The 121,896-nt window shown below is 45.6% G+C and overlaps 3 protein-coding genes, 2 long non-coding RNA genes and 2 pseudogenes across 49 annotated transcripts; 2 read left to right on the top strand and 5 right to left on the bottom strand.

Moving 5' to 3' along the window:
* Positions 1–10,998: 10,998 nt before the first annotated feature.
* Positions 10,999–12,661, top strand: LOC107972525 (uncharacterized). The gene is made up of 3 exons (XR_001715164.4): positions 10,999–11,167; positions 11,793–11,935; positions 12,440–12,661. It is a non-coding gene; the product is annotated as an uncharacterized LOC107972525 (long non-coding RNA).
* A 3,061-nt stretch (positions 12,662–15,722) lies between these two features.
* Positions 15,723–50,273, top strand: IFNGR2 (interferon gamma receptor 2). Of its 12 annotated transcripts, none has more exons than XM_063803755.1 (10): positions 16,259–16,470; positions 17,316–17,421; positions 23,549–23,600; positions 24,153–24,280; positions 27,596–27,728; positions 34,226–34,431; positions 39,632–39,780; positions 44,926–45,085; positions 45,463–45,620; positions 49,563–50,273. In XM_063803755.1, the coding sequence occupies exons 4-10, from the start codon at positions 24,205–24,207 to the stop codon at positions 49,695–49,697; spliced, it is 1,017 nt and encodes a 338-aa protein (XP_063659825.1). In that variant the 5' UTR covers positions 16,259–16,470; positions 17,316–17,421; positions 23,549–23,600; positions 24,153–24,204; the 3' UTR covers positions 49,698–50,273. The 12 variants fall into 12 exon arrangements, with proteins under 12 accessions (XP_009454158.1, XP_525461.3, XP_063659826.1 ...); XM_063803754.1 differs by having other exon boundaries at positions 16,264–16,470; positions 17,316–18,027; positions 23,544–23,600; XM_063803753.1 differs by having other exon boundaries at positions 16,278–16,470; positions 23,544–23,600.
* TMEM50B (transmembrane protein 50B) lies at positions 45,235–102,767 on the bottom strand. Of its 32 annotated transcripts, none has more exons than XM_063803411.1 (13): positions 102,565–102,737; positions 82,714–82,867; positions 81,970–82,109; positions 80,193–80,305; positions 78,526–78,593; positions 73,592–73,684; positions 68,900–68,957; positions 62,408–64,039; positions 61,956–62,053; positions 60,183–60,305; positions 51,968–52,051; positions 49,618–49,727; positions 45,235–45,551 (listed from the first exon to the last, which is right to left on the bottom strand). In XM_063803411.1, the coding sequence occupies exons 3-8, from the start codon at positions 82,066–82,068 to the stop codon at positions 63,994–63,996; spliced, it is 477 nt and encodes a 158-aa protein (XP_063659481.1). In that variant the 5' UTR covers positions 82,069–82,109; positions 82,714–82,867; positions 102,565–102,737; the 3' UTR covers positions 45,235–45,551; positions 49,618–49,727; positions 51,968–52,051; positions 60,183–60,305; positions 61,956–62,053; positions 62,408–63,993.
* Positions 95,417–99,228, bottom strand: LOC134809272 (putative uncharacterized protein encoded by LINC00596; annotated as a pseudogene).
* Positions 102,768–104,318: 1,551 nt separating the features above from the next.
* On the bottom strand, positions 104,319–104,985 carry LOC129138261 (small ribosomal subunit protein uS7-like; annotated as a pseudogene).
* A 253-nt stretch (positions 104,986–105,238) lies between these two features.
* Positions 105,239–106,557, bottom strand: LOC134809273 (uncharacterized). The gene is made up of 2 exons (XR_010154601.1): positions 106,477–106,557; positions 105,239–105,328 (listed from the first exon to the last, which is right to left on the bottom strand). It is a non-coding gene; the product is annotated as an uncharacterized LOC134809273 (long non-coding RNA).
* Positions 106,558–110,954: 4,397 nt separating this feature from the next.
* DNAJC28 (DnaJ heat shock protein family (Hsp40) member C28) lies at positions 110,955–114,510 on the bottom strand. Of its 3 annotated transcripts, none has more exons than XM_016947188.4 (2): positions 114,358–114,510; positions 110,955–112,168 (listed from the first exon to the last, which is right to left on the bottom strand). In XM_016947188.4, the coding sequence occupies exon 2, from the start codon at positions 112,135–112,137 to the stop codon at positions 110,971–110,973; it is 1,167 nt and encodes a 388-aa protein (XP_016802677.1). In that variant the 5' UTR covers positions 112,138–112,168; positions 114,358–114,510; the 3' UTR covers positions 110,955–110,970. The 3 variants fall into 3 exon arrangements, with proteins under 3 accessions (XP_016802677.1, XP_063659830.1, XP_063659829.1); XM_063803760.1 differs by having other exon boundaries at positions 114,381–114,505; XM_063803759.1 differs by having other exon boundaries at positions 113,822–114,387.
* Positions 114,511–121,896: the final 7,386 nt, after the last annotated feature.

The raw sequence follows: 121,896 nt of genomic DNA on the forward strand, positions 1-121,896 counted from the left end.
CTGGAGTGCAGTGGTGTGATCTCGGCTCACTGCAACCTGAGCCTCCTGGGTTCAACCGATTTTAGAGCCTCAGCCTCCCAAGTAGCTGGGATTACAGGTAGTAGCCACCATGGCTGGCTACTTTTTGTATTTTTAGTAGAGACAGGGTTTCACCATGTTGGCCAGGCTGGTTTCAAACTCCTGACCTCAAGTGATCCCACCTCGGCCTCCCAAAATGCTGGGATTACAGGTGTGAGCCACCATGCCCAGCCTGATACTTGGTTTTTAAAAATCCTTCAACACAGGACTGGAGTATGACATCTGCAGCTCTCGTGGGAAGAGCTCTGGCCCCTTGGCTTATTCTTGCTTCTTAGCAGTCCCAGTGACCTTCGGCCTGAGGCAGGTGAGCCCCAGGTAGTTTATGACATGGCTGGGTTGTTGGCCTCTCCAAGCCCAAAGTGACACTAGCATTTCTCTAGGCCTTGAACTACCTGGGGAGTCAGAGCCACCAGCATTGAATGGGCATCAGTTTGTTTTTGTTTTTGTTTTTGTTTTGAGACGGCGTCTCACTCTGTTGCCCAGGCTGGAGTGCAGTGGCGTGATCTCAGCTCACTGCAAGCTCTGCCTCCCGGGTTCACGCCATTCTCCTGCCTCAGCCTCCCTAGTAGCTGGGACTACAGGCGCCCTCCACCACGCCTGGCTAATTTTTTGTATTTTTCATAGAGACGGGGTTTCACCGTGTTAGCCAGGCTGGTCTCCATCTCCTGACCTCTTGATACGCCCGCCTCGGCCTCCGAAAGTGCTGGGATTACAGGCGTGAGCCACCGCGGCTTGCCGAGTGGGCATCAGTTTTACATATGGGTCCTGAACTGATTTCCGTGGGAGGAAATCCCAGAATTCCCAATTCAGATTAAGGGTAGGACATCCCTAGGTTAAAATTCTCTTATTAAGGTTCTCTAAGAAGTCAGATTTGAGCATACAGATGGACTACTACTGCAGCAATCACTGACTGAGCATTTTACAACCCTATTTTTAAGGTGCCTATGTAGTTTTTCCCTCTTGTCACAGCTTAATTGAGGTATAACTGGTATATATTATGCCATGCATGTTTTAAATATATATTTTGATAAGTTTTTAACATATGTGAAATCATCCCCACAATCAAAATCATAAATATCCATTATCCCCAAAATGTCCTCGTTGTACACAGTTTTGAAATAAATGTTGTTGGGATTATAAGAGGAAGTAGGCTGGGCACAGTGGCTCATGCCTATAATAGGAAGTGCATCATGTTTTCAGTAATCGAATCTGCCCAGTGATCCATCTAGCTTCCTATTTATGCAACACATCTTACTTGTAGATAATTACCAAATTCTTGAAGGCCAGGCTGGGCGGCTCACATTTGTAGTTCTAGCTACCCAGAAGGCTAAGGTGGGAGGATTGCTTAAGCTCAGGAGTTTGAGGCCAGCTTGGGCAACAAAGCAAGACCCCGGTTTTAATTTTTAAAAGAAAGAAAGAATGGAAGGAAGGAAGAAAAGTCCTACAGTAGGTTGAAGTTGAAGTGTGGCGACAACGCTTTGGTCACCGATGTATCTCAAGTGTCTAGAACAATGCCTGGCATCTAAGAAGTGCTTAGTAAATATTTTTTGAGGAATAAAAAAGTAAATGAGTTTGTCTCTCTCTCTTTTTTTTTGGCGGAGGAGTGGGCAGGGTCTCACTCTATCACCCAGGCTGGAATGTGGTGATGCAATCATGGCTCACTGCAGCCTCGAACTCCTGGGCCTGGGCGATTCTCCTGCCTCAGCCTCCCAAGTAGCTGGGACTACAGGTGCACACCACCAAGCTCGGTTAATTTTTTTTTTTTTTTTTGAGATGGAGTTTCACTCTTGTTGCCCAGGCTGGGGTACAATGGAGCGATCCCAGATCATGGCAACCTCTGCCCTCTGGGTTCAAGCAATTCTCCTGCCTCAGCCTCCTGAGTAGCTTGGATTACAGGCATGTACCACCACGCCTGGCTAATTTTGTATTTTTAGTAGAGATGGGGTTTCTTCATGTTGGTCAGGCTGGTCTCAAATTCCTGACCTCAGGTGATCCGCTCGCCTTGGCCTCCCAAAGTGCTGGGATTACAGGCGTGAGCCACCGTGCCTGGCCTCTAATTTTTTCTTTTTTTTTTTTTTTGAGACATGGGGCTTTGCCACATTATCCATGCTGGTCTTGAACTCCTGGGCTCAAGCAATCCTCCCGCCTCGGCCTCCCAAAGTGCTTGGATTACAGGTGTGAGCCACCGCACCTGGCTGAATCTCTTTTTGATACTTGGATAAGTCAAAGCTTCAGCATTAGAATATCATATCTGGTAGTGTTGCCTTTATTTGAGCCAATGTTTTTTGAGGTGAGGCTGTTTCCTAGGCAATGTGAGTGATGTTCATTTGGAAAACAGGAATGTCCCTGGGTCTTGAGTAAAGTGGGTTCTGGAGCTTCCTTTGCCTAGATGCCCCTATGCTACCTGGGGGAATGAGTTAGGAGGCATGTATGGATGTGCCCAGGTCCCTGGGTGTTGGACTGGACTGTGCTGGGAGGAATGGTGCCCTCCCCACTGCGTGAACTGGGAGGCCCAGGCAGGGTGGAGGCTCCCCCAAGCCAGGGGAGGTCATGGGACTGTGAGTTGGGGGTGCAGCCCATTGACAGATGAGAAGAAACTGCCACTCAGTGGACACCCCCCAAGTGCCTTGGGGATGTTGAAAAGCTCTGTGGATTGGTGCTTGTCTAGCACAACCAGAGGAGCCACCCCAGTTCCTGCCAGGGGCTCCCCACCTCCCACACAGAGTCCAGCCACCTGGGGATCTACCACTAATGCCAGAACAGAGGAAAAGGAGGGGATTTGACAGACTCTCCTACTGCAGACCCCAAGAGAATCACCTGGGACTGGATGTAATCCAACTTGCAGTCCACTCATGGTCCTCTGCATTGCACGATCACCGTGGTTCCAGACACTAGATGCTGTGTTCAGTGATTGACCGGGCATTCTCTGTCGCTGCCACTAAAACATAAGCTCCGCAAGCTCAGAGTTTTTATCTGTTGTGCTCAGAACAGTGCCTAGCACAGAGTAGATGCTCAGTAAGTAAATATGTGCTAAATACATGAAAGAAGCGAGGGAGGGAAGGAGGGAGGAAGGGAGAGAAGGCACCATATTCCAGACCACCGCGTCCTTTCTGAACATGCTCCACCGCCCCTAGGCTGTCTGTGTTCTTGCCCTCATCCACAAAGGTACCCACATGAATTCGTGTTTGCTTTGCTTGGATCTGTTTTGTATGGATACACTAGAAGTCACACACTATGATGTTTGAGGTTTCCAAGATAAAAAGAAAGTTCACAGTGACAATAGTTTAAGATTCTGCAAAAGAAAGGACATTACATTAACAATGTATTTAACACTCACAAAATGTAGCATAATCTCTACATAATGGCTTACGCCCAGTGCCCATGACTGTACTGGGAAGTCACTATACCCGGGAGTTGGCCAAGGAAGGCTGAAGCTTGAGGGCTGCTGACAGTGAATGTGAGGCATTCGGCATCTCCTCTTATCACTGGTCAAGGCGTGTTCAGGGCTTTGCAAAGTCAAGACTATACCTGTAGAGAATGTCCTGAAACTATAGGCAACCTGATTTTCATACAATCTGGAAACACAGGAGAAGCAAAAGGTTCCTTCCTCTCCTGTCCTGTGTGTGGTTTCTACACACTTCTCAGAAAGGGTGAAATAATGCTGCCTTCTGGCCGTTTTGCTGGTGCTTAAAAATTGAGGAGTTTCAGGATATGAATTTTGGCCATTTCTGTATTGTAAGATTATGGAGGAATTGTTTTGTCTTCTTTATACTTTTCTGTATTTTGTAGTTCCTTGACAATGAACAAGTACTACTTTTTTTTTTTTTTTTTTTTTCCTGAGACGGAGTCTTGCTCTGTCACCCAGGCTGGAGTGCAGTGGCGCCATCTTGGCTCACTGCAACCTCCACCCTAGGTTCAAGTGATTCTCCTGTCTCAGCTTCCTGAGTAACTGGGATTACAGGTGTGTGCCACCACGCCCAGCTAATTTTTGTATTTTTAGTAGAGACGGGGTTTCACTGTGTTGGCCAGGCTGGTCTTGAGCTCCTGACCTCAAGTGATCCACCCACCTCAGCCTCCCAAAGTGCTGGGACTACAGGCGTGAGCCACCACGCCTGGCCCAAGTACTACTATTATAAAGACAACAGCAACAAAAAAGTTAGAAAAATTTATGGGCTGGGTGTGGTGGCTAACGCCTATAATCCCAGCACTTTGGGAGGCTGAAGTGGGAGGATCACTTGAAGCCAGGAGTTCGAGACCAGCCTGGGCGACATACTACGACTCCATCTTTAAAAGAATTTTTTTTTAAATTAGCTCATGTGGCGGCACGTATTGGTAGTCCCAGCTACTCATGAGACTGAGACAGGAGGATGGCTTGACCCCAGGAGTTCCAGGCTGCGGTGAAATATGATTGTGCCACTGCACTCTGGCCTGGGCAACAGAGATCCTGTCTTTAAAAGCAAAAACAAACAAACAAACAAAAAACTTGTGTATTTAAGTTTACAAGTTCCAACTCAATTAAAATTTCAAGTTAGTCCATATACTAAGGGCCCCCACAGAGGTACAAATCCTAACAAAAGCAAAAATAGCCATTGTCCATAGCAGAAGTCAGACTGAAAGCAAAACATGTGTGCCTGCAAACTGCCTTTCTCTTTTTTTTCTTTTTTTTTTTTTTTGAGATGGAGTGTCACTCTGTTGCCCAAGCTGGTGTGCAGTGGCACGATCTCAGCTCGCTGCAACCTCCGCCTCCTGGATTCAATCGATTCTCCTGCCCCAGCCTACCGAGTAGCTGGAATTACAGGTGCCCACCACCATGCCTGGCTAATTTTTGTATTTTTAGTAGAGACAGGGTTTCACCATATTGGCCAGGCTGGTCTCGAACTCCTGACCTCAAGTGAGCCGCCCGTCTTGGCCTCCCAAAGTGCTGGGATTACAGGTGTGAGCCACCATGCCTGGCCTCCAGGAGACTTGGATCCTTAGACCACACACCAGCTTGCCCTGGAAGCTTTGGTCCTGGCATGAGCCTCTGCAAGGGGAATGTGTTCCCAGAAAGAACTGCTTGTGGAGAGGAAGGAGTTAAATAAAGAACCCTGCTGTCCCAGTAACCTCTCCCTCCCTCCTGTAGAACTAAGTGGCCACACTGCCCAGGCCAGGTCCCCACTGTTACCTTTTCACAACCAGAAAATTGTAGTCTTGTCCATAAATGGATTTGGATAGATTATTCAAGAAGCGCAGCAACTCCCTTCCACCTTCACTTGCCCTGAATCCCAGCCCCAGAAAGCAATTTTAATCTCTCTACCTCCTCCTTAGTGGAAGGCAGGCTTTGACTAAGCTAATTTAACAATACACTGAATTTAACAAGAAAAGGACAAGAACCAGCCCCAGGAAATGTAGCCCTATAAGGGCCACAGGCCTGCAGATTTTGAGAGGAGGGGAATGCTGGTGTGGTGGCAGCCTAGGGCTGCCAGGCTCTGGGTGTGTGTTGGGAGGGGGGGTTGGGTGTGTGTGTGTGTGTGTATGCACACGCACTCACGCTGGGCAGGGGTGAAGGGGACAGGCCAAAATGGAAGTGGGGCAAAGAATCCAAGGTCCAGACGCTGAGAGCTGCCACCTATCTGTCCAGTGTCATTCTGTGTAGCCCCTATGGTGGGCTGAATAATGACCCCCAGAGATATCCACAACCTAACCCCCAACATTTGCGAATATGTTACCTTCCATGATAAAGGGGAGTTGGCAGATGTGACTAAGCGAAGGGTCTTGAGACGGAAAGATGATCCTAGATTATTGGGTGAGCCCAATGTCATCACAACAGTCCTCGCATGGGGAAGAGGCAGGCAGGAGGGTCCGTGGAGGAGGGGTGGGGATGGAAGCAGAGATTAGGGTGGTTTGAAGATGGCTTGAAGATGGAAGCAGGGAGCATGAGTTAAGGAATGCGGCCGGGCGCAGTGGCGCACTCCTGTAATCCCAGCACTTTGGGGGGCCAAGGCGGGCGGATCACCTGAGGTCAGGAGTTCAAGACCAGCCTGGCCAAAATGGCAAAACCCCATCTCTACTAAAAAAAAAAAAAAAAAAAAAAAAAAAATAGCCAGGCCTGGTGGCATGTGCCTCTAATCCCAGCTACTCAGGGGGCTGAGGCACGAGAATCGCTTGAACCCAGGAGGCGGAGTTTGCAGTGACCCCAGATCACACCATTGCACTGCAGCCAGGAGAACAGAGTGAGACTCCGTCCCAAAAAAAGAAAAAAGGAATGTGGCAGCCTTACTAGAAGCTGCAAAGGGCAAGGAACTGATTCTCCCCAGAGCCTCTGGAAGGACCACAGCCTTGCCAATCTATTTTGGGTTTCTCTCTTCCTTCCTTCCTTCTTTTTTTTTTTTTTTTTTTTTTTGAAACAAAGTCTCACTCTGTTGCCCAGGCTGCAGTGCAGTGGCACCATCTCGGCTCACTGCAATCTCTGCCTCCTGAGTTCAAGAGATCCTCCTATCTCAGGCTCCTTAGTAGCTGGGACTACAGGCATGTACCACCACCCTCCCTTTCTTTTCCTATTCTTTTTTATAGATAGGGTCTCATTCTGTTACCCAGGCTTTGGGTTATATGGAACTGATGTCCCTTTCTTTTTTATAGACAGGGTCTCACTCTGTCACCCAGGCTGGAATGCAGTGTTGCAATCATAGCTCACTGCAGCCTCAAACTCCTGGGCTCAAGTGATCCTCCCAACTCAGCCTCTTGAGTAGTCCTCTACAGGTGCCCACCACCACGCCTGGCTAATGTTTTATTTTTTGTAGAGACAGAGTCTTGCTGTGTTGCCCAGGCTGTTCTCAACTCCTAGACTCAAGTGATCCTCGCATCGCAGCCTCCCAAAGTGCTGGGATTACAGGCATGAGCGCCTAGCCCCATTTGGGATGTCTGACCTCTAAAACTATAAGAGAATGAATTTTTGTTTTAAGCCACTAAGTTTGGGGGGATGCATTACCGCAGCCATAGGAAACGAATCCAGCTTCCAAGAACTGGGGGCCCGGCCAGACCTCCATGGGGTGCACTGGCAGAAGAGACTGGCCCACCCATCTCTGAGCTGGGCATCCTCAGCCTGGTTCCCTGCATCTTGAGAGTCCTACATGGAAGGGTGAAGTCCCTTAGTGTGGCCCCAGCATTTCAAAACCCCTTGGAAGCCACCCATGTGCTCCCAGGCAGGCTTCCTAAGAAAGTGAAAACATCGAGTTTCTTCATTTGTGGCTAGTATTGCACCCCGTCAGTGTGGCAATGTGGTTCTGTCACCAGAAACGCTGACTGGCAACTTCTGTGTGGTTGCAAAACCGGGACTGGATTCACTGAGACTGATTCCTACAGTGTGGTTCTGCTGTGGCAAGGCAAGCACAGGTGTTTTTGTTTTTTTTTGAAACGGAGTCTTGCTTTGTCGCCCAGGCCGGACTGCAGTGGTGCTATCTCGGCTCACTGCAACCTCCGCCTCCCGGGTTCATGCCATTCTCCTGCCTCAGCCTCCTGAGTAGCTGGGATTACAGGCGCCCGCCACCGCGCCCGGCTAATTTTTTGTATTTTTAGTAGAGACGGGGTTTCACCGTGTTAGCCAAGATGGTCTCGATCTCCTGACCTCGTGATCCGCCCGCCTGGGCCTCCCAAAGTGCTGGGATTACAGGCGTGAGCCACCTTGCCCGGCCCAGCACAGGTGTTTTTGAGATAGTGACTGTTGCTATTTCCTTAACAATCTACATAAAATGAGCACCCATCAGGCAGAAGCCGGTGACATCTTCACTTCTGTTTCTCACATCTCTGTTTTATGGGCTCTTTTTAAAAAAAATTATGTATTTATTTATTTAATTTATGTATTTTGAGACAGAGTCTCGCTCTGTTGCTCAGGCTGGAGTGCAGTGGCATGATTCTGCAACCTCTGCCTCACGGCTTCAAGCAATCCTCCCACAGCCTCCCGAGTAGCTAGGATTACAGGCATGGACCACCACACCCGACTAATTTTTGTATTTTTAATAGAGACAGAGTTTTACCGTGTTAGCTAGCTGGTCTCAAACTCGTGAGATCCACTGCCTCGGCCCTCCAAAGTGCTGGGATTACAGGTGTGAGCCACCGCGCTCGGCCTATGGGCTCTTTTTTTACATATTGGCATAGCCAAAGACCAAGCCCTTCCCAAGACACGTATACACATGCATACACACACACACACACACGAGGAAGTCATGCTCTTGAAGGTGAACAAACTCAGAGAATACAAGATTTACAAGAGGTTCAAGTACACACTTTCCAAACCCGAAAAGTAGCAGTAATCAAATCAAAATACATGTTTGGAAAAAAGATTCAAATATATTTTTTGAAAGCAAAGAGAGTCACAATAAACAAGGTAAAGAGTATCTGAAAGGGTATTCATATGTATGTTTGCAAAGAAAGAGAGTTAGAATAACAACTGTTTTTCACTTTTAGAATATGTGACATTAGATTCTTTGGGTTATATGGAACTGATGTCCCTCATGAAAAATTGTCAAGGAATTGGGGGTGTGTAGGGAGCTCCAGGTGATTCTTTGAGGTGAAATCGTGCGTGATTCTGGGTCCAGTGAAGGTGTATAGTGGGAGGAGGCTCCCACAGAAGGTGGGGTTGACACAGGCTGGAAAGCATGGCTGCAAGGGAGGTTGGGAATTTGAATTTTCTGGAAGCAGTAAATACTCACAAGACTGAAAATCCTCCCAGTACAGCAAGAGCGTTCCAAAGATGCTGGACAGTCAGAAATCAAGATAAATGGCCATTACCCTTACCTCATAGATGTGTTATGAGGGTTGGCAGAGCGATATATACAGCACAGGGCAGGAGGTCAATAAATGGTACCTCTTCTTATTAGAGGATATGGGCATAGCTCCCAGTTTGCCCACAGCCTTGTAGTGACTCATCAGATGCCCCATGGGCCTCCTCCTGGCTGTGGCTTACAGAAGGGGTCCCCAACCACTGCTCATGAACAGGGTTGAGCTACAAGCAAAGCTTCATCTGTGTTTACAGCCGCTCCCCATTGCTCGCCCCTGAGCTCTGCCTCTTGTCAGATCAGCAGAGGCACTAGCTTCTCATAGGAGCGTGAACCCTATTGTGAACTGCACACGCAGAGGATCTAGGTCGCACACTCCTCATTAGAATCTAGTGACAGATGATCTGTCACTGTCTCCCATCACCCCCAGAAGGGACCGCCTAGTTCCAGGAAAACAAGCTCAGGGCTCCCACTGATTCTACATTATGGTGAGTTGTATAATTATTCCATTATATATTATAAAGTAATAATTATAGAAATAAAGTGCACAATAAATGGAATGTGCTTGAATCATCCCGAAACCATTCCTCTCTGCTCCCCCGCCCCCCACCCCCCGCCTGGTCCTTGGAAAAATTGTCTTCCACGAAACTGGTCCCTGGTGCCAAAAAGGTTGTGGACCACTGCCTTCCAGCAGCTGCTACCTAGCATGAGCCCTTGGTTAATAAACTGCTCCTACTCATGCCCAAGCTGCCAGGTTTTTCCTGGAAGTCTGCAGGATCCCAGAGTGCAAAATTATTATTATTATTATTGAGACAGAGTCTTGCTCTATCACCCAGGCTAAAGTACAGTGGCGCGACCATAGCTCACTGCAGCTTTGAACTCTTCGGCTCAAGCAATCCTCCCATATCAGCCTCCTGAGCAGCTGGGATTATAGGCATAGGCCACCATTCCCAGCTAATTTTTATTTTTAAAAATTTTTTGTAGAGACGAGGTCTTGCTGTGTTGCCCAGGCTGGTCTCCAACTCCTGGGCTCAAGGGATTCTTCCTGCCTCAGCCTCTCAAAGCACTGGGATTACAGGAGTGAGCCACCGCACCCAGTCGGCGAGCAAATTTAAACACACAGAAAAAATGATAGGCTCTTAATCCTTCCAGGAAATGGGGATTGGTTTGAGTTTTTCTGAATTACAAAACCCAAGAGGATTCGTTACACAAGTCCTGTCCTGAGAACTCATGAAAAAAAAATCTCAGGCCTGGGCCTTCTAGTTATTACTGGCAGCTTCCCAGGCCCTGGGCTGTGGCCCTGGGGTTGTGGGTGCTTTTCCTACATACCAAAGTCAGGAATATTAAAGCTTCGTATACTTAAAGTGTAGGAGTCTCCTGTTTTTCAAGGAGTTAAAAAGGAACTGGAAGATTTTCTTTTCTCTGCCTGTTGTCTCTTCTCCCTGACAAATTTCAGGATATCGGCCGGGCGCAGTGGCTCACGCCTGTAATCCCAGCACTTTGGGAGGCTGAGGCGGGCACATCACATGAGGCTAAGGGTTCAAGACCAGTTTGGCCAACATGGTGAAACCCCGTCTCTACTAAAAATACAAAAATTAGCCAGGCATGGTGGTGGGCGCCTGTAATCCCAGCTACTCGGGAGGCTGAGACACGAGAATCACTTGAATCTAGGAGGCGGAGGTTGTAATGAGCCGAGATTGTGCCACTGCACTCCAGCCTGGGTGACAGAGCAAGACTCTGTCTCAAAAAAAAAAAAAAAATCAGGATATCATTCATTCCCTGTTTTCAGGAGGAATTAAATGTAGAATGCTGTATGTGTAATAGTTACTCTTGTGAGGGTCCCAGACAGGAGGCAAAAGACTAGAGAAGACTTGGCATTACTGGAATGATGTTTTATGATGGCCCCACTGGGGAAGTAGAAATGCAACAAGTGTAGGCTGGTGAAAGGAGGGGGCTGTGGCCCATGACAAACAGTGAGAAAAACCCAGCCCATCACCGGAGACCTAAGGGAATTCATCCTTTCGCTAACATGCCAATTCCTCTGACCTTGATCCTGGAATTTCTTGAAACAAGGGGGCACCAAGTCACATATCAAGGCCCCACTTGGTAATGATCAAGGCCTACTTTGAGCTCGGAGCTCTTACAGCTCTGTTGAATCCAGGGAAGACACTCACCTACCCACTCACAGGTGTCAGCGGCCCTGCCTTTGGCTATGTCAATCCCCACGGACACCAACGATGTCACAAAATGGCAGCAAACAGTGGAAGATGGTAGTCAGAGAAGGCAACAGAGTTCTCAGGAAATGGAGTCCAGAAGTTGTAGAATTTGGACTGTGGGTATGGCAGGAGTGGGGGTTGGGGGAGGCGTTGTAGATGAAGGCAGGGAGAGGTGCAAACAGGTGGGGTGAACAGCAGAGGAAGAGGCAAACAAGTAGGGCACATGTGACCTTCACGAAGTACAATTTCAAAGACTCACTGATGGAATAGCCGGGTCATGGGGAGCTGTGGAGCGCTTGACTGGGCACAGAGCTGGGTCTCATTACGAGAAAACTGAACAGCATGATGAGAAGTTTGCTGTGAAATGCAGGGGGCTTTGGCACTAGACAGGCCTGGCTAGGAGCCCACACTGCCACTCATTGGCTGTGTGATTTGGGGCATGATCAGCCAGATTTTGATCCAACAAGCAAAACCATCATGTGATGTGATGTGTGTGTGTGTGTGTGCGTGTGTGTGTGTGTGTGTGTGTTGTTATAGTACAGAGATTTGACCTCACATAAACATGAGAGATGTGTGCACAGTCCAGGAGAGACAATTTTCCCCTGTCCGGTACTGGAGCCTGAAGTCCTCAGGGAAGGAGGCTGGGAAGAGAAGGTGGACAAGAGATGGAGGAAGCAGGGACAAGCTGAAATCTAAGGCTCAGCTGCCACCCTCCTCACCCTGCTCTCCATCTCCACACCTCCAGCTTACACGACCACATGAGATCCACGGGGAGCTGGAGGAGCCTGGAGCCTGTCTGCATCCCTGCCATCTAGGACGTCAGCAGAGAAGCCACAGGTCGGGAGCTGCAAAGATGGATGCCTTGTGCCCTGCCCCAGCCTCCCAAGGGTAAAGGAATATGGCTGCACCTTTCCTTCCATCTTCCAAGTCTCGCACATTGCTAGGGTTTGAATGTGTCCCCAGATTTCACGTGCTGGAAATTTGATTCCCAATATGGCAGTATGGAGGAATGAGGCCTTTCAGAGGTGATTGGTTATGGTGATCCTGCCCTCATGGATGGGTGGATTCATTCATGGACTAATGGGTTCATGGACCAATGGATTATCATGGGAGTGGGGCTGGTGGCTTTATAAAAGAGGGGATGGGCATGGTGGCTCACTCCTGTAATCCCAACACTTTGGGAGGCCGAGGCAGGTGGATCACTTGAGGTCAGTAGTTCAAGACCAGGGCAACAGGTGAAACACCAACTCTACTAAAAATACAAAAATCAGCCGGGTGTGGTGGCAGGTGCCTGTAATCCCAGCTACTTGGGAGGCTGAGGCAGGAGAATTGCTTGAACCCTGGAGGCAGAGGTTGCAGTGAGCCAAGATTGCACCATTGCACTCCGCCTAGGCAACAGAGTGATACTCCATCTCAAAAGAAAAAAAAAAAGAGGACGATAAATCTGAGCACCTTAGCACCCTCAGCCCCCCTTGCCATGTGATGCCCTGACCACCTCATGACTCTGCAGAGAATCTCCACCAGCAAGAAGGCCCTCACCAGATTTAGTCCCTAGACCTTGGACTTCTCAGCCTCCCAAAATGTAAGAAATAAATGCCTTTTCTTTATCAATTACCCGGCTTCAGATATTCTGTTATAAGCAACAGAAAATGGACCAAGACACACACAAACATCCTTCCCTGCCCACGTTACCTCAGAACTTTTCAGGGAGGGGAATTCTAGGAAATACAGTTACAGTTTAGCAGACCTACCGCAGTGCAAACCCACCACAGGCCAAGTCACTGAACTCTGCTGGTGTCCCCATGGGACAGCCATCGCCTGCCTAACTGGGAGGTCTGAGTGTTATAATACCTAGAGAAGCACCACTGGCCAGCAAAAAATGTTGGCTTCTTTCTGCCATCCCCCACCCACTCTCCTGAGGGAGGTGAGAGGAGTCCCTCTAGGCTATTAGAAATGCTTCAGGAAGATCAACTGATTACAAGGTAAGGAATTAATGGAAAGGGATGGTGCAGATTCAGGGTTTGTAGGGCTGAAGTGTATATAATATATGGAGCCCCCTTTATAAACAAATACACAACTCACTATAAAATTAGGCACAAAAGTATTTCTTTTTCTTTTCTTTTTTTTTTTTTTTTGAGATGGAGCCTTACTCTGCACTCAGGCTGGAGTGCAGTGGTGCTGTCTCAGCTCACTGCAACCTCCATCTCCCAGGTTCAAGCAATTCTCGTGCCTCAGCCTCCCAAGTAGCTGGGATTACAGGCACCTGTCACTATGCCTGGCTAATTTTTCTATTTTTAGTAGAGATGGGGTTTCACCATGTTGGCCAGGCTGGTCTTGAACTCCTGACCTCAGGTGATCCACCCACCTCAGCCTCCCAAAGTGCTGGAATTACAGGTGTGAGCCACCACATCTGGCCAAAAGTATTTATTTAGAATGATATACAGGTTACAATTTTTTTTTTTTTTTTTTTTTTTTTTTTTTTTTTTTTGAGACAGAGTCTTGCTCTGTGGCTCAGGCTAGAGTGCAGCAGCATGATCTCAGCTCACGGCAACCTCCACCTCCTGGGTTCATGTGATTCTCCTGTCTCAGCCTCCCAAGTAGCAAGGATTACAGGCACATGCCACCATGCCTGGCTAATTTTTGTATTTTTAGTAGAGACGAGTTTCACCATGTTGGCCAGGCTGGTCTTGAACTCCTGACCTCAGGTGATCCACCTGGCTCAGCCTCCCAAAGCGCTGGGATTAGAGGCGTGAGCCACCGCACCCAGCCATCAAAGATGTAACCTTGAAACAAACTGCAGAAGCCTTTTCCCTTAGCCTTAAAATGGACTCCATGTCCCTCCCTTCTTCACCGTATAAACTCCCTTCACATTTATCTAACTGTATGCCCATGTCTAGTTACGTGCCTTCTTAGAGGTTCCAGACGCTAATCTTGAGACAGACAGACCAAGCCTGGAGATTCTTCTGCAAAATTCCAGATATGACCTCAAGGCGTCTAATTAAGAATCCAGCCATTGTTGAGATGATGCCAGACCACAGGCTTCCTGTGGACTAGGACCCAAGACAGCCACCGGAACAAGACAGACAGTGTACTTAGCATAATCCTTGCCTGACTTCCACATCGTTTTCCCGTTTTAAACCCTTGCCTTGGCCGGGCACGGTGGCTCACGCCTGTAATCCCAGCACTTTGGGAGGCCGAGGCAGGCAGATCACGAGGTCAGGAGATCGAGACCAACCTGGCTAACACGGTGAAACCCCATCGCTACAAAAAACACAAAAAATTAGCCGGGTGTGGTGGCGTGCGCCTGCAGTCCCAGCTACTTGGGAGGCTGAGGCAGGAGAATGGTGTGAACTCAGAAGGCGGAGCTTGCAGTGAGCAGAGATCACACCACTGCACTCCAGCCTGGGTGACGGAGACTCTGTCTCAAATAAATAAATAAATAAATAAATAAATAAATAACCCTTGCCTTTCCCACTCCCCATATCCCACAATTCAACGTGATTGCTTTGGGGATAGGAATCCAACCACTTCCCCTTGCTAGCTTTGGAAATAAAATCACTTTCTTTCCACCACATCTTGCTCTTGTTAGACTCTGCAAGCAGCCAGCGACTGAACCAGCATTCGGTTACATCCCCTGAGGCGGATGACACTTGTGTGATCCCATAACCGATTTCTTGTTAGAATGTTGGCATCTTTCACCCGGTCGTTTTCTTGTAATTTTATTTGTTTGAAAACAGAATCCTTCTTGCAATCCTGTCATTTTCAGTGCCTTTTTTTTTTTTTTTTTTTTTTTTTTTGAGATGGAGTCTCGGTCTGTCACCCAGGCCGGGGTGCAGTGGCGCAATCTCCGCTCACTACAACCTCCGCCTCCCGGGTTCAAGTGATTCTCCTGTCTTAGCCCTCCAAGTAGCTGGGATTACAGGCGCCGGCCACCACGCCTGACTAATTTTTGTATTTTTAGTAGAGACGGGTTTCAGCCATATTGGCCAGGCTGGTCTCCAACTCCTGGCCTCGTGTGATCCGCCCACCTCGGCCTCCTAAAGTGCTGGGATTACAGGCGTGAGCCACCGCGCCTGGCATCAGTGCATCCTTTTTGAAGTGATTCCAAGTTATCGCCCGCTTTTTTCGTGTAACATATAAATACATCTCTGTATCTAGAAATATCCAATGCATAATTCAATTGTCTGCGAGGTATTTCATCACATATTTTCACGAGCGTGGCCAATTTCAAAACAGTTCTACAAAGAGGAAATGCAAGAATGTGGGAAGAGCAAAAGAAAAGCTCTATGTTGCAAAACCCATTTTTGCTAACGTGTCCAGTGGGCTCCCGGGACGACCTGTTTTTAAATTCTTGGTCTCCCTGCACCGCGTCCCTCCTTTGCTGCGCTAGCTTTATGACGCATCTTGGAAGAACAGGGCAGATTTAAAACCCTCTCCCAACAGGCGTCAAACGACATGGTGCAGGCTCGGGCTTGGGGAGCGGGCCTGCGGCTGCCCAGCTGCTAAAGGACTTCCTACTCGTGCACCGCCGCCGGCTCCAGGGCAAACCCCACGCCATTTAGAAATGCTGGAAGTTTCTGTCTCTCCCTCCCCCTGCTCGGAGGCCATTCCCCCCACCCCCAGAGCCCCACCTCCTCCTTCACTGGGCCCTTTCTAACTGCTTCCCCTTAAAACCCTTTTCAAAATGGGGTTGACGGGAGGCGGAGGTTGCAGTGAGCCGAGATCGCCCCACTGCACTCCAGCCTGGTGACTCCGTCTCAAAAAAAGGGGGAGGGGGGCGGGGGAGAGTTGAAAGCTTAATATGTACTTTGGGGGCTATTAAAGCAAACATTTCGACTAAAGGGGCGAATCCTCGAATTGTGCGATCAAGCACCCGAGAGGAGAGTTGCGGGGGGGTCAGGAGGGGTGTGGGCTCCAGGGAACGCCCGGGGGCCTGGGCCGGGGTCTCGCGGGGCCCTTCCGGAAGGATCGCGGCCCCCGAAAGTGGGCGTCCCGCGGGGCTCCAGTCTCCAGGACGTTCCGGGAGGCTCCGCGCTCTGGGAGGCCGGCTGCGTGGGGTCCCCGCGCTGCAGCCGCAGAGGCCCCCCAGGGCCGCGGTTCCCGGAGCGGGAAAGTCCCGCGCGGGGGCGGTGGCCTCGGGGGCGGGACGGGGCGGGGGCGGGGGCGGGGGCGGGGGCGCGGGCGGCCAAGCCGAATCCCCTCCACCGGGACGCCCCGCTGCCGCTCGGGAAGAGGCGGGCCCTGCGCGCCCTGCGCTCGCCATGGCGGTTTGGGCGGCGACGTGAGCGGCTCCGCGGACCCCGAGCGGGGCCCCGGCCGCGACCTGAGCCGCCGCCGAGCGCCCGGGGCCATGCGACCGACGCTGCTGTGGTCGCTGCTGCTGCTGCTCGGAGTCTTCGCCGCCGCCGCCGCGGCCCCGCCAGGTGAGCCGGGCCTGGGCCTCCGCGGCGGGACGCGGGCGCAGCCGCAGCATGTGGGGGCTGGGGGACTCCCGGATCGTGGGGTGGGGGGAATCTGCCGGGTGCTCAGAGTGGGTGGGAATCTGTGGGGTGCTCCTGGTGGGTGGGATATGCGGAGTGCTCAGATCAGGTGGGAACCTGCGGGTGCCCCGGGTGGGGGTCTGCGGGTTGCCCAGGGCTAGAGGGGCCCGCGGGGAGCCCGCAGCGGGGCTGGGGTGGGCGGCCAGGAGTTCCAGACAGGAGCTGGGCAGGAGCAGGAAGACGGGGGGCACCCCTCCTGGCGTCCTGGCCGCCGGGACACCCCTCTCCGGGAGAGGACACTCGGTGCCCCTCCGTGAAGCCGGTAACCTCGGCTGCGCCACCTCCCCAACCCGCGCGCCCGCGCCGGGAAAGCCAGCGTGGCCCCAGTCTCCGAATTTCTCGGAATGAACAACAGCAAATTGAATCCAGGGCTCGGGCAGGGGCCGCCTCTGCTGGCCACGGGTTCTGCAGCCTGGCGAGACTGCGCTTAGTCCCCGCCTGGAGTGCCTCCCGAAGGCCTGGCTGGAAGCTAGACTCAGTCCCTTTGTAGTAGCAGCGGTGGAGCAGGGACCAGCGTCTTGGACGGGTGACCCAGACTCAATTCCGACTTTGGCCGAGGGCATGTTTGACACTGGGTGTGAAATCTAGACAGTTCCCGCGGTCATAGAGATGGGGCAGCTGCATTCAGGCAGGGCTCAGAACTGTCCGGGTCCCTTCAGTGTTGGGGCGGAAGAGGAAGAGTGTCAACTGAGCCAGGCATTTATTTATTTTATTGTTGTTTGAGACAGGGTGTCGCTCTGTCGCCCAGGCTGAAGTGCAGTGGGCAGCATCTCAGCTACTGCAGCCTCCGCCTCCCGTGCTCAAGCGATCCTCCCACGTCAGCCTCCCAAGAAGGTGGTATTATTGGCCACGCCTGGCCAATTTTTGTATTTTTTGTAGAGAGGAGGTCTCACTATGTTGCCCAGGCTGTTCTTGTACTCCTGAGCTCCAGCAATCCACCCGCCTTGGCCTCTGAAAGCGCTGGGATTACAGGCTTGAGGCACCGTGCCCAGCTGAGCCAGGCTTTTAAAACCGGTTCTGTCCCTACCCAGAGAGCTTCTTACCTGGCGGCCTCCTTAACCTCTGACACCAGCTGACCATGCTTATGAGCCAAACATAAAAACCAAAAGAAACCCAGGCTTGGTGGCTCACGCCTGTAATCCCAGCACTTTGGGAGGCTGAGGCAGCATCATGAGGTCAGGAGTTCGAGACCAGCTTGACCAACATGGTGAAACCCCCGTCTCTGCTAAAAATACATAGCTGGGCGTGGTAGCGCCCGCCTGTAATCCCAGCTACTCAGGAGGCCGAGGCGGGAGAATCACTTGAACCCGAGAGCTGAGATCTCACCACTGCACTCCCGCCTGGGCGACAGAGCAAGACTCTGTCTCAGAAAAAAAAAAAAAAAAGAAAGAAAAAGAGGAAAAGACCTTAATGACAAATGTGTGGCTAGAACATTCTTGTGTATGTATCTGCTTTTGTTTTGCTGGGTTCTTTCCCCTGGGGAGAGTGATATCATAGGAGTCTCGAGAACTTAGAAGATTCTTCCCATTCGAAGCTATAACCTTGTGTTGTGGGTTTGTTTTTTCTACCGGCATTCCTTGCAAAGGCCCATAAGTTCCGTATCTCCTTGATCTGGGGTGCCTTGCACTTGAGGAAATTATTAACTGCTTTTCCATGGGAGTCAGACAGATGGGTTCAAATCCTGACTCTGCTTCCACTTGGCTTCACGTCTTGAGCAATCTGCGTATGCCTCCTCCCTAGGCCTCCTCCTAATGAGAGTTGATGATTGTCCTAGTGTGGGATCAGCAGGCGAGTGACTTCATGCCAGAGAGGAGTGACTAGTGGTGATCTGTGGACTGTGACTTACCTGTGATGAGTCCAGAGGTTGAAAGATGTATTTAGAAACTATAGTCTGACATTGCCACAACATCCAGGTGCCTGTCCATCTTGCTAATGATTAACTTTAATTGTATTCTACAAAAGTTTTGGTCTATGTGATATGTTGCAAAATAAAAAAATTTTAAAAAGTGAGGCCAGGCTCGGTGGCTCACACCTGTAATCCCAGCACTTTGGGAGGCTGAGGCGGGTGGATCACCTGAGGTCAGGAGTTCAAGACCAGGCTGGTCAACATGATGAAACCCCGTCTCTACCAAGAATACAAAAATTAGCGGGGCGTGATGGTACACACCTGTGTCCCAGCTACTCAGGAGGCTGAGGCAGAAGAAGCACTTAAACTCAGGAGGCATAGGTGCAGTAAGCTGAGATCACGCCACTGCACTCCAGCCTGGGCGACAAGAGCAAGACTCTATCTCAAAAAAACAAAAACAAAAACAAACAAATAAAAAAACTGGCTCCATTGATCCTTTGAAAAGTAGTAGCAGCTGGGCACGGTGGCTCATGCCTGTAATCCCATCACTTTGGGAGGCAGAGGTGAGCAGATCACCTGAGGTCAGAAGTTCCAGAGACCAGTGTGGCCAACACGTTAAAAACCCCTTCTTTACTAAAACTACGAAAATTACCCGGGCGTGGTGGTTGGCGCCTGTAATCCCAGCTACCTGGGAGGCTGAGGCAGGAGAATCACTTGAACCTGGGAGGGGAGGTTGCGGTGAGCCAAAATCAGGCAACTGCACTCCAGCCTGGGCGACAGAGCAAGACTCTGTCTCAAAAAAAAAAAGAAAGAAAAGTAGTGTAGTGCTTTAAACTAATCTCTATTTTGCAACTATTTGAACATTTTCATATTAAACAGCTTAAAAACAAACCTAATGGATATCTTCAAAAGAAACACTCTTTTAGTCAAAACACAAAGTGAAAATATTCACAATGATTATATGGCAAATGGGTGGTAGAAAGGTTTTCACACTTTCCCATAACTTACCGGTGTAATTTTGAAATTGCTTTTATGGTCAGAGAAAAAAAAAAAGTGTTGGAAACTTTTTTTTTTTTTTTTTTTTTTTTGAGATAGTATCTCTCTCCATCGCCCAGGCTGCAGTGCAGTGGCATGATCACAGCTCACTGCAGTCTCAACCTCTTGGGCTCAAGCCATCCTCCCACCTCAGCCTTCTGAGTAGCTGGGACTACACGTGCATGCCATCATACCTGGCTAATTTTTGTATTTTTTTGTAGAGATGAGGTTTCACCGTGTTTCCCAGGCTGGTTTTGAACTCCTGGGGTCAAGAGATCCACCCGCCTCAGCCTCCCAAAGTGCTAGGATTATAGATGTGAACCACCCAGCCTGGCTCCGGAAACAGATTTTTTAAAGGGAGACATAGTATCTATCCCTTAGAGTTGTGTAAGGGTAGAATATGTAAAATATGGGACCTGTGGCAATTTGTAGCCATGAGCTGTTAAGTAGTGGCCGTTTGCACTAGATAGAAAAATGTAACCAACAGCACAAGTGCAGTAAATCAACTGACCAGTTAGTTACCTGAGTGTTGAGGAATTAAGGCTTCTATTTGTAATTGTAGCAGGTGCTGCTGACTTTTTCAGGGGATTGGATATGTACTGTGCCACAGAATTTTTTATCATTATTTGCTGACTTGAACAGCCAAAGCTTCTCATATGCTTAGAGACCACCGAGAAAGACAGTAAGTCCCCAGCAACTTAAAAACCATTGCATGTGAATGTCCACTGGGTAAGCTCCTGAGTGTTCATAATCTCAGCAAGTGAAAATATCATGTAGCTGGAATGCTTTTGCCACCTTTATAAACGATCATGATAGTAACATTTATTGGTCAGACGAGATGCCAAGTGCTTTATATACATTACCTCTCTTAATTTTCTTAGCCATTCTTTCGAACTAGGTTATATCTCTATTTTACTTCCTAGAAAGTCAAACCTTTCTTGATAGGAAGAGCCAAATAATCTAGGTCAATAACTTGATGTCCAGTTGTTGTTGTTGTTTTTGAGACGGAGTCTCGCCCTGACGCCCAGGTGGGAATGCAGTGGCGCTATCTCGGCTCACTGCAACCTCTATCTCCCAGGTTCAAGCAATTCTCCTGTCTCAGCCTCCCAAGTAGCTGGGACTATAGGCACCTGCCACCATGCTTTGCTAATTTTTATATTTTTAGTAGGGATGGGGTTTCACCACGTTGGCTAGGCTGGTCTCGAACTCCTGACCTCAAGTGATCCCCGCCGCACCCCCCCCCCAACCCCCGCCGGCCTCAGCCTCCCAAAGTGTTGGGATTACAGGCATGAGCTACCATGCCTGGCCTAGTATTTCTTGAAGAGAACAATTTCCTGGTTATGGCTGAGGAATCAGAAAATGCCTTTTTATTTCTCATCTGCAAGGTGATGGAGGTGGGATCAATGATGTTCACCTAATTGACTTTCATCATAATGTCCCCGCCCCCAATAGAAAGATCCTAAAGGGTCAGTCCTTAATTATCAAGATTAAATGATTAATGTTAATTATATTTTATTTTATTATCTGTGTGTGATAAGTGTTAATCAAACTATGCTGTTAAGACCCAGGATATCCTCCTATTCTTTTTGTTTGTTTGTTTGATACGGAGTTTTGCTCTTGTTGCCCAGCTGGAGTGCAGTGGCATGGTCTTGACTCACTGCAACCTCCGCCTCCCGGGTTCAAGTGATTCTCCTGCCTCAGCCTCCCAAGTAACTGTGATTACAGTATGCACCACCGCACCCGGCTAATTTTTGTATTTTTAGTAGAGACAGGGTTTCACCACGTTGGTCAGGCTGGTCTCGAACTCCTGACCTCAAGTGATCCGCCTGCCTCAACCTCCCAAAGTGCTGAGATTACAGGCATGAGCCACTGTACCCAGTCCCTCCTATTCCTAAATATGCATAAAGTCTGAAATGCCTGGATCTGGGATAGGTAGATCAAAGGTGTTGGGATGGGTCAGGAAGGCAGAGTTTGTTCATTCACCTCTTCACCAGTTGTTAAATGGTCCTAGTGTTTGGCCCTGAGTGTATAAAAATGATTAAGACAATGAATGTAGAGAATAGTCTACTTAGAGACCTTGCATGGAGTTTCAGATTAAAGAAAAGAAGAAAAGGCCAGGTGTGGTGGCTCACGCCTGTAATCCCAGCACTTTGGGAGGCCGAGGCAGGTGGATCACTAGGTCAGGAGTTCGAGACCAGCCTGGCCAAGATGGTGAAACGCTGTCTCTACTAAAAATACAAAAATTAGCTGGGCACAGTGGTGGGTGCCTGTAATCCCAGCTACTCAGGAGGCTGAGGCAGGAGAATTGCTTGAACCCAGGAAGTGGAGGTTACAGTGAGCCTAGATCGTGCCACTACACTCTAGCCTGGGTTACAGAACAAGACTGTCTCAAAAAAAAAAAAAGAGGCCGGGCTCAGTGGCTCACACCTGTAATCCCAGCACTGTGGGAGGCCAAGGCAGGCAGATCACGAGGTCAGGAGATCAAGACCATCCTGGCTAATAATGGTGAAACCTCGTCTCTACTAAAAACACAAAAAATTAGCCAGGCGTGGTAGCAGGTGCCTGTAATCCCAGCTACTCGGGAGGCTGAGGCATGGGAATTGCTTGAACCTGGGAGGTGGAGGTTGCAGTAAGCCGAGATCACGCCACTGCGACACTGCACTCCAGCCTGGGGGACAGAGTGAGACTCTGTCTCAAAAGAAAAAAAGAAAAAGCAATATGCAAAATTATGTAGGTCCAAAATAAAATAGGATAGAGTTTATGGTATTTTAGCGAGTGGTGGTGATTGGTCTGGGATAAGATCTTGAAGGATTTTCAGCTTACTCAAGTCTGAACTCTACCCTCTATGCCAGGAATCGGCAAAGTTTTTCTGTAAAGAACTAGACAGTATGCACTCAGATGGTTACAGAAGTTTGATTAAATGGCTGATTTCTGAATTAGGTATGGCGCTTGAGACTCTGCCTAGGGAGAGTGCTCAGGTCATGCTTATATGTGAAAATGTGTCGTTATTTTTTCCTCTTGCTCTCGCACATGTCCCTTGGTTTCCTAAGCTGAGGTTTTGAAAATGAAATTTTGACAGTTGAGCCAAAATGCCCTCTATAAGCACGTGTATTTCCTTCTTTAAAGAATTCCCTCTCAGGAATAAGAACAGTTGTTCTCTAATGTATTGTAAGATTTGGGGTTCGACCATTAACGCATTAGTCCAGTTCAATAAGCTTCATTTTTTTTGTTGGTAGCAGGGTCCATTTTATGGGCGAACATACCAGTAAGTTCCTTGCCTTCGGGGAAGTTTAAGTTTATTAAAAGCAGTTACAGATATATTACAGATGTATTATACAGGAGGTTTCTCAAGAGGCAAGAAGGTTCAGCAAGTTCATTGTCTTAATTACAATAATTTTTTTTTTTTTTTTTTTTTTTTGAGACAGAGTCTCTCTCTGTCACCCAAGCTGGAGTGCAGTGGTGCAATCTCGGCTCACTGCAGCCTCCACCTCCCAGGTTCAAGTAAATTCTCTGGCTCAGCCTCCCAAGTAGCTTGGATTACAGGCACCCACCACCATGCCTGGCTAATTTTTATATTTTTAGTAAAGATGGGGTTTCACCATCTTGGCCAGGCTGGTCTTGAACTCCTGACCTCATGATCCACCCACCTTGGCCTCCCAAAGTGCTGAGATTACAGGCGTGAGCCACTGCGGCCAGCCTACAACAATTTTTTTTTTTTTTTTTTTGAGACAGAGTCTCGCTCTGTCGCCCAAGCTGGAGTGCAGTGGCGTGATCTCAGCTCATTGCAACCTCCACCTGCCGGGTTCAAATGATTCTTGTGCTTCAGCCTCCCAAGTAGCTGGAAATGCAGGTGTGCACCACTGTGCCTGGCTAATTGTTGTATTTTTAGTACAGACGGGGTTTCACCATGTTGGCCAGGCTGGTTTCAAACTCCCAAACTCAGGTGATCCGCCTACCTCAGCCTCCCTAAGTGCTGGGATTACAGGCGTGAGCCACTGCGCCCATCCAATTAGAATAACTTTTTACATGTTGTATTTTTAAAATTCATAACTCATAATCTAAAATTTATGCTCAGCACAGCTAACTTTGGAGACCTACCAAGAATGGTGCAATGATTCAGCAGCTACTCATGGTAAGACAAGAGTATCTAGGTGTAACCTGTATGAAACCTGCATCTCACAACCACTGCTCCTTCTCCCCAGCCTTCCAGCCCTGGTGTTTCCCATCGGGGGCCATGTGGCCTGGAACACAGAGGCTGGGCTGCCCAAGGACAGGCCCCCTGACCTGCAAAAAGGACAGTCTTATCACAGATGTGCAATCCTTGGCACTTCCCTGTGGCGTCTGCAGTTCTGAGACTGATTTTCTTCTATAAATGTGAAAAGATAGGGGATGATAGGAAACTCGGATATAAGGCAGAACAATGTTGCTTGGGCCATCTCTTACACCTCAGTGAAACGGAAAATGAAGGAAATGGAAAGCTGGCATGGGAACCCCGACTTATACAGTGATGCCCTTTTGCTGTTCCACGCGTCACTTGGGGTGGAAGCCCTTCCTTGTCCCCTCGCCACCCACCCCGGAGCCCCTTGGTGCTTCCTTTCTCAACTGAATGCTTAGACTGGGGAACTAGAGGTGCCCGGAAAGGGAGGTCGGGAAGAAGAGACTATTCCTGTTGGTTCCTCCCCAGAGATGGGAGATGGTGAACTGGCGTGTGGAGGGCGGAATAATGGTCCCCAAAGATGTCCACGCCCTCATCCTCAAGAGTCCGTGAACCTGGGAATGTGCTGCCTGACGTACAAAAGGGACTTTGCAGATGTAAGTTAAGAGCCCTGATGTGGGGAGATTGTCTTGCATTGTTGGGCCAAGTGGCCTTATAATACCACCACAGGGTCCCCAAAAGATGGAGCAGAGGCAGAAGGTTCAGTACCAGGGAGACAAGAAGGATGCGGCCAACCTTGCTGGAGAAAGGTGCCCTGAGCCAAAGAATGGGAGTGGCCTCTAGAAGCTGGGGAAGGCAAGGAAATGGATTCTCCCTGGAGGCTCGAGAAGGACCCCAGCCCTGCTGATAACTTGACTTTAGTCAGTGAGACTGACTTTAAACTTCTGACCAGCAGAACTATAAGAAAATAAATTTAGATGTGATTTTTTTAAATTTATTTATTTTTAGAGATGGGGGGATCTCGCTATGTTGGCCAGGCTAGAGTGCAATGATTATTCACAGGCATGATCATAGCACATGCACTACAGCCTCGAACTCCTGGGCTCCAGTGATCCTCCCGCCTCAGCCCCTTGTTGAGCAGCTGGGACTACAGGTGCGCACCACCACGCCCAGCTAAATCTGGGTTGTGTGGAGTCACTAGGTTAGTGATCATGTGTTACAGTGATAAGAAGAACCTAATACAGGAAATAAAAGGAGTTGTCAGATTGTTTGAATGCCCAACCCTAAGCAGACACTCACCCTGTTCCTGGAAAGAGCCGGGTCCAGCTGCGTTTTCTCATGGCCCAATAACAAGAAGCAGACAAACTAGGAAGAAAGAGAATTTATTGCTGTAACAGGAAGGTCGGAGATAATCCGACCAGACCAACTCAAAGTGTTTGATTTTCTTTGTGCTTACATAGGTTTGGGTTATGTGCCTATGTGTGGTATTGCACTAAGTCTATGAGTAACTAATTTTGTTTCAACTAGAAAGTCAGAGGCCAGAAAAGTGCTTTCTAAGTCTAATCAAGCTGTGAGGTCCCCGATACCTTCAAGGCCTGTCTCCTAAATTCTATTTAATGAGGACTGTAGTACCAGAGCATTTATTTATTTATTTATTTTTGAGACGGAGTGCCGCTCTGTCGCCCAGGCTGGAGCGCAGTGGTGCAATCTTGGCTTGCTGCAACGTCCGCCTCCCGGGTTCAAGCGATTCTCCTGCCTCAGCCTCCCAGGTCGCTGGGACTACAGGTGTGTGCCACCACGCCTGGCTAATTTTTCTATTTTTAGTAGAGACAGGGTTTCACCATGTTGGCCAGGCTGGCCTCGAACTCCTGACCTCAGGTGATCCACCACCTCACGTCCCAAAGTGCTGGGATTTTAGGCATGAGCCACTGTGCCCGGCCAGGAGTTTATTTCTATCTTATCTCATTTACAGTTTGGTCCGGAGAGCTGCCTTAGACTCTCCAATAAATCTATTCAAACAGCTGCCTCTGTTATCTTGACTTGCTCCAGGTTTGGAAGAAGCCTGTGTAGGATCTGTGTTTCATTTCTGGCTTTGATGTCTGGGTGTCAGTTTCCCTGGGGTTAATTATTAGCTTAATGTGAAGGCAGCATTGTGGAAATTTCTCTGCATAGTTCGGGTGCTATTCAGATCTGTCTGTGTGACTGTCACGCAGGCCTCTCTGTGTGACTGTGAGGGAGCATTGACCTGCCACCACCCCCCTCTGGAAGCATCCAGTCCCCAACTGGCTTTGGGCATTGCTAGGTCATAGCAGCCACAGCACACCTGGTGGGCCTGCCTCTTGCCACGCAGCTTTACCTGTCTGCCTTCGGCCCAGGATGTCATGAGGCCTGCTGTGTGTCAGGAGAAGTGTTGTTAGCTGGTTGGGTGAAGGTCACCCAGAGCTCATAGGTGTGGAGGGGAGGGGCATCCTATAACTAAACAAATGGCCGCAGACTTGGCAATTCATCTTTCAGAAGAAGAGCCAGTGGTCAGGCTGTCAGCTGATCTCTTTGAGGTTGAGCGCATTTACCGAAAATGTGTGGCTTGAATTTCCTGCTTTGAATTTTGGAACAGCATGTTTTTCAAACCTTTCTTCCACCTTCTGGGCATTTCTTATTAATCTTTTTGGTCAAAAGCCTTATCTTGATTATGTTTTCTTTCTAAGACAAAAGGCTCCCTGTGAAGTACCTGCTTGGGAAAGGGAGGAGTTGTGGCTGTTTCTTCCAGGTCCCCGAAGGCTCCCTGTGAAGTACCTGCTTGGGAAAGGGAGAGGTTGTGGTTGTTTCTTCCAGGTCACCCCAAAGAGAGGGATTCTGATATTGGTGGTGTTTCCAGGGGAGTATATTCTTTCTCTGTTTATTGCCCCCTAACCTTTTTTTTTTTTTTTTTTTTTGGAGACAGAGTCTGTCTCTGTCGCCCAGACTGGAGTGCAATGGTGCGATCTCAGCTCCCTGCAACCTCTGCCTCCTGGGTTCAAGCGATTCTCCTGCCTCAGCCTCCCGAGTAGCTGGGATTACAGGCGCTCGCCACCACACCTGGCTAACTTTTATATTTTTAGTAGAGACAGAGTTTTGCCATGTTGGCCACACTGGTCTCAAACTCCTGACCTCAAGTGATCTGCCTTCCTTGGCCTCCCACAGGGCTGGGATTATAGGTGTGAGCCACTGAGCTCGGGCCGTGTTGTCCTCTAAGTTTAATGTGTGTGAGAAGCAGCTGGAAAGCTTGTTTAAAATGCAGATTTCCTGGGGGCCTCAGGACCTGCACTTTAACCAGCACCCCCGTGATTGCGATGCTGGGGGTCCTTGAGAGACAACAACTCTGATGGTGCCCAGAAGTCGGCGCTCCTTGCCCTCCCCTGCAGCTTGGGCTTTGCGTACCTGATTTAGGATGTTTGTGTGTTTGTGCGTATGTAGTGTGTGCACGTGTGCACGTATTTGCGGACATTTACCAGACACTTCCTTGGTACTAAATCTGAAGCTAACGCATGTCACATGATCACCACGTTAATCTTCGCCACAGCCCTGTGGGTGTATCATTATTGACCCCTTATTCCTGAAAAAGAAAACTCAAGCTCAGACAGGTGAAGTGACCTGCCCCGAGCCTAATGCAGTTACTAATGGTAGAACTGGGACCCCAGTCCGGCCAGACTCCAGGGCCCAGGACCTGTTCGTAACAACTGGGACCTGCAGGTGGAAAGGCTGCCCCAGGCGCCTCTTTTCTTTTTGTGCTGCCTGTACCAGTAGGGCCATCTTTGTAGCCAAAAGTCGGGGGTGTGGGGCCATGCCCAGGGGGACCTGGTAATGCCATTTCTGCACTTTGACAAAAACTGAGTTGTATGAATGACTTAGATAATGGACATTGAAACATTTTTGTAATTATTTCCCTCTCTCTCCTCCCTTCCTCCCTCTTCTTTTTCTCTGTCCCCCTCAAGACCCTCTTTCCCAGCTGCCCGCTCCTCAGCACCCGAAGATTCGCCTGTACAACGCAGAGCAGGTCCTGAGTTGGGAGCCAGTGGCCCTGAGCAATAGCACGAGGCCTGTTGTCTACCGAGTGCAGTTTAAATAGTAAGCCGGTATTTCTGTTGGATCCTTGCTGGGAGCTGTGGGGGCATCGTGCTGAACCCTGGAGCCACATACTAGTCCCTGCCTCTGTGCAGGGTTTGTTATCAAACCCGTGGGAAGCACATCGTTCTTGGAGCTTGTAAAATCTCTGAGGACAGAGGTTTCACAGCCTCCCACTCATCTGAAGGCTTAAACTACACTGGCAGTCAGGACTCCGCTGTCTTAACCACACGGGTTCTTGCTTTGGTGGAAAGTTCATTCTTTCGCTGGTTTCAGGAGAAAGGTAAAAATAGGCTTCCGCCATGGAAGAGCAGGAGGCAGCTTTTAGTCTTCATCTTCGGGCTTAAAAATCGGATTGATTTAACCTTATAGACCAAATATGGCCTGATCAGAAATTTGTTTGGTTAATTACAATGAATTCTGACCTTCTCAACTGGTTTTCCATTTTGCATATTATCCTGGCTCTTTCATCTGTCTCTTGCCTCTTCAAGCTTTTGCAGAATTGGCCATCACTTGATTTGCAATATAAATACATATAGAAAGAGGGCAAAGTCCACATCCTTTGTTATTTTTTGTTTACGTTGTTAAGTAGGTTAATTGAAGAGTAAGGTGAAGTTATTGGCTAAGTCATTTTGTACTATTTGGTAAACCAAATGTAAAGACATGATGATGTCCAGTGCTTGTGAGATGGGACTGGTTCATATGTGTCCACCTGATGCTGTTTGCAGAATCAATTAGCATAGCCCTTTCAAAGAGGAATTCTACCAGACATTTGAAGTCATGGAAATGTCCATAGTAGTTTTCCAATGTGTGTGTGTGTGTGTGCGCGTGTGCATGTGTGTCTGTTTGTTGTTGTTGTTTTGAAACAGAGTTTCCCTCTATCGCCCAGGCTGGAGGGCAACGGCATGATCTCAGCTCACTGCAACTTCCACCTCCTGGGTTCAAGTGATTCTCATGCCTCCTGAGTAGCTGGGACTACAGGCATGAGCTATCACGGCTGGCTAATAGGTATATTTTTAGTAGAGATGGGGTTTTGCCATGTTGGCCAGGCTGGTCTCAAATGCCTGGCCCCATCCTCAAGTGATCTGCCCGCCTGGGCCTCCCAAAGTGCTGGGATTGCAGGCGTGAGCCACCGTGCCCAGCCTTCATAGTAGTTTTATCCTACACAGATAATTCAACCCCCCATCAAAAAAAAGAGAGACAAAAACTATAATCATGAAGAGATACATGGAAGTGTATATTCATATCCATCAGTAGGAAAGTGACCAATTTTAGCCTGCTAACTTACGCTTGAACACTAAACCACAGACAGCCAATAGAAAGGATAATTAGATGTCATCTGGTAGAAATTGCAACTCTGTAAACTTTGGCATGTATTTGTATTTTTTATTTCTTATTTTTGTTACTTAAAAAATTTTTTTATTCACTTTTATACTGAAAAGTTGCAAGTGGTATGTATTTATTGTCAAGAATAGAAAGGGGCCGATCATGGTGGCTCACACCTGTAAAAGAATAGAAAAGTAGGCCAGGCATGGTGGCTCACGCCTGTAATCCCAGCACTTTGGGAGGCCAAGACGGGCGGATCACGAGGTGAGGAGATCGAGACCATCCTGGCTAACACGCTGAAACCCTGTCTCTACTAAAAATACAAAAAATTAGCTGGGTGTAGTGGCGGGCGCCTGTAGTCCCAGCTACTTGGGAGGCTGAGGCAGGAGAATGGCGTGAACCCGGGAGGCAGAGCTTGCAGTGAACCGAGATCGTGCCACTGCACTCCAGGCTGGGCGACAGAGCGAGACTCCATCTCAAAAAAAAAAAAAGAATAGAAAAGTAATGTGGAAAAATGACAGGCAATTGATTTGTTAGAGGAGTAGGTTTCCAGGTAACTTGTTTTTCTTTTTTTTTTTTTTTTTTTTTTGAGACAAAGTCTCTGCACCCAGGCTGAAATGCAGTGGCACGATCTTGGCTCACTCGACCTCCACCTCCCAGGTTCAAGCAATTCTTATACCTCAGCCTTCTGTGTAGCTGGGATTACAAGTGTGCACCACCCCACCCGGTTCAGATAACTTCTTTTTTTTTTTTTTTTTTTTTTTTTTTTGAGACAAGGTCTCACTCTGTCCCCCAGGCTGGAGTGCAGTGGCATGATCATGGCTCAATGCAGCCTCAATTTCCTGGCTCAAGAGATCCTCCTACTTCAGCCTCCCAAGTAGCTGGGACTATGGGCGCACACCACTGTACCCAGCTAATTTTTAATTTTTTGAAGAGATGGGGTTTTGCCATGTTGCCCAGGCTGGCCTCGAACTCCTGGGCTCAAGTGATCCACCCACCTCAACCTCCCAAAGTGCTGGGATTACAGGCATGAGCCATCACACTGGCCTTTCTTATTTGTTTTTAAATGTCCGTTGTAACAGTATTTGCTTAATAGAAACAGGTGCTAAACTGAGGTTTGAGAGTTATCTCTAAATCACATTGATCTGTTCCTCCAGTAGTTATAAATTACGAACATTAAGTTACCTGTAATTAATGGAGCAATTCACCAGAGCAGGCTACACAATTTGCAAGACCCAGTGCAAAATGAAAATGTGAGACCCTTTATTTAAAAAGTATTAAGAATTTCAAGATGGCAACCGCAGAGCATCAAATGAAGTGCCTTTCTAAGAACGGGCTTGATGTGAGCGCACAGGTCACGTGTCAGGAAGTTGGCCCTACCCTCAGCATTCAGCAAACATTATACCCTAGAGCTAAACAAGAAGCTTGTTGTGAGAGTCACGGCTGATGTATTGACTTAGCCTTGACGCTGATTTATGGGCTCCTTGGCCTTGAACAAGGAAGTACGTTTACTGGTTTTCAGAGGAGATGCTTCTAAAAATAGGATAAAACGTTATTGCATTTTTTAAAAAAAACCTTTGATAGAGTTTCATATGATAAACTAACCTGTTTCACTTTGTCTTCTTTTCAAAAAGCATTTTATAGATATTTTCTCAGGGATAAAGGTTGGTTTTATTTTTTATTTTTATTTATTTATTTATTTATTTATTTTGAGACAGAGTCTCGCTCTGTCATCCAGGCTGGAGTGCAGTGGCGTGATCTCAGCTGACTGCAACTTTCGGCTCACTGCAACCTGCGGCTCACTGCAGCCTCCGCCTTGTGGGTTCAAGTGATTCTCCTGCCTCAGACTCCTGAGTAGCTGGGATTACAGGCACCCACCACTACGCCCGGCTGATTTTTATATTTTTGGTAGAGACAGCTTTTCACCATGTTGGCCAGGCTGGTCTGGAACTCCTGACCTCAGGTGATCCGCCCACCTAGCCTCCCAAAGTGCTGGAATTATAGGTGTAAGCCGTCACGCCCAGCCTAGAGGTTGGTTTTAGTAAAAGAAACATAGGTTAGGGTACATGTGAATATTCCTGTTAGAAAAAGGTGAAATCGGGGATGATTTCTTTTTCTTTTTCAGTTTGTAGATTTGATAATGGAAGAGGGCCTTTGCATTTGTTTTTAGATACTTTGTTTTAGATACAAACATGTGTTTGGGACTTTTTATTAGTTTTGAGGCTTGTGAGACTTAAATTTCCACCGTGTTTCTCTACAATAAAGCATTGCTATGATTAAAAATGAAGATGCCTTTGTTTTTTGACAGAGTATCAAGACCAAAATTACATGGAGCACTTGATGGGAGAATTTCAAGTCTAGATCATGGGTGGCAGGCAGTGGCTGCAGGCAGTGGCTGCAGGCTGTTTGGCTCCCAGTGTGTAATTTTTTTTTTCTTCAATTTGTTGCCAACATTAAGAAATCTGGACTTTTCACTTAGAAAAAAATAATAATAAATAACAGGAAAAAAAAAACCCAATCCTGATGTCAGTTTTCCTTGAAAATGCAAACAGTCGGGCAGCGAGGCCCCTTCCAGATCACGCCTCCTGGTCTACTGCCAGCCCCTCTCTCAGACCTACCCAGCCCTGTCTTCTCAAACATTTGTTTTTCATTTTCTTCTGATTTTAATAGCAATCCATGTTCTTTATAGAAAATCTGGACAATCTAGAAAAGTAGAAGAAAATAAAATAACCTGTTGTTCTACACTCTAAGAATAATCACTATTCTCATTTTATTTTACTTTTTATTTTATCTTATTTATTTATTTGAGACAGAGTCTTACTCTGTTGCCCAGGCTGGACTGCAGTGGCGTGATCTCAGCTCACTGAAACCTCCGCCGCCTGGGTTCAAGTGATTGTCCTGCCTCAGCCTTCCAAGTAGCTGGGATTACAGGCGCCCGCCACCATGCCTGGCTAATTTTTTTGTATTTTTAGTAGAGATGTGGTTTCACCATGTTAGCTAGGCTGGTTTCGAACTCCTGACCTGAAGTGATCTGCCCGCCTCAGCCTCCCAAAGTGCTGGAATTACAGGTGTGAGCCACTGCACCCGGCCATTATTCTCATTTTAGACTTTTTTTTCTAAATTCGTTCTCTTGTTTGAAAATTGTGTGTGTGTGTGTGTGTGTGTGTGTGTGTGTGTGTGTGTGTGTAAACCAAACCAGACTGGGGTCACACTTCTGGGGTCTATTTCCTTTTTTAATTTGATGTAGTTAAATGTGAGCATTTTTTCATGTAATTATTTCTGTGTGGACATTGTATGTTTCATTATGTGACATATCACATGTGTTGTATTTAACTTTTCCCCACTCATGGGCGTAGACAGTTGGCAGCTTGTGCCTGTCCTAAGTCATGACCTCGTACATGAATCATATCTGGTTATTTTCTTACACTTCTAGAAGACAGGTTGCTGGGTCAAAGGGGATGGACTTACTTAACGTTTTTGTGAGTGACCTCACAAAGGCTGGACATAGCTCTTGAGTCCCAGGGACAGGCTGAGCCCCGGCAGTGGCAGGGGTGTGGGGGAGCAGGCCCCGCACTGCATTTGAGGAAGAGCCGTGCATGTTGCTCTTGGAGGAGGAGGAGCGGGGCGGTTAGAGGGTCTTTAGGTATCTGTCTACCTTGAAAAAGAAACCACTCACCTCTTCCAGAGCACGCCCCTCACCCCCGACCTGAGAGGAGAGGCTCGTGGTTTGCGATTCCTCTCCCCATTAGGGTCTGTCACCCTGGGGCTGGGTAGTAGGTATCTATGGCGGGTGTCTTCATGGAAGCCCTGGCCACGCATCTTGAAGTGGCTTTCATCTTGTCCCTTGCAACTTAAGCGGAAGATGCATCTTGGAGAGGGTCGGAGGTACAGTTAGAAGCATGTGTGGTACGTGAAAGCCGGTGGCCGTGGGGATACAGAGGGGTCTCCAGTCTCGTCTCCTGTCTCCCATGGCCTTGCTTTCTGGGCCATAGTTGCTGTTGTAGGGGGATACTGTCTGCTGCCCCTACTCAGGCTCCCAGCAGCCACCTCCTTGGCCTTTCTGAAGTCTGTCACCTAAGGCAAAGAGGTCAGAGCTGGGGACTAGAGTCCCACGTGGGAGTGTGGCATTGGGACTCTGGGAAAGGCACTGTCATTCACAAGGATGTGTGGCCATGTATTTGGCAAGGTTTTCATATGGGTGAGACAAATCCTCTTTGAATGGGCAGCTATGGGTGGAAAGAAACTCCGCACCAGCAGGAAGCAGGACTGGAGTTTGTATTAACACAGTTCCATTCCCAAAACATAGGCTACAGAGACTGAGTTTGAAGTATTAAAATCAGTTATGGGATGGAATGGGAGAAAATATTTGCAAATCATCTATCTGACAAGGGACTTGTATCCAGAATAGATAACGATCTCTTACAATTCAACAATTAGAAGACAAATAACCCAATTAAAAACCACAGCTGGGCACAGGGGACCACGCCTGTAATCCCAGCACTTTGGGAGGCCAAGGCAGGAGGATTACTTGAGTCTTGGAGTTCAAGACCAGCCTGGGCAACAAGGAGAGACCCCCAGCTCTACAAAGAAATTAAAAATAAAAATAACAGTAGCAGCCAAGCACAGTGGCTCACGCTTGTAATTTCAGCACTTTGGGAGGCCGAGGTGGGCGGATCACATGAGGCCAGGAGTTTGAGACCAGCCTGACCAACATAGTAAAACCCCGTTTCTACTAAAAATATAAAAATTAACCAGGCATGATGGTGCATGCCTGTAATCCCAGCACATTGGGAGGCCAAGGCAGGTGGATCACTTGAGGTCAGGAGTTTGAGACCAGCCTGGCCAACATGGTGACACCCCGTCTCTACTAAAAATACAAAAATTAGCTGGGTGTGGTGGCTCACACCTGTAGTTCCAGCTACTTGGGAGGCTGAGGCACAAGAATCACTTGAACCCAGGAGGTGGAGGTTGCTGTGAGCCAAGATTGCGCTACTGCACTCCAGCCTGGGTGACAGAGCAAAACTCCATCTCAAAAAAAAAAAAAAGCGAGGGGGAACTGTATGGTACATATAAATTGTATCTCAATAAACCTGTGTTTTGAACAAAAGCTCTGGGGAAACTATTACACATGAAACAGAGAATTCTGTGAATTGAAATCCTTTTTTCCTTCCCAGCACCGACAGTAAATGGTTCATGGCCGACATCATGTCCATAGGGGTGAATTGTACACAGATCACAGCAACAGAGTGTGACTTCACTGCTGCCAGTCCCTCAGCAGGCTTCCCAATGGATTTCAATGTCACTCTACGCCTTCGAGCTGAGCTGGGAGCACTCCATTCTGCCTGGGTGACAATGCCTTGGTTTCAACACTATCGGAATGGTAAGAGAACTTGAGTATAGAACTTCCTTTATACTTTCCAGGTTTTCTTCACTTGCAGTATTGACTCCACACACCTCTGTCCTGCCTGTCACCCTAAATGACCAGCAGACAAATGGGTAGGACAGTCAAACCCACACTCTGACCTTGGAGGCTGATGCTAAGGGAGTGTGATTTGCTAAACCAGGGGTTGGCCAACTACAGCCTGCAGGCCAAATCTGGCCCACCACTTGTTTTTGTAAATAAAGTTTTATTGGAACACACACATCCATCTTTTATTGTGTCTATGACTGCTTTCACACTACAATGGTAGAGTAGTTGCAATAGCAACTGTTGAGCCTGCAAAGTCTAAATTTACTGTGGCTCTTTACTGAAAAAGTTTGCCAACCTCATGCTAGAAGGGATGCTAGCATATCTCTCTGATCACCCTTACTTATTCTGGTGCAACTTCTTTTATGTTGCAGAATAGGCACCTTGAATGGTGCCTGGCATGTAGTAGGTATTCAGTAAATATTTGTTGAATGACTGAGTGAACAAATATGTCCCCAGATATTGGAAGGAGACAGAAGAACCCTCAGATTCCAGTTCCTACATTTGTTCCTCCAGTAATTCATTTGTCACGTAGTCAGCCATGCCAGATGTTTCTTCCGTGTCTGGTTTATGCACACACAGGGCATGAAACTTACATGGATCTTGATTTAGACAAACTAATGTATAAGACAATTGAGGAAATGTGATCACCGTCTAGATATTTGATATATAATGAACAATTTTATTGTTGACTTATTTTTAGTGTTATAATGGTGTTTTGGTTATGATTTTTAAAGGGGGAGGAGGTCTGGTTAAGATGTTAAAGTTTATGTTATGTGTATTTTACCACAATAAAAAATTGGGGGAATAAAAAGAGTTCCTGCCGGGCGCGGTGGCTCACGCCTATGATCCCAGCACTTTGGGAGGCCGAGGCAGGCAGATCACTTGAGGTCAGGAGTTCGAGACCAGCCTGGCCAACATGGTGAAACCCCATCTCTACTAAAAACACAAAAATTAGCTGGATGTGGTGGTGCATACCTGTAATCCCAGCTACTTGGGAAGCTGAGGCAGGAGAATCGCTTGAACCGGGGAGGCGGAGGTTGTGGTGAGCTGAGATTGCACCATTGCACTCCAGCCTGGGCAACAAGAGTGAAACTCCATCTCAAAAAAAAAAAAAAGCAAAATAATCCAAAGAACGGGAGGGACAAGGACAAAGCTTCCAGGCATAGAAGAAACAAAATTGGCCATAAGTTGACAGTTGATTCAGTTGGGTAATTAGTACATGAGTGTTTGTTAATGATCTTCCCTCTACCTTTTTTTTTTTTTTTTTTTTTTTTTTTTGAGATGGAGTCTCTCTCTCTTGCCCAGGCTGGAGTGCAGTGGTGCAATCTTGGCTCACTGCAAGCTCCGCCTCCCGGGTTCACGCCATTCTCCTGCCTCAGCCTCCCGAGTAGCTGGGACTACAGGCGCCCGCCACCACACCCGGCTAATTTTTTGTATTTTTAGTAGAGATGGGGTTTCACCGTGTTAGCCAGGATGGTCTTGATTTCCTGACCTCGTGATCCGCCCGCCTCGGCCTCCCAAAGTGCTGGGATTACAGGCGTGAGCCACCGCACCCGGCCTATCTTCTCTCTACTTTCTATGTGTTTGAAATTTTCTGTAATAAAAAGTTTTTTGTTGTCGTTGTTGTTTTTGAGATGGAGTCTTGCACTGTCGCCCAGGCTGGAGTGCAGTGGTGCAGTCTCGGCTCACTGCAACCTCTGCCTCCTGGGTTCAAGTGATTCTCCCTCCCGGGTTCAAGTGAGCCTCCCAAGTAGCTGGGACTGCAGGCACACGCCACTATGCCCGTCTTAATTTTTTGTATTTTTAGTAGAGACGGGATTTCACCATGTTGTCCAGGCTGGCCTCTAACCCCTGACCTCGTGATCCGCCCATCTCAGCCTCCCAAAGTGCTGGGATTACAGGTGTGAGAGCCACCGTGCCCGGCCAATAAAAAGTTTTTTAGAGAGGGTCATGCCTGTAATCTTAGCCCATTGGGAGGCTGAGGTGGGAGGATCGCTTGAGCTCAGGAGTTCAAGATGAGCCTGGGGAACATAGCAAGACCCCATCTCTTTTTTTTTTTTTTTTTTTTTTTAATCAGTGGTTTGTGCTAGGTGCTGTGAGGGACAGAAACAGAGAAGACAGGGCAATCCTGCCAGCTCCTCGTCTGCTGTGGACAAGCCATTTGTCCTTGGGTGCCAAACCACCCTCCATTTGAGCTATAAAGTGTCGAATAAGTGGGAATTAGAAGTATGCAAACAAGTAATGATGGCTGGGCGCGGTGGCTCACCCCTGCAATCCCAGCACTTTGGGAAGCTGAGGCAGGCAGATCATCTGTGGTCAGGAGTTCAAGACCAGTCTGGCCAACATGGTGAAATCCCATCTCTACTAACAATACAAAAGTTAGCCGGGTATGATGGCACACGACTGTAATCCCAGCTACTTGGAAGGCTGAGGCAGGAGAATCTCTTGAACCTGGGAGGTGGAGGTTGCAGTGAGTCAAGATGACACCATTGCACATCAGCCTGGGTGACAGAGCGAGGCTCTGTCATTTAAAAAAAAAAAAAGGAATGATACTGCCACTGCCCAGGGATCAAGAGAAGGTAACAGAAGCAGGATGTGTCGTGACAGTGGGTCCAGTGCCAGCCAGCTGCCGCTTCCGGCCGGAGTCAAGCACCCATGTTTCTGTTAGTTACTGGCTGGGTTGCTGTTCTCTGCCCTCGTGCTTGAAAAGCTTGACACAGTGGTGGTCTTTCACACCTGCCACTTTCACCTCTGCTGGTGGCGTTAGAATCAGTAATGGATATGAAGGTGGTTTACCAAGTGGAGGAGTGAGATGGTGGTTGGAGGGGGCAGGCTTTAGCATCACCCCCACCTGGGTTCATATCCCAACTCTGCATTTATTGGCTGTGTTACTGTGGGCAAGTAGTGTCACCTCCTGGCTTCCGTTTCCTCATCTGAGAAATGGGGATAACCTTATTTGTTTTTTTGTTTTGTTTTGTTTTTTGAGACAGTCTCGCTCTGTCGCCCAGGCTGGAGCGCAGTAGAGCAATCTCAGTTCACTGCAGCCTCCGCCTCCAGGTTTAAGTGATTCTCGTGCCTCAGCCTCCCCAGTAGCTAGGATTACTGGCATGGGCCACCACACCCCAGTTAATTTTGGTTTTGTTTTTGTGAGATGGAGTTTCACTCTTGTCACCCAGGCTGGAGTGCAGTGGCCCGATCTCGGCTCACTGCAACCTCTGCCTCTCAGGTTCAAGCGATTCTCCTGCCTCAGCCTCCTGAGTAGCTGGGATTACCGGCATGCACCACCATGCCCCACCATGCCCAGCTAATTTTTGTATTTTTAGTAGAAACGGCATTTCTCCATGTTGGCCAGGCTGGTCTTGAACTCCTGACCTCAAGTGATCTGCCCACCTCAGCCTCCCAAAGTGCTGGGATTACAGGTATGAGCCACCATGCCCATCCCGGGATACCCTTATTTGGCAGTGACACTGATCGTGAGAGGCTTCGTGGAAAGGCCATTTACCTGGAGGCTCCACACATTGTCGTCCAGTGTTCCCTAGAGCCAGCCTTCCTCCAGTGCTGTGAGAGGAGGCAGATTGTTCTCGCCTCAAGATGAGGTTTACTGGGTTCATGTCAGATCCCGGGCCGGGACTCTCTTCAGAAGGGCAGGTCTGAGCCCTGTGTTTTCAGCCGTGCAGTGGCCAGCTGTGGCTGGTGTCCATGCTCCCATGTGCTAATGGAGATGCCCAAAGAATGTGTCCAAAGCCAGTCCCTGCAGGTGCTTCTGCAACGCACTTCTGCACACTCTGCTCACTTAGCTGGGACAAGGGAAGCTGGAGAACGTGTGTGCTGGTGTCCCTGGGCAGGCTGAGTGGAAGAGCATTTTGTCACTGGCAGTCAATCCACGAACATCACTATGGCTGGTGGTGGGCCAGGCCTGACCTCACTTCTGCCACTGGGAGTTGTCTGGACTTAGCACCTCCACCAGAACAAATGAGGGGGCACAACTACAAACTCAGCAGTTCTTTTGCACAGAGAGAAGCTTGGCCAGATCATACACCTAACCCTCACCAACCTGGAGTGCCCAGGGGAGAGAATCCAGCCCCGCTGTTGTGAACACACAGTGACAGGATTGTCTCCTTGTGTAAAATGTGCAGACATTGGTCTCTTAGAACTTCGAGGACCCAACCTGTACTTTGAGTTTCTCTGGTGAATTACACAATGTGCATGCTTACTTAATAAATGCTTGATAACCCCTCATTGATAGCACACCATGAGTCACAGTCCTAGCCTGACCTGTGAATTATATGAAAAGCCTGAACAAATAGACTTAACATGGCAACACTTCTCAGTTATTGTGTTTAAATATAGTATGGGCGTGGTGGCTCACGCCTGTAATCCCAGCACTTTGGGAGGCCAAGGCGGGCGGATCACCTGAGGTCAGGAGTTTGAAACCAGCCTGGCCAACATAGTGAAACCCTGTCTCTACTAAAAATACAAAAATTAGCCGGGTATGGTGGCATGTGCCTGTAATCCCAGCTACATGAGAGGCTGAGGCAGGAGAATCGCTTGAACCTGGAAGGCAGAGGTTGCAGTGAGCCGAGATCGCACCACTGCACTCCAGCCTGGGTGATATGTGCGAGATTCCATCTCAAAAATGAATAAATAAATAAATAGGCCAGGCGCAGTGGCTCATGCCTGTAATCTCAGCACTTTGGGAGGCTGAGGTGGGCGGATCACGAGGTCAGGAGTTCGAGAACAGCCTGGCCAACATGATGATACCCTGTTTCTTCTAAAAATATAAAAATTAGCTGGGCATGGTGGCACACGCCTGTTGTAATCCCAGCTACTTGAGAGGCTGATGCAAGAGAATTGCTTGAGCCCGGGAGGTGGAGGTTGCAGTGAGCCGAGATCGCACAACTGCACTCTAGCCTGGGCGACAGAGCAAAACTGTCTCGAAAAAATAATAATAAATAAATAAATAGATAGATAAAAATGTGTGTGTATATATCTACACCCACTCTCTCTCTCTCTCTCTCTCTATATATATATGGCATTATATAATAGATTGTATTATATCTATAATACATATGTGTATGTGTGTGGTTTTCTCTTTGTAATTCTTTTTCAGTGACTGTCGGGCCTCCAGAAAACATTGAGGTGACCCCAGGAGAAGGCTCCCTCATCATCAGGTTCTCCTCTCCCTTTGACATCGCTGATACCTCCACGGCCTTTTTTTGTTATTATGTCCATTACTGGGAAAAAGGAGGAATCCAACAGGTAAGAGCATGTTTCTTTTTTGTTTGGATTTTCTTTTCTTTGCAGTTTCTGGCTTAGCAAAAGAAAGAAACCTTTAACATGGGCAAGAACAGGGTATCCCCATGTCCCCGTGTCCCCATAGAGGCTGAGCCCTGAGCCTGTTTTCATTGTCCTCTTCAAAACCTGTTTTTCCACTCGGTTTGCTGAGACCTCCCTCCGCCAGGCTGATCTGAAGGGCCAGCCATCCTTTGATGTCACTCTGTGTCCCTTGTGTGGGGTTGAGACCTTGCCGGTGCCCTGCTTACGATGCCTTTGCCACGCTCTGTAGTTTGGAGGAGGTTTTAGTGGGCCCGGTTCTCCATGAGGAATCCACAACTACAGCCTGCAAGGCTTAACTGTATAAATGTTTGAACAGTTTGTGAAAAGGGCACATGCGAAATCGGGGGGAAACAGAGGGAGAAAGAGCTTTCCAGAGAGCAGTACCAGCAGGTATGAGAAGGCGTGGCACACGTGGAGAACTGTAGGTGCTTAGATTGGTCAGAAACGCAATCCACAAGGGGCTGTGGCAGGTGCTCACGTTGACAGAGGTGCATGACATCAGAGGGGCCTGGTCAGCCTTGGGGAGTATAGGAAAAAACATGATGGTCTTGAAGCATCTCCAGTGCCTAAATTATCCTAGCTGCATTTAAGGAGGTTCTGTTATCTATGGGAACTTCATGATTTCCTAAATTCAACATTATGATGGTTTTTGATAATAAGAGCTTACATTTATTGAGAGCTTCCTTTGTGTTTGGCTCTGGGCCAGAATTTTAGATACTTCATCTCATTTCATCTTTTTTTTTTTTTTTTTTGAGCTGGAGTTTCGCTCTTGATGCCCAGCTAGTTTTTGTATTTTTAGTAGAGACAGGGTTTTTACCACGTTGGTCAGGCTGGTCTCGGACTCCTGACCTCAGGTGATCTGCCCACCTTGGCCACCCAAAGTGCTGGGATTACAGGCATGAGCCACCGTGCCCGGCCCATTTCATCTTTATACTAATCCGTTTGCAGAGAGAGAATCCAAGTTGTTAAGTGACTTGCCTCAGGTCAGCAGCGAATCACTGGCAGAGCAGAGCAGAGCAGAGATGCCTAGCTTCAGAGCCCTGCTCTTGACCACCATCTTTTTCTGCCGCACGCTTTGTATCTGCACTTCTCCTTCATTTTTTTTTTTTTAATTATTGTTCTTTTTTTGAGACAGTCTCACTGTCGCCCAGGCTAGAGTACTGTGGTACCATCTTGCCTCACTGCAACCTCTACCTCCCCGGCTCAAGCAGTCCACCCACTTCAGCCACCCGAGTAGCTGGAACTACAGGCCTGTGCCAACCACACCTGGCTAATATTTTTAAATTTTTTTTATAGAGATGGGGTTTTGCCATGTTGCCCAGGCTGGTCTCCAACTCCTGGTCTCAAGCGATCTGCCCACCTCAGTCTCCAAAAGTGCTGAGGTTACAGGCATGAGCCCGTTCCCAGCCTCCTCTTCATTTCATTATGGGGAATATGAAACTGGGAAGGGTGAGACTCACTGAAAAACAGACTCACCATCTAGGAAATAGGGAAAAATCATTTCTCCATATCAGAGCTCAAGATCTGGGTCGATTAGAATAGAGGGAGCCTGGCAGAATCCAGAAGAGAGACTCTGCCTCTTCCAAGTCTGTCCTCTCCAACTGGATACGGTGCCGGAAATGCAAGAGATAGGATGGGCCCTCTGGCCACGTTTTTCTCCACCCTTTGGTTGCTTTCTTCACTCGAGGGCACCGTGTTGCCATGCTCCCTCCCCAAGGGCCCGCCCATACTTTTGTTTTTTTTAGGATGGAGTCCATCCACTTCTCTGCACTGAGTCAGCCCCCAGAGGGCGAGTTGCCACTTGTATCCTAGAGCTGGGCAGGGCTGCCCAGCACTGGAGAACTCAGCTCCAGGACCCTGGGGCCAGCCTTGTTGAGCAGCAAGCCCTAATGAAGAGCACACAGAACAGGCTTCCACTGCCTGGGACCCGCTTAGCACCATGTCACTTAGCCTCTCTGGGCTGCAGCTTCCTCGTGTATAAAATGAAACAACTGAGCTATAAGCTGGAGCCTGTGAAGAGGAGCAGCCCGTGAGGGCCCCCAAGTCCCTTTCCTCCATTTGACCAGAGCATCTGTACTTGGCTTCCATGGTCAAAAGGTTCAAGGATGAAAATGACTCTGAAAGCCACCAATGTGATCTTTGTTCCAGCTGTGAGTCTGTGTGTTAGGGTCCCCAAGACCCACCCTAGATCGCTCAAAGGACTCCCAGGACTCAGCACAGAGTCACACTCTGATTTCTTTTGTTTTGAGACAGAATTTTACTCTGTCTCCCAGGGTAGAGTGCAGTGCCACAATCTCGGCTCACGGGTTCAAGAGATTTTCCTGTCTCAGCCTCCACATCTGTGCCTGGCCCACACTCTGATTTTTTACAGCAAAAGGATGCAAAGCAAAATCGGCAAAGGGAAGAGGCACATGGAGGAAAGTCCGCAGGTGTCCAGGGGTAGGCTTCCAGGAGCCCTCCCGGAGCTGAGTCACGCAGGATACACTTCATTGCTCCACCAGCAAGCTGTGACTGCACATGTGAACTGTTGTCTGCCAGGGAGGCTTATGAGAGACCCAGCGCCCAGGGCTTTTTCTGGGGGCTGGCCACATACGCACCCTCTGTGTAGCGTATGCCAAAATTCCGACTCCCAGAAGGAAAGCAGATGCTCCTCATAAAGAAAACACATTGTGCAAACAGTGTAGGGACAGTAAGCCACCTTACCAGTTTGGGAATGGGAGGGATAAACTTGAAATCCAAATTCCCAGGCTGGGCGCGGTGGCTTACGCCTGTAATCCCAGCACTTTGGGAGGCCGAGGCAGGCAGATCACTTGAGGTCAGGGGTTCGAGACAGGCCTGGCTAGCATGGTGAAAACCCATCTCTACTAAAAATACAAAAATTAGCCAGGCGTGGTGGTGGGCACCTGTGATCCCAGTTACTCAGGAGGCTGAGGCAGGAGAATTGCTTGAACCTGGGAGGCAGAGGTTGCAGAGTCGAGATCACACCACTGCACTCCAGCCTGGGCAACGGAGCAAGACTCCGTCTCAAAAAACAAACAAACAAAAAACACACACAAATTCCCAGATGTCAGCTAAGGGTTGACCTGGAAATCAGGCCTTTCAAAGGGCATTGGTGTTAGGCCTGTTACGTTAGCTCTTCTGCAGTCTGTGACTCTGAATTTTAGGAATTCCAATTGAATGCTGAAATAAACCCAAAGGGAATTTTTGTCCTTAAAATCGTGTCTTCCTCTGCCCTGGCAGTCCAACACCATTAAACAGAAGAAAAGAAAATGTAAAACCATCAAGTAATACTACTATTCATAGATCATACAATTATTTTTATATTTTTATTTTTTAATTTTAATTTTTCAGAGACAATTTCACTCTGTCACCCAGGCTGGAGTGCAGTGGTGCAGTCATAGCTCACTGTAGCCTCCAATTCCCAGGCTCAAGCCATCCTCCCACTTTGGCCTTCCAAGTAGCTGGGACTATAGGCATGCACCACCATGACCAGCTTATTTTTTTATTATTATTTTCTGTAGAGACGGAGGGAGGGGGTCTCACTATGTTACCCAAGCTCAAACTCCTGGACTCAAGTGATCCTCCCACCTCAGCCTCCCAAAGTGCTGGAATTACAGGCATGAGCCACCATGCCTGGCCTATTTTTGTATTTTAAAAAATAATAACATGTTCTGTATTTGAATAATCTGCCTTTTTTCAGTTAACAATTTAGCAGCCTTGTCTTCCCATGTTTTCAAGCATATGTTATACCACCATTTCATGTGGCTGCAGTGGATTATATTGTATCTCAAAATTAGAAAACAGTTCTTTGCAAGAAACCCTATACTGCCATAATAGGGTATTGCTGTTTTCCACTTTGGTATGGGACAATGACAGCCTTGCCAGGACAACAGGAGCCATTGCCTGGAAGACCAGGTGGGGAGGCAGCAAGGCCTGCTCAAGGCAGCAGAGGGATGTGCAGAGGAGACACAGAACCTTCCTAGAGTCTAGGGTCCAGTTGTCTCCTGATGACATAAATCCATAAGGTCATTTTAGCTGAAACTATAGGAGGCTCAAGCACATTTTGGTCAAACTAGAAGCAGGTTGGGAATGAAAGGAACATTATTTCCCAGAATAATTTTTTCTCTGTTGACTAACTTGAGGTATCTAGATTAACCGTGAGATACAAAATGTTGGCCAGGCGCGGTGGCTCACGCCTATAATCCCAGCAGTTTGGGAGGCCGAGGCAGGTGGATCACCTGAGATCAGGAGCTTGAGACCAGCCTGGGCAACATGGTGAAACCCTGTTTCTACTAAAAATACAAAAATGAGCCAGACATGATGGTGGGTGTCTATAATCCCAACTACTCAGGAGTTGGAGGCAGGAGAATTGCTTGAACCTGGGAGGCGGAGGTTGCAGTGAGCTGAGGTCGCACCATTGCGATCCAGCCTGGTGTCAGAGCGAAACTCCATCTCAAAAAAAAAAAAGAAATACAAAATGTTTGTTTGTTTTGAGATGGAGTCTTGCTCTTCATCCAGGCTGGCGCAATCTCGGCTCACTGCACCCTCTGCCTCCTGGTCCAAGTGATTCTCCTCCCTCAGCCTCCCATGTAGCTGGGATTACAGGTGTGTGCCACCACATCCAGCTAATTTTTGTACTTTTAGTAGAGACTGGGTTTTGCAATGTTGGCCAGGCTGGTCTCGAACTCCTCACCTCAGGTGATCCACCCACCTTGGCCTCCCAAAGTGGTGGGATTACAGGCGTGAGCCACCCCATCCAGCCCAAAATGTTACAGGAGAAAAAGATTATCCTAGAAATTGGAATTTACTGAAGTCTAGTTACTACAATGGGCACTCTGAGACCTCACAGCCAGAAACACAGTTCTAAAGCTATCAGCCTCTTTGGCCACACAACACACCAATTTTCACACATAAAATGTGTCCACTGCCAGCCAGTGACCCACTAAAAATGGCATCTTGTTCTCCTTTGGTTGTCGTGTTCACAGTGAATTTGAGGAAACATCAGAAAAGATGTAGGCAGCTTGGCCATGTTCATTTACATGTGTGCTTGTGATGTTTTTAAAACAGGTCAAAGGCCCTTTCAGAAGCAACTCCATTTCATTGGATAACTTAAAACCCTTCAGAGCGTACTGTTTACAAGTCCAGGCACAACTGCTTTGGAACAAAAGTAACATCTTTAGAGTCGGGCATTTAAGCAACATATCTTGCTACGAAACAATGGCAGATGGTAAAATATACCTTCTTATGTCCTTTCTGAACTGGGAAAAGAATACTCCTCCAATAGTGAAATCGGGGAATGTTTATGAGGTCATGGGTGGTGGGAGTGGGGAGACCCAGTGAGAAGAGTGCTGAACTGCAGGAATAATGAGCTTGTGCTGAGATTTGCGGTAGTGGAGGCTACCAGACAGCTACCACTTGCTTTTATTTCATTACAGGATTGACTTTAGCTATTAATGTAAGCATACCAGGTGAGGGTGGGGGTAGAGGGACTTGCCCATTTTACTAGGACAGGAATGCTCTTTAAGCAGCATGGATGGAACATTAACTGATGTTTGTGTTGTGCGTAGGAAGATCATTCTGTTCACTTTCGTGTCCTCTTTTTAGCCTCCACTGAGCTTCAGCAAGTCATCCTGATCTCCGTGGGAACATTTTCGTTGCTGTCGGTGCTGGCAGGAGCCTGTTTCTTCCTGGTCCTGAAATACAGAGGCCTGATTAAATACTGGTTTCACACTCCACCAAGCATCCCATTACAGATAGAAGAGGTATGTGTGCACACATCTCTTTTTTTTTTTTTTTTTTTTTTTGAGACAGGGTCTTGCTCTGTTGCCCAGGCTGGAGTGTCATGGTACAATCTCTCTGCTCACTGCAGCCTCCATCTCCCAGGTTCAAGCGATTCTCCTGCCTCAGCCTCCTGAGTAGCTGGTATTACAAGTGCTCACCACCATGGCCTGCTAATTTTTGTATTTTTGGTAGAGACAGGGTTTTACTATGTTGGCCAGACTGGTCTCAAACTCCTGACCTCAAGTGATCCACCCACCTCAGCCTCCCAAAGAGCTGGGATTACAGGCGTGAGCCACTGCGCCTGGCCACGCAGACATCTTAATGGTGACACATCAGGGCCCCACTGCCCTGGCAACCCCTAAGAGTGCAGCTGTGGGCAAAGCCGTGGACACAGAGATTTGGGTTAAAAATGGTATGGGGTTGTTTGTACACCCATGTTCATGTTGACACGATTCACAACAGCCAAAAGATGGAAGCACTCCGGTGTCGTTGAAGGATTAATAGATAAATCTTTAATAGATGGTCTTTCCATACAATGGAATATCATTCAGCCTTAGAAAGGAAGGGGATTGTGACACATCCTACCACACAGATGGACCTTGAGGACATTATGCTGAGTAGAGTAGGGCAGTCACAAAAGGATACTGTCTGCTTCCACTTAAATGAGGTCCCCAGAGTCATCAAATCCATAAAGACAGGAAGTAGAATGGTGGTTGCGGTGGTGGAGGGAGGGAAGTGGGAAGTTCATGTTGAATGGGGCCAGAGTTTCAGTTCTGGGGCCGTACAGAGTTCTGGAGATGGATGGTGGTCATGATTGCACAATGTGAATGTGCTTGGCACTACCGAACTGTACACCTAAAAAGAGTTAGGATGGTACATTTTATGTTATGTGTATTTTACCACAATTTAATTTTTTTTTTTAATGGCATGGGGTTGGCTAAAAAGGTGGCCTGGCCTGGCCTGGCGATTGGCTGCAGTAGGCCCCTCTCCGAGGCAGCAGGTCTCCTCTGCTGTCTGGAGAATGCGCCAGGGAAGCGGCCTGGCTGGAAGGCGGTGGAGACAGTGATCAGGAGCTTGAGCTTTGGGGCCCACAGGGTGCTTAGGAGGGCCCTAAGGCAGAGTCAACACCCAGAGCTGTGAGTGCCAGGCCCCGTGCAACCATTGCCCAGTGGGTATTGCTAATATTTGAAAGGACTTGAGAAAGAACAGTAGCGTGGGTCTTGTGGAAAGTCTTATTTTCCTGCATAACCCCAGCCCCCCTGAGGCTCTGTGAGGCCATTGGGCCTTCTGAGGACACGGTCAGGACATTTTGGGGATCAGAGGCGAGCTGAGAGAAGAACATTTAAAAAGCATTTGCAGCCGGGCGCAGTGACCCACACCTGTAATCCCAGCACTTGGGGAGGCCAGGGTGGGCAGATCACCTGAGGTCAGGAGTTCGAGACCAGCCTGGCCAACATGGTGAAACCCTGTCTCTACCAAAAATACAAAAATTAGCCGGGCATGGTAGTGGGCGCCTGTAATCCCAGCTACATGAGAGGCTGAGGCAGGAGAATTGCTTGAACCCAGGAGGTGGAAGTTACAGTAAGCCAAGATCGCACCATAGCACTTTAGCTTGGGTGGCAGAGCAAGACTCCATCTCAAAAAAATAAATAAAAAGCATTTGCTTCTGGAGGCTTCACATTATTCTTGGGTAAACCTAGAGTAAAGGTGTTGGAAACAGAATGTTACTCAGTTACATGTGGGATGAACAGAGGTTAGATAAGGTCCAAGTCTGCAGAAACATAGCGGCACTTTCAGAAAGAACCCTAGTCACTTGTTCCTTCATCTGCCATGATGTATTGTAGGTACACAGGCAGTATACAGATTCCCTACTAGAACCTCCCTGGGTTAATATTGTCACAAAATCACAGCTCCTAACAGGTCTCAGAATCTTACTTGCAGTAATAATCTCTCTCTCTCCTGGTAGAACTACCAGCTGAGCCCCAGTACATGAATATACTATGAGTCATTCCTCTGAGACATGAACAGAAAACACAGGCCTGTCAGTTCACTTTTCTAGGAAAGCATAAAGAACATCCGCCAAAGGTCTCTGAGTTACATGGGAACAGTGAATCATGTTTCACTTATAATTCTGGGGTTTCACAAGGGTACATGTTTTGGTTTTGTTCCTCTTTCAGTCAGTCAGCTACAAGCTTATTGTCTTTCAGTATCTTTCGGCATTTCCAAGAGCTAGACACTAGATTCTTGGTAACTTGGTGAATCTATGGCTAAGCCTAAAGCCTGTGGGAGCAAAAGGGAAATTAATCGCTGGGAAACACCCCTTTATATGTTAAGGCCTAAGGCCCTCGCTCCCAGATTCTCTGCTTGCTGTGCGCTGATGCAAGGGGAGGGCTGGAGGAGTGCCTGAGACCGATGCTTGTGAACTTGCCCTCTTTTTCCCCATCACAGCTGAACAAGAGCCCCCAGTCCCTCCTTCACTGAAAGGTTACAATTTTAGAGACGTCTTAAGATTAATAACCCACAGGCCTACACTGAGGGTTGCAAGGAAGAACTTGCTTTTCTTCCAATCAGAAAATCAGAAGAAAAAAACAAAAAACAAAACTTGTTTTTCCTGAGTTTTGCCCTTTTAAACTCTCAGCATATTAACATGGTCAGCCCTGGGATGAGTATTAAAGTGATTACTGAGATGGGTAAGGAGTGTTCAACTATTAGAAGTTGTTGGCTGGGTGCGGTGGCTCATGCCTGTAATCCCAGCACTTTGAGAGGCCGAGGTGGGTGGATCATGAAGTCAGGAGATCGAGACCATCCTGGCCAACAGGGTGAAACCCTGTCTCTACTAAAAATACAAAAATTACCCAGGCATGGTGGCATGCGCCTGTAGTCCCAGCTACTCGGGAGGCTGAGGCAGAAGAATCGCTTGAACCCAGGAGGCGGAAGTTGCAGTGAGCCGAGATCGCGCCACTGCACTCCAGCCTGGGCAAAATTAGCCGGGCGTGGTAGCGGGCGCCTGTAGTCCCAGCTACTCGGGAGGCTGAGGCAGGAGAATGGCGTGAACCCGGGAGGCGGAGCTTGCAGTGAGCCGAAATCGCGCCACTGCACTCCAGCCTGGGCGACAGAGCAAGACTCCGTCTCAAAAAAAAAAAAAAAAAAAAAAAGACTGACTCAACAACAATAAAAAATTGTTGCCGGGTGCAGTGGCTCACACCTGTAATCCCAGCACTTTGGGAGGCCGAGGCAGGCGGATCACCTGAGGTCAGGAGTTCGAGACAGCCTGACCAACATGGAGAAACCCCGTCTCTACTTAAAATACAAAATTAGCAGGGTGTGGTGGTGCATGCCTGTAAATCCCAGCTACTTGGGAGGCTGAGTCAGAGGTTGCAGTGAGACGAGATCGTGTCACTGCACTCCAGCCTGGGCAACAACGTGAAACTCCGTCTCAAAAAAAAAAAAAAATTGTTTCATTGTTGAATAAAAAGAAAAAGAAGTTATGTCATTGGTGGACAGAATCAACTTATATCTGAATAAAATAACTATACCAATTAAAACTAAAGTAGGCCAGGCGTAGTGGCTCACGCCTATAATCCCAGCACTTTGGGAGGCCGAGGTGGGTGGATCATTTGCGATCAGGAGTTTGAGACCAGCCTGGCCAACATAGTGAAACCCTGTCTCTACTAAAAATACAAAATTAGCCGGGCGAGGTGGTGGGCACCTGTAGTCCCAGCTACTTGGAGGGTTGAGGCAGGAGAATCGCTTGAACCTGGGAAGCAGAGGTTGCAGTGAGCTGAGATCACACCACTACACTCCAGCCTAGGCGAGAGTGAGACTCCATCTCAAAAAAAAAAAAGAATTAAAAACTAAAGTTAAAAGGTCTGGTTTACTGAACTGGTAAACTAATTACAATTTTGCTTTCCAACCTCCTCAAGTATTTAAAGGACCCAACTCAGCCCATCTTAGAGGCCTTGGACAAGGACAGCTCACCAAAGGATGACGTCTGGGACTCTGTGTCCATTATCTCGTTTCCGGAAAAGGAGCAAGAAGATGTTCTCCAAACGCTTTGAAGCAAAGCATGGGCCTAGCCCACCGGCTCCCTGGAAGAGATCATCAAGCCATCGGAGCTGCTAGAGTTCTGTCTGGACTTTCCAGAGACCAGTATTCCCTTTTGCTGCCTCTAAAAGGCCTGTCCCTGCAGACATGAGAGACAGCAGGTCTGAGACAGCAGGTCTCATGGGGGTGACAAGCTTTTTTTTTTTTTCTTAAAGAATTTTCAAAATCAAACAAGTTTCCAGAATGATTTTACGGAGATATCCCAGGAAAATTAAGGCTTCTCTTAAACACTAAAAAGGCATGTAATTGCTTGTTAGCAAAATGGATATGACACATCTCTGATACTTTTTTCATTATTGGTTGGGCTGAGTAGTCAGAAGACCTGGTCGTCTTCTTGACTTTGGCAAATGAGCCGGAGCCCCTTGGGCAGGTCACACAACCTGTCCCAGCGAGGGACACTGAGTGGCCCTTCATGTACATCCATGGTGTGCTGGCTTACAATGTAATTAATCTTGTAAATATACTCCTAGTAATTTAAGATTTTGTTTTTAAACTGGAAATAAAAGATTGTATAGTGCATGTTTTTTAAAGTCTATGTGAAGTCTTTTCTTTATTGTAGCCTATTTTCTGCAGAGTTTCAGCTTTCTAAAATTACTCAATCTAAACTTGTTTTTTCTTAACACCTGCTAGAGCTACTGAGGCCTCATGGGAACTCAGCAAACACTTCCTATGGATGTCACTTGATCCTCCAAAGGTTATAAAGAAGGCCGTGGCCTAGTGCAGTGGCCCACGCCTATAATCCCAGCACTTTGGGAGGCTGAGGTGGGTGGATCACTTGAGGCCAGGAGTTCTAGACCCACCTGGGCAACATGGTGAAACCCTGTCTCTATGAAAAATGCAAAAATTATCCAGGCATGATGACATGCACCTGTAGTCCCAGCTACTTGAGAGGCTAAAGTGGGAGGATGCTTTAGCCTGGGAGGCGGAGGTTACCATGAGCCGAAATGATGCCACTGCACTCCAGCGTGGGAGGCAGAGCGAGACCCTATCTCAAAAAAAAAAAAAAGAGGGCTGGGCATGGTGGCTCATGCCTGTAATCCCAGCACTTTGGGAGGTCAAGATGGGAGGATCGCTTGAGGCCAGGAGTTTGAGAACAGCCTGGGCAACATAGTGAGACCTTGTTTTCACAAAAAATAAAAAATTAGCTAGTCGTGGTGGTGCACACCCGTAGTCCCAGCTACTCAGGAGGCTGAGACCAGAGGATCATTTGAGCCTAGGAGTTAGGAGTTCAAGGCTGCAGTGAGCAATGATTACACCACTACATTCCAGCCTTGGCAACAGAGCAAGAGACCCTGTCTCAAAAATATAAAAGTTATAAGGGGGATTTGCAGAAGGCACATTAGCACTTCATTTATATGTGACAAGTCACACTGTGTTGACCAAGGCAGGGATTTGTGGGCAATAAAGATAATTAACTGATTAATCAATAGTAATGTTATATACTGAGCACGCAAGTCATCTGATTGTGTCAGTACTGTCGGGCTCTGTTGTTCAAAGGATATGTATTTAAAATCCATTTATAGGCTGGGCATGGTGGCTCACACCTGTAATCCCAGCACTTTGGGAGGCCGAGGCAGGCAGATCACCTGAGGTCAGGAGTTCGAGACCAGCCTGGCCAACATGGTGAAAGCCTGTCTCTACTAAAAGCACAAAAATTAGCTGAGTGTGGTGGCAGGCACCTATAATCCCAGCTACATGGGAGGCAGTTGGGGCCCTGTACTGCTGGTAAGAAAGTGGCTTTTTTTTTTTTTTTTCTTTTGAGACAGAGTCTCACTCTGTCGCCCAGGCTGGAGTGCAGTGGCACAATCTCAGCTCACTGCAACCTCCACCTCCCAGGTTCAAGCAATTCTCCTGCCTCAGCCTCCCGAATAGCTGGGATTACAGGCGTGCACCACTATGCCTGGCTAATTTTTGTATTTTTAGTAGAGATGGGGTTTCACCATGTTGGCCAGGCTGGTCTCGAACTCCTGACCTCATGATCCACCCACCTTGGTCTCCCAAAGGGTTGAGATTACAGGCGTGAGCCACCGTGTCCGGCGAAAGTGGCTAACTCTCTAAGTATTGTGTACCATGCTGTCTGCAGTGGCAAGAGTTAGAAAAACAAGGCCCACTCCCACCCCATGCACACAAGTCTCCCTGTGAAGCATCTGTTGTATGCATTAGGTGCACCTTAAGTAGACAAGTTTGGAGGAAGAAGTTGTAGATAGGAGTTGTAAAGACTTACCTTAGACCGTTCAGGAAATCGGAGACAGAAGAGCTTCTTCTGTTGGGCAGCAGGATGGTGCCCAGCGAGGAGTGGAGGATACATCTATAGCAGGAGAACAGGAAAGAGTTTGAGCTCAGCAGGACAGAGGGCAGATCAACTCTGTTAGGGTAAGTGCATCTGTGCCACCCCATTTATTTATTTAGAGACAGAGTCTCACCCTGTTGCCCAGGCTGGAGCACAGTGGCACAATCTCACTTCACTGCAACCTCTGCCTTCCGGGTTCAAGCGATTTTTGTGCCTCAGCCTCCAGAGTCGCTGGGATTACAGATGTGCGCCACCACACCCAGCTAATTTTTGTATTTTTAGTAGAGATGGGGTTTCACTATGTTGGTCAGGCTGGTCTCAAACTCCTGACCTCAGGTGATCTGCTCACCTCAGCCTCCCAAAGTGCTGGGATTACAGGTGTGAGCCACTGTGCCCAGCCTTAAATAGTATTTTCTGAAATGAAATGCCTCATTCTCCTTAGTAAAATAAATGACTAATTGATGGGATTAGTATTTACACTAGTCAAGGCCAGACGCAGTGGCTCACACCTGTAATCCGAGCGCTTTGGGAGGCTGAGGTGGGTGGATCATGAGGTCAGGAGTTTGAGACAAGCCTGGTCAACATGGCGAAAACCTGTTTCTATTAAAAATACAAAAATTAGCTGGGCGTGGTGGCTCACACCTGTAATCCCAGCTACTTGGGAAGCTGAGGCAGGAGAATCACTTGAGCCCAAGAAGCGGAGGTTGCAGTGAGCTGAGATGGCACCTCTGCACTCCAGCCTGGGCAACAGAGCAAGACTCTGTCTCAAGAAAAATAAAGTCAAGCTAAGTACATAGTCAAAATTTTTGAGTTGGAAGCACTCTTATAAATAATCCGTTGACAGGGCATAATCCATAACCTACTTGCCAAATCAGCCCATTCCCTGTTTTTGTAAAACCCGTGTGCTAAGATTAGCTTTTACATCTTGGAATAGTTAGAGAAAAAGTCAAAAGAAGAATATTTCATCACACATGAAAATTCTATGATATTCAAATTTCACTGTTCATAAATATGTATTAGAACCCAGAAGGTAAGCTGCATGTAGTGGTTCACACCTGTAATCCCAGCACTTTGGGAGGCTGAGGTGGGCGGATCATTTGAGGCCAGGAGTTTGAGACCAGCCTGACCAACATGGTGAAATACCATCTCTACTAAAAATACAAAAATTAGCTAGGCATGGTGGTGCATGCCTGTAATCCCAGCTACTCAGGAGGCTGAGCGAAGGGAATTGCTTGAACCTGGGAGGCTGAGGTTGCAGTGAGCCTAGATCATGCCACTGCACTCCAGCTTGGGTGACACAGTGAGACCCCAACTCAAAAAAGAAAAGAATAAAAAGAACCCAGAAGGTGAAGGAGAGGGAAGCTTCAGAGGAGCTGATTGGCATGGGGGTGAAGAGGGGAAGCCCCAGGGCAGGAGCTGGAGCCATGGTAGGGGCAAAGAAAGGAGACTTCGTAGGGCAGCAGCCGATATGCTACACTGAAGAAACTAGCTGCCTCCCGCCCAGCAATTACCTTCCTGGGGAACATCTCAGTTCCTAGCCAGGGCTTGGGTCATCTGCCTCTGAGACATTTATATCTTTTAACATCACGTCTCTGGCCAGGCGTGGTGGCTCACGCCTGTAATCCTAGCACTTTGGGAAGCCGAGGTGGGCGGACTGCCTGAGCTCTGGAGTTTGAGACCAGCCTGGGCAACATGGTGAAACCCTGTCTCTACTAAAATACAAAAAAAAAAAAAAAAAGCCAGGCATGGCAACATGCGCCTCTAGTACCAGCTACTCAGGAGGCTGAGGCAGGAGAATTGCTTGAACCTGGGATGCAGAGGTTGCAGTGAGCAGAGATCGTGCCACTGCACGCCTGGTGACAGAGCGAGACTCTGTCTCAAAAATAATAATAAAATAGGCCGGGTGCGGGGGCTCACGCTTGTAATCCCAGAACTTTGGGAGGCTGAGGCAGGAGGGATCATGAGGTCAGGAGTTTGAGACCAGCCTGACCACCATGGTGAAACCCCGTCCCTACTAAAAATACAAAAATTAGCCGGGTGTGGTGATGTGTGCCTGTAATCCCAGCTACTCAGGAGGCTGAGGCAGGAGAATCACTTGAACCTGGGAGGCAGAGGTTGCAGTGAGCCAAGATTGCACCACTGCCCTCCACCTGGGCGACAGAGCAAGACTCTGTCTCAAAAAATAATAATAAAATAAAATAACATCTCTGTCCATAGTGTTTAAATCACATAAAATGGACTTCTGGCAGGGCACAGCGGCTCACACCTGTAATCCCAGCATTTTGGGAGGCTCAGATGAGCGGATCGCCTGAGGTCAGGAGTTCAAGATCAGTCTGGCCAACATGGCGACACCCTGTCTCTACTAAAAATACAAAAATCAGCCCAGCGCGGTGGCAGGTGCCTGTAATCCCAGCTATTCAGGAGGCTGAGGCAGGAGAATCGGTTGAACCCACAAAGTGGAAGTTGCAGTGAGCCCAGATGACACCACTGCACCTCAACCTGGGCAACAGAGCAAGAATCTGTCTCAAAAAAAAAAAAAAGGACTTCTTGGTACATAACATTTAAAGAAGCCTGCATAGTCACTATGGCCACTATGTCTTTGAAGCGCCACAACAGAGAGAGGCTCTCTGAAAGGAAATGATACTGATTTGGGAATAGGGTATTACAAGGGGAACACGTGTGCCAGAGTGAACTATGTACATATTTAGGAAGATGAAGGAAAACAAAGGTTCTTAAAGGAAAAAATGAGGATTAGATCACTGTTTTAAGATAATTATCCTTGGCTATAAGGATCAATAGCAAGGGGGATGCCATTCCAAGGTTAGACAGGCAGTTGTTGGGCAGATGTCCTCATAAAAGTGTTTGTTGTGTAAGGCGGTGAAGGGCTTTGTGCAAGGTTGAGATTTTTGCAGTCTTTCGTGATCATTTTTATTTATTTATTTATTTATTTAGAGACAGAGTCTTGCTCTGTCACCCAAGCTGGAGGGCAGTGATGCAATCACAGCTCACTGCAACGTCTGCCTCCTGGATTCAAGAAATTCTCCTGTCTCAGCCTCCTTAGTAGCTGGGACTACAGGCATCCGCCACCATGCCTGGCTAATTTTTTGTATTTTTAGTAGAGATGGGATTTTGCCATGTTGCCCAGGCTGGTCTTGAACTCCTGACCTCAAGTGATCCACCTGCCTCAACCTTCTAAAATGCTGGGATTACAGGCATGAGCCACCACGCCCGGCCTTGTGATCATTTTTGTTATCAAGCATTTTTGCATGAGAATCCTTCATGGCCTTCCCCAGCTCTATTTGTCAGGGTTTTTTGTTTGTTTGCTTGTTTGTTTGAAGCACAAGTGACTCCATTTTGATTCTGACAACTTCCACACTATGCAGTCACATCTCTGAGGCGCCCAGAGCCCTTCAAAATATATTTGCTGTTTGCCAAATAGTCTCTATTTGAGATGAGAACATCCCCAGCTGTCCTTCTGTTTGATGAGAAGTGAGACTCCACCCCAGCAGTTTCCGGAGATGCAGTCACGCCTCCCCGCCCTTCACTGCCACTCCCAGCCTCCCTTAAGACTCAAGGACTGTCCCACGGGAATGAAGTGAAAGTGACGTCTTTCTCCTTGTTTCCAGTCTGTGGTGAGGGAAAACAGCTGGCTACGCTTGGGAGGGTATGGAAACTGGTCAGAGTGGTTACTTGGGACCTGGGGCCTCAGAGCCACCCATTGCTAAGGAGAGGACTCTGGTCAGGGCAACTTGCCAATGCTCTAGGAATGACACCTAGACATTCCTAAAAAATGATAGCCTAAAAATTCATCCCATTGTAGAAATACAGGCAGCACTAGCTTCTCTGGGCCCCTCAGTTATCAAAAAAAGAGGAGGGAGGCAGACCCTCAGGGTTACTTTACATCCATATACCTAGCTACAACATAAACATCAAATGATATGTGGCCAGGCGCGCTGGCTCACGCCTGTAATCCCAGCACTTTGGGAGGCAGAGGCAGGCAGATCACTTGAGGTCAGGAGTTCGACACCAGCCTGGCCAACATGGAGAAACCCCATCTCTACTAAAAATACAAAAATTAGCCAGGCATGATGGTGCATATCTGTAGTTCCAGCTACTCAGTAGGTTAAGGCATGAGAATCGCTTGAACCTGGGAGGCGGAGGTTGCAGTGAGCAAGATCGTGCCACTGCACTCCAGCCTGGGCTAACAGAGAGAGACTCTGTCTCAAAAAAAAAACAAAACAAATCAAAACAAAAAGCACAACATATGATATTAATGATTTTCCTTGAAATTAAATAGTGGTATGAGTAACAATGTATAATAACTGTAAATATTAATTCAACTCGTTTCATTTCTACATTCAGGTGAATAAAAATATCTGATCTATTCTCTGTGGGTAATAAGAGTATTTTTGTATCTGAAAAGCCTAAGAGAGGGTCAAACCCTTAAAGAGCTGGTAAGTCCAGGTAGGAGGACCCTGAGGTCCTTGGAGATGGGCAGGTACAAAATTTTGCCTGGCATAAAATTCAATTAATCAATCAAACTAATGTGTTTCTTGACTATTTACTTTCTGAAATTTTCCTGTGACCCTTAATACAACTGTGAGTACCTTCAAGTGTCCTCCAGATCCAGACACTTCTCAAGTGGCCAGCCCCATGCTAACTACTAAAATAGTGGAGCACCAGTAGTTGGGGCTGTGGGTACATTCCTGTAGGCTGTGCACCGCACAACCCCACAGGTGCTGTTGACCTAAACAGAACACAAAGGCACACAGCAACTGCTAGTAGCCCTGATACGTAAGCCACTCAAGTTCCAAATGCCTAGTCACAGAAGACAAAGACTGAAGAACCATTCCAAATATAAGAGACACTGCAGGGATATGACGACTAAATGCAACGTGTGACCATGGGCAGGATCCTGCCACAGAAAAATAGAGGTTTTTTTCTTTACTATAAAGTACATTACAGGGGTAATCTGAAGAATTTGAATAAGGCACAAAGTACTGTATCAATGTTAATTTTCTGACTTTGGCATCGTATCGCAGTGATGTTTGGGGGGAAATATACACAGGATTCAAGGGTAAGTAAACAGGCGTCACATCTGCAACATGCTGCCAAACATTTAAAATAACAGACCAAAGCAAATGTAGTAAAATGTTAACTTCTGGGAATCTGAAGGTTATACAGGAATTCTTTGTGGGTTTTTTTTTTTTTTTTTTTTTTTTTTTTTTTTTTTTTACAGAGTTTCGCTCTGTCGCCCAGGCTGGAGTGCAATGGCAGGGTCTTGGCTCACTGCAACTTCCGCCTCCTGGGTTCAAGCGATTCTCCTGCCTCAGCCTCCCAAGTAGCTGGGATTATAGGCACCTGCCACTATGCCTGGCTAATTTTTGTATTTTTAGTAGAGATGGGATTTCACCATGTTGGCCAAGCTGGTCTTGAACTCCTGACCTCCGGTGATCCGCCCACCCTGGCCTCCCAAAGCACTGAGATATAGGCGTGAGCCACCATGCCTGGCCTCTTTGTGCTATTTTTATAACTCTCCTGGTAAGTCTGATGTAATTTCAACATAAAAAGTTAATCTCAGGCTGGGCGCAGTGGCTCACGCCTGTAATCCTAGCACTTTGGGAGGTTGAGGTGAGCAGACCGCTTGAGCTCAGGAGCTCCAGACCAATCTGGGCAACATGGTGAAACCGTGTCTCTACAAAAAATACAATTAGCCAGGCATGGTGGCGTGCGTCTGTAGTCCAAGCTACTCAGGAGGCTGAGGTGAGAGGATCTCTTGAGCCTAGGAGGCAGAGGTTGCAGTGAGCCGAGCTCACACCACTGCACTCCAGCCTGGGTGACAGAGCCAGACCCTGTCTCAAAAAAAAAAGGTTAATTTCTAAACTCACAACTTCCATGGTGGGAGGGAAGTACATTGATCATACTGAATAATGTTTTTGGCACCAGGAGTAGAAACTGTTGGAGTACAGACCTGTACTATAGTCCCAGCTACTTGGGAGGCTGAGGCTGGAGGGTCACTTGAGCACTTGAGCTCAAGAGTTCCAGGTCGAAGTGTGCAATGTTCATGCCTGTGAAAGCCACTGTACTCCAGCCTGGGTAAAATAGTGAGACTCCATCTCTTTAACAAAAAACAAAAAAAAAAAAAAAGAAAGAAAGGAAAAGAAACAAAAGAAACTGCTGGCTGGGTGCAGTGGTTCATACCTGTAATCCCAGCACTTTAGGAGGCTGAGGTAGGCAGATCCTTTGAGCCCAGGAGTTCGAGACCAGCCTGGGTAACATGGTGAAACCCCATCTCTACAAAACATTAACAATTAGCCAGGATGTAGTGGCATGCACCTGAGCTACTTGGAAGGCTGTGGTGGGAGGATCGCTTGAGCCTGGGAGGCGGAGGGTGACAGAGTGAGACCCAGTCTCAAAAAAAAAAAAAAAAACAGAAACTGCTGCTGGAAAAGAGCACAATTTACATCCTTTTTGGAGAGCTCTCTGGTTTTATGTCTAGACCTCTGGGGTGGGGAAGAGGTCAACATGCTCCCCAAATCAAAGACCCAGCGCTCTCTACACTGGCATAATCCATGAGGGTCTAGGCAGCCTGTCCTGCCATACTTACTCAAAGAAATTTAAAATATCCTATCTGCCACAGCTGAAAGAATTGAAGAGGCATTTACTGCTATCCAAAACCCTACGTAAAATTACTTAAGCTGTGATAAAAGTGCTACAAAAAAATGCTCTGGCAGGCTCTAAACTTGGAAGTCTTGTTTTTCTTAGCATGGCATGCCACCTTGTGGCAAAAAGCTAAAAAGTCATCAGATGAGAAAGGAAACATCCCTTCAAAAGTCATCATGAGAAATGCCGGGCACGGCGCCTGTAATTCCCTGCACTTTGGGAGGCCAAGGCTGGCGGATCGCTTGAGGTTAGAAGTTCGAGACCAGCCTGGCCAACATGGCAAAACCCCATCTCTACTAAAAATACAAAAACAATTAGCCAGGCATGGTGGCATGTGCCTACAATCCCAGTTACTTGGGAGGCCAAGGCACGAGAATGGCTTGAACCCAGGAGGCTGAGGCTGCAGTGAGCCACTACACTCCAGCCTGGATGACAGAGTGAGACTGTCTCAAAAAAAAAAAAAAGGAAAAAAAAAGCCTACTTGTGTGAATCACTTATTATTTCCAGGAACTTTGTTAAGCATTTCCTCAGATTAATTCTCAAACATACTTACAGACAGGGAAACAGTCTTGCAGTCAAATAGCTAATAAGTGGCAGTGCCAGAATAAGGGAATAAGGGAGAAGTAAACCAACCTAAACTTAAATCCACAGGCCTCCGAGAAACCCAGCGCCCAAACCACAACTATCTAGTAACAACGCAATTGGAAGAATTCTTCCTACTGTGCCCTCCTGCCACCATTTTTATTCCCCATAATCAGGCTGGCCACAGGCTTTTCCCAAAGCCAGCCATGCCCACACCTAAACATTTTCCTCTCCTTTTGTTAATTCCCTGTGTTCTATCTATTCTAAAGCCACCATAGCAGCACTTTCCCCAAATTACATTTTTCTTTTATTTTTTTTTTTTTTCTTATTTTTTTTTTAGACAGTCTTGCTCTGTTGCCCACACTGGAGTACAGTGGCTTGATCTCAGCTCACTGCAGCCTCTGCCTCCTGGGCTCAAGCAATTCTCCTGCCTCAGCATCCCAAGTAGCTGGGATTACAGGCATGCACCACCATACTTGGCTAATTTTTTGTATTTTTAGTAGAGATGGGTTTCACCATGTTGGCCAGGCTGATCTCGAACTCCTGACCTCAAGTAATCTGCCCACCTCGGACTCCCAAAGTACTGGGAGTACAGGCGAGAGCCGCTGTGCCTGGCCCCAAATTACATTTTTCAACATGTTCCAGGAGATAAATTTCCAAGTCTCAGTAATAGAAAACACCATATAATTGACACCTTCCTCCTAAAGACATACAATACACACTTAAAAAAAAAAAACTAAGCAAGAAGGCGGGGCGCAGTGGCTCACGCCTGTAATCCCAGCACTTTGGGAGGCCGAGGCGGGTGGATCACCTGGGGTCAGGAATTTGAGACCAGCCTGGCCAATATGGTGAAACCATGTCTCTACTAAAAATACAAAAATTAGCCGGGTATGATGGTACCCACCTGTAACCCCAGCTACTTGGGAGGCTGAGGCACAAGAACCATTTGAACCTGGGAGACAACGGTTGCAGTGAGCCGAGATTGCACCACTACACTCCAGCCTGGGTGACAAGAGCAAAATTCCATCTGAAAAAAAAAAAAAAATCAAGAAATAAAGAAAGAAAAAACATGTTTAGACCTAGTTCAGCCCAGGGTTTCCCAAGCTTCTTTGACACACACACCTTTTCTCAGGTACACCTTCAGGGCCACCAGTGTTCTACAAGCAACTTGGGAAAGGTGCAACTAAATCTAAAAAGGAGAGCTGAGTGTGGTGGTGCACACCTATAGTCCTAGCTACTCAGTAGACTGAGGGGAGGACTGCTTGAGCCAAGGAGTTCAAGGCAGTAGTGAGCTATAATCACACCACGGCGTTCCAGCCTGGGCAAGAGTGAGACACTGTAAAAAGGACTCCATAAAAAAGAACAATGAAAACAAAGACTCCTGAGTTGATGTTGTGATTGAAAACCCTTCCACTGGGGAAAAATGTAGAGATCATGAGTTCAATGCACCCATGTCAAACCCTCTGGGGGCTCTTGCTCAAGGGGCCAAATTATATGGTTTGATATCATCAATCTTTCAGTCTTCCAGTTTCATTATGTTGATGCAAATCAATGTCAAGTCAACGTCTTGTGTATAGAAATATATACACACACACACACACACACACACACACATATACATACTGGAAAAATACAGCCTCTGGGTTTTTACTCAGTGGCAACAGCACAAGGAATACAAGGATCTTAGAGCAAGAAAATGGAATACTCTGATAATATTGGTCCACACACAAAAAACACTCAGATTCAATGACCACTGAATCTATGTGACAGCTTGAGAACCTTAGTAAGGGAATCATATGCATTTGTAGATGATTACCAAAGATTCTGCCCTAACTCATAATATTTCTAAGAGTGGATACTAACATTATCTCTTTTACGTTTTTATTTATTTTTTATTTTTTAGACGGAGTCTCGCTTTGTCACCCAAGCTGGAGTGCAGTGGCGCAATCTTGGCTCACTGCAACCTCTGCCTCCCGGGTTCAAGCAATTCTCCCTGCCTCAGCCTCCCGAGTAGCTGGGATTACAGGGGTGCACCACCACGCCTGGCTAATTTGTTGTATTTTTAGTACAGACCGGGTTTCAGTATGTTGGCCAGGCTGGTCTCGAACTCCTGACCTCGTGATCTGCCCGCCTCGGCCTCCCAAAGTGCTGGGATTACAGGCGTGAGCCCCCATGCCTGACCACATTATCTCTTTTTTTTAAAATGAAGAAACAGAAAATTAAGTGATTTGCGCACAACTAAAAAACAAATTCAGGGCTGGGTGTGGTGGCTCATGCCTGTCAACCTAGCACTTTGTGAGGTTGAGGCAGGTGGATGTGTTGAGACCAGTTCACCCAGAACAGCATAGTGAGACCCCCGTCTCTACAAAAAACAACTTTTTTTTTTTCTTTTTGACATGGAGTCTTGCTCTGTTGCCCAGGCTGGAGTGCAGTGGCACGATTTTGGCTCACTGCAAGCTCCGCCTCCCAGGTTCACGCCATTCTCTTGCCTCAGCCTCCCAAGTAGCTGAGACTACAGGTGACCCCCACCACGCCCGGCTAATTTTTTTGTATTTTTAGTACAGACAGGGTTTCACCATGTTAGCCAGGATGGTCTCGATCTCCTGACCTCGTGATCCGCCCACCTAGGCCTCCCAAAACATTTTTTTTTTAATTAACCAGACGTGATGACACGTACCTGTGGTCCCAGCTGCTTGGAAAGCGGAGGTAAGAGGATTGCTTGAGCTCCAGCATTTGAAGGTGCAGTGAGCTGTGGTTGCACTACTGCACTCCAGCCTAGGCAACAGAGTGAGATATTGTCTTTAAAAAAAAAAAAAAAAATTCATGGCAGAGTCAGAAATAGAAAAAAACAGCCACCATTTCCAGTCAGTCTTCAGGGAAACCTTCAATAACCCTCACATAAGCATTTTACAAATCTATTTCTTCTAATTTTATAAACATAACTGCATCTTTAATTGGGTGTACTTGAATAACTGAAAACTGAACAGCAAATCAATTTTTATGGTTCATTTTCTCCAACAAACAACAATATTAAACTGTATGAGAAGTAATATTTATTGCAACAGGTTATGAGGTGGAAACAAATAATTAGTCTTACAATTTGCTAGAAGCATGACAGAGCTTACTAACATTTTGAAGAAAAAACAGCAAAGAAAGAAGTCATCAAACAAGATGGTATCTTGACAAAGGCACAGCGCTCCACAACTGCTTCATACTCTGTGCACAAGAAATCCTCTCAGAGAGAGGAGAGGAGTGATGCCAAATGGGCTTACATTAGAGCCGTGGACACTACCACTGGTATTATTCATACAACCAAGGCTCTACAACACCCCTCTGGAGAAAAAGTGCAACACAAAATCTATGTAACAAAGGAAAGCAAAAGTAGCAATAAGGGCCCAGAGGAATACAAACAGTGCAAATACAGTACTGCAAACTCAGTAAAAGGAGTTTTTGATTGGAGTATGAACTTTCAAGTTGAAGATATATTTCACAGGAATATTCACCCAAAGCTTGAGAGCTAGAGCAAGGAGAGACTTGCAGTCGGTAACTGAGTAGATGAAACGCATAATTTTTCACTAGGTGATAATTCCCTTTGGGAAGAAGTGCTTTATCTTTAATTATTCCACTTTTTGTTAAATGGTTCATGCTTTTAAACTGCGATTGTCTCAAACTTGCTTGCTATTGAATTGTGTAACATCAGATAATGGCAAGTTGTCAAAAGATAACCCCAGTGGATAATTTAAGCTGCTTTTACGAGAAGCATGGTGCTGAGCTGCCTTACACAGTCTTTTTACAGTAACCATAAAAAACTGAGTTTATTTGATCATGTATTATCCCTTCTCACATAAAGTCATATTAGAGGAATTCTTTTTAAAATAAGCTTTCAAACTAGTCCTTTGGGCATTTAAAAAATCATTATATAAAAGTACACTTCTTCAATACATAAGAACAAATATTTTTTCTTTACCAAAAAAACCTCATTTTTAGGCCAAAATAAGTTACAACTTGCTGAAAACCTTTTATGGCTCAGTGCTCATTCCAGATATATGAAGCTATATTTTTTTGTACATCTTCAGAAATCAGAGATACTGAGAGTGGTCTTTCTTGAGAGGGAGTTTTCACTTTCTAGCCTGGGGGCAGGCTAGAGCGCAGTGGCGCAAACTCAGCTCACTGCAACCTCTGCCCCCAGGGTTCAAGCGATCCTCCTGCCTCAGCCTCCCAGGTAGCTGGGATTACAGGCACCCACCACCATGCCTGGCTAATTTTTGTATTTTTAGTAGATGGGGTTTCGCCATGTTGGCCAGGCTGGTCTCAAACACTTGACCTCAAGCAATCGGCCCGCCTCGGCCTCCCAAAGTGCTGGGATTACAGGCATGAGCCACCGTGCCCAGCCAGAGAGACAAGAGTGGTTACTTCTAAAATGACAAGATGATGTAACCCTGGCTCAGGGAGTAGATCAAGTTCTAAATCTCAGGAATAAAAAACTGATACTCATTATCCAATTCATATAGTCTTGTATTATATACATATTAACAGTCTATGCAATGAAAAATAAAGAAATTTCATAAAACTATTTCAAAACTCAGAACATAAAAATGTAAAGAAACAAAACATTTAATGTACAATCTACTCCATTTGGCAATGTGTACTGAGAGATAAAAAACCTATCTACAAACAGAATATAACAAAAGGAAAATGTGACTTAAGAAGTGATCTCAGGTCCATAGCTCTTCGGTTCTTCCAAATTTGTAGATCAGAGTGCTAGAAAGATAGGAAAACAAATCATGAGGAAAAAACCGATGGAACAAGCAACACAGAATTCATTTTCTCAATATGCTTTGACAGGTACTTCACTGATTCCTATCAATTTTAAAAATTAAATTAGACATCATGGCAGTGTTGGTCTTAATTTGCTTATTTTGTAAAGCAGTCTGTTAACTACAATGGCTGAGCATAACTGTATTCTTTCTTAAAGCCTGGGAAGTTATTAACAGGCAACTTGTAAGGAAAAGAGACATTTCTCTATGACTCAGAAACAAAAAAATGAATCAATAAATCAAAAAAAAAGAGAGAGAGACCATTCTCATAGTGACAGGCATTAGGGCCATTTTATGTCTCCAGGAGCCTACCATATCTAAATTACAGTAACTGAAGCACCCTACAATAGACCATGCTGCAATTCTTCATTCCTTCAACAAATAATTATTGTGCACTGAAAACTAGCTACGTACCAAGCACCTAAGTGCTGGGGTGAGACTGAGTCCAGACAAACTTGCTCCCTAATGGAGCTAAGGGTCTAATAAGGAGACAATCAAATAAATATAAAATTCCAACTATAAAAAAATGCTATAAATGAGAGGTACACAGTATCCTCAGAGTGAAACATAAGGATCAGACCTAGTTAGAGAGGTCAGGAAAGGTTTTCCTGAGGAGTGGTGACTGAACTGAGATCCAAAAGAAGAGGGGGAATTATCTCGGCAAAGTGAGAGAGGATAAGGAGGCGGGAGCAGAGAGATGGGACACTTCAGGGCCATGAGTTGAGCTGTGGGCATACTAAATGTTTTGGATTTGAAATGTCAGCAACCCAAGAAGGGATGTGAAGTAGGAATCTGGATATACGGTTTAGGCCTGGAAAGGGACATCTGTGACTCACTGGCATATAAGCAATAATTGGAGTCCTAAGTACACATGAGTTCACCCAGAGACAGAAAAATAACAAGGAGTTTCTTAAGGCCAAGAACAGAGCTTTAAGAGACTTCAAAAGGTAGTAGGCAGGGAGTGGAGGATCAGCTTGCAAGGGAAACAGAGGAGTGACCAGAGATGTAAATAAAAGAGGTTGTACCCCAGAGCTTAGAACAGGTCCAGCACACAGGAAGCATACAGGCTGCCTGATAACTTGCCAGCCTCTGGGCAGAGCACATAGATGACACAGCTGTCAACTATGTCCACCTGAGCATACAAGGTTTCTGTTCATCCAATTGTCATTTAAGTGGATTCATCTACCACCACAAAGTGTTGAATCTGAACTTAAACTTAATCTCTAAGACTGCCTAAAATGTCTTCATAACAACTTATCATATCCCCAGAAGGCTGTCAGTCACATGTCTTTGACATATAAGACAGCAGAAACTGCCAAACATCTTTCAAAACCAGGAGTGTCAAGGCCACAAGGGGAAATCCAGGTAGAGCATGGTGGTCTGAGAGTGGGGGGAGACCACATGGCTAGAGTTTGCCATGCAGCGTACAGACAGCCACACAGAGGGAACGCAGGAGATCTGCAGGGGGTGCTCCTTCAGTCTGTGGCTGAGTACTGATCAGTCTATACATAAGAGGAAACTACCCAAGGGAAGGAAAGAACCACTGGAAAGAACATGTCCCAGAGCTACCACAAGGCTGGAAGAGAGTTCATACTCTCACAAGTCGAGTAGAGAAACCTTGGAATACATGAAGCATCAGAGCGTGGAAACACTCAAAGGGTATGACTGCCTTAGTAGGGGGACAAATCAGTCCTGGGCTACAGCTGCTCTGGTCCTGCCTATAACAAAGCTTAAGAGACATAAAAGGATCAAATTGTTTCTGATTGTTTCTGAGTCACCTAACTGCATCCCAAAACAAAGCTTAAAAACATTTAAAGGACTAGCAAAGATCCAGTCCCAACAAATTGTATGCAAAGCACCAAATAAGGGAAAATAGGTCCAAAATGAAGAGTAAACAGAAGCAGAAAAAAATCAGTAGAAGCAGATGCAGAAATGACACAGACAATTGGACAAGGACCCTGAGATAGCTATAAATATACTCTGTGTGTTCAAGAAGGTGGAAGAGGGCATGAGCATGTTAAGGGAAGACATCAGAAATATTTTTAAAGACCCAATCAAGCTTCTAGAGAGAGAAAATACAATGTCTGAGATGAAAAAATCACTGGATGGCATAGATCAGACATTGTAGAAGTAGAGATTAATTTAATTCTTCAAAGTGACAATAGAGAGATTAATTTTATTTATTTATGTATTTATTTATTTTGAGATGAAGTCTCGCTCTGTTGCTCAGCAATGGTGTGATCTCAGCTCACTGCAACCTCAGCCTCCCGGGTTCAAGTGATTCTCTGGCCTCAGCCTTCCGAGTAGCTGGGATTCCAGGCATGCACCACCATGCCCAGCTAATGTCTGTATTTTTAGTAGAGATGAGGTTTCACCATGTTGGCCAGGCTGGTCTCAAACTCCTGACCTCAAGTGATCCACCCACCTTGGCCTCCCAAAGTGTTGAGATTATAGGTGTGAGCCACCATGCCCAGCCGAGATTAATTTTAAAATGTAACAATAGAAACTATCCAAACTGAAACACAAAGAGGAAAAAAAAATCTGACCATTAGCAAGCTGTGAGACAACTTTGAGCAGCCTATTATAACCTGTAATTGAAATCCCAGAGGGAGGGTGGAGTGGACACAAAAAATGCTTGAAGAAATAATGGCTGAAAAGAATCTAGATTTATTGATGAACTATAAACCTACAGATCCAAGAAACTCAATATACACCAAGCAGAAGGAATATCAAGAAAACTAGACCACAGTACATTGTAATCAAATTACTTAAAACCAGTGACAAAAGCAAAGTTTTTCAAGGCTTAGAACTTACTTAATGATTTATGGGGGGTGGGGACAGAGGCAGATAAAATTTTATAAATATATACCTAAATATCCTCTGTTGACATTAAAAGACATTCATTCTAGGCTGGGCATGGTGGCTCACACCTGTAATCCTACCACTTTGGGAGGCTGAGGTGGGCAGATCACTTGAGGTCAGGAGTTCGAGACCGGCCTGGTCAACATGGCAAAACCCCATCTCTACTAAAAATACAAAAATTAGCTGGGTGTGGCAGTGCATGCCTGTAATCCCAGCTACTTGGGAGGCTGAGGCACGGAATTGCTTGAGCCTGGGAGGCAGAGGTTGCATTGAGCTGAGATTGCACCACTGCACATCAGCCTAGGCAACAGAGCGAGAATCCAGCTCAAAAAAAAAAAGAAGACATTCATTCTAAAAAGCATAGAATGGACTTCATTTTGGGGATATTTTAGAAGACTGCCCCTAAAAAATACTTTTAATATTGGTTTATTTTTCCACTTACTTTAACTTTTCTTAAAAGGGCATTCAGAAAACAGAATTTCCCAACAGGTTTTGTATATAATATGCATACCATGTATTAATTATTATTGTTATTTTGATATGGAGTCTTGCTCTGTCACCCAAGCTGAAATGCAGTGGCACTATCTCGACTCACTCCAACCCCCGTCTCCCGGGTTCAAGTGATTCTCCTGCCTCAGCCTTCCAAGTAGCTGGGATTACAGGCACACACCACCATGCCCGACTAATTTTTGTATTTTTATTAGAGATGGGGTTTCACCATGTTGGCCAGGCTGGTCTCGAACCCCTGACCTCAGGTGATCCACCCACTTCAGCCTCCCAAAGTGCTGGGATAACAGACATGAGCCACCACACCTGGCTGGCCACTACGTATTCTGGTTTTTCCTTTTTTCTTCATAAAGGTACTTTACCTGTTGTTAATTTTTTTTTTTCCAAAAGGCTAGTCAAGTGAAACAATGGGTCTGATAGGGTTTTTTAATAAGACACAGGCTATGGAAGCAGCAGTCTGGATTCAAATCCAGGCTTCTCATTTACTAGCTAGGCATCCTAAAGCAAGCTCTAAACTTTATTTCCTCATCTATAAAATGGGAATAACACTGGGTGTGGTGGCTATAATCCCAGCACTTTGGGAGGCTGAGGCAGGCAAATCGTCTGAGCTCAGGAGTTCGAGACCACTCTGGGCAATATGGTGAAACCTCGTCTCTACTAAAATACAAAAAATTAGCTGGGTGTGGTGGTGTGCACCTGTAGTCCCACCTACTCGGGAGGCTGAGGCATGGGAATCGCTTGAGTCCCGAGGCGGAGGCTGCAGTGAGCCGAGATTGTTCCACTGCACTACAGCTTGGGCTACAGGGTGAGACTCCATCGCAATAAATAAATAAATAAATAAATAAATAAATAAATAAATAAATAAAATGGGAATAACACCTGACATATATTTAAAATAATTAAATGCATTATTTTATTTTATTTTGGTCTCACTCTATTGCCCAGGCTGGAGTACAGTGGTGCAGCCTTGCCTCACTGCAGCCTCAACCTCCTCAGCTCAAGCAATTCTCCCACCTCAGCCTCTTGAGTAGCTGGCACTGTACACCACCACAACCAGATAATTTTTATATTTTTTTATAGAGACAGGGTTTTGCCATGTTGCCCAGGCTGGTCTTAAACTCCTAGACTTAAGCAATCCACCCACTTCAGCCTCCCAAAGTGCTGGGATTACAGGCATGAGCCACAGCACTTGGCCTAAATGTGAATTCAAAGGGTAAAATATATAAAGGATCCAGCTAAAGTCTTGATACACAGCAAGACCCCTAGTTAAAAGGCCTGTCTGCTCTTATGTAACAGTGGAATTCTCACCTTTTAAAAGAAGTTCTATCATTGTAACCAATCTATGGGATTTATATGTGTTCCATATATATGCTGCCTTAATTAAGTTGACATTTCTGTAAATGTTACAGGAGTGGTTAAAAATTAGGCAACTTACCTAAAAAATATAAGTGCATTTTGAAAAAACACAGCTAGTCCCGGATAAACATCAGTATCTACATACATAAAGTAAAACAGATTAGACGGTTATATAGGCAAACAGCAGTAATAAAGTATCAGTGCCATTCATAATGATACATTTTGTATATTAAAACATACTGCTATTATTCATTAACTCTAAGACGTCTATAATGAAACTGAAAGACGAAAATGCCAATTTAATTCCCCCAAAGCAAAGGACTGCTCTTACTCTGGATAAAAGTCAATGAACTTACAAAGTTTTCTTTTAGTCAAAGTAATTGCTGGTTCTAGCTATATCAAAACTGCTGAGGAAGCAGTAACTTGCTCTTTTGCCTCCTATGGCCAAAATTGAAATGCAAAATCGTAAAAACATACAAAATAAATTCTTGACTTTTAAACAGTCCGTTAATTTATTTTCTTTCATGAATTCAAGAGGTTTTTTGTGTTTGTTTTTAAAGAAATGGGGCCTCACTATATTGCCCAGACTGGAGTGCAGCAGCTACTGACAGGCACAATCATTGCAAACTACAGCCCAAACTCCTGGGCTCAAGTGATCCTCCTGCCTCAGCGTCCCAAGTGGCTGGGACTACAGGCACACACCACAATGCCTGGCTCTCAATCCAGGAGTTTTATTATGCAAATATGTCAGATATAAATAACACAGTTAGAATTTATCATCATTCTCTTTCACTGAATCTATCCTGGAGGAAATGGTTACTATCTTTATAGGAAAAGAAAAGAAACAAAATGGAAACTACTTAAATTTTTGTGGATTATTAACTTTTGTAAAACTACAAATGTTGATTAAAAAATACTGGAGAAGATGAAGAAACTGGTTCAATTCTGAGCTCTTGATATCATAGCAAACAATACAGCAGCATGGTTAAGAGCTCCAAGTTTGAGCCAGACCCAGGTTTGAATCCTATCTATACCAATGACTAACTGTACGACCTTGGGCAAATTATTTAACCTCAGCATATCTTCATTTCCTCACCTGTAAAAGGGGCATTGTAATAGCACCTACTCCAGAGTGTAAGAATTAGATGAGTGGCTCTATATAGTGCTTAGAACAGTATCTAGCCTATAAAGTAATATATAAAGGTTAGCTATTACTATGAATATTAATAGTTCAAGCAAATCTGTACAGTAAAAGATTTGAAACATGGCCTAGAAATGCTCTCTGAAATAAAGTCATATTCACTTTACAAATAGAAAAGTATATTTAGGCTGGGCGTGGTGACTCACGCTTGTAATCCCAGTACTTTGGGAGGCCGAGGCGGGTAGATCACTTGAGGTCAGGAGTTTGAGACCAGCCTGGCCAACACGGGGAAACCCTGTCTCTACTAAAAATACAAAATTAGCCAGGTGTGGTGGTGGATGGCTGTAATCCCAGCTACTTGGGAGACTGAGACAGGAGAATCACTTGAACCCAGGAGGCAGAGGTTGCCGTGGGCCAAGACTGCACCACTGCACTCTAGCCTGGACGACAGGGCGAAACTCCATCTTAAAAAAAAAAAAGAAAAGTATATTTAAATGAGTAATGCTGTTGAAATAGAAAGATGAAATTCACAATCAAGAAATTTATCAATATTTACTAGTTCTTTAAATATTAAGATACAATTGGCCGGGAGCGGTGGTTCATGCCTGTAATCCCAACACTTTGGGAGGCCAAGGTGGGTAGATTGTCTGAGATCAGGACTTCAAGACCAGCTTGGCCAACATGGTGAAACCCTGTCTCTACTAAAAATACAAAAAATTAGCCGGGAGTCGTGGCAGGCGGCTATAATCCCAGCTATTCGGGAAGCTGAGGCAGAAGAATCGCTTGAACCCGGGAGGCAGAGGTTGCAGTGAGCCGAGACTGTGCCATTGCACTCCAGCCTGGGTGACAAGAGTGAAACTCCAACTCAAAAAAAAAAAAAAAAATACACTCAACAATAGTACAGCCTTTACAAACAATATTTCCCTACATACCTTACAGAAATGGCAATTTATTCCTATTTTCACTATAGAAACTGTAAAGCTCATGGATCACTTCAACTGCTAAAGTAAATAAGCAGGAAGCCATTAACCTGAGGCTATCTCCCTACTCTGAGTTCCTGTGTGACCCCAACCCACCCCCCGGAACCTAACTTACGTAAACGAACTGAAACCTAGGGTTATATTTTTTAATAAATAGCTGAATTTTAGTCAATCACAAACAGCTAAGCTTTAGCCAATCCCAAGCAGCCAACTGATGAGACCATGCACAAATAAGACAAACATACAGCTACAGACAATCTAAAAATTTCTTGTCTTTGCCTTGTGTTCAGCCTACAGCTGCTCATGCTGCTGGGTGAAGCTCTCCGAACCTCTTCTTGGTTTGCTCAAATTGCTAATTTATCTAAAGTTTTTCTTTAACATAACTATGGAGACCTTTTAAGAAAATCAGTGACAGCAGCCCACCCTTCTTACAGTCAGGGATAAAATGAGTTTAAAACACACTTTCCAGCTGGGCACAGTGGCTCACGCCTGTAATACCAGCACTTTGGGAGGCTGAGGTGGGTGGATCACCTGAGGTCAGGAATTCGAGACCAGCCTGACCAATATGGTGAAACCCCATCTCTACTAAAAATACAAAAATTATCTGGGCGTGGTGGCATGCACCTGCAGTCCCAGCTACTTAGGAGGCTGAGAAAGGAGAATTGCTTGAACCTGGGAGGCAGAGGTTGTAGTGAGCCGAGATCACGCCACTGCACTCCAGCCTGGGCGACAGAGCAAGGTTCTGTCTCAAAAAAACACTTTCCTATAAGATTCCATGTGTATGAAATAGATACAGACAGAAAGTACATTAGTGGCTGCCTAGGGCTAGGGGAAGGAGTAATGAGGAGTGACTGCTAATGAGTATGGCAGTGATAAAAATATTCTCAAATTGGATTGTGATGATGGTAGCATAATTCTGTGAAAATACTAAAAACACTGAACTGCATATTTTAAATGGCTGAATTATATGGTATGCAAATTATATCTCAATGAAGCTATCTTTAAAAAAGCATTTTCCTTCAGATATGCTTCATACCAGAATTATGTGCTCTAGTAGTATTTTTAATTAACTAAAAAACACATTTTAGATACAGTTGGTGACCAATGTTATTTAAGCCAACCACTGTCCTCTTGTAATCTGACTTATTTTGTACCAAGTGAAAGACAAAAGAAAAAGAAAAGTATTCCAAAGATCTTATACTGATCAAACTATGAGACTTAAATGATACTATCAAAAGTATTCAAAAACCAGCTGTGAGTCAGGACAAGGAGATGTGACAGTTAAGCAAAGAAGGCTGACAAAGAGATTCCAGAGGTAGAGGAGTCAGAGGATGAATAAATTGCGTTCTCTGAAACTGACTCCTGTCTTAGGAGCAAAGGAAGAGGGCCAGTGAAACAGTCTTCCTACGCGTCCAGAGACATTTCTGAAACTGGGTTCTATTTTTCATCACTACCGTGAATGAAAAGCTATGGCACCTGGCAGAGCCAGAGATTTCAGCATGGTGTAATAAGTGCTCATCCCACTCCATCAGCTGTTTCTGTATGAAGAGTATACATATGTGTTCAGTCTTGCCCTTAAAAAACTCCCCCTGTACCCGTGACTTAAAAATTACAGGATTGGCTGGGCATGGTGGCTCACACCTGTAATCCCAGCACTTTGGGAGACCAAGATGGGTGGATCACTTGAGGTCAGGAGTTTGAGACCAGCCTGGCCAACATGGTGAAACCCTGTCTCTACTAAGAAAACACAAAAATTAGCTGCGTGTGGTGGCGTGCACCTGTAATCCCAGCTACTTGGGAGGCTGAGACAGGCAAATTACTTGAACCTGTGAGGCGGAGGTTGCAGTGAGCCGAGATCACACCACTGCACTCCATCCTGGGTGACAGAGCGAGACTCCGTCTCAAAAAAAAAAAAAAAAAAATTACAGGATTAGGTTGGAGAGAGAAGGTGTTAATGAAACGAAAGATTATCTACTGGCAATCCATAGATTATCAAATAAGGGGTCTATACCCCTTATCTGAAATCCCTGGGGCAAGATATATTTTGGGAATCAGAATTCTTCAGGTTTAAGAACAGTAAGGGAAAGCACATATACTACATAGCACCGCCAGCTGGGTATAGACAAGCACATCCTATAATCTAATATATCTATTTTCATTCCTACAATAAAACATTTGAATACTTACACTAAATGGGATAAAGAAAATAGTGAGCTCCATGTCAGTTTAGGTCAGGTTTTGCTGCCAGACTAGTTATAAATAACTTGATTTTCAGCATTTTGTGGATTTTAGAATTGTATATAAGGGAGTGTACACCTGTACTGGTTTCTCACTTTTTCTACTGCAACTCCCAGTAAATGGGCCTCTAGCATAAAATCCTGGCTGTCTAAGGTAAGGAAGGAAAGCAGAAAGTCTGGAGACAGCTGAGAGGTACCAGCTTTGTCAGTGGCTTGGATTTCCTAACCAGGGCTATCCTACTGCACTAAGTGTTCCCACTGACAAGTTTTATTAAACTCATGTATCTTCACACAGAGTAGTATCTTCAATCTAAGTGAACAATTATACTAAATTGTACTCAAGGTAGAGTAAGCGAAATATAAAAGACATATCTGAATCTCTCCTATAAAATAAAAGAAGAATATATACTTACTTTGGGTAACATATGCACCAAAAAGAATCCACATGGAAGCAATAAGTGACCCAAACATCAACATGAAACCAATGAAAAGCCAAACTCGAGCACCTGTGTAGAGAAGAGGCTTTATGATTTTGTTCATTTTTGCAGCTCTGTAACGTCTTAGGAATACATAATACTAGGAGCCCTGTTAGCCTAGTATATATTATGCATATCAAAGATAGTCATATATTTATATAAATCTGCTGTAAGTTAAATGAATGATGATTTAAAAAAAAAAAAAAACTAAAAGAAGTTAAACCATACATGGAAAAGGAAAAAAAGGAAGTTACCTTTTTACTGACTAGAGAAACGAATGCCCTAATTAAAAAATTACACTGTTGTATATATTACCAAAATAATTGCTCTATTAAAAGTAGCATATGTAATCTGGATAGCCATCGCCACATAGGAATGAGAGACTTCAAATGAAGAAGGACTAATATGTCCCTTTTTAATCAATGGTAAGCTTCTATAATCACACCATTATTCAATATGGTACAAATAACGGCCATTCTTTAGGAGTATATTCAGGCTTTTTTATTGCTGAGGCAGCCAGTCTGTACCACATATTCATGAAAACTTCAAAATCAGAAGTATCTCTTCAACCCTGTTTTGAACAAAATTCTAGATCTCGATAATGTAAATCATCTGGACACTTGAGTAGATTCAACATATTTTTAGGAAAGCAGGTTAATACTTGCACCAGATCCTGTTCACAGGTATACTGACAGCCCCATCAACCTCTGGAAGGGGAAGAAAGCTCCACTGAAGTAAAAATAAAATCCTAGCCAATTTCCATAACAGAAAACTAAATTTGCCTCAGCTGCAAATATTTTGTTACCAGGGAAAAGATTCATTTTAGACACCAGATAAGGAAGAAGCACCGATCAAAGTTCATAATGGTTAGAACAGCTGATAGCTGAGAGAAATAGGTCTCTATATTATCTAAATTTTATTACAATACTAAGCAGATCTCCAGAAATAAACAGTAATGTTTAGTTCTTTGGAGAAATACAATCTCTAAATTATATTCAATCATAGCTTTTATCTAACGTGAATAAAAGGAACTATTAAAAATCCTTAAAGGCGGGGCATGGTAGCTCACACCTGTAATCCTAGAAATTTGGGAGGCCAAGGTGGGCGAATTGCCTGAGCTCAGGAGTTCGAGACCAGCCTGGGCAACATGGTAAAACCCTATCTCTACTAAAAGAAAAAAAAATCAGTCGGGCTTGGTGGCGGGTGCCTGTAGTCCCAGCTATTCAAGAGGCTGAGCAAGAGAATTGCTTGAACCTGAGAGGCAGAGGTTGCAGTGAGCCGAGATCATGCCACTGCACTCTAGCCTGCACAACAAAGCAAAACTGTTTCAAAAAAAAATTTTAAAAAATCCTTACAATTATTTTCCATCATGTCCTTTATTTATGGCTATATACATTAAACTTTCTAATAGAATTAAACAAGAAAAAAATTTCTCTTGTAAAGTATGTCTGAGGGCATATTAACAAAAAGAAAAAAAAGAAAAAGAAGTATGCTTTTGTTTAGCAAAAAAATAAAACTATAACATTTTCTCTTGTTTGCTTTGGCTACAAGGAAGCTCTGAGTTAAGGTTAATGAACAATTAAAAGCATCCATCTTGTCCCAGGTTCTAAGTACAATGATCATTTTTCTACCTAGTTCCTGTTCTTTTTTATAGTTTTATTATTTAGCTGTTTCATTTATAGTATATTTATTATTTTGATACTTTCCTATTAATTCCTCCGGGAACTAAATAGAGATAGTTTACAGATAAACCACTTAAGCAGTACAAAAGCTTAAGAGTAGCAATACCTGGGCATGACTATAAGACAGTTTGTCCTTAATTTTTGAAACACTAGACAGAAATTGCACTATATGCACAATATAAAAATATAAACTGTACTGTTAATTTTAATAGAATAGGGAATATCATAGAATAAAATATAATAATTACTTAGGGTAAAAACGACGGGCTTGGGAACCAGACAGACCAAAGACAAATACAGGTTCCACTTTTAAGCTAAAAAACTTTGGATAAATTACAGTGAAACTTCCTATAAAAAACAGATAATAGTGGCCAGGCACAGTGGCTTACACCAGTAATCCCAACTACTCTGGAGGCTGAGAGTGGAGGACTGCTTGAGCCCAGGAGTTCAAGGCTTTTCTGCGACATGATCATGCCACTGCACTCTAGCCTGGGCGACAGAGCAAGACCTCGTCTCAAAAAAAGATAATAGTAACATAATTCACAGCAATGTCCGTGGAATATTCTTGAAAGAAAAATGATGGAGTACATTATTGTATGCTCTACATACAACATCTTCACTTGCTAATATATATTTTTTCTTTACCTTCCCTCATTCCTGACATTACTGCTGAGGCTGACATACAGGATATGATGAAAAGTAAGCGCGATCGCATGCGCATACACACACATATTGTGCACTTTAAACTTAGGCTCATCTGTCATTTGTCATTATACCCTCTCGCAAATTCTCCATGGATTCCAGTAGAAGTGAGGTTACAAAATCTACATCAGCATTTAAAGCATCAGGTAGAAGGCTGGGCATGGTGGTTCATGCCTGTAATCCCAGCACTTTGGGAGGCCAAGGCGGGTGCATCACCTGAGGTCAGGAGTTTGAGAACAGCCTGGCCAACATGGTGAAACCCAGTCTCTACCAAAAATACAAAAACTAGCCAGGCGTGGTGGCAGGCACCTGTAATCCTAGCTACTCAGGAGGCTGAGGCAGAAGAATTGCTTGAGCCTGGGAGGCGGAGGATGCAATGAGCTGAGATCGCACCACTGCACTCCAGTCTGGGTGACAGAGCGAGACTCCATCTCAAACAAAATAAATACAAAATTTAAAAAATAAAACATCAAATAGAAAAGAAAGCTAAGCTCTTCAAAGCTGCTTTATTTGGTTTAAAAGGCTATGATACTTACTATATGATCCCATTTATATGAAATCATAGAAAAGGCAAAGCAACCATCATAGAAAGTAGATCAGTAGTGGCCAGGAGGTGAGGGGAAGAGTATTAACTATAAAAAGGGGTATGAGGGAACTTTTTGGGGCAATGGAAATGTTCTGTATCATGATTGTAGTGGTAGTTACACAACTGTAACTGTACACATTTGATCAAGCTCATCAAATTGTACATTTTAAATTGGTGGATTCTGGCCAGGAGTGGTGGCTCATGCCTGCAATCCCAGCACTTTGGGAGGCTGATAGCTTGAAGCCAGGTGGATAGCTTGAGGCCAGGAGATCAAGACCAGCCTGAACAACGTGGTAAAACCCTGTCTCTACAAAAAATAAATAAATTAGCTGGGCGCAGCAGCATGTGCCTATAATCACAGCTACTTGAGAAACTGAGGCAGGAGGATCACTCGAGCCCAGGCTGTTGAGGCTGCAGTGAGCCAAGATCATGCCACTGCACTCCAGCCTGGGTGGCAGAGTGAGACTCCCTCTCAAAAAAAATTAATAAAATAATAAATACATTAGTGAATTTTATTATACTTAAATTATATTCAATTAAGCTGACAAAAAGAAAAAATATACACATGGTACCAAACCAGACAAAGTGACCAAATGGTTCTAGATGGGAAACAAGCCCAGCATAGCGGCTAAAAGCATGGGCTCTGGAGCCAGACTGTCCGTGTTCAATCCTGGCTCCACCACTTACTTGCTCTGTGACTTTGGACACATTATGTAAGCCCACTGTACCTTAATTTCTTCATATTATAATGTAAATATTTTTTTTTTTTTTTTTTTGAGACGGAGTTTCACTCTTGTTGCCCAGGCTGGAGTCCAATGACGTGATCTCGGCTCACCGCAACCTCTGCCTCCCGGGTTCAAGCGATTCTCTTGCCTCAGCCTCCCAAGTAGCTGGGACTACAGAAGTGTGTCACCACGCCTGGCTAATTTTGTATATTTTTTAGTAGAGACGGGGTTTCTCCATGTTGGCAGGGCTGGTCTCGAACTCCCGACCTTAGGCATTCCACCCGTCTCAGCCTCCCAAAGTGCTGGGATTACGGGCGTGAGCCACTGCGCCCGGCCGTAAATGTTTAAAAAACACAATTGGGCCGGGCTCGGTGGCTCACTCCTGTAATCCCAGCACTTTGGGAGGCCAAGGTGGGTGGATCACCTGAGGTCGGGAGTTCGAGACCAGCGTGATCAACATGTAGAAACCCCATCTCTACTAAAACTACAAAATTAGCCAAGCATGGTGGCGCATTCCTGAAATCCCAGCTCTCGGGAGGGTGAGGCAGGAGAATTGCTTGAACCCAGGGGGTGGAGGTTGTGGTGAGCCAAAAACCCACCACTGCACTCCAGCCTGGGAAAGAAAAGCTAAACTCCGTCTCAAAAAAAAAAAAAAAAAAAAAAAATTGGATGACAATTCAAATGAATTCAAACTATAAAAACTAATTTATGTGTAGACAAATAGCATCTTTCTTCTGAACAATTTTGTTGCAGTCTGTGGGTGGCTACTCAGGTGATCAGAAGTGAATGTAAAGACACTGTAGTCCTAGGTTTGATCCCCTAATGTGTTCATTACTTTCCTGTTAATAATCATAGTCAGCCATCTTGTAAGTAACATTATTAGTCAACAATTGGGATAATAATAAATCCATCATTAGCACTGGAGTCCAAGATCCATTTGAATAGCAACATTTTTTATCTATATCATGGGCAGTGTAACATGACAAAAACAGTAACTTCTAGCAATAACTTACTTTCTTAAGGATTTGAATAACACTAAAACTTTGTTTTAAAGCAAATAAAAAATATTCTATATAATCATTACCAGTCCTGAATAAAGACTCACAAGAGAGGCTTTTTTTCTGGTGACAAATTTCTATTTTGTCAACACACATTAACAGCTCAAAGTATCTTTACCTGTTCTTCCTAAACAGCCGCTTTCATAGCTATCACCTCTCACCTGAGCATTGGATACAGCATTTATCCTAGAACGGTACAAAATCATCAAATGAATTTCAGTATTCGCTGTTAAAATACTCAAATATTTATATAACACTTAGACGGAAAACAGATTATTTCATAACTAAAATCAATATCTGAATAATTTAACATATCTTTTAACCTAATAAAAATGCTAGTTGATAGAAATGTTACATTAGTCTTATTTTCATAAAGTACACCCAGAAAACACATTTATTTTAAGAGATTTATATCACTTCTCTCCAGAGATTATACAAGAGGGACCAGTTTTCTGGTTTCTTTGTCTATTTCACATTTATACATGAATGACTCAGTGCTATCCCATTTCAAGGTTCTCATTATTATCAAGAGTTAAACAGTTTCTCTTTGTGTTAAAAGTCAAGTGATTTTCTATGATCCATTTCTTAAGCTCAGAGAAAATGTAGCTTATGTATAATATGCCCACTTTATTCAGCTTCCCCTTCCATTTTTGTTAGAGCAAGGTACATTAATTAGTAACAGGAATTTCCTTTTTTTAGAAGCCACAATGGATATAAGTAGTTCCATTTTCCAAAATATAACCTTTTTAAAACTCCTGGCCAGGTGCAGTGGCTCACACCTGTAATCCCAGCACTTTGAGAGTCCACAGCAGGCAAATCACGAGGTCAGGAGTTCAAGACCAGCCTGGCAAACATGGTGGAACCCCGTCTCTACTAAAAATACAAAAAATTAGCTGGGCGTAGTGGCAGGCACCTGTAATCCCAGCTACTTGGGAGGCTGAGGCAAGGGAATCACTTGAACCCGGGAGGCAGAGGTTGCAGTGAGCCAAGATCACGCCAGTGTGGTCCAGCCCAAACAACAGAGTAAGACTCTGTCTCAAAAACAAAAAAACCTCCTGACGGTATAAGGAAATGATGTAATCTTAATGTTTAATATTTTTTAATTGTTAAAAGACATCCATAAAAAGCTTCCAAGCTTTTTTATGAAATGAGGTAACATAAACTTAAAAATAATTTAATAAAAACAAAAGCCACAAACAAATCTCTTTTGAGGCCAATCTTGCCTTTTCCTCAAACACTGGCAAACACAGTCAAGTAGCACATTAAAAAAAATAATAATAATACTGCAAGGTAAAAGTTGAGTGTACTACAACACCTACGGATGATTTACTACTAAAAAATGCAGAAACGTAACATGTTTCATGAAATCTCAGAGCCATCAGTTTTAAGATACACCATTAATTTTTAATACTGACAAGAAATAAAAATGTTATCAATTATAATTCTAAGATACCACTGACTGTAAGATGCATCCTGATATTCAGAGGTATTAAAATGCGAAAAAGTAGATCTTGCAACTGACAAAATATGTAACTGACCAGATTTAAAAATATGAGGAAAAAAAAAATCACAAGATAATTGTTATAGGTGCTAAAAAGATATATGACCAAATCCAACACTCATTCTTGGTTAAAAAAAATCGTAATAAAATGGGAATTATGTATGTATCATGTTAAAAAATAGTCTATCAAATAAATTAAAAAGTTATTCAAGAAAGCACTGCACATTAACAGGAAAGTATTTTTAGAAAAATCACCTTGAATAGAGAATTATCTTCATACTTACATGAAGAAAGCCAATGTGGAAAATACACCACATGTGTGAAAGGCATGGTTCAACTGTTCTGGCTTAGGATACACCACAGCTGCATCAATCATTATCCACCAGCCTGTAAAAAACTTAAAACACAGCCCAAGTCACTAAAACATTAAAACTCTTGCTAGCACAATACCTGCTTTTTAACATTCCTTTTGTCCTACAGATCATATAAATGGGCCAGGTGCAGAGGCTCACGCCTGTAATCCCAGCACTTTGGGAGGCCAAGGCAGGTGGATCACTTGAGGTCAGGAGTTCAAGCCTGGTCATCATGGTAAAACCTCATCTCTTCTAAAAATACAAGGCCGGGCGCAGTGGCTGACATCTGTAATCCCAGCACTTTGGGAGGCCAACACGGGCAAATCACCTGAGGTCAGGAGTTTGAGACCAGTCTGGTCAACATGGTGAAACCTCGTTTCTACTAAAAGTACAAAAATTAGCTGGGCATGGTGGCAGGCACCTGTAATCCCAGCTACTCGGGAGGCTGAGGCAGGAGAATCGCTTAAACCCAGGAGGTGGAGGCTGCAATGAGCTGAGATCATGCCACTGCACTCCAGCCTGGACGACAGAACGAGACTCTGTCTCAAAAATATTCAATACAAATACAAAAATTAGTTGGGCATGGTGGCATGTGCCTCTAATCCTAGCTACTTGGGAGGCTGAGGCACAAGAATTGCTTGAACCTGGGAAGTCAGAGGCGGAGACTGCAGTGAGCAGACTGCTTCACAATTATCGTTAGTTCTTGCTCTGCTTCATTTCATTTTGTTTTTCTATTGGACTTTAGGTGTAGAACTGTACATTGAAAGAGATGAATTTTTAAAATATAAACAGATAAAGAAATTTGCTTCCAAAAAATGCTGTGGGAGCCAGGAATGGTAGTATGAACCTGTAGTCCCAGCTACCTGGGAGACTGAGGCAGGAAGATTGCTTGAGACCATGAATTTGAAGCTGTAGTATACTACGACCACATCTGTAAATAGCAACTGTACTCTAGTAGCTGTACAACATAGCAAGACCTCGTCTCTTTAAAAAAAAAAAAAAGTGCGGACAGAGAGTAGTTGATGGAATTATAAACCAAGATAGGTCCTGATTTTGGGGTGTTGTTTTTTTTTTTAAGCTGGATGATAGATACATGGGATAAAGGAGGTGATGGAATCTTTATACCTTTCTCTCTGCTTTTGTTTTATGCCTGTCGTTTTCAATTAAAGTTAAAAAAAATGATGGAAAGAAAATTAATAGTTTCCTTCACAAATGTCTTCCTCTGATGCTCCCCTGATGTTGCAGCTGGGGAAACAGAGATGGTATTTCTTCCCTAGAGCCGCTGCAGGGCTTCAGTTCTAATGGAGCCTAAGGTTGTTACTATTATCTGCAGAGTACTGTCACTGTTGTCTGACCTTCAATAAGTCACAACAATAATTTTGGGTTACATCAAATTCTGAGCCTTTAAGGATCTTAAAGTACTTATATATATGTTGTATCAGTAAGTTAAAAATGCTATTGCCTATAATAATTATATTATCACTGGAACTGAAGAAAAGATATTAAGTACACATTTACAAAGTCAAAATGAATCCAGGGCCTACCATATTCTGCTTGGCAATAGTATCTAGAACTCTGATAATCATCTATACAAAACAGCAGTGAAATAAATAGTTCTGGAAAGCCATTCTCAGTTCAAAGGAACCGGCATTAATTTCCAGGGCAAAAGGTAAGGGATACATGTCACCAACCAGTCTTTCTCACTTACCAATATACCTGCGACAACAGATGCCACAGCATTTCTTCTCTCACTCCAGTCAATACATTCACATTCTGGCCAACGAAAATTATCTAGGAAGCCTGCCATTTTTACTTCTTAAGCATAAATTTTTCATTAAATGCTGTATCCTACAAACAGAAAGACAAAAACTAATCAACCTAAGAAAATGTTTTCTAAAAGTAAAATACCTTACTCCTTTCTTAAAGCTTTACACACAACTTTACTTTAGGTCCTATTCTACTATAGTTAAGAAAAATTCAATACTTCAACAAGTACCTAATTGAGATGTATAGAGGACTACGTTAGGACCCAAGGGGGAGCTTGCTATTTGATAAATGAGCACTATGGTTTTAAACCATGTCTAGGAGCTAGGTGCCACGGTGGTTCACACCTGTAATTCCAGCACTTTGGGAGGCCAAAGTGGGCAGATCACTTGAGGCCAGGAGTTCGAGACCAGCCTGGCCAATATTATGAAACCTTGTCTCTACTAAAAATGCAAAAAATTAACTGGGCGTGGTGGCACATGCCTGTAATCACAGCTACTCAGGAGGCTGAGGCACACGAATTGCTTGAACCTGGAAGGCAGAGATTGCAGTGCAAGATTATGCCACTGAACTCCAGCCTGGGCAACAGAACAAGACTCTGTCCAAAAATAAATAAATAAATGAAATAAATTAAACATATCTAAAATATTTGACACTTCTTCCATTGAGAGGTAGATTTATGTCCTACCTTTGAATTTGGGTCAACAATAAAGACTAGTTGACCAGTAGAGTAGAGGAAGTGATGCTATGTAACTTCTGCCATGCCACTTCCAAGATCAGGTCACAGAAGGCAATGGAGCATCTGCCTGGTTCTCTGGAACACTAATGCTCGGGCTACCATGCTGTAAGGAGACCATTTATAGGTGTTCTGACCCACAGTTACAGTTGAGGTCCCAGCTAACAGCTAGTATTAACTGCCAGACATGAGTAAAGACACTTTTAGGTAACTGCTATCCAGCTATAGCACCATCCCAAAAGTATGAGCCTTCCCAGGTAAGGCACCAGATATATGGAGCAGAGATACATCATCCTGGCTATGCCCCTTCCAAATTCCTGACCCACAAAATCTAATAAACATAATAAAATGACTGTTTTAAGCCACAGGGTTTTGGCATTAATCTGTAACGCAGTAAGACATAACTGGAAGAAGGAGAAAAATCATGTGCCTAAATAACTATAGGAGTGTAGCATACTATTTTTAAAAACAAAGATATTATGTAAACATGAAATGTTTCAAGGCCACCATAAATTCTAGAAAGAAATAAAAAAAAAAAATTGAAAGCACTGGACAGGGCTGAAAAACAGGCAGAAATTGAAAGAAACTTCATCCTTGAAAGAAAGAAAACACAGCCAGATGCGTGGTGGCTCATGCCTATAATCCCAGCACTTCGGGAGGCTGAGGCGGGTGGATCATTTGAAGTCACGAGTTCATGACCAGCCTGGCCAACATGGTGAAATCCCGTCTCTACTAAAAATCCAAAAATCTGAGGCAGGAGAATCGCTTGAACCCGGGAGGTGAAGGTTGCAGTAAGCCAAGATTGTGCCACTGCACTCTAGCCTGGGAGACAAAGCGACACTCTGTCTCAAAAAAAAAAAAAAAAAAAAAATCGGCTGGGCTCGGTGGCTTACGCCTGTAATCCCAGCACTTTCGGAGGCCAAGGCAGGCGGATCACGAAGTCAGGAGATAGAGACCATCCTGGCTAACATGGTGAAACCCCGTCTGTACTAAAAATACAAAAAAAAAAAAAATTAGCTGGGCATGATGGCAGGCACCTGTAGTCCCAGCTACTCGGGAGGCTGAGGCAGGAGAACGGCATGAACCTGGGAGGCGGGGCTTGCAGTGAGCCACTGCCCTCCAGCCTGGGCAACAGAGAAAGACTCCATCTCAAAAAAGAAAAAAAATCAGCCAGTCATGGTAGCATGCACCTGTAATCCCAGCTACTCAGGAGGCCGAAATAGGAGAATCATTTGATCCCAGGAGGCAGAGGTTGGGGTGAGCCAAGATCACACCACTGCACTCCAGCCTGGGCAACAGAGTGAGACTCCCTCTCAAAGAAAAAAAAGAAAGAAAACACAGTAAGTGGGATCAGCTGTTCCCCTTAGGAACCCCATTAAACTCCCATTCCCAGCCCAGGGAGTCCCCTTGGCACAAAGTGGCCACAGTGGCAGCAAAAAGCCACAGTCTTCTTGGCTTGAGATGCCAGAAGATGGGAGTTCAGGACCACCATAACAGCTGGAAATTGAAGGGGGACATCTCAGAAAGGAGTAAGTCACAAAGAGAGCCCCAAACACTTTAACATAAGGGAGACATTTTGGAATTTTCATTCCACCAAGTCAGGGAGGATCAGTAAACACCTTGGGGACATATCCTAACAAAATATAAAACCAAGTCTCCACAATTTCAAGGTGATCAGCCAATATTTTAACTGCCTATTACAACAAAAAGCAATACTTTTCAGATGAAGATAACAAAATTGACTCATATTATTCACAACGTCCAATATATACTAAAAAAATTACTAGACATGCAAAGAACCAGGAAAATGTGATCTATTTTTAAGGAGGAAAAAGAACAGTCAATAGAAATAAATCCCAAAATGACTCAGATATTGAAATTAGCAGACAAGGACTTTAAAGCACCCATTATAAAAATCATATTCAAGGACTTACAGGAAAACATGGTCAAAATAACTGAACCAATGGAGAATCTTAGTAGAGAAAAGGAAACCATTTTTTAAAAAAAGAATCAGGAGCCAATGTGATGGCTTGCACCTGTAATCCCAGCTACTCAGAAGGTCGAGGCAGGAAGATTGCTTGAGGCCAGGACTTCAAGCCCAGCCCAGGCAACATAGCAAGACCCTATCTCTAAAAAATAAATTAAAATGTAAAAAGATTCAAATGAAAATTCTAGGGGCTGGGTGCAGTGGCTCATGCCTGTAATCCCAGCACTTTGGGAGGCTGAGGCAGGCGGATCACGAGGTCAGGAGATCGAGACCATCCTGGCTAACATGGTGAAACCCCGTCTCTACTAAAAATACAAAAAATTAGCCAGGCATGGTGGCAGGCGCCTGTAGTCCCAGCTACTCAGGAGGCTGAGGCAGGAGAATGGCGAGAACGCGGGAGGTGGAGCTTGCAGTGAGCCGAGATGGCACCACTGCACTCCAGCCTGGGCAACAGAGCAAGACTCCCCTAAAAAAAAAAAAAAAAAGAAAGAAAGAAAATTCTAGAACTGCAAATTACAATGTTTGAATTTAAAAATTAAATGGGCCAGGCAGGATGGCTCACGCCTGTAATCCCAGCACTTTGGGAGGCCGAGGCGGGCGGATCACGAGGTCAAGAGATCGAGACTATCCTGGCCAACATGGTGAAACCCCGTCTCCACTAAAAATACAAAAATTTAGCTGGGCATGGTAGCAGGCACCTGTAATCCTAGCTACTCAGGAGGCTAAGGCAGTGGAATTGCCTGAACCCAGGAGGCGGAGGTTGCAGTGAGCCGAGATTGCACCACTGCACTCCAGTCAGGCAACAGAGCAAGATTCCATCTAAAAATAAATAAATAAATAATTAACTAAATGAACTTAATCGCAGATTAGATACAGTAGAAGAAAAGGACAGTAAACTTAAACATCAAAAGAAATTATCCAATTTAGAGACCTGAGGAACAATACTAAGTGGTCTAAAATATATGTAATTAAAGTTCCCAGAAGAAGAAAAGACAGAATGAGAAAGAAAAAAATTTTGAAAAAAATAATAGATGGGCTGGGCACGGTGGCTCACACCTGTAATCCCAGCACTTTGGGAGGCTGAGGCGGGTGGATCACCTGAGGTCAGGAGTTCGAGACCAGCCTGGCCAACATGGTGAAACCCCGTCACTACTAAAAATACAAAACTGGGTGTGATGGCGCATGCCTGTAATCCCAGCTACTTGGGAGGCTGAGGCAGGAGGATCACTTGAACCTGGGAGGCGGAGGTTGCAGTGAGCCAAGATCACACCATTCATTGCATTCCAGCCTGGGAAACAAGAACAAAACTCCATCTCAAAAAAAAAAAAAAAAGAATAAATGAAAATTTCTCAAATTTGGTGAAAAATATTAACTTACAAATCCAAAAAGCTCAGCAAACTCCAAGGAGGATAAATACAAAGAAAACATCATAATCAAACTGCTGAAAACCAGAGATACAGAGAAACTCTTGAAACAGTCTTATGGGGAAAAAAAATCAATACAACATATACAGAGATAGAACAATAGGAACGATGGCTGACTTCTAACCAGAACAAAGGATACTAGAAGACACAGGAATGACACTGTTAATAACGCTTTAAGACAAAAAAAATCAGGCCAGGTGTGGTGGCTCATGCCTGTAATCCCAACACTTTGGAGACTGCAGTGAGCAGACTGCTTTGAGGCCAGGAGTTCAAGACCAGCCTGGGCAACATGGAGAAACCCCATCTCTAATAAAAATACAAAAATTAGCTGGGCATGGTGGCCCTTACCTGTAGACCCAGCTACTCAGGAGGCTGAGGCACAGGAATCACTTGAACCCAGGAGCTGGAGGTTGCAGTGAGCCGAGATCGCACCACTGCACTCCAGCCTGGGCAAAAAAGTGAGACTCTGTCTCGGAAGAAAAAAAAAAAAAAAAAACTCAATCCCAAATTCTATACCCAGCAAAAATATTCTCCAAAAATGAGGATAGCCAAGCATGGTGGTGTGCACTTGTAGTCTCAGCTACTCAGGAGGCTGAGATGGAAGGATCACTTGTGCCCAGAAGTTCGAGGTTACAGTGAGCTATGACAGGTGACACAGTGAGACCTTGTCTCAAAAAAAAAAAAAAAAAAAAGGTGACAGCAATTCTACTCCTATCTACCCAAGAGAAATGAAAATATATCTTCACAATAACTTGTTCATAGCAGCATTATTCGTAATTGCCACGGAGTGGAAGCAACCAAACATACATCAACGAATGGATAAATAAAACATAGCACATCCATACAAAGGAATACAAATTCAGCAACAAAAAGGAAAGAGGTTCCTACTGATAGATGCTACATGAACGAACCTCAACAACTGACTAAGTAAAAGACAGAAGACCATATATTGTATGATTCCATTTACAGGAAACATCCAGAATAGGCAAATCTATAGACATAAAGCGGATTAGTGGCTGTCTAGGGATGGGGAGAAGAAAGATACAAAGTGACTGCAAAAGGCTACAAGATTCTAAAACTAGATTGTGGCAATGACTGCACAGCTCCGTAAATACTAAAAATCATTCGACTGTACACTTAAAACAGGTGAATGTTACAGTATATATACGTATCTCAACAAAGCTGTGTTTTTTGGGGGGCAGGGGAGGGGGTTGTTGTTGTTTTTTTTAAGAGAGACAGGGTTTCACCCAGTTGTCCAAGCTGGTCTTAAACTCCTGAACTCAAGCGATCTGCCTGCCTCAGCCTCCCAAAATGCTGAGATTACAGGTGTGCACCACCATTCCCAGCCAGTTTTCTTTTTTTTAATAAGAGTAAAATAATGGTACTTCCAGGTAAACAAAAATTGAGATAATTCATCACCAAACCTGCGCTAAGAAAGAAATGCTAAAGGGAATTCTTCAAGCTGAAAGGAATGATACCCGATGAAACTGAGACCTACAAGAAAAACTGAAGAGGCCAGGTGCAATGGCTAACACTTGTAATCCCAGCACTTTGGGAGGCCAAGGTGGGTGGATTACCTGAGGTCAGGAGTTCAAAACCAGCCTGGTGAAACCCTGTCTCTACTAAAAATACAAAACCAAGCTGGGCGTGGTGGTGGATGCCTGTAATCCCACCTATTCAGGAGGCTGAGGCAGGAGAATCACTTGGACCCGGGAGGCAGAGGTTGCAGTGAGCCAAGATCGTGCCATTGCACTCCAGCCTGGGCAACAGGAGCGAAACTCCGTCACCAAAAAAAAAAAAAAGACAACAATTTAAAGCAAAAATTAGAACACTGTAGAGAATGTCCACAAAGATAAATTTCTTTCTAAACAGTATGTCAGTTATGTTTTCAAATAATATCATTAAATATGGTTTTAGGTAAAATACCTCTAAATTTAAAGTAGTGAGTCCAATTGTTAATCTGAAAAAAGCACAATAAATATATTACAGAAGGTCCAAACACTGAAAACACAGACTGGGAGACAATATTTACAAAATGATTATCTGGCAAAGGACTTGTCCTTGCATATATAAAGAACTCCTAAACATTAATAATAAAAAGAAAAAATATAGGCAATAAAAAGTATATGAGACTCGAACAGACAATTCATGACCAATAAGCACTGAAAAAGATGTTCAACATCATTAGTCAACAGGGAAATGCAAATTAATGAAAGATATCTCACACCTACTATAACAGCTAAACTTAAAAAGATTGACAATGCCAAATGTCAGTGAGGATGTAGAACAAATAAAATTCTCACAACACGTTTCTGATGGCAGTTTTATAAGGTTAAAAATAAATCTCCCTAAAACTCAGTAATTTCATTCCTAGGTGTTTACCCAAGGGAAGTAAAAACATCAACACATACAAAAAGGTTTGTACAGGAAAGCTTATAGCAGTTTTATTCATAATAGTGCAAAACAGAAACAACCTAAATGTTCATCAACAGAAGATGGTAAAACAAATTATGTCTGTTCACACAATGGAATACTAAGCAATAGAAAAAATATGAACCAATACATATTTTAAATATCATATAAAAAATCTCAAAAACATGACTTGAGTAAAAGAAGGCAGATACAAAAGAGTATATACTATATGACTCCATTTAAACGAACTTTAAGAAGAGGTAAAACTAATCAATAGTCACAAAAATCAAAACAGTGGCTACCTACAAGGGGAGAGGACCGACTAGAAGGAACTTTTTGGGGTGAATGGAAATATTCAATATCTTGACTGGGATAGTGGTTATGCAAGTAAATACACTTATCAAGTCACTGAAGTGTACACTTAAGATCTGTCTGTACAGATCTTAAAATTTTAAATTTTTTATCATTTAGCTATGCTTTAGTTACACTAAAGTATTATTCTGAATGCAATATGAACACATTTTATCAAGATATTCTACAGACAAGTTAATGAATTATTATAAAAGATTAAGTAGTAACTGGTTAAAAGCAAGTATGGGCCGGGCACAGTGGCTCATGCCTGTAATCCCAGTACTTTGGGGGGCTGAGGTGGGTGGATCATGAGGTCAGGAGTTCAAGACCAGCCTGGCCAAGATGGTAAAATCCTGTCTCTACTAAAAATACAAAAATCAGCCAGGCGTGGTGGCAGATGCCTGTAATCCCAGCTACTTGGGAGGCTGAGGCAGGAGAATCACTTGAACCCAGGCAGCAGAGGTTGCAATGAACCAAGATCACACCACTGCACTCCAGCCTGGGTGACAGAGTGAGACTCCGTCTCCAAAAAAAAAAAAAAAGCATGGGGAAAGTCACCATGAATTTAAGGCAACGCTTTAAGGTTAAAAAAAATTCATTTCCCACATAAAATTCATTTCCCATATATTAATCTATTATAAATTATTATATAAGCAGAAAAGAGGTAGGTATTTCCACACACAGATTTATAAAACAAGTCATAATCTCCTCCCAACTAGGGCTTAAATTGGGTCAGAGATGGGGTGGGACAAAGGAACACGAAAACAAATTTATACAAATAATGACTATGAAGGAAATGCATAGGATCCTAAGAGAATAAAGGGGAAGCTTATTTCAGAATGAGTGGTCAGGGAAAGCCTCTTTGAAGAGGTAAAGTTTGCTAAAATTAAAAAAAAACCTACTGAAATTTAAAAGCTGAGTAAAGTTAATTAGATTAAATAGAAGTAAAAGGAGTAGAGCAGAGAGAGGGAAAAATATACACAAAGCCCCTAAATCCCTTAGTACCAGCAAGGAAGAATTAGCTGGTACCTAGGAGAATCAGGATAAAGAAAGAAAGTAAAGGGGGCAGGGCTCAGTGGCTCATGTCTGTAATCCTAGCACTTTGGGAGGCCAAGGTGGGCAGATCATTTGAGGTCAGGAGTTCGAGGCCAGCCTGGCCAACATGGTGAAACCCTGGCTCTACTAAAAATACAAAAATTAGCCGGGCATGGTGGCGGGCGCCTGTAATCCCAGCTATTCAGGAGTCAGATGCAGGAAAATCACTTGAACCCAGGAGGTGGAGGTTGCAGTGAGCTGAGATCACACCATTGCATTGCCCAAGCTGGTCCCTAACTTCTGGCCCCAAGTGATTCTCCCATTTCAGCCCCCCTAGAGTAGCTGGGATTACAGGTGCAAGCCATGGTGCCCTAACAGAAATATGTTTAGAAGAGTTATAGAACACTATTTGCCAGAAAGAGTCAAGGAAAGATCAATAAATTAAAAGGAAATAAAATATGGCCGGGCATGGTGGCTCATGCCTGTAATCCCAGCACTTTGGGAGGCCATGGCGGGCAGATCACTTGAGGTCAGGAGTTCAAGACCACCCTGGCCAACATGGTGAAACCCTGTCTCTACTAAAAACACAAAAATTAGCCGACATGGTGGCACATGCCCGTAGTCCCAGCTACTGAGGAGGCTGAGGCAGAAGAATTGCTTGAACCTGGGAGGCAGAGGTTGCAGTGAGCCAAGATTGCGCCATTGCACTCCAGCCTGGGCAACAAGAGCGAAACTGTCTCAAAAAAAAGAGGATTTCTTCCAAGAGTTGTAACAGGAAATGAAACGTAGCTTTACCAGTACAACCCTGAAGACAAGGCACAAGCAAAGCAATGGCTACCAGACCAAGGCGGAAGAATCACTTGTGGCCAGGAGTGCAAGACCACATCTCTACAAAAAATGTAAAAACTTAGCCAGGTATGGTGGTGCAAACCTGTAGTCTTAGCTACTTGAGGAGAGGCTGAGGTGGTAGGATCACCTGAGCCTAGGCATCTGAGACTGCAGTGAGTTATGACTGCACCACTGTACTCCAGAATGGATGCAGAGCAAGATCCTGTCTCTAAAAAAATTAAAAATAAATAAATTATTAAAAATAAAGCAATGGCTACCAAGAGGTAGAAGTGGTCTAGTCAAAGCAAAAGCAGATTGGTCTGGCAAGGCAAAATGGCTCATGCCTATTATCCCAACACTTTGGGAGGCCAAAGTGAAATGATCGCTTGAGGCAAGGAGTTTGAGACCAGCCTGGGCAAAACAGGCAGACCTTGTCTCTACAAAGAAAAAATATATATATAATAAAATGAAATGAAAATTAAAGCGGACTGGTCAAGAGGAAAGGTCATGCATGGCAACAGTTTTTTTTTAATGCTCCAGGCATTTTGCTGGTTGACTTTCCACCAGACCAAAAAACAATAACATCTGTTTACTATGACAGTATTTTGAGAAAGCCAAAGCTTTAGCAGAAAAACACCCCAGAAAGCTTCGCCAAAGAGTCCTCCCCCACAAACAACAACGCTCCTGCTCATTTCTCTCATCAAACAAAGGCAATTTTACAAGAGTTCCGATGGGAAATCATTAGGCATCCACCCTAACCGTCCTGATCTGGCTCCTCTGACTTCTTTTTGTTTCCTAACCTTCAAACATCTTTAAAAGGCACCCATTTTTCTTCAGTTAATAATGTAACAAAGACTGCACTGACATGGTTAAACTCCCAGGACCCTCAGTTCTTTAGGGATGGGCTAAATGGCTGCTATCACTGCTTACAAAAGTGTCTTGAACTTGATGGAGCTTACACTGAGAAACACAGTTTATATTTTTTACTTGTGCTTTTTAATTCCATTTTTACAGACTTTCTGAAGTCCCCTGATATATTCCAAAATAACTAGAAAAGAGGACTTGAAATGTTCAAAACACACAGAAATGATAAATACTTGAGGTGATGGAGACTCTAAATACCCTATTTATTACACGTGCTATGCACATAACAAAATATCTTATGTACCCCATAACTATGTACAAATATTATGTATTAATCATAAAAAAGAAACATTGAGAGACTGAAAAATACCCTTTGGAATTTAAAAACATGATGGTAGAAACTCTTAAATTCCAAATAGAAGGGTTGGGGAATAAAAGTTAAGAAAATAGAGGCCGGCTGGCCCGGCGCGGTGGCTCACGCCTGTAATCCCAGCACTTTGGGAGGCCGAGGCAGGCAGATCATGAAGGCAGGAGATCGAGACCATCCTGGCTAACACGGTGAAACCCCGTCTCTATTAAAAATGCAAAAAATTAGCCGGGCGTGGTGGCGGGTGCCTGTAGTCCCAGCTACTCGGGAGGCTGAGGCAGGAGAATGGCGTGAACCTGGGAGGTGCAGCTTGCAGTGAGCTGAGATCGCGCCACTGCACTCCAGCCTGGGCGACAGAGCAAGACTCCGTCTCAAGAAAAAAAAAAAAAAAAGAAAGAAAGAAAAAAGAAAATAGAGGCCGGCTGCGGTGGCTCACTCCCGTAATCCCAGCACTTTAAGAGGCAGAGGTGGGCGGATCACCTGAGGTCAGGAGTTCGAAACCAGCCTGGCCAACATGGTGAAACCCCGTCTCCACTAAAAAGTACAAAAATTAGCTGCGAGTGGTGGCAGGCAACTGCATCCCAGCTACTCAGGAGGCTGAGGCTGGAGAATCACTTGAACCCGGGAGACAGAGGTTGCAGTGAGCTGAGATCGCGCCACTTCACTCCAGCCTGGGTGACAACAGCGAGACTCCATCTCAAAAAAAAAAAAAGAAAAAAAAGAAAGAAAAGAAAATAGAGCAACGCTCAGCATAGTGGCTCCTGTCTATAATCCCAGTACTTTGAGAAGCTTTTAAGCAGGAGGAGGCTTTGAGGTCAGGAGTTCTGAGACCAGTCTGGGGAACACAGTGAGACTTTGTTTCTATAAAAACTTAAAATAAATAAATAAATAAATAAATAAATAAATAAATAAATAAAATTGCCCAGGCATGGTGACATATGCCTCTAGTCCCAGCTACTTGGGAGGCTGAGGCTGAAGGATCACTTAAGCCTAAAAGGTCAAGGTTGCAGTGAGCCATGATCATGCCACTGCACTCCAGCCTGGGTGAGAGAGCAAGACCCTGTCTCAAAAATAAAAAAAAAAAAGAAAAGAAAAGAAAAAGAAAATACAAAAATAGAGCAAAAAAATAGATAGAAAACAGATAAGAAATTAGAAGACCAGGGCCAGGCACAGTGGCTCACGCCTGTAATCCCAGGACTTTGGGAGGCCCAGGCAGGCAGATCACCTGAGGTCAGGAGTTAGAGACCAGCCTGATCAACATAGAGAAACTCCATCTCTACTAAAAATACAAAATTAGCCCTGAGTGGTGGCGCATGCCTGTAATCCCAGCTACTTGGGAGGCTGAGGCAGGAGAATCACTTGAACCCAGGAGGCGGAGGTTGCAGTGAGCTGAGATCTCACCACTGCACTCCACCCTGGGCGATACAGCGAGACTCTGTCTCCAAAAAAAGAAAGAAGTTAAAAGACCAGTATAAAAGATTCACATATAAATAACAGGTATTTCAGAAAGGAACTACACAGGAAATAGAAGAGAAAAAAGAATCAACAAAATATTTCAAGAAAATTTCCCCAGAATAAAAGTTCTCGTATTTCCGGATTTAAAGTACCCATTGAATATTTAACTAATGGAGTAAAAAAAGACCCACACTTCATTTTAAATTTCAAAACACTGAGGTCAAAGTGTAGATTCTATAAGTTTGCAGAGAGGAAAAAAACCAGGTCACATACAAAGGAGCAGGAATTATAATAGCTTTTGGAATTTGTGCGTGTGTGTGTGAGAGAGAGAGAGAGACAGGCTCTCGCTCTGTCACCCAGGCTGGAGTACAGTGGCATGATCACAGCTTACTGCAGCCTCTACCTGCTAGGCTCAAGTGATCCTCCCACCTCAGCCCCCAGGAAAAGCTGGGACTATAAGCACATACTACCACGCCCAGCTAATTTTTTTATAGAGATGGGATTTTGCCACATTGCCCAGGCTGGTCTTGAACTTCTGGACATAAGCAATCCACCCACTGCAGCCTCCCAAAGTGCTGGGATTACAGGCGTGAGACACCACACCCGGCCCTCAGCTTGGAATTCTTAACAGTAGAACTACAAGCAAGATGACAATGGGGCAGTAAGTTCAAAACTCTGTAGGAAAATTATTTCCAACTAAAAGATTTTTACCAGCCAAAATATCAATCAAGTATGAGGATAGCACCAAAACATATTCAGAAGCATTTTGAGAGGCCAAGGCAGGTGGATCACTTGAAGCCAGGAGTTCAAGACCAGCCTGGCCAACATGGCGAAACCCCGTCTCTATTTAAACAACAACAAAAAAATATTCAGACACGCAAGGTCTCCAAAAAAGTAACTCTTCTTCTAAAAATGTAACTCTTCTTGTCAAGAAGCTACTGGAGTTTGAGCTTCACCAGGGAGAGTAAATTAATAAAAGAGAATACAGGACACAGGAAAGATCCTGCACAGAAGAGCTAAAAAGAATCCAGCTGTGCCCCAGAAGCAGCAGATAATCAGGCCAGACTGAAGCAGTGTAACTCAGGAGATAATGTCCTGGCTGCTACAGCAGTTTTTTGTGGGGGATTTTGTGCCTTTATACAAAACAATCTTTTAATAAATCCACTGGAATATAGCAGCTTTTGAAGCTGAGGACTGAATGCTCCAGGAACTTGGCCCAGAGCCTATCTGTACTCAGTGGGGCTTGGCTTGATCTTGAGCATATGCTGATGCAGTTCCTGCTCTCCTTGCAAGGCGTGCAGCCTTCGTCAGCAGAGGACACTCACTTCCCCCACAGAGAGGTTCTGCTTTCACCTACCCTGTTAACTACAGGTAGGCCATGGTGAGCTAAGAAGCAGAAAATGCAGAGGAGCCCACTCCTTCTGACCTTATTTTTGTTGTCTTTCCATTACTTGGTCCACTAGAACCTTCCAGATACCCTGACTGAGGTGACTCCCCTTTCCTAGGACTCATAACACAGCCCACAAACTTCCTCAGAAAGGCCCCCTGTAAACAGGCAAGGGATGTGAAGCCATTCTGTTCAGCTCATCTTTTCCTAAAAACCTTCATCTAAGTGGCTGTCCTTTCCTTAGTGAAGTTTGATGTTATAATTATAAAATGAGGCCGGGCATGGTGGCTCATGCCTCTTATCCCAACTTTGGGAGGCCAAGGCAGGTGGATCATGAGGTCAGGATTTTGAGACCAGCCTGGCCAACATAGTGAAACCCCATCTCTACTAAAAATACAAAAATTAGCCAGCTACTCAGGAGGCTGAGGAAGGAGAATTGCTTGAATCTGGGAGGCAGAGGTTGCGATGAGCCAAGATCACACCACTGCACTCCAGCCTGGGTGACAGAGCAAGACTCTGTCTCAGAAAAATAAATAAAATGAAATTTCAATCCCAAATTTAGAAAGTTCTAGCACTGGCTGGGTGCGGTGGCTCATGCCTGTAATCCCAGCACTTTGGGAGGCCAAGGTGGACAGATTACTTGAGGTCAGGAGTTCAAGACCAGCCCGGCCAACATGGTGAAACCCCATTTCTACTAAAAATACAAAAATTAGCCGGGCGTGGTGGCGCACGCCTGAAACCTTAGCTACTCGGGAGACTGAAGCAGGAGAATAACTTGAACCTGGAAGGCAGAGGTTGCAGTGAGCCAAGATGGCACCACTGCACTCCAGCTGGGCAACAGAGCGAGACTCCGTCTCAAGAAAAAAAAAAAGCTCGGGCTGGGCACGATGGCTTATGCCTGTAATCCCAGCACTTTGGGAGGCTGAGATGGACGGATCACGAGGTCAGGAGATTGAGACCATCCTGGCTAACACAGTGAAACCCCATCTCTACTAAAAATACAAAAAAATAGCCGGGTGTGATGGCGGGCGCCTGTAGTTCCAGCTACTTGGGAGGCTGAGGCAGGAGAATGGCGAGAACCTGGGAGGCAGAGCTTGCGGTGAGTGGAGATCTTGCCACTGTACTCCAGGCTGGGTGACAGAGCCAGACTCCGTCTCAAAAAAAAAAAAAAAAAAAAAAAAAGAAAGCTCTAGCATTTTCTAATAAGTATGTCTGGACTTCATCTACACTCTCAGGGACAGAACTTTGTTATTATAGTTTATTTAATGAACAGCCCACTATTAATAAAGATGCAGACAGTTTATAGCCCTCTGAGGTTTAACTGCAGAAATTAATGAGGTGTTTTGATTTTATAGCCTGGTAAGAAAATCAATCCCAAAGATATTATGATTGTGTTGCCCTGTGGAACATTAACCAATCAAACTAACTTAGCCATAATACTGAGACATTTCTTTCCCTACAAATTACATAAATATCAATTCCTTATATCCTCTTAAAACCAGCTCTTTGGCCAGGCATGGTGGCTCACGCCTGTAATCCCAGCACTTTGGGAGGCCAAGGTGGGCAGATCACCTAAGGTCAGGAGTTCGAGACCAGCCTGTGCTGGCCAGGCTGGTGAAACCCCATCTCTACTTAAAATACAAAAATTAGCCGGGCATGGTGGCAGGCGCCTATAATCCTAGCTACTCAGGAGTCTGAGGCAGAACTGCTTGAGCCCGGGAGGAGGAGGTTGCAGTGAGCTGAGACCATGCCACTGTACCCCGGCCTGGGCAACAGAGCCAGACTCCATCTCAAAACAAAACAAAACAAAAACACAGCTCTTTTAAGTACTCTCAATAATAGTAAAACAAAACTGAAACACGCTCCCTATCTATCTGCATGAGAATTGTGTTTGTAACACTATTCATTCAAAACTAAGGTGGCTCACCACTGTAATCCCAGCACTTTGTGAGGCCAAGGTGGGTGGATCACCTGAGGTCAGGAATTCAAGACCAGCCTGGCCAACCTGGAGAAACCCCATCCCTACTAAAAATAAAAAAACTAGCCGGGCATAATGGCGGTCACCTGTAATCCTAGCTACTTGGGAGGCTGAGGCAGGAGAACCACTTGAACCCAGAAGGCGGAGGCAGCAGTGAGCCGAGATTGTGCCACTGCACTCCAGCCTGGGTAACAGAGCAAGACTCTGTCTCCAAAAAAAAAAAAAAAACCCACTAAGTATACTGTTTAGGATATAGGAGTGTGTGTGCAAATTTATGTATATATTTGTAAACATGCACATATGTATAAATGTATATGTATGTGAATTTATGTATACATGCATAAAGCTTATTTTAAAAAGCAAGAGGCCGGGCGCGGTGGCTCACGCCTGTAATCCCAGCACTTTGGGAGGCCAAGGCAGGTGGATCATGAGGTCAGGAGATCGAGACCATCCTGGCTAACACGGTGAAACCCTGTCTCTACTAAAAAAAATAAAAATAAAAATAATAAAGAAAGCCAGGCGTGGTGGCACATGCCTGTAGTCCCAGCTACTCAGGAAGCTGAGGCGGGAGAATGGCATGATCCCAGGAGGCGGAGCTTGCAGTGAGCTGAGATCGTGCCACTGCACTCCAGCCTGGGAGACAGCGAGACTCCATCTCAAAAAATAAAAATAAATAAATAAATAAAATAAAATAAAATAAAAAAGCAAGAGAAAGATAAACACAAACAAATCAGGACAGAGGCTACCTCTGGAAGAAAAAAATGCAAACATTTTGTTCCCCCACCACCACCACCCTCAAGACAGAGTCTCTCTCTGTCACCCAGGATGGAGTGCAGTGGCGTGATCTGAGCTCACTGCAACCTCCACCTCCCAGGTTCAAGCAATTCTCCTGCCTCAGCCTCCCAAGTAGCTGAGATTACAGGTGCCCACCACCACGACCGGCTAATTTTTATATTTTTGGTAGAGACAGGGTTTCACATGTTGGCCAGGCTGGTCTCCAACGCCCAGTCTTCAGTGATCTGCCTGTCTCAGCCTCCCAAGATGCTGGCATTACAGGTGTTGAGCCACTGCGGCTGGCCAAACATTTTGTTTCTTAATCTGGTAGTGGATACAAAATTATCATTGCAATAGTATTCTTTAAATTATACATGTTTTATATGCTTTTTTGTACCTGAGATAAAATTTGCAATGAAAGAAATTATTACTACTTTTTTGGGGGAGATGGAGTCTCGCTCTGTCGCCCAGGCTGGAATGCAGTGGCACGATCTTGGCTCACTGTAACCCCCGCCTCCTGGATTCAAGCAGTTATCTGCCCCCACCTCCCAAGTAGCTGGGATTACAGGCGCCCATCACCAGGCCCGGCTACTTTTTTGTATTTTTAGTAGAGACAGGGTTTCACCATCTTGGCCAGGCTGGTCTTGAACTCCTGACCTCGTGATCCACCCGCCTTGGCCTCCCAAAGTGCTGGGAATACAGGCGTGAGCCACCGCGCCCAGGAAGAAATTACTTTTAAAAAAGAACAAGCAGCTGGGCGCGGTGGCTTACTCCTGTAATCCCAGCACTTTGGGAGGCCAAGGTGGGCAGATCATGAGGTCAGGAGAACAAGACAATCCTGGCTAACACGTTGAAACCCCATCTCTAATAAAAATACAAAAAATTAGCTGGGCGTGGTGGCACGCACCTGTAGTCCCAGCTACTCGGGAGGCTGAGGCAGGAGAATCACTTAAACCCAGGAGGTGGAGGTTGCAGTGAGCCGAGATCTCGCCACTGCACTCCGGCCTGGGCAACAGAGCCCCCTCTAATCTGAAGGACCTCTCTTATCACTTCTGCCAACCCAATTAAATGAGGCAATATAACCTTAAGGTCAACACCACTTCGTGGTAAGAAGAGTAATAAATCCGCTATTATTTAATACAGTCTTCAAAATTTTCTGTTCCAGCCTCTAAATATAAAAGAATATATACAGCCAGACACAGTGGCTCATGCCTGTAAACCCAAGACTTTGGGAGGCCTAGGTGGGTGGATCCCCTGAGATCGGGAGTTCAATACCAGCCTGACAAAACCCCGTCTCTACTAAGAATACAAAATTAGCCAGGGTGGTGGCGCATGTCTGTAATCCCAGCTACTCAGGAGGCTGAGGCAGGAGAATTGCATGAACCTGGGAGATGGAGGTTGCAGTGAGCCAAGATCACGCCATTGCACTCCAGCCTGGGCAACAAGAGCAAAACTCCGTCTCAAAAAATAATAATAAATAAATAAATAAAAATAAAAAGAATACATGGAATCTTAGAAATGCATTTAATCCAAATAGACTTAGCTACTGCTTTTAAATTATAAAATCTTTTAAGTTATAACATCAGGCGTGGTGGCTCACACCTGTAATCCCTGCACTTTGGGAAGCCGAGGCCAGCTGATCACGAGGTCAGGAGATTGAGACCATCCTGGCTAAAACGATGAAACCCCGTCTCTACTAAAAACACAAAAAATTAGCTGGGCGTGGTGGAGGGTGCCTGTAGTCCCAGCTTCTCGGGAGGCTGAGGCAGGAGAATGGTGTGAACCCGGGAGGTGGAGCTTGCAGTGATCCGAGATCGCACCACTGCACTCCAGCCTGGGTGACAGAGTGAGACTCCATCTCAAAAAAAAAAAAAAAAAAAAAAAAAACTTTAAGTTTAAAAAGATTCCTTGTGAAATAAAATTATATCAAAGTACAATTATCTGTTTATATTATCTACCTGAAACTTACCCTACAACGACAAAAAGATTTTCATAAAGCAAAGCTTTTAATGGCTAAAACCCAGAAACAGTCAAAATGTCCATCAATAAGGAACCAAAAAATGTATATTAGGGTACATCCAAACAACGGTATACCATGCAACATTCTGAAAATGAGGCAGGTTGGCTGGGCAGGATGGCTCACACCTGTAATCCCAGCACTTTGAGAGGCTGAGGCAGGTGGATGGCTTGAGTTCAGGAATTCAAGACCAGCCTGGGCAATATGAGAAACCCGTCTCTACAAAAATTACAAAAATTAGGCATGGTAGCACTCGCCTATAGTCTCAGCTTCTCAGGAGGCTGAGGTGGGAGGATCGTTTGAGCCCAAGGCTGCAGCAAGCCGTGAGGGAACCACTGCACTCCAGCCTGGGCAACACAGTGAGACCCGGTCTCCAAAGTGAGGGGTGGGGTTGGGAGGAAATGAGGTAGGTCTCCACGTGCTTATGAAGGAAATGTGTCCTTATATTATCATCAGTTGCCGAGCAATATTATAGTATAATACCCTCCTAGGGAATGGAATTGAGGATGTAAAGAGTGAACAAACAAGGAATCCTAACTTGACATACCTCTGTGCTGTCTGAATTTTACTTGATATTCTTCTGTCATGTTTAAATGTTTTAAACAACCTGAATGTTACTTTAATCATTTAAAAAGTAAAACGGGCTAGGTACGGTGACTCACGTCTGTAATCCCAGCACTTTGGGAGGCCGAGGCGGGGGGGTTACCTGAGGTCAGGAGTTCGAGTCTCTACTAAAAATACAAAAATTAGCTGGGCGTGGCGGCGGGCGCCTGTAATCCCAGCTTACTTGGGAGGATGAGACAAGAGAATCGTTTAAACCTGGGAGGCGGAGGTTGCAGTGAGCCACGATCGCGCCATTGCACTCCAGCCTGGGCAACAAGAGCAAAACTCGGCCTCAAAAATTATATATATATACATAAGTTAAAAATAAACTTTAGGCCGGGCACAGTGGCTCACGCCTGTAATCCCAGCACTTTGGGAGGCTGAGGCAGGTGGATCACGAGGTCAGGAGATCGAGACCATCCTGGCTAACACAGTGAAAACCCGTCTTTACTAAAAATACAAAAAATTAGCCGGGCGTGGTGGTGGGCGCCTGTAGTCCCAACTACTAGGGAGGCTGAGGCAGGAGAATGGTGTGAACCCAGGACGTGGAGCTTGCAGTGAGCCGAGATCTTGCCACTGCACTCCAGCCTGGGAGACAGAGCAAGACTCCGTCTCAAAAAAATAAATAAATAAATAAATTTAAAAATAATAATAATACACTTTAAAAGGCCAGGCGCGGTGCCCACACCTGTAATCCCAGTACTTTCAGAGACCGAGGCAAGCGGATCACTTGAGGTCAGGAGTTCAAGACCAGCCTGGCCAACATGGTGAAACTCTCTCTCTACTAAGAATATAAAAATTAGCCAGGCATGGTGGCAGGCGCCTGTGATCCCAGCTACTCGGGAGGCTGAGGCTGTAAAATCCCTTTAACCCTAGAGGTGCAGGCTGAAGTGAGCAGAGATAGGGCCACTGTACTTGCAGCCTGGTCAACGAGGGAGACTCTGTCTCAAAAAAAACAGAAAAGAAAAATGAGGATAAAATACGATAAATTCTTTACCTTGGCCCCCAGAAGTGAATTCAGAATTCAGAAAAGACTAGCCAGTGTAAGGCTGCTGTAACCCTAGATGACAGAGAGGAGGGATTGGGATGGTGAGTGGGAAGGCTGTGTCTCCGGAAGAAGAAATATACGTCCCCACCTCACTCTAATTAAACCTGCTTTTCCAGCGCGATAAATATTCAAGATAACTTTTGGTTTGCATTTCAATAACAAAGTCTTGCATCACTATCTTCAGTTTAAAAAAAAAATGTTTAATGTTTGCTCTACGTTTGAAATGCATGCAGGTTTAAAAGACAAGAAACAAAATGATGAAAAAGTGTGACGGGCCTGAGAGTTCAGAGCCTCTGAAGTGTCAAGGGATCCACAGTGCAGGTAGGATGAAGAGTCTGAGAAGGGAGATGGGATCCTCCGAAAAGAGAAAATCGGGTCTTACAGCGCGATGTAAGACGATGCGGATGCCACTTCCCTCCCACCCCGTCCCGTCCGAGGCCTCCGCCCCCTGCCCCTCCGCACCCCCCGACCCAGGCACGCGCAGCGGGGAGCAGCCCAGCCCAGCCCGTCTCACTGCTTTGGTTTTGAAAGGTCATGTATTTACCTTAGAATTTCAGCACCTTCCAACTTACTGTTTTAAGTACCTTTAACCAGCCTATTGGCTAAAAACCGAAACGGTCCTACCCGCGACTACCACTGCTCCAGTGACAATGCTCTGCTGCTACTTATTTAACGGAGCTCAAGGTTTATAATTCTCGAAAGAATGTTGTTCCCCTTCCCTTTCCCCTCCCGCCTCTGTACTTGACTCTCGTAAGAATGAAATCAGAAAAGTGCAGAAAACACAGGCTCCTAGCAATGGTTCGGGGCAAACGGGAGGGGCGAAGAAGGGCTGGAGCCGCCCCGGGGCCCTCGCTCCGGCCTCGGGAGGGCGTCGCGGCCGCAGCAGGGCGTCCCGAAAACCGTCGCCTCCGTGCCCGCCGCGCGAGAAGGTGAAAGGCACGAGATGGAGCCTCTCCAGCCCTCCCCAGGAACGCAACCTGACGGCGTGACAGCGCGGCAGGGCAGCCTCCCCGGGCTGCTTGCGGGTCGCGGCGGCGCCACGGTCACGGTCGGCCCGAAGGGACGCGGGCAGGGGCAAGAAGGGGCGGCGGGGGCTCCGCGGGCCCGAGTCTGCAGGCCGGCACCGAACGCAGGGAAAACCCGGCTGGACGGCCCCACAGCCCTCAGAAGGCCGGGCCGGACAGGGCCCGACGAGGGCGCCTCCTTACGCGCGGGCGGCGGGCGCGAGCCCTCTACGGTTGCCTGGCGCCGGAGACCCACAGACAGGACTCACCCAGCTTCCTCAAACGCCCACGCCGACTTTAGGCGCGCGCGCAGGAAGGAGACTGCTGCGCCACAACCCTGCCGGCGTCCCGCGGCTCCACCTCAGCCTCAGCCCCGGGAGCCCGGAGCTGGAAGCCGACGCGAGGATAGAGCGCCGGTGAGGCGGGGCGAGGCGCCGTGTGCACCGCAGCGACCAATCGGAGCGCAGCAAGTGGCCGGCCGGGGGCGGGGCGGGACGCGAGGGGGCGGGGAGAGGGCGTTGGCTGGGCGCAGCGGGACGCCGGGAGCTCCTCGCGACCAATCGGCGTGCAGCAAGTGGCCGGCCGGGGGCAGGGCGAGCTCCGAGGGACTGGGTGGGCTGCTCTGCGGGCCTCCCGGAGCCGGAGTCCAGACCCAGCTATCTACGGTTCCGGACAGAGCGGGACGGGCCTCTCCTGTCCCCTGCCGGTGGGCGGCCGCCGCCGGGCTCCCACTGCTGCGTTTCTGCACGCTGATTTGAAGTGCAGTACCGTGAGATTACGTGCGGACGGAGCTCGAGACCCGGGGGACCAGGGTCTCCCTTCGCCTATGGCCGATCAGTCTTGTCTGTCTGCGAGCTGCCCAGAGTAGGGAAGGTGCTCCGGGAGGGTTCTCGGGAACGGAGGGTCTTTAGAGATGCCTTTTTCTAATCCCCTCAATTCAGAAATGGAGCCCCAGAAAGTTGAAGTTAGTAAACCAGGGCTACCCAGCGAGTGCTGGTTACCCGAGGTGATCCTCACAATACAACTAGTCTTCTGATTTCGCTCGGCGCTCTCCCGTCTATTCACGTAGATTTTTGTCTTTTTTTTTTCTTCTTCTTCTTTCTTATAGTCAGATATCTTTCAGCCTCTTGGATTTTCAACATAACTTTAACAGCGTTTGGAAGCCCCGTCTAAATTTCCTACAGAAATGCCTATAACCATTTAGTTGTTTGGGGGAAAGTCGAGCTTTGTTTTTTGGGTGGTTTGTTTGTTTGTTTGTTTTGAGACAGAGTCTTGCTCTGTTGTTCAGGGTGGAGTGCAGTGGTGTGATCTTGGCTCACTGCAGCCTCTTACCTCCCACGCTCAATCGATCCTCCCACCTCAGCCTTCCGAGTAGCTGGGATTACAGGTGCGCACCACCATGCTTGGCTAATTTGTGTATTTTTAGTAGAGACGGGATTTCACCTGGCTGATCTTGAACTCCTGACCTCAGGTGATCCACCCGCCTCTGCCTCCCAAAATGCTGGGATTACAAGCGTGGGCCACTGTGCCCAGCCAAGTAGAGTTATTATCAGTGGAAATCTAAAAAGCATTTTACTTGAGGCATAATGAAGTAAAAGGTTTTGTATCATGGAATTATCACCAAAAATGCCATCCTGGATAATCTTCTCCTGTAGCTCTTATACATGGGCTAGGATCTAGGTGTTCAATAAATATGTGCTGAATAATTTACTTTTGAAATATGTCACAATGCTGGCATTCCACCAGAAGAGAGGATACAGAAGGGAACACTCTCCTCTCTTTAAGAACCTTTTGAAAGGGGCAGGGGTTGCATGTACCATTTTTGTTTTCATTCTGCTAGTAAAATAGTCACTTGACTACACCAAATTGCAAAGAAGGCTGGACAATGGGGTTTCAGTACTAAGGAAGGAAAACTAGATATTAGGGGACAATTAGAAGTTTCCAAATCTCATCACTTTTTTTGGGGGGGGGTGGGGGAGGCATCCCAAAGGGCAGACTGGTTTATTAGGCAGCAGCCAGGAAAATCAGCGGTTGGACTTGTCCCCACACTCCAGCTCATCCTTCTTGTTGATGGCATAGGAGCTGGAGGAGGCCTTGGTGGCATTGATGAGCTCATCTGCCAGGCACTCAGCAATGGTCTTGATGTTCCAGAAGGCAGCCTCACGAGTGCCTGTGCACAGCAGCCAGACGACCTGATTCACACAGTGCAGTGGGGACATGTCCATAGCCTGTTGTCTCACAGTCCCTGCTCGCCCAATGCATGTGGAGTCCTCCCAGGGACCACTGTTGATGATGGCGTTCACCAGGACCTGGAGAGGGTTCTTGCCTGTGAGCAGGTGGATGAAATCGAAGGCATACTTGATGATGCACATGATCATGAGGTTGTTGCTGTTGTTGCAGCTGTGCATCATCATGGAGTTAGTGAGGGGCTCCACAATGGGGCACTGAGCTTTGCGGAAGCATTTGGCTGCATACCACCCAGCACTGTGAGGCAGGTACTTGGCATACTTCTCCTTCACTGCAATGTAATCCTGCAGGGAAATGCCATTGATCTGCATATCATCAGTGCTCCACTTCCCAGAGAGCTTGATGTCAAGGGGTCTCTGCCACCGCTGGTGCTGCTGTCTCCCACTCGGTCATCCTGAGGGCACAGCCTGAGTGTCTCTGTCGATCAGCATGGACCACATGCTGCCCTGGCACAGACAGGCCATTGCTTTTTAAAGTACTAATATTTTAAGGTTTCCCAGGATTTTTTTAAGCTTTGTTACAGAATAATATCTGTAGAAAAATGATTACCTCCATATATGAAGGAAGACATTACTGTTCACCTACCGTTGGGATGCACATGCTTTAAGTTGCTTTTTTAGTAGTGGAGACTTATGTTAATGCAGCTTGTCTGAAGTCCTTTTTTACTGCTATAACAGAATAACACAGAACAGGCAATTTATAAACAATAGTGTTTTATTTGGTCCACAGTTCTGGAAGTCGGGAACTCCAAGAGCATGGTGCTGGCATCTTGTAAGGATTTTCATGCTGTGTCATCCCATGGTAGAAAACAAGACAGACAGGGGCCAACGAGCATACAAGACAGAAGGAGAAAAATCAGGCTGACGCTATCCTTTTACCAAGAGCCCAATCCCAAGATAACTAACCCACTCCCACAATAACAGCATTAATCCATTCATGAGGGTGGAGCCCTCATGACCCAATCACATCTCCAAGGTTCTACCTCTCAACATGATTACAATAGTAATTAAGTTTCAAACACATGAACTTTTTGGGGACACCTTCAAACCATAGCACAATTTGCTTCTCTCAGTCTATAAACCTCTATTCCACAAAGAGTCAAACATGTATTTAGTTATGCTTTCAAAAATATGGGCATTTGGCCGAGCACAGTGCCTCACACCTGTAATCCCAGCACTTTGGGAACCAGAGGCGGTTGGATCACCTGAGGTCAGGAGTTCCAGATCAGCCTGGTCAACATGGTAAAATTCCGTCTCACTAAAAAGAAAAAACAATTAGCTGGGTGTGGTGATACATGCCTGTAATCCCAACTACTCAGGAGGCTGAGGCAGGAGAATCACTTGAATCCGAGAGGCAGAGGTTACAGTGAGCCAAGATCACGCCACTGCACTCCAGCCTGGGTGACAGAACAAGACTCCGTCTCAAAAAAAAAAAAAAAAGGCATTTGAAAGATACGGGGATTAAGTTGCTGATGTCAACATTTCGCTGTCAATTCCAAATGTACTAATTTAAGTATTTAGTAGAATTGTAAATCAGCCTTTAAAAAAAAAAACCACACATGGCCGGGTGCGGTGGTTCAAGCCTGTAATCCCAGCACTTTGGGAGGCCGAGGCAGGCAGACCATGAGGTCAGGCATTCGAGACCAGCCTGGCCAACATGGTGAAACCCCGTCTCTACTAAAAATACAAAAATTAGCCAGGCATGGTGGTGCTCACCTGTAATCGCAGCTACTCAAGAGGCTGAAGCAGGAGAATAGCTTGAATCTGGGAGTCAGAGCTTGCAGTGAGCCGAGATTGCACCACTGCACTCCAGCCTGGGCGACAGAGTGAGACTAAGTCTCAAAAAAAAAAAAAAGAAAAACCACACATTTTCTAATTCAATTGGTTTTCTACCATGTAGCTACTGAAGCATATGTTTTGTTAAATTCCTGTTACCCAAGCACTTCAGAGAGGCGCTCCTAGATTCTGGAGACATTGTGACTTCAGGACCATTTTCAGGTTTGGGCCAGGACAGGTTCTGAAAGATCTACTTCACCTAAAACTAGACAGAAAATGCAGTCCAGTTGGTACAAGCCTATTAAGAGAAAGGAACAATCCAGGCTGTCCTTCACGCTACGCCCCATGGGTTCTAGTTTATTCTCTCTCAGGGCTGCTTCATGAACTTACTCTGATAGAGTGGTATTCACATCCATCTTTTGAGTGTACAAGCCAAATGTGTACCACAGGAACTATCTGAAAGGCTAAAACATGTTGCATAAACAGGTACTTCCCAAAATATTCTCTCTCTTTCTCCATATGCTTATGTGGTTGTATAACAAAAAGATTTCATCTGAATAAGTCTTAGGCAGCTATTAGAACTGTTGTATTTTGATAAAGGTGTCTTGAGACTAACGTCATACTTCCTGTGGGTCTGAAATGGACTCTCTCCTGAAAGGATGGCTATTCAGTGTCAGTCATTTAGGAGAAAAGACTGATCTTTAGATGGGAAACAAAAAACCAAGGCCTGGAAGATAATTTGACTCCAGCAGAAGAGGAAATACTTCTTTCCACATCTAGACTCTGAAGACAGTGTATACATTTGTCAGTTGGTCTCTTTCAGTTATAAGTAACAGAAAAGAACATCTCAAACTGGCTTAAATAATGAGTAGGATTCTGTGGCTCATGGAACTGGAGGATCAGAGTTATCATGGGTGTTATGGTCTGAATGATTATGTCTCCTCAAAACTCTTATGCTGGGGTACTACATTAGTCCATTTTCACACTGCTATAAAAACATTACCTGAGCTGGGCGCGGTGGCTCACCCCTGTAATCCCAACACTTTGGGAGGACAGGGAGGGCGGACCACGATGTCAGGAGTTTGAGACCAGCCTGACCAACATGGTGAAATTCTGTCTCTACTAAAAATAACAAAAATTAGCCAGGTGTGGTGGCAGGTGGTTGTAGTCCCAGCTACTCAGGAAGCTGAGGCAGGAGAATCGTTTGAACCCGGGGTACAGAGGTTACAATGAGCCAAGATCGTGCCACTGCACTCCAGCCTGGAAGATTTGTTTTTCATTTTTTTTTGAGACAGGGTCTTACTCTTGCCCAGGCTGGAGTGCAGTGGTGTGATCATGGCTCACTGCAGCCTTGACCTCCTGGGCTCAAGCGATCCTCCCACCTCAGGCTCCCAAGTAGCTGGGACTACAGGAATGTGCTACCACACCTGGTTTTTTTTTGTTGTTGTTGTTTTTGGTAGAGACAGAGTTTCACCATGTTTCCCTGGCTGGTCTCAAACTCCTGGGCTCAAGCAATCCTCCTACCTTGGTCTCTCAAAATGTTGGGATTACAGGCATCAACCACCGTGCCTGGCCAATCAAAAAGATTTTTTAAAAAAACGCATTCAGGGCTGGGGGCGGTGGCTCATGCCTGTAATCCCAGCACTTTGGGAGGCTGAGGCAGGTGGATCACCCGAGGTCAGGAGTTTGAGACGAGCCTGACCAACATGGAGAAACCCTGTCTCTACTAAAAATACAAAATTAGCCGGACGTGGTGGCACATGCCTGTAATCCCAGCTACTTGGGAGGCTGGGGCAGGAGAATCTCTTGAACCCACTAGGCAAAGTTTGCAGTGAGCCGAGATTGCACCATTGCACTCCAGCCTGGGCAACAAGAGCAAAACTCCATTACAAAAAAAAAAAAAAATTAGGTGTCTAGCCCGAAATATTATTACCATTATAACAAAGGGACATTGAATAATCATTATAGTAACTTTATTAACATAGACAACATTTACAAACATAAAGTGCACTGTGCTGAAATTAAAAATTTACTGACATTTTCTGGTAACCTTACCTTCTCATTGACCAATATGGAAAATGGTTTTGTTCATCTATGTTGCTGTAATGCGGTTAAGCCTCTTGCATCTAATTCCCACTTTTTTTTTTTTTTTAAGACGGAGTCTTGCTCTCTCACCCAGGCTGGAGTGCAGTGGCGCGATCTCAGCTCACTGCAAGCTCCACCTCCTGGGTTCATGCCATTCTGCTGCCTCAGCCTCCCCAGCAGCTGGGACTACAGGCGCACGCTGCCATGCTCAGCTAAATTTTTTTGTATTTTTAGTAGAGACCGGGTTTCACCGTGTTAGCCAGGATGGTCTCAATCTCCTGACCTCATGATCCGCCCGCCTGGGCCTCCCCAAGTGCTGGGATTACAGGCATGAGCCACCACGCCCGGCCTCGAATTCCCACTTTTAACAAGAGTCACAAAATTACTGCCTTCTAAAATGTTTTTGGAACTATAGCTCTTATTAAGCAACATTCCATACTGTTCACAATTTTATTTACGGTGATACTATCATTGTAGAAGCCAAATGACAAATCATTCAATAAATTCTAATCACATATTATGCCAATTAATGCTGCAGCATCTAAGCTAGAGGCCAAAAATTTCTTTTTGAAGGTGTAGTTTTGTTTGTTGTTTTAACTATCACACATTTTACAAAATAACACTTTCTTCCAAAATGCAGGTGGTGAGTCCCTCACTTCTGAACCACTTCTGTAACACAGCACTCTGGATTAAAGAAGGAAACACTGCACTCCAGCCTGGGCAACAACAGCAAAACTCCATTTCAAAAAAACAAAGTGGCCACTGGACCAGGCACGGTGGCTCGCGCCTGTAATCCCAGCACTTTGGGAGGTTAAGGCAGGTGGATCACCTGAAGTCAGGAGTTCGAGACCAGCCTGGCCAAAATGGTGAAACCCCATCTCTACTAAAAAAAATAAAAATTAGCTGGGCGTGGTGACGGGCACCTCTAATCCCAGCTACTTGGGAGGCTGAGGTAGGAGAATCACTTGAACCCGGGAGGTGGAGGTTGCAGTGAGCCAAGATTGCACCATTGCACTCCAGCCTGGGCAACAAGAGTGAAACTCCATCTCAAAAAAAAAAGCGGACACTGGAGTTTATTTCTAGAATTGCTAAATCAACTAGCTTCACTGATGTCTGCAGCCAATAAACCATCAAGTTAGACAGGAAAAAATAGAATCTGGATGTTTGGTGTGTTTTTCATTCAGTACCCACAGAGAAGGCCCTCATAAAAAGAAAAGTACAGTAATTCCAGTAGGCTAATTTCCTGATCTTAATATTTCCACCCATATGGAGGGTGTCCCAAAAGTCTTGGAACGGTTTTGAGCCTTAATAAGTTCAGGAATATAAATCCAGCAAGCTCGTTTAAAAAAAAAAGTCATCTGGAGGTTTAATTGGTTAAATTTCATAACACTTCAGTTTTGTGACTTTTGATAACATATTTTTCGGTTTCCCTGTTGTTGTTTAAGTACCTATGTTTGAAAATGGCAAGAGTCACTGCTTTTAAGTTAGTTATTACAGCTCAAAACTGCACCAAAACTTTTGGAATTCATGTATGATTCCTAAGTCAGAAAACTGATCCTAGCTCATTTCACTGGATGACCAACATTTTAACACCAGAATGAACTAAATTATTTTCTTTAGAAGTTTCAGTTATTTTTGGCCAGGCATGGTGGCTCACGCCTGTAATCCCAGCACTTTGGGAGGCCAAGGGGGGCGGATCATGAGGTCAAGAGATCGAGACCATCCTGGCCAACATGGTGAAACCCCATCTCTATTAAAAATATAAAAATTAGGCCGGGTGTGGTGGCTCAAGCTCATAATCCCAGCACTTTGGGAGGCCAAGGCAGGTGGATCATGAGGTCAGGGGTTTGAGACCATCCTGGCCAACATGGTGAAACCCTGTCTCTACAAAAAACACAAAAATAGGCCAGGCACGGTGGCTCACACCTGTAATCCCAGCACTTTGGGAGGCCGAGGTGGGCGGATCACGAGGTCAGGAGATCAAGACCATCCTGGCTAACACAGTGAAACCCCGTCTCTACTAAAAATACAAAAAATTAGCCGGGCGTGGTGGCCGGCACCTGTAGTCCCAGCTACTTGGGAGGCTGAGGCTGGAGAATGGCGTGAACCCAGGAGATGGAGCTTGCAGTGAGCCAAGATCGCGCCACTGCACTCCAGCCTGGGCGACAGAGTGAGACTCTGTCTCAAAAAAAAAGAAAAAAAAAATACAAAAATAGCCGGGTGTGGTGGTGTGTGCCTGTAATCCCAGCTATTCGGGAGTCTGAGGCAGGAGAATCACTTGAACCTGGGAAGCAGAGGTTGCAGTGAGCCTAGATTGTGCCATTGCACTCCAGCCTGGGTGACAGAGCGAGACGCCGTCTCAAAAAAAAAAGGAGTTTCAGTTATTTTCTTTTCTTGCTATATCCTCAGGACAAACCTGATAAGTTTCTCACTCACACATCATTGGCTATGTGATTAGTTTTGTGATAAGTACAATGGCACAGTTCTTAAATTCTTGTATTATAGCAATAAATCTCATTTTCCATGTTAAGTGTCAGTGGAACTAAGAATGATTTATGATAGTAAACATCAAAATGATCGTATTTTAATAAATTTCCACAGATTCATCCAGTTTAAAAAACCTTTCTTGATTTCAGGTGTTTTCTCTCCTTCTCCTTGATCAAGGTTATTTGGGTTTCTATCTGTGACTTCTTTTGTTTTTATAAGGGTCTCGTATATTTTCTGGGCTCTGACAATTTCTTTCTGAGCATCAAAATGGACTTTTTGCCTGGTCAGGATGGGAACAATTAAATTAAAATCATTAATTCGCTTGTTTAATTTTCTGATGTTTTCTTGAAACTGCTCACAAACATGGTTCCACTGTTTCTGTTCAGTTGGTGTCATTGGATTCCCAAGTTTTTTCCTAGACACTAAAATTGCCTCTCTGAGTTGCTCAATAGTATCGCTTATTTCCTTTTGCATAAGGATCCATTCTGGTTGGTATCCATTATCGATCAGTATTCGGTTCAGGTTGTGAGTCATGGGATCAATGTAAGAACAGTCAGAAAACTTTTTCAGAGGTTTTCCTTTCCCACTGAGATTGTCAAAGTCTCCTTTTGCCATGGATTCTTGAATGAGGTCCTCCACTAAACGTTCTATAGCTTGCGTTATCTTTTGCTGTTTGCTCTGTCTTATATTTTTAACAATTATACTATCAGGAAAATACTGGCTTTGTAGTTTCTGCTTTTGATATTCCATCACTTGTTCAGCAGCACGGTCTGCCCTAAATTGCCTATATTGCTTCTCTCGTTGAGTTGGAGTCCCAAAACCAATACCTTCAAAACTTAAATAATGCCGGTGTTGGGGTGTTTTATATTTGAATTTTTCTACATCTTCTTCTTCTTCACCTTTACTCTGACTGGCATTTGTTTGTTCTATCACATGGGAGAGCACCTTTCTATAAGCTTTTTCAATCCTTATAAATGTTGCAGAATCAGCAGTATTAGAGCCACTGTCAGGATGATATTGCTTGGCAAGCTTATGAAAAGATTCCCTGACTTCATCTGCAGAGCATCCTTCCTCCACGTTCAGCAGCCTATAATATTCTCTGATCTTCTTTTTGGATTTATGGGTTGACATCATTCTATTTCTAATGATACCAAAATATGGAAGCATTTTCACTCGATTAGGAATCACTGTAGCCTTTATCAGGTGAGATCTTAAGATCTGAGCCATCATCACATACATTGTATTCATTATTGTACCCAGAGTTCTTCCTAGCAATGACCTATAAAACGACAACAAATATAGGTTGAACAAAGTTGTATTATCAGTTAATTTCTTATTTTCAGCAATAAGGTAAAAGATACAGCATGAATTTACAAGTACAACAAGGGGCAGTTCTTTTGAATGCTGCTGTCAACTTTTTCCTTTTTTTTTTTTTTTGAGACAGAGTCTCGCTCTGTCACCCAGGCTGGAGTGCAGTGGTGCCTCCACCTCCAGAGCCACGCCTAGCTAATTTTTTTGTATTTTTAGTAGAGAAGGGGTTTCACCATATTGGCCAGGCTGGTCTGGATATCCTGACATGGTTATCTACCCGCCTCGGCCTCCCAAAGTGCTGGGATTACAGGCATGAGCCACCGGGGGCGCTCAGCCTTTTTTTTTTTTTTTTTTTTTCTGAGAGAGGGTCTTGCTCTGTTGCCCATGCTGGAGTGCAGTGGCACAATCGTGGCTCACTGCAGCATCAACCTCCTGGGCTGAAGTGATCCTCCCACCTCTGCCTCTCATGTTGCTAGGACTACAGGCGTGCACCACCACACCTGGCTAATTTCTGTATTTTTGTAGGGATGGGGTTTCGTCATGTTGCCCACCCTGGTCTCCAACTCCTGAGCTCAAACGATCTGCCAGTTTCTGCCTCCCAAAGTGCTGGGATTATAGGGGTGAGCCACTGTGCCCAGCCACATTCTTTTTTCTTTTCTTTTCTTTTCTTTTCTTTTTTTTTTTTTTTGAGACAGAGTCTCACCCAGGCTGGAGTGCAATGGCATGATCTCGGCTCACTGCAACCTCTGCCTCCCGGGTTCAAGCGATTCTCCTGCCTCAGCCTCCCAAGTAGCTGGGATTACAGGTGCACGACACCACTCCAGGCTAATTTTTGTATTTTTAGTAGAGACGGCGTTTCACCGTGTTAGCCAGGATGGTCTCGATCTCCTGACCCCGTGATCTGCCCGCCTCGACCTCCCAAAGTGCTGGGATTCCAGGCGTGAGCCACCGCGCCCAGCCCCACCAGCTGCATTCTTATAGCTATATTTCACTGATGTGGGCAGAAAAGTGGAAGCTGATGAAGTTTAGTGTTAACATATTTTGGGGCCAGGCATGGTGGCACACGCCTGTAATCCCAGTACTTTAGGAGGCCGAGGTGGGTGGATCACCTGAGATTAGGAGTTCGAGATCAGCCTGGCTAACATGGCAAAACCCTGTCTCTACTAAAAATACAAAAATTAACTGGGCGCTTGCAGTCCCAGCTACTCGGGAGGCTGAGGCAAGAGAATCGCTTGAACCCGGGAGGTGGAGGTTGCAGTGAACCGAGATCGTGCCACTGCACTTCAGCCTGGGCAACAGAGTGAGACTCTGTCTCAAAAAAATATAGATAGATAGAATCTGGATTCTACCCCTCACTAACTAACCGTATATTTTACAAGTGGAAAGTTCTTAGAGATCATCTAATCCAATCTTCTCATTTAATGAGAAAACGTAGGTCCGGAAGGTTAAGCAATTTAACCAAGTCCCATAACAAGGTGTAAGCAAAATGGTTAGGGGTGGGCACAGTAAAAAAGGAGGCTTGCTTTAACTGTCTATACCTCCAGCCGATTATAAACTGCACGAGAGTCTGCATCGTCTCAAGGAGTCTTCTCATAAGACGACTTATGGACAAGGTACATACCTGGTCTGATACTGGATTGAATAGAATCAAGTGTCCAAAAGACTTTAAGCTCCACAGCTCGCTAGGAAGGAGCTATCTGCCAGAGGCCAGAAAAACCACGATGAATTGTGAGGCCTCCCAACACGTTTGCTGCTATTGCAATAACATGGTCTCGAAGAGGAGGAAGACTTGTACACTGACAATGGCCAAAAAATACTGGAAGTGGCTTAATTGGAATTGGGATATATAAACGCTAAAACGGAGCTCCTGAGACCCCCTATTTTCTAGGCAATCGGTGCCAACGGTCTGGGAGCCGGCTGCGAAGGTGGTTATCATGGCAAGGGAGGTCGGTCCTGCCCCGCCCCCTCCTCACCTGCGCAGACCTGGGGTAGGGGTTCCGCGGCTCCCGCCCCCCTGCCACGCCTCTGCGCATGCGTGCGCGGTCCGCCCTTCACTGCGGGTGTCCCTGCCACCGCCTCCAGCTGGTGCCTTCGCCGGGCTAGACCATTTGCCACTTTACACTGAGGGGCTCGGGGGTACGGAAGGCAGAATCGTACCTGATTGGGACAGGTGACCTTACCAGGGAAACGGACAATCTTCCGTCAAACGAACTTTACCCCGGAGGACCCAGGCAGGGCACCTCGGGAGCCTTCGTCCCGACCCGGGACCACCAGCTCCGCCTCCGTCCCCGCCCCGAGCGGAGGTGGTCCGGCCGATTGGGATTGTGGGAGATGTAGTTCGCTAGAAGGGGCGATGTGCGCCTGCGCCTCTCGGGAGGGACTTAGGGGGCGTCGAAAATGATGTAAAGACCGAGTTGGCGGCGTGGGGAGTTGTGGCTCGGAGGGCGAGGGTAACTTTCTGGGGGCAGGGGAAGGCAAGGCTGTTTCCCCGGAACGGGACCTGAACAGGTTTATTCGGGGTCACAGAAGGAGCCATCTGCGCAGATACATGAGGCTTAAAACCTGCCGTTTTATTAATTCAAGTACTGTTGAGGGGCTGGCGACAGGCCAGAGGACAAAATCAAAATAGGGATCTTCTGGCTTGGAGTTCAACCACTGACGTGGGGACTGAGCATTTCCCCTCTCTGTACAGGAAGCAAGTTTTTTAACAAGGAAAAAGAAAAAGGATAAAAAGAAAAAGAGGCTTGGGAGTTTTCAGATCTGGGTTGAAAATCCTGTTTCTTCTGCTTGCACCTTAGGCAAGATACCTGCAAAATGAGAGTTGCAATAAATAGTAAACTATAGTAAATAGTATGCCATTGTACTAAGTGCTTTATGTATATTCTCATTTACTTTTTTTTTTTTTTTTTTTTTTTGAGACAGAGTCTCGCTCTGTCGCCCAGGCTGGAGTGTGGTGGCGCGATCTCGGCTCGCTGCGACCTCCACCTCCCGGGTTTAAGCGATTCTCCTGCCTCAGCCTCCCGAGTAGCTGGAATTACAGGTGCGCACCACCATGCCCAGCTAATTTTTTTGTATTTTTAGTGGAGACCAGGTTTCACCATGTTGGCCAGGCTGGTCTCGAACTCCTGAGCTAAGGTGATCTGCCTGCCTCGGCCTTTCAAAGTGCTGGGATTACAGGCATTCATTTAATCTTTACAACAGCCCTCTGAGATAAATGCTGTTGTTTTCCCTATTTTACATATAATGAAATAATAATTGTATCAACTTCATTGACTTTTTTAGGGGGAGAATTACATAATGTATGTAAACCACTTGGCACTGTGCCTCGCACATTAAGCAATATTTTTTGTTATGACTGTGTCTCCTAAAAGGAGCCAGAAATAGGTATTAGCCTCCTCAGCTTCTACATCATAAACATTAGAATCATTTATTGCCATCTATGTAGGAACACAGAAAAAGATACAGTATAAACTCTGATTCTGAGGGCTTTAGTTATAAGCAAACAATCAACAAAATAACTCATGTGAAAGAAAATAGGATTTCTGGCCGGGCGCGGTGGCTCACGCCTGTAATCCCAACACTTTGGGAGGCCGAGGCGGGCGGATCACGAGGTCAGGAGATCGAGACCATCCTGGCTAACACGGTGAAACCCCGTCTCTACTAAAAATACAAAAATTTAGCCAGGTGTGGTGGCGGGCGCCTGTAGTCCCACCTGCTCGTGAGGCTGAGGCAGGAGAATGGTGTGAACCCGGGAGGCGGAGCTTGCAGTGAGCCTAGATCGTGCCACTGCACTCCAGCCTGGGCGACAGAGCAAGACTCCGTCTAAAAAAATAAAAAATAAAAAAGAAAAAAAGAAAGAAAGAAAGAAAATAGGATTTCTGTTAAAGTTAACTCTTCTAGGCAGCATCTTAAGCAGCATAAAAGAAAAACAGGCCAGGTGCAGTGGCTCATGCTTGTAATCCCAGTGTGAACAACATAGTGAGACTCCATCTGTACAAAACTTTTAAGAAAATTAGCCAGGTGTGATGGTGCCCACCTGTAATCCCAGCTACACAGGAGGCTGAGGTGGGAGGATCACTTGAGCCCAGGAGTTGGAGGCTGCAGTGAGCTATGATCGTACCAATGCTCTCCAAACTAAGCAACAGAGTAAGACCTGGCCACTAAAAAATTTTTAAAAAGAAAAATAAGGCCAGACGCAGTGGCTCACGCCTGTAATCTCAGCACTTTGGGAGGCTGAGGCAGGTGGATAACCTGAGGTCGGGAGTTTGAGACCAGCCTGACCAACACGGAAAAACCCCATCTCTCTAAAAATACAAAAAATTAGATGGGCGTGGTGGCGCATGCCTGTAATCCCAGCTACTCGGGAGGCTGAGGCAGGAGAATCGTTTGAACCCTGGAGGTGGAGGTTGCAGTGAGCCGAGATTGCGCCATTGCACTCCAGCCCAGGTGACAGTGCGAGACACTGTCTCAAAAAAAAAAAAAAAAAGCCACCAAGCAAAACTTCCTAAAAGTTGCCAGTAGCCATCCCCCTCTTCTGCTTCCAGGCCCAGTAAGGTGCCTTATATCTCCCAGCCTTGCTTCTAAATGCACTCCAAGGCCAGGCACAGTGGCTCATGCCTGTAATCCCAGCCCTCTGGGAGGCCCAGGTGGGAGGATCACTTGAGCCTAGGGATTTGAACCAACCTGGGCAACATAGGGAGACCCCATCTCTATTTATTTAAAAAAAAAAAAAAGTAAAATTAAAATACACTCCAAGTGTCAACACTTCACGCAGAAAACAGAAATGTTGAAGTTAGCCTTGCCTCCCCAGCTGCTCAAGGACCTTTTGAAATCTTCAACTGAGTGCCCAGCGAAGGCTGGGGAAGGGGCGGGGACTGTCCATCCTCCTTCCCAATACCAGTGGTTTATCAGTGTATTCAGCCCACAAAGCAAGTCCCTTCTCTAGGTACAGGGGAAAATTTCATTAGTAAAAAAATAAGAATTTTCCCCTTCAATCCATTAAAATTATAAAAATACATAAAACAAGATAGAAATGACAGAATGTTCTCAATAAATTGTCCATATAAAAGGCCATACTCTGGCTGGGCACGGTGGCTCACGCCTGTAATCCCAGCACTTTGGGAGGCCGAGGTGGGCAGATCACGAGGTCAGGAGCTCGAGACCATCCTGGCTAAAACAGTGAAACCCTGTCTCTACTAAAAGCACAAAAAATTAGCCGGGCATGGTACCGGGCAACTGTAGTCCCAGCTACTCTGGAGGCTGAGGCAGGAGAATGACATGAACCCAGGAGCAGGGCTTGCAGTGAGCCGAGATCGCGCCACTGCAATCCAGCCTGGGCAACAGTGCAAGACTCCGTCTCAAAAAAAAAAAAAAAAAGCCATACTCATCCTCAGAGATTGCAACCAAACGATACATTAATTAATTAATTTAAAAAATGTTTCAAAGGTTATATTCAGCCTAAGAATGATTCACACAAACTTTTTTTTTTTTTTTTTTTTTTGAGACGGAGTCTTGCTCTGTCGCCCAGGCTGGAATGCAGTGGCACGATCTCAGCTCACTGCAACCTCCACCTCCCAGGTTCAAGCGATTCTCCTGCCCCAGCCTCGCGAGTAGCTGGGATTATAGGCACGCACCACCACACCCAGCTAATTTTGTATTTTTAGTAGAGACAGGGTTCTGCCTTGTTGGTCAGGCTGGTCTTGAACCCCTGACCTCAAATGATCCACCTACCTCGGGCTCCCAAAGTGCTGGGATTACAGGTGTGAGCCACTGCACCTAGCCCACACAAACTTTGGAATCTTGATTACCTCTGAAAATCTTTGGGTAGACGGGGGAGTGTCCCAAGATTTTCATTTTGAACCACTGTTCATAATAGTGAGGAAGAATAAAGTCAAATTACAGAGAGAAATAAATTATGAAAGATTCCATGCTATAGACCAGTGCCGTGGCACATACCTGTGGTCTCAGCTACTCAGGAGGTAGGAGGATCACTTGAGCCCAGGAGTTTGAGGCTTCAGTGAGCTATAATTGTGCCACTGTTATTCCCGCCTGGGTGATAGGTGAGACCCTGTCTCTTAAAAAAAAGAAAAAAAAAAAAAAGAAAGAAAGAAACAGTGCAGTCATAAAAGAGAATGAGATCATGTCTTTTGCGGGAACATGGATGGAGCTGGAGGCCATTATTCTCAGCAAACTAACGCAGAAACAGAAAACCAAACACTGCATGTTCTCACTTATAAATGGGAGCTAAATGATGAGAACTTAGGAACACAAGGAAACAACAGACACTGGGGTCTACTTGAGGTGGGAGGGTGGGAGGAGGGAGAGGAGGAAAACAGAGAACTATTGGGTACTGGGCTAAATGCCTGCATGATGAAATAATCTGTACACCAACCCCCCATGACATAAGTGTACCTATGTACCCCTTACAGGTGTAAGCCACCGCGCCCGGCCAGTAATTACAATAAGGAGACGCTATGTACAGTTGTCTCCCTCCAGATGACCTGGTCACTTCTCCACTCTTTGGGCTAAATTGTGCCCCCCATGTTGAAGCCCTAACCCCCAGTACTTTAGAATGTGACTGCATTTGGAGATAAGTTATTTAAAGAGGTGATTAAGTTAAAATGAGGCTGTTAAGGTGGGTGATAATCCAATCTGACTGGCATCCTTATAAAAGGAGGAAATTTGGCCCCAGAGAGACATCAGGGTTGTGCACACACAGAGCAACGTCCCTGTGAGGACACAGAAAGAAGGCAGCCATCTGCCGGCCAAGGAGAGGCCTCAGGAGAAACCCACTCTGCAGACACCTTGATCTTGGACTTCCAGTCTCCAGGACTGTGGGAGAATAATGGTCTCCCGTAGTTGAAGATCCAGTCTGTGGTGCTTTGTCACATCAGCCCCACCAGACCAACACAGCAGGTGTCTTTGATCCTTATACATCCCTTCAGTAGGTCCCAGGGATTTGTGTTACCCAAAATGTTTCCTCCTAGATGGAAAACTCTGAAAGCAGGTGGAAGCTTTCCCCCTCATTTTCCTCTTGCTGAACACACCCCTGCCCTGCAGGACCAGCTCTGGGCTGCTGCCTCCTGCTTTCCTCTTTCGAAGTCATTCTGCCAACTTGGAGATTTGGATTTGGGTGAGCTGTGCTGGGGGTGGGATGTGGGGCAGAGTCTCCCCATCCGAAGAAAGACAGGAGTTTCTGATCCTGGGATTTCGGGTTTGCTGAAGGGTGCTTGTGCGGGTGGCACTCACTTTTCTCTCTTCTTGCTGTAGTTGTCCTCTAAGAGAAAGGTACCAGAAGCTCATTCTCCGCTCTTTGAGACACCTTCAAGCTTCGCAGCGTCTGTCTGTCTCTCTCTCTCTCTCCTGGGTCCCCCTACTGCACAGCCTACTCATACCCAGTGTCCTTGGCTGGCTCCGCCCTTCTCATGCAATTGGTGCTCTCAGATTCCACGCCTCTACATTATGTTCATTATCTACTCTCCCTTGCCAATGCCAACGCCAATGCCTAAACCTCCTCCTCGAAGCTAATGACTGACCCCACAGTGGTGTCACAGTGTTGAATACAGGAATCCCTCAAGGTGTACAAAGAAGTCCCACCTCCCCTCTAAGCATCATCCCTCCCTCAATTTGCAAAAGAAAGGCACACCTCTCATTTACCCCAGACTGTTAACACCTTCCAGGCAGCAAAGGTGCAATTGAAAAGGTTGATTTACTGTGGGTGCTGAAGAAGGAAAATTAATCCTTTACAGATTGGATGGTTTAGCCAGGTGTAATGGTTCACCCCTCTAATCTCAGAACTTTGGGAGGTTAAAGGGGGAGGATTGCTTGAGTGTAGAAGTTCGAGAGCAGCCTGCACAACACAGTGAGACCCTAACTCTACAAAATACAAAAATTAGCCAGGCATGGTGGCATGAGACTGTAGTCCCAGCTAATCAGGAGGCTGAGGTGTGAGAATCACTTGAGCCCAGGAGGTCAAGCCTGCAGTGTGCCGTGATCATGCCAGCGCACTTCAGCATGGGTGACAGAGCAAGACTCTGTCTAAAAAAAAAAAAGGCCGGGCGTGGTGGCTCACACCTGTAAACCCAGCACTTTGGGAGGCCGAGACGAGCGGATCATTTGAGGTCAGGAGTTCGAGACCAGCCTGACCAAAATGGTGAACCCCCCGGCTTTATTAAAAAATACAAAAATTAGCTGGGCGTGGTGGCAGGCGCCTGTAATCTCAGCTACTCGGCAGACTGAGGCAGGAGAATCACTTGAACCCAGGAGGCGGAGGTTGCAGTGAGCCAAGATCACGCCACTGCACTAGAGCCTGGGCAACAGAGTGAGACTCCCTCTCAAAAAAAAAAAAAAAAAAAAAAGTTGCGTGGTTTCCAATACTTGGTTTTCAACAAAAGTGAAGGAGGATCTAATAGACTCCTCAGCTGAATATTTCATTTGAAATGATTTTCAGTGGTAGATTTTCCTGGTGCATATAACTGAAGCATTCAAGGAGTTGAGTGATATTGTTATAACAACTATTTTTTTTTCCTGTGACTTTCTGGAGTTTGGTGATGTCGGAAATTTAAAATGCTGTTTGGGGCCAGGTGCGGTGGCTCATGCCTGTAATCCCAGCACTTTGGGAGGCTGAAGTGGGCGGATCACCTGAGGTCAGGAGTTTAAGACCAGACTGGCCAACATGGTGAAACCCTGTCTCTACTGAAAATATAAAAATTAGCTGGGAGTCCGGGCATGGTGGCTGTTTGTAATCCCAGAACTTTGGGAGGCCAAGGCCGGCAGATCACCTGAGGTCGGGAGTTCGAGACCAGCCTGACCAACATGGAGAAACCCCATCTCTACTAAAAATACAAAAACTAGCTGGGCGTGGTGGCGCGTGCCTGTAATCCCAGCTACCTGGGAGGCTGAGGCAGGAGAATCACTTGAACCCGGGAGGCATAGGTTGCAGTGAGCTGAGATCTTGCCACTGCACTCCAGTCTGGGTGACAGAGCTAGACTCCGTCTCAAAAAAACAAAACAAAACAAAACAAAACAAAACAAAACAAAACAAAGCCTGGGTGTGGTGGCTCACGCCTGTAATCCCAGCAATTTGGGAGGCCGAGGCAGGTGGATCACGAGGTCAGGAGTTAAGAGACCAGCCTGGCCAAGATGGTTAAACCCCATCTCTACTAAAAATACAAAAATTAGCGGGGCGTGGTAGCGGGTTCCTGTAATCCCAGCTACTTGGGAGGCTGAGGCAGAGAATTGCTTGAACCGGGGAGGCAGAGTTTGCAGTGAGCCGAGATTGCACCACTGCACTCCAGCCTTGGTGACAGAGTGAGACTCTGACTCAAAAAAAAAAAAAATTGTTGTTGAGGTTTCAGTGTCCACAGATATTTCAATTCATGAAACTTTCATTTTATAAAGCAAAACCAAGTTGTAATATTAAAATCTTCACATCTTTATTGCAATGCTCAGAATACAGGTGGCTCAGGAGTTAGCTTCTTAAATAAGTTTACACATGAGGATTATCAGGTTAACAGATGGGGGATCTGAGGATTAGGCTTGCTACTGAGTCTTTAATATGATTTCTGTTACAAAGCCTGGAAGTTGGAAGTGCTACCTATATTCATTTAAAAGACTTCATGTTCTGAATGTGAAGCATGTTCAATGTACTCGTTGTATTTAAAAAAACTATGAATCAAATTTTTTATTAAAAAAGAT

Source organism: Pan troglodytes, chromosome 22, assembly GCF_028858775.2.
Source record: "Pan troglodytes isolate AG18354 chromosome 22, NHGRI_mPanTro3-v2.0_pri, whole genome shotgun sequence".
Taxonomy (NCBI): domain Eukaryota; kingdom Metazoa; phylum Chordata; class Mammalia; order Primates; family Hominidae; genus Pan; species Pan troglodytes.

What these genes read in the sequence shown, in the direction of transcription:
- DNAJC28 (XM_016947188.4), bottom strand. Translation starts at nt 112,137, where the DNA reads ATGAATACAATGTATGTGATGATGGCTCAGATCTTAAGATCTCACCTG.
- TMEM50B (XM_063803414.1), bottom strand. Translation starts at nt 82,068, where the DNA reads ATGGCAGGCTTCCTAGATAATTTTCGTTGGCCAGAATGTGAATGTATT. An exon ending in CTGTTGTCGCAGGTATATTG is followed by an intron (nt 80,306 to 81,969) that starts GTAAGTGAGAAA and finishes CTGTGTTTTAAG; the next exon opens with TTTTTTACAGGCTGGTGGAT. An exon ending in CGGCTGTTTAGGAAGAACAG is followed by an intron (nt 73,685 to 78,525) that starts GTAAAGATACTT and finishes TTCTCTACACAG; the next exon opens with GTGCTCGAGTTTGGCTTTTC.
- IFNGR2 (XM_054675159.2), top strand. Translation starts at nt 16,398, where the DNA reads ATGCGACCGACGCTGCTGTGGTCGCTGCTGCTGCTGCTCGGAGTCTTC. An exon ending in GTTTCAACACTATCGGAATG is followed by an intron (nt 34,432 to 39,631) that starts GTAAGAGAACTT and finishes ATTCTTTTTCAG; the next exon opens with TGACTGTCGGGCCTCCAGAA. An exon ending in AAAAAGGAGGAATCCAACAG is followed by an intron (nt 39,781 to 44,925) that starts GTAAGAGCATGT and finishes TTTTTAAAACAG; the next exon opens with GTCAAAGGCCCTTTCAGAAG.